Genomic DNA, 144,179 nt, shown 5'->3' with positions numbered 1-144,179 from the left:
AATGATCTAATTCTGGATTTAATAATTCACATTTTTGCATGTAATAGTCAAGAGCTAGCAATTTCCTCAATTATTAAATCCAAACGTGCCCACGTGGATTTGTGCTACATCGGAAACCTAGTGTTTTGCACACTGACTATTGCAAATAAGACCAGTTTCTGGGAGTTAATATTCTTTCTTATGTGATTTTTGTTTTTCCCTCTGGTGATTCTTAGAAGGGTCTGGAGACCATATACATTGGAATCGCTTGTCAAAAATAATACTTGTATTAGTTTATTATTGTTGCTGTAATAAATTGCCACAAACTTAATGGCTTACAACAATACAAATATATTACATTAATTCCGGAGGTCAGATTCCTAAAGTGAAGGTGCTGGCAGGGCTGCATTTCTTCTAGAGGCTCTAGAGGAGAATCTGTGTCCTTGCCTATTTAGCCACTAGAGTCACCTATATTCCTGTCACCTGTTCTTCAAAGCCAGATCCCAGAAAAGGGTTGATACAGACAGCAGGACAGTGGCCATGGAAGTCAGAATCCGCTAAGGAGTGTGTAACAACTCACCTGCCACTTTACTTCTGAAATCCGTAGAAAACAACAACAACAACAGTTGGCCCATCTTGTATTCCCCTATATTTTGCCTTTAGTTCTCCAGCAAAGTATCTTCTCAGGGTTTCTAATAGTTACTTTATCTTGGGAAATCCTTAATTGTCTAAGAATCTCTCTGTCTTGTTCTATCAAATCCAAGGAGCCTGACAACCTTCCTTCATTTCTTCTTATCTGCCCCCTTCAGTTCAAACTGACAGTATTTCTACTCATCTAATCGTATAAGATCTTTATCAAGTGATAAGTCCACCACATCTTTGGTGTTCTCTTCAGAACATGCTTCCTCATTTTTTGCAATATGGATAAGCTAAGAATTTTCTACATCTTCAAGTTTTGGTTCTATTTTACTTAACAATTGCTTTTTCAATTCATGTCTCTGTTCTCACATTTTACTAAGCAGTCGGGAGGCACCAAGCCTCTCCTTCAATATGTTGCTTAGAAATCTTATTTAAATATTCAGTTTCATTTCACACAAGTTCTACTTTCCACAAAACCATAAAATGTGAATACAATTCAGCCGAGTTCTTTGCCTCTTTATAGCAAGGGTCAGCTTTCCTTCAGTTTCCAATAATGTTCCCCATTTCTGAGACCTTACCAGGACGGCCTTTAATGTCCATATAGTTCTACCAACATTCTGTTCATGATTATTAATGTATTCTCTAAGAAGTTGGAAGGTTTCTCTCCAGCTCCCCTCTTTTCTTTGTGAACCATCACCAGAACTGCCCTTAATGCCCATTTCTCTGGCATACCCCTCAGAACTCTACCCTGTCCTAAAGCCACTTCCATAGTTTTAGGCATTTGTTATAGCAGCACCTGGCTCTTGGTACCTAAATCTGTATTGGTCTGCTAGGGCAGCCATAACAAAATATAGACAAAAACATAGACAAAGGTAGGCAAAGTGGCTTAAGTAATCAAAATGCATTTTCTCGTAGTTCTGGAGACTGAACATCCAAGATCAAGGTGGGTGAAGAGAGAAGGAGGAAAAAAAAAGAGAGGACTTCTTTTTCTTCCTATAAGGCTACCAATACTATTGTATTAGGAATTAGGAATCTGCCCTTGTGACCTCATTTAACTTTACCTCCTAAAAGACCCCCAAATACAATCACACTGGGGTTTCGGTGGGCATAATTCATCCATAGCATAATAGATAGGTCTCTCATAGCATATTAAATTTATTTATATGATTACTGAACCTTGTACCCACTCTAGATTATGTGCTGGGAATTTTACTTATCTCAGTTGATCCTTGCAAGTTACCTTCTTTGTGGTGGTCCCAATTGAGGATCGTTTAAGTTATCCCATTTCATTCTGTGAATCATGCATTATTACCTTCATTTGGCAGCTTTAGATATTGAGACTTAGAAATATTAAATAATTTTCCTGGGGCGCCTGGGTGGCTCAGTCGGTTAAGTGTCTGCCTTTGGCTCAGGTCATGATCCCAGGGTCCTAGGATTGAGACCAGCATTGGGCTCCCTGCTCAGCAGGGAGTCTGCTTCCTCCTCTGCCTCTGTCCCTCCCACTCGCTCATGCTCTCTCTCTGTCTCTCAAAACAAATAAAATCTTCTTAAAAATGTTTAAAATGAAAAATAAATAAATAATTTAATAAATAAATAATTTTCCCCATTAGTCACAGTGAGGGTATGTAACGAAGCAACATATCAACCCAAATATCTGACACCAAAGTCCGTCGCTTAAAAACTTGCATCATACTTGAAAACAGAATGAATGATATTCATATGCATATGTTTTATCTTTAACCACTTTCAAGTCCATGAATCAAATCAGCAAAGAATTTTAAAAAGGTAAATTGTGTGATTGAAATAGTATTAAAATAAATTCCTTTAAATACCTATGGAAAACCAAAGAATCTAATTTTGAAAATTAGAAGATCCAACAAAGATGAAGACATTTTTGCGGTATCAGGGGTAATTCCATGTATATATCCACCAAATACTCTATAAAGTAATTTTCATATATTATATATGGTTATATGAGAAAAGGAAAGGTAAAATTGGTTTTGTTTGACTGCCAAACACATAATTTTATATTATCATCTACACATTCTCGTTAATCTTTTCCCATTTAACCAACATTGAATGAAATATTAGCAGGACAAAATGTATCACTACATAAATTACCACCTCATTAATGAAGTACGCAGACAACTACAAGGAGATATTTTATGACATTACTTACAACTCATTAAGTAGCAAGCATTTGGTCCCCCCAGTTGGTTACAGTTAAATTTAAAAAAAAAAATTAAAAAAAAAAAAAAAAAAGGAGTCACCGAGTTGAGTTTTGGTAACAAATTAAGGTTTCATACCTGGTAATGTAGTGCCAACAGCATTTTGTGACTCATTAAGGATGAGATTTAAAGAAGGAAAACTTCTTTCTCAAAGGCTGATGGTGTATATGTGTGAGTGTGTGTTTCTGTGTGTGTGCATGCACACTTACGTGAGTTTATTTTAATTTGTGAGACAAAGGGAGTAATGCTTAAAAACAGTCTGGGTAAAAAAGGATGAGGATGATCTCAGTTCTGAGAATGTATAAAAAGAAAAGCAACGTGGTTGAGAGGCAGGAGGTGGCTGAGAGGGAAGACCAACCATTACAGATTGTGAAAACCTTACTGTGAGCCTAAATTTCTACTTTTATAACATACTGGGATTTTCATACCTTCTGTAAGTATCTCAGAAGATTCTCTTGAGACGTCAATTAAGACAAATAAGAACATTTAAAAACATACAAACCATAATATAGGAATAATATGGTTAAGATCATGGACCTCAGGTTAACTGAGTTAGTTTAGCTGAGTTAACTGAGTTAGTTTAGCTGAGTTTACTGAGGTTAACTGAGTCTCAGTTTTGGCTCTGCTTCTTCCTAGTCATGTGAACTTGTCTTTCTTGCTTAATATATCTATGCTTCTGTCTCCTCATCTGTTAAATGGTGTCATAGTGAACCTGTCTCAGAGACAACTGGAGAGGATTGAATATCCTAAATAGATGTATAGGGCACTTACAACAATGCCTAGCAAATACTGAGAGCTTTTAAACTATCTCTATAATCGTTATTAGTAACCATGGTCCTGTTCTCTTTTGTTTCTGGATCAAATTGAGTAACAGAAATAAAATTTTATTTTGCATAATTTCTTATAAGTAAAATGAGCCAGTATCTAACACTAAACCACAATTAATACAGTGTTCTAAAAATTCGGTGGAGATGGTTTTCTTTATATTATTTAGTAAAGGTCGGGAGATCTTTTTTATACTAACATACTCTTTCTGTGAAGAACTTAATTTCTTCGGAGAGGACATAGGGTTATTTCAACTTAAGAAATAAGTGCTCTACAGAGCTACAACTTGTAGATTTACAAGTTAAACAATAAAAATTAATAAGCTATCTGAATTACCCATTGGAGAAAACTCTTTCAGAATTTAGGAACATGTATATCATCTGTAATGCACAGTGTTACATTTAAAATACTAAAGTTCCACATTTGTGCTCAATGAGTTACAATCAAGAAACTATTAAAACCTACCAGTCAGTTGATATCGCATTGTTGAGTGAATGAATCATGGATAATTCCCTACAAACTAATAAAAGATTATTCCAGCTTCCATACAGGGAAACATTTCTTAGAAGATGTAGCCTTTTATAAAGCAGCAATGATTAATTGCCTGAACTATTTATATTTAATGAAATTTCAGATTTACCTTATAATTTTATTAGTATTAATTTATGTTAGAGATTGAATAGAAGATCTTTAAAGATTTCTTAAGTTAGATATTATCTCATTTACCTACTGCTGTATAAACAACCCCCCCCAATTCAGTGGTTTAAAGAAACAACATGTGTTTTACTCATGAATATGCAAGTTGGGAAAAACTCACCATTGCTTTATTCTGCAAAATGTGGATTGCCTCAAAGGCCTGGACTAGAATCAGCTGAGAGCATGGTTAGAGAGTTGGTGCTGATTGTCAGTCAAAAGGCAAATGATGCTAAAATTAAGATATGAATTGTAGACAAAATTAAATCCAGAACATCGTTCCCTCCCTTTGATTGGGTGGTATCATTATGAAGCCTATGTGATCAATCTAAAACCTTTAGCCAAGAACTCAAAGATTTAAGGCAGTGCTTCATAGACTATTTCAAATAGAAAAAAAAAAAGGGCCCTTTAAGAACCTTAAGCTTCTCTGTTAAATAATAGCTCATTTGAATTGTGAGGACATTGCCCCACAGTAGCTTTGCAGGGACTTAAGCAAGAAGTGGCTCATTTCAAAAAATCTGTAGAAGTGGTTTTCATCTAATTTTATACAATTGGACGTGGGAGGGCTGAGTCAGAAAACTATATCCTAAAGAGCTAAATGAGTCCACTGAATATTTCTGTGAGTAAAGATTCATCGGCACATTGCCCCACTCATCCATTTATATACTGTCTATGGATGTTTTTGCACTACGACCGAAGGGTTGAGTAGTTGTGACAGAGAACCACATGGCTGCAAAAAGAAAAACATTTACTCTTTGGCCCTTTACAGAAAATAGTTTGCTAACTCCTAGTATAGATTATTCATTAATTCATAAGCAACCCAAATAGCTTTCAAAGGAATTGGATTAGCTTGGAGCAGGGACAGCACCAAGTGGAGAGAGGCTCTTTGGAGCGTCATCTCTGTAGACAACAAGACTGACTACCAAACTATAAGCAAGGGGTATGTTTTATGTAAAGGAAAGGGTAATCAGAAGATGAGTAAAAGGCCTAGAGGGTTGAGCCAAGAATGGAAAAAAACAAAAACAAAGCAAACCAACACCATATTTCCCCAGTGTAATTCCCAGTGAAGCTGTGCTAAATTAAATCAAGGGCAACGCATGCCTGACTGGATTTCAGAATTGCTATGGGTTATTGATTGTTGTGTTCTCCCCTTTTTACTTGGGAGTATCTAGAGCAGTTATCGTACATCTATTCCACCAGAATATGTTGAGTGTGTGTGTGTGTGTGTGTGTGTGTGTATGTGTGCGTGTATATAAGCTACTTGAGTCTTTAGATCACAGATCTCCTGAGTGAGAAGGATAGTACTCAAAAAGCTGAATAAAACCAGTATTGTGCTGAGAAGCCTCATCCACACGGGGATCTGACTTAAGTAATAAGATCCTCAAACCTCTAAGCTAAGCCTGTGATGTCACAGGGTAAGAATTTAATGGGTTTGGAGAAAGTATTTTGCATGTAGGCAGAATGTGAATATTTTTGTGACCAGAGAGGGAGCTATGGCAAGTTCAATTTCTAAAAATAACTATGAAAATATTTCCAGTTTCACACTGTCTTCCAGGCCCTGCCACTTTCCTGTAAGGAGGTGGAATCTGTGTCCTCTCCTTTTGAACTTGGCTGGACCTTTGTAACTTCTTTGACAGACAGAATGCGGTAGAAACAATGTTGTGTGATTTTCTGCACAAGGTCATAAAAGGTGATACAAAAAAGGTGATATTCCACTCTTTCCCCCAATTATGGGCCTGGACAGTACTAAAAATAGTTCACACTAATTTCATGGATTAAAGCGTCAGTTGTCACTGGTTCTTCGTCTGTGGCCATAGGAGAGACCACTCTGCTCCTACTCTCCCCAAATCGAACTCATGGAAGGTCTGCTTCTCCAGGGACTTCCTGGATGGTCTAGGTAAGACTACATGGAAACCCAAGGAATGGACTTTGACCAATGGGAGGCAGGAAAGATCCAGCAGATGATTTGCTATCCCCTTTTCTCCTGATGGGTTATTCTGGCCAAAAAAAAAAAAAAAGTTCTCATTCATCTTCTCTAGAGACCTCAAATGACGGGACTAAGAGTTTCGAGTTCTTGCAAAGCTGTGTCCAGCTCAGTAACATTACTGATTTACATTTGTTCTATATCATTTCTTATTTTACTTGTTTCTCGTTTATTCTCTGTGTTTGTACCACCCCAAGAAAGTGTTAATATATAAAATTTTGGTTCAAGATCAGTTTCCTAGGGAAACCAGGCTGTGAAAATATTTTTATCTTTAAAAGGCTAAAATTCAATCGAGTGTGTGTGTGTGTGTGTGTGTGTGTGTGTGTGTGTGTGTGTGTACTACATATATGAAACAGTAGTTAAATCAGGAGATACTGACTTGAAATCAAACTACTTTAATTCAGATCTCTACACTGTCTTTTAGATTTGTGTGACCCCCCCAAGCCCCCAGTTTCCCTTTTATGAAATTATGATAATTCCAATTTTTATCATTTGTCTTAAGGGTTATTTTAGGTGAGATAATCCATTTGAGGCACATAGAAATTGAGGCACCTTATTCAAAGAAAATTGATTACTACTATCATAGTAATTTTTATATTCCTTTTTTTACTGTCATTATATCATTATTATTTTGGGAAATCCTATTCTACATGCAGTCTTCCTATACAACAATAAAACTAATGAGGTTACTTTTAGAATACTTAACAAAATAATGGCATTATCTTGGCAATATGCACTTTAACTGTTACATTAAATTAATCATGAACTAAACACATTCATGTATATGTTAACCTACTTGAAATCACATCATATGCAAGTTAGTATTTTTTTATATTTTGTCTCTATGTATTATACTGCATGCATTGGAATTGAAGATATTCATATATTTAGTTATACATTTAGTCAGTATTGCTGATTGTAGCTTCAAAGTCATATTTTCTTTCTAATAGTCTTGACCTAATTTTTCTAAGTGTAATGTGCAAATCTAAAACTGAACTATTGTTAATTTACTATCATGTTGTTTATTGGGGTACTTTTTTCTATGGCCTTTTTAAAAAAAAATCACATATCAGTTTTTATACTGTTTTCATACATTTGGTACATCTTATTCATTTTATATCCCTATTTCATTCAGCTTAAGTTATGCTGCAGTGAATGACCCTCTAACATGAATGGCTTATGAAACAAAGGTTTATTTCTAATTCATGTTATATGTCCATGGTGGGTCCACATTGTCTCTGCTCCTTGTTTGATTACTCTGAGAACTAGCTTCCTAGAGTAGTCACAATTTGGTTAAGGCTGGTCTTGTGACAAAGAGAAAGTAACTTGGCAAAGCCACAAGTTGGCAGATGTAATTAACCAGAACAACTTATGAGGCCATTTTGGAGTTCACTACAAAGGAAATGTATTCTCCTCCGCTATCACCACAGTTTACACGATTGCACCTAATTTTTATGCATGAATAGAGGGTAGGGCAGTAAAAGTTTTCACAATTATACCACTTCTCCCTTCTGCACACAAAGTACATAAAATCTTTCCTCCAGGGGCACATCCCAAAAGTGTCATCAAAATTCAGCATAGGTTCAAACCCTAGGATCTCATGAATGGATATATATGTGTTTCCTCTAAATACATAGCCTGTAAAATTAAAGAACAAACTAACTACATATTAGGAGGAAGAGTATATCAAGGGAAGTCATGGAATTCTGGGTTACTCGCTACTCTCATTGTCTGCTCCTTCGGTTTTAGATGCCTTTGTAAGGTGTTTGTTTTGTTTTGTTTCTGTATATAAGGATGTGGCTGTGATAAGAGGAAGACGGTGTAGCTCATTACTCCATGATCTAGATATGCTGAATAATATTCGGTGGATTATTTTAGGAAAGGTTTATAAATAGAACGTTACCTGAAAAGAGTCCACTGTACTCCTAGCTCCCTCCCATTAGCTCTGAGTTTTCAGTTTGCTTCCAGAGATGGAGTCAGAGGCAAATGGTTGATTATTATAAGACCCTTGCTGCATCATATCTAGAAATTTGAATAACTCACATTTTATTCTTCAAATATCGTGTATTTATTTTCACATTACAACAGGCACTTTTTAGTCTTTTCCTTTGTATACCACTTCCACTTTTGTTTTCCACGGAAAAGTCAATGACACCTTATTCAAAGAATAAACATTCCAGAATTTATCTCCTGCCTCAGAGTGGCCTTAGAGTCTCAAGGAGTTGTGTAGTATCTGCTACTTTCTATTTGTTGAAATTCTATGCTTCAGGCTCGTGAATACATTAGGATGACACATCAGGAAAATGAGGCAATGACGTTTCATAGAAAAGGCATGAGATTTAGACCCAGACAGTCCAGAGTTTAAATTCTGATCTAGTGTTTGTGAACTGTGTGCTTGTCTCATGGAACTTTCCTTGCTGTACTGCTCTGATTTAAGAACAGTCATCACCCTATCTTAGAATAGAAGAGTAGTTATCGCCCTTGTGGGTTTGGGTAAACAAAAGTAGCAATTCCAACCATCTGCAACATATAGGAATTTAGCAGAATGAGATAATATAATTAAACAAGAAACGCTGTACCTTAATTGTCAAAAACTCTTGAGCTCTTCGTCTATAATAATACTAACTTCCCCATAATCTTCATATTTTTTCAGATGTGTGTGGTTTCTCTGAGTCCAGACATTTCTATCTTCCTAACATAGATGAAGTTTCAGAAGTTATATCTCTTTTATTAAGGAATTCACCCACCTCAGTCTCGTAATCTGTTGATTGCAGTGAAGTTTTCTAAATGTCAAGTTGTAGTTCTATGGAAGTTGTCACTGCTTCTCAAGATGAGTATAGGCTCCTCCTTCATCGGCTAGAAACCAGGTTTTGCAGCTACTCCTCAGGTGTTAACAAGTGGGGAAGAGATGGCAGTGCCATCAGCGGGGCAGAAGTTGGGACTTCACAGTGATGTAGAGAGTCTGGAATTTGTGCTGCTGACATCTTGGCAGCAACAGTTTGAGGAAATTAACACACGTAGCACACAGGCTATGCCTCATGACCTAGTCTGAACTTATCCAGATGAACAGCTAATGAAAAGAACAAAACTCATTATCCAAGGAACAGAAAAGTATAGTGAAAACTATTCATTTTTATGTATTTTGCTTAAGAAAAGCACTCGGCCATGTCTGGTGCTTCTGCCCGAAGGCCATTTTGCCTTGCTAACACACTTTCCTACTCCAGCAGTAGAGCAGAAAATGGTGATCATTGAATGGCCAAAACGTTAAGTTGTATCTTGGGCGAGAGGAGGAATGGAAAGTATTTGTGTTAAGGGGGAGCAGTAAAGCATCAACAGGTAAGCTCCATGTATACAGTCACTCATTTAATCTCTTCACCTACACTTTGAAACCCTTATCTGACCGATCTCTCAGTGTTAGTAGGGATATGGAGCTGCCTTTGCCAGGAGAAAATAATCACAGGAGGATGAGAAATAAATTACTAATGATTTTGGCAAAAATTCAAAACAGCCAAAAATAAGTCTTAAATCAGCTACAAGAATACAGATATCTGTAATTGGATAGCTTAGGAGATTTACCATTGGCAAACCAATAGAGAGTTCTATTTTTTTTTTAAGATTTTTATTCATTTTTGAAAGAGAGAGAGAACACAGTAGGCAGAGTGCAGGCAGAGGGAGAGGGAGAAGCAGGCTCCCTGCTGAGCAGAGGGCTCAATGAGGGGCTTGATCCCAGGTCCTGGGATCATTGCTTGAGCCAAAGGCAGCCGCTTCACCGACTGAGTCACTCAGGCACCCCTAATTGAGGGTTCTATACAGCTGAGTGATGAATCGGCAAAGCAGATGTTTTCCTGACTTATTAAACACTGAGCAAGGACCCAGAAATGCCTCAAATTTGTGACAAAAGAAGAAGCTTGGATCATAAAAATAAAAGAAGGACCAAACAGGAAGTGTATCCATGTCCTCCAATATAGGGGATAGCCACATGAAAGAATACACTGTACTGTGTATATTGGCATATGTCACCTTAGGACCAAACATTATGGGAGGCATTCCTATGGTCACATAACCAACTTGATCTCCAAGGTGATCTAAACTGGCATAGAAAAACATAGGAAATTAAAAAAATAAATAAATTATGGCACTTGGGTGCCTCAGTCAGTTGAGTGACTAACTCTTCCTTTCAGCTCAGGTCATGATCTTAGGCTTGTGAGATCCAGCCCCATGCTGCATCAGGCTCCACACTCAGTGGGGAGTCTGCTCCAGATTATCTCTCGGCCTCTCCTTCTGTACCTCCCCCCTTCTAAAATAAATAAACAGATCTTAAAAACAAACAAACAAACATAGTTATGGGTTAGAACACTACTTGGTCATGGGAAAAAAAAAGAGATGTCAGTGAGAGAATTCACAGCCCATATTCATTTATAATGTTTAGAGTTTGAAGCAGTGTTTTTATGTTAACTACTTGGTTGCTAAAGCAAAGAAAGAAATATGATCAAGTGAAAAAATGTGTAATATTTATATTAGGACTAACAGAAAAACCCTCCATAAAGAATCATAAATTTCTCTGTAGATAAAAAATGCTGTTCTTATTCTCTCCCTACACACACAGACGCACATACAAATATATGTTCTATATAACTCAAATGATTTTGTGCTAGACCCCAAATTCATGTAGTCTATTAAATAGAATGAAAATTGCAAGATCCAGGAAATTTTGACATAGTATTTAAAAATTGATTTAAAACACCAAGTTTGTAAAAGTTGGTTTAGAAAGGTCAATTTATTAGATTCTCATCTTTTCTAAATGGGAAGTCTCATAAAAACCCTACAGCAAAATGGCTCTATGAGGACATTTTTACTTAGTGATAATGCATAGTCATGCATTAATTTATTCTTTCATTCATTCAGCATTAATTGTGGGTGTGAAATACGTAGAGATTTATGCTGGAAATAAAAATATATATAACTATAAATTAGAAATGTGCCGTTTTTAAAAATGTCCCTTTGGATTCAGGAGACTAGTAGAAAAAATTACAAGACTTTGTCATATGTGTTAGGATGAAAATATGGAGATAGTTTTAAGGCCTGACACACAGTACTTGGTCTGGGAATGAGGGAAAAATATTTGACAGTGATCAACATATTACTGTTTTCTGTGTTTAACTTAGAATTTTCATAGTTTAGATCATTCAATTTCATTACTGTATTAGTCATATATTATTTTTATTAAGTATTTGTGCTTTCCTCATATTCCATGACTTTTACAAGTTCTTAGGTTTAAAAATTGCTTTTTAAATTTTATTCTTTTTTAAATATTTCACATGCGATAATAAAATATAAAATAAACAAAAACAACAACAACGAAAAACCCAGTGCCATCCCATCTATTTCTTTCATTAACTCATGAATGCTTTCATTCAGTAAATTTATCGTGAGACAAAGGTGAACAGGACAGGTCTTGTGTTAGATGACAAAGGAGGAATGGAAGGAGCCACTTGGTATAATCAGGAAAAGTTTTACAGTGTTAGTAATGTTGAGCCTTAAAGATGAATAAAAATTTGCCAGATGACAAATGTAGAGAGTATGTTCCAGGAAAGTAAAGCTGTACAATTACATGAAAAATTATGTTTTCACCATAATCCCATTTTTCTTATTTATGACAGTGTTTTGACAAAGCTTTTTATTCAATACCTTGTGATACTCCAGGGAGCAGACATACCCTATTAGCAAAGCTATCACTCTCATCTGTCTACACTGAGGTAATGCTAACACGTTTCTATTTCTTAAAAATTTAATTAAGTTTAATTCATCTCAAAAAACTAGTTTTTTAAAAAAATAATAATACCCATTTTACTGCTGCAGAGTGAATTAGTGGCTTCCTGTAATGATAACAAAATAAAGCAAATTGAGGCTATTGAATACATGACATTAAAAGAGGTTGTATTTAAAGACCCATGGGCCGGTGTTACTTTTAGGAGTAGTCTAGATGTCAGCAAAATAACACTCTGAGTTTCCATTATCTTAAGTATATCATGGAACAGAAATATCATACATAATGGAAACTAATGGAATCTCATGTTAAATGTATATCTATATATAGATATAGATATATATCTATATATAGATATCTATATATCTATAGATGTATGTCTATACATGAAATAAATAAGCAGGAGAGCTCTAAAATATATATTTATTAGCAAAGGGAACTGTTAAAAAAAAAAAAGACCAAGTTATAGAACTGCTTCTTAGCTGTCCTATTGCTTTCTTGGGCAGAGAATATTTGAAGACCAATTGTTAGAAATAGTAGAGGATATTTTCTGTGGATTCAGCATCACTAAGTATTATTGAAAACTTGGGTGACATGTCTTCAAACTTAGAAGAAAATGTTGTACATCCTGAATTAATAATAGCTTAGTATTGTTAATGTATCTTTCCATACTTCCCCATTATGGAAAATTTCCATCTGCTTTATTTTTCGAAACCACGGTTTTATCATTCAATAATACATCTTCTCAATGAATTTTATGTTGTATAAAATTTTTTTTTCAATTTTACAGAAGAAGAAAAATGTTGTTGGTCATGTTTATAGATCCATTACTCTACTGTCCTCTTTTATTTGCCAGTGTGCACATTTAAATAAAGAAATAATTTACTGAAAGAGTTTGCAGTAAACTTTTCCTTAAATTATTACAAGTACGAGATATAGTGTCTTTATTGTTTGTTAAATATTCCAAATGACTCAATATGCCAGTCCTCGTATTTCCTAACATTCTACAGCTCTTTCACTTCCGTGTCATCTGTTTTTAAGTCTGCTCTTATTTTATATATTATCCAATTGATTTTCAGAGCAATAAAGAAAAAATCCATTCTACTAAGGCAACCACAACTGTATTTGCTTCTTTATCTGTGTAGATTTGACGTAATTGCATAAAATGTCCCTAGGGATGCTATCTTTTGTTTGGTTTATAATTTGAATAGTCTGCACTTTCACGGTCACATAAATTTTTCAGCTGTTGAGGTAGACAATGGCAGATTCCTTGCCTTTCTTTGCCTGTTTCATTTGTCTGTCTCAATGCAAGTAGGTCTTTTGTGCTGCGCTCGGCGTACAATCCACCCAGTTTGTCCTTCTCTTGATAGAATATATACATTTTTATCCTTTCACCATGTTGTGAAGTCTGATGGTCCTCTGTGTAAAAAGCATGCCCTTTACTATGCAACTGATTACTGCTCTATGACAAATCAATTACCATGTACGTACTAATGGCCAGTAAGATTTTAGGAATCTCCACCTTTTTCTCTTTTCTCTTATGATGTTTGAATTCTCCTGCAAGTCATCTGAAAGCTTCAGTGCCTTACTTCAGATAGATTTTTTGGTAATTAAACAAATCTTATAATCTCTGTCTCATCCTCAGAGCCAGGCGCATAATAGTACTAAACAATCATTTTTGATTAAATGAATGAGTGATTGTTATGTTTTTGCACAGATATGTTCATAAAACACACCCTTGAAGATCCCAAATTTAACATTCATGATTCTCAGCATTTGGGAATAAATCTTAAAATATGTTGCAATTTGTATGTTTGCACAGAACACAAATATGTTACCTCTATATAAGCATTTAGCTGTTGTTAACCAGCCAATCCAATGCTTTTTCTACCAGATCCTACATTTTTTACCCTCTATTTTCTTTCATATTCATTAGGTGACATGTGACTTTTAAAGAAAATAAAATCCTTTAAAAAGTCATTTGCACATGACTTCATTAATATTTAAGTGATCTCTAATAGAATATACCAATAAAGTCATGCCTTTTTAAATTTGAAAATATAAGCCTAAGATAAATTAAAGAGTAACAGTTAATTTTTTAAATATAATCTATATGTCATATATGACCTATTTCTTCTATATGTCACCTTGCTGGATTACTCCAAAAAGATGCCATGGTGAAAAAGCACTGTAAATGTCTTTTAGTTTACCAAAAACTAAAGAGAGAATATCAATAAGCTTGTTTAGACTCTTATTTAAAAAAAAAAAAAAAACTCTACAAGATATTTGGGACAAAAATTGGTTTGTTATCTGACAACATATTATAATGTATGATATTAAGATTTTTTGTTTTATTATGGTATGGTAATTGTAGTGAGTTCCGTCAAAAATATCTTTATTTTTAGGTATGGCATGTTGCCATGCTTGGAGTTGTTGTTTGCTACTTTCTTTCAAATAGTTCAGGAATATACATACACAAACACACACACACACACACACACACACACACACACACACACACACACATATTTTCATATGCATATATATTTACATATATGCACATACATGAACATATATCTGTTTGTTCACAAATACATAAATATATTAAGCAAATACAACAAAACATCAGCAAATGAATTTATGTTTTGGGTGTGTTGGTGTTCAAATTAACACTCTTTGAGCTTTTCTATATATATTTAAAATTTGTCATAACAACAAAACCCTAGTTCTATTAATCTATCACCACCACCCATTTTATTTTCACATATCTCTTACCACTTTTCCTTTTGATTCTCTTTAATGATTGCTCTGAAATGTATCCAAATGACCTAAGAAACTTAGCTTATTGTGACTCATCCTATTCAGGAGGTACCTTCAAATTCATGGAGAATATTAAGGTTTCACGCATGATCTCCCACAACTTTCATGTCCAGTAAAGAGCATGACCCTGCCTATATTTTGAGTCTCTCCTGTAACCATCCCTTCCTCTCAAAGATTATGGTAAAAATAAATAAAGAAAGAAATAAATAAGAACTGTTTGTTTCCATTTATTTTCCTCTGCGCTGTGCCTGGAATGCTTGTGTCTGTCTTTCACCTCACTAAATATTATATTAAAAAATGGAAATTTTGTTTACCTCCTTCAGAGTAGCTTCCCAGAGTTCATAGTCTCAGGTGTAAACAGATAATGCATAATGAACGATTTCCATTTTTTAAATTTGTTGTGGTTTATTTCATGACCCATGATATACTGTATCATGATAAATGTTCCATAGGTACAGATTTATTTTTCAGTTCACACTTTTAAGGTATTTTTACTTCAGGATCTTCCAGCGACATCCCAGACTATCAGGGTTTGTCTCAGCAGCATTCCATTGTATGGATATACCTCAATTTTTTTTTCCTTAGTAGGCATTATAAGTATTTCCCAGTGTTTTCTACTGAATAAAGAAACCTGCTGCGAACATTCATATGCAAGTCTTTATATGGGCATGTTTTTGTATTTCTTGGGTAAACTATTTTCTACTTTATAGGAAACTCCCAAAATGTTTTCCAGAGTGGTTGCTGCATCATTTATACCCCACCTTAAAAAGTATGAAATTGAGGCACCTGGTTGCCTCAGTTGGTTAAGTGTCTGCCTTCACCTCAGGTAATGATTCCAGGGTCCTGAGATCAAGCCCCACACTGGGCTTCCCTCCTCAGCGAGGAGCCTGCTGCTCCCCCTACTTGTGTGCTCTCTCTCTCTCTCTGTCAAATAAATAAATAAATACAATCTTTTTTTAAAAAGTATGAAATTTGTTTCACAGTCTCTTCAACACTTAGTACTTCTAGTTTTTAAAGTTAGCCAGGTTTTTAAAAAAATTTTTAAAAATTAAGTTAGCCAGTTTTGTGGTATCTTGTGGTATCTCATTTTTATTTTATTTGCATTACCCTCATGACTAACAATGTTAGCATGTTCTTGTTTGCTTTCCACCATTTGGTACATCTTCTATAATTGTTTTATCAATTAGTATTTTAAGTATTTTATCCAACATGTGAGGCTTTTTAGTACTTATGGCTCTTTGGGCTTTAGCCCTGCATATAACTAGAAATGGAATTTTATCTTACATATATATCCCTCCCATGTTCTGCAAAGCAATTTCGTTATCCATGCCAATCGTATTAAGAGAAAATTTTCCCTGGATTCCTCAGTATTCTTACATGGTTAGATATTCTGAATTAAAAAAAATTACAAACCAAAATAAGATGGAGAATATCTCAATCTTTATATCTGCAAGATTGTAAAAACTTAGATTTATTTACATCATAGAAGTAAAGATAAGTTTTCTCTCTCTCCAGAGTAGGATAGGCAGATAGGTTCACAGCCAATATATGATCTATCTCATAATTTTAGATTTCCTCCCCTGTGTCCAAACTGAGTGCACATGCACATGAAATTCTAGCTTTCAGGTGCCTTGAGGGCATCTGGGGTGTGGTGAACCAATGCGAGGTACCATTTTGGCTGGTTCTGTTTTGTTTTCCTTTTGTGTGAATAATGTGGTTTGTTCTCTGATCCAGAGGTGTGGTGTCTCAGTATATGTCCTAAAACTGACAGCTTAACTTCTTAGCTTATAAGTAGGGTCAAATTTCGGACTGAACAGTTTCAGACACACCTTTAGGCAACAAGGATAGAATATCAGAGACATGTTTGAAAAGAAAATCAAAGAGCACACAAGTCATTAAGTAAGTGGTGCATAGGGTGGACTGAACAGATGTGGTTCTAGACAGTGTGGAGGACATTAATCAGAGCAGTAGACAGAGGCATATACCTGGGAAAATTTGCTGGGGACCAGGACCATGTAATATCAAAAAGTGAATATTCTGAGGAAAAACTTCTTGCATTTTTTGTTATTCCTGAACATTCCACCCATTCTGGGCAAAGGAAATTGACAAGTTATAATAAAGATGGAGAGCATCGCCCCACCCACCTCCAGAAACGTTTGCTTGCACTTCACAGTTGTAAAAAACTGGAGATCTCCTCCTACCCTACCCAGAGAGAACTTCTTTACATAATAGAAATGAAGATAAGGGTTTTCTTTATATATTTTCAGAGAGGGGCAGATATGTCTGCTGCTCCTGTGTCATCTCTGAATCTTGTAATTTTGGGGTCCTTCTCCTGTGTACAAACCCACTCTGTGTGCAGGTAAACCTCTAGTCCTCACTGTTGCTCTGTGGAAAATTGGAGTGTAGGGAACTAAAAGAAAATTCCACCCGGTTTGCATTTTTTGTTCCACGTAATAAACGTCTGCTTTTTGACAGAAACGTTGAATCTCTACATGAGAGAAGAGACCATTTATTACTTACAGCCAAAAACTGTGTGTCTATGTGTGTTTTCTGTGTGTTGCTAATAGAATTCAGGCCAACCTCAAGATGTGCATATCATAATGTAGTGTTATCTTTGGGTTCCTCGAAATTATGTTTCCCAGATTAATATGTTTATATTCCTTGCAAATTACTCTTTTTTAAAACTCTTCACAAGAATGGTATCATTAAAACACTTCTCTATCTTTTTTTTTTTTTTTTTTTAGTCACAGTTTCCTATTTTAAATTCAAGTAAATTTTGCTACATTGATTATTTGTTATAGGCTGGTAAAATGTTTATACAGTACAAATTGGAAAACAATTATTAAATAAGCCACAAAGAAAATCAAATTGATAATTATTCTAGATTGAGCCTAATTCCTTGATTGCATCTTATTTAAAATAAGTATAATGTTTTCATATTTAAACATGTTTTTAGATTGTTTTTAATGTGCCATTAGCTGTACAGAAACAGTAAGATTCTTGTTATAATTGTGGGCGCCTTTATTTTCTGAACCAATCCTAGTTATAATTAAGGCTTTAATATATTATTTGACATACAAATGCTTTTTGCATCATTTTAAATTATATTACCTCTATCACTGCTCAGGGTCAAGCTGATTCTTGCAGGAACTTGTTTTTTGTTTCTTTTTAATTGAAGTCATTAAAAATAAGGAAAATAATGATAAAGGCTATTTATTGAGCTTCCAGAACCCATTTTGCTTAGTGTACAAAACCTTATTATATGGAATGATTATTTAAGATTGCTAAGCAAAATATTTTATGCAATAAAATAACACAGTGACAAAGCTATTTGAATTCAAAGATCTTCAAGAATTCTCATTACATTTATCTACAAACTCAATTATTGTCATACAAAAAATATCAGTTGTCTCATCCAATTTTTCAAAAATAATTTAATTTAAAGCTGATTTCAGAAAACATTTAGCAATCTTTTTTTTTAAAGAAGCTAAACATACAACTATCACATGACACAACCATTGGACCCCTAGGTGTTTATCCCAGAAAAAGAAAATAAGATAAAAACTTATGTTGACGCAAATACCTGCACATGAATACATATAGCAGTTTTATTCATTAAAGCCAAGAACTGGAATCTGTCCTGTTGTTTCAATAAGTGAATGGCTGTAGAGTCTGGGGTATATCCATACCATGGAATTTCAGAAAACATTTAGCAATCTTTTTTTTTAAAGAAGCTAAACATACAACTATCACATGACACAACCATTGGACCCCTAGGTGTTTATCCCAGAAAAAGAAAATAAGATAAAAACTTATGTTGACGCAAATACCTGCACATGAATACATATAGCAGTTTTATTCATTAAAGCCAAGAACTGGAATCTGTCCTGTTGTTTCAATAAGTGAATGGCTGTAGAGTCTGGGGTATATCCATACCATGGAATGCTGCTTAGCCATAGAGAAGCAGCTGACTACTGATACGTGGACCAATATGAATGACTTTCCAGAGAATTATGCTGAGTGAAAAAAGTCAATTCCAAAAAGTTGCATACTGTATAATTTCATTCACATAAAATGTTTGAAATAAATAATGGCCTAGGAAATTAATTTGAAAGTTTTAGAAAGGGGAATCTAGTTTTAAGAATTTTCCAAAGCTGTTAATGCTTGTGTAAATCCAATGTAGTATGGGTGTAACAGTGATCTAGTAAGTAGTTCTGACAGTCATAGCAGCAAAAGAGGCCTCAAAATTAATAACACAATAATGATAATTACACCTATAATCAAGAGACTTATGTCTTTGAGTAACTCATAAACACCCATATGTCCTAAAGCTAATTTTCATTTAATTAAAGAAATATAAATTTTTATCACTCCAATAGATCAATATGAGAAAATATTCTTAATTACTAATTTTAAATTTAATTATCCTTCTCCTTTTTTATTTCTGTCCTTCTGATGATTAGTACTATATAAAAGAGAACGTCCCTGAAAATTTCCAAAGGACAGGTGGGAAACATGTTGGCTCTTCTTGCTTACACAATTTCCTACTGAGTATAAAATGAGCAGTAATATCCCAAATTATCCTGCCTGATTGTTACTGGAACCTCATCCCAAGCAACCTGTCATGATGATAGGAAATTACCAGTTTTAGGGAGTGCCAGAATAACTCCATATTTAAATTTAAAAGTGTCAGATTGTAGGGCTCAAAAAGGTAATCCTGATTTTAATTTAATCAATTCTGGTTAGATAATATGTTTGAAGATTAAACAGACATGCTTTATTACTCCTAAATCTTCATACAAACACAACAAATTAAAAATTTAGAACTCTGCAAAAAAGGATTATAACAATAAATTTATTGCTGAGTTTTGACTATCACATTGGTTTTGGGGATGGTCCAGATTGATTCAGTAGTCTTTGGAATTAGATTTTATTAGGAAAATTTGGAATTAAAAAAGGAAACAAATTATTTGCCATTTCTGCCATTAAGAGGTGGAATGTATTCTCACTCCCCCTATTCCTAGGCTTGACCTGTGACATTCTTTGATTAACAGAATTTGGCAAAAGTGGTACTGCTTAAGGTCTGAGACTAGGCCTTAAGAAAGCAGCTACCACTTTGGCAAGCTTGGAACTTAGCCCCCTCTAAGCTAAGAGAAACTCAAAGTGCTTGGAAAAGCCACGAGAAGAACAGGAATCACTGGTCAATAACTCTTGCTCATTTCCAAACCAATGGCTAGTTAGCATTGCCTGCCAGACGTGTGCAGTAGTCATTTTGAACATTCCAGCACAGTTGAGCCTTCAGACAACTGCAGCCTCATTAAACATCACATGAAGCAGAAGGATTACCCAACTGTGCCCAATTAACCTACAGAATCGTTTATAAATAATAAATGGTTCTTGTTTTAGTCTCCTAAATTTTAGGGTGGACTGTCATGCAGCAATAAGTAATTGAAATTGGAGAAAATAGATTTTCTGAATTCCAGTAGCTTCTGTTACATAATTAGCTACACACTTGGTTAATTTGGATCCTAGAGTTTCATAGTCTGCAAAAAGAAGGAAATACCCAGCATATGAAATAAACAGTTTAAGAAGCCAATGCACCACCCCTTCTGGTGAGAAGATTAAAGCAAAGGAAAGATAGATGTAGACTCATAGGAGGAAGCAACATAATGGAAACACCAGACAGATTTAGCCGCTGGTACTCCTTTCCCCTAACATCGTGTGTTAAGGGCAACAGAATGACACTAATGGAGAGAGATTTCTACACAACATGGAAATGGTGCTATCATTCTAAAGGAAACACATTTTTGCATGCGCCTGGGGAGGTATCAGAGAAGCTAAGAAGGCTGATGAAGAAGTCTGGGGTCAGATAATGGAGGTCACAGATGGTTGAATATCATCACCAAGAATTCCAGCCTAGGGAGGAGCAGGTGCAAGGCCTATACAGAAGCTGGATGGAACTGCTGTTTATCACCAGCAGACTCTATCAGGACCTAACATAAAGTTCAAAGAAGCAAGGATGATAGCCAGTATGATCAGAAAGGACCTGGAGAAAAGAATGTGAAGAAGAAGCATTTCCTCCTCTCAACATTGCTATTAGGAAGGCCTAGAGCCATTCTTTATTCACAGATTATATCAAGGGGCAAGTTCTCTAAAAGACTATTCATTTGATTCCCTAATAGAGTCACTTACCGTGAGGATTCTATTGATTTGACAGAGATGGCAATGCCTTATATTAAAGGTTGTCCACATCTGCTGTATATTAGATAATGCATAAAAAGTTGAACTGAGCATAATATAACTGTGGCACAACATTGGGTTTGCATAACCAGAGATGGATCCTGCAGGGCTTACGTGTCCTGTTCCAGTTTATTGGCAAAAAAGGCAGAGAGCTGCAGGTAATCAGTCTTTCTCACCTTGGGGTTGTCTACTTGCCATGGATTACATTGATCATTAAAATAGAAAAACACCTAGGAACACAACCACAAACTTTGTACACTCTGTTGCATAGCTTTGTCATACATCTTTGAACTGCTTTTCAACTAGTTTGTAATAAATCATAGCAAAAACAACCTAACAGGTCATCATTCTATCTGGTCTTTGAAGACAGATAAACTCTTTAAGGTTTGGAAGAATTATACTTTTATTTGTTAGGATTAAATACTCCTTACAACTGAATAAATTGGGAATGCTTTAAGAAGTAAAAGAAAATGAGGAATGCCACTTTTTTTTTTGGTACACCTGACTTGTTTTCTGTGATCTTACATCCTTGTCATATAAGCATGAAAATAAACCACCATATAAAATACTCTTTAAGTTTTGCAAACTGTATGATATTTATATTATAATGCAGAGGGTGCAGCAGTATAAAAGATACAACGTTAAAGGTCACAAAGCTAAAGTTCACGAATCTGCATTCTTGAATTGTGATTATGGGTTTTGTTCCTCCTCTGTAAATACAGGTCAAAAATGCCTTTGCTGTCTCTCCATTAGTAATGGAGGCTTTTGAGTGAAATAACTGATGAAAGTAACTTAGATAATCTTAAATGGGAGACAGAACAGATTCAGAAAGTAGAATGTTGAAGAAACCAAGAGACCTGAAGAGAGTTCTCAGCCATGAGATGTTGTTAGGTAAAATGGAGAGTAAAGAAGGATTTAGTAGTTGAATCATGGAGGAGACAAAGCAGAACCATAAGTAAACTAATTTGCAATTATGGCAGATTATTGATGAGGTATTGTGAGGTATTATAAAGAGAAATCTAGTTATCTAGGACACCTGAAGTTTTTGCTGGAGATATCTCTCCTTCACTATATTCTCCCTTTAAGTGGGTTCAAAATAAATGCTCCTCAAGTAAGAGAACCTAAGTGTGTCTCTTACATGCAGCTGAAGGAATCACATTGCAAAAATGTAGTATCTTGAGGGCACAAAAAATATGAACGATTTAACAAGTTACTTTGTCTTTCATTCAAAAACTAGTTCAAATTCATATTAAAATCTTCAGTTTGTACTTTGAATTACCCGGTTTAACTTTTAAAATGAATACTCAAAACCATAAATGATTTATTAAGAGGATTTCTGATTTGAATATGACCTTTGAGTCTTTTATCTTTATAAAAGCAACAAAGAGAATGACAAAAGAAAAAATTTTCAGATTTCATTTTTAGTAACCCAAAGACTCCAGATTTTGGTAAAGTTTACTCAAAAGACCTAAGATTAGGTAGACTCTAAGAAGGAAGAAGTAGAAAAATGTGAAGGAGTATCGAAAGAGTCCCAAGGTAAAGAATTTTAGAAAGAACCAGTAACATATTCTTTATGAAGGTAAAAGCTTGTCATGATTGAAGAAAAAAAATCCGGTTTTTTGGAATAAGTCAGGAAGTGACATGAACCTGAACTTTCAGAACTTCCCTAGGACCATCTTTGGTCAGAACAGAGGCTGCACATTTATAGAAGGATGACCCAGGTGAGACAACTCAGAGAAAGTAATCTGGTTAGGTCTATATTTTGGAAAAGGTATGCCTTTGGGTTATTAATACTGAAAGGCTACCCTAACCCTTCTTCATGATTATCCCAAACTACCTTCAAATAGATATTCTGGAAAAAATCTACTTTATTCACTAATTAGTAAAAAACAAAATAAATGGGCATGCATAGATACTCTGGTACTATAAGGGAAATGCAGAAAAAAATATCGAGATCATGAACATACAACAAAAAATGTTGAAATATTGCCATAAAACATTTAAATTTTATTAAAATAAGTTACTATTTATTCAAAAACAGTGATGTAATTTTCTCTGTGAAGGAAAATTATGAAGCGGAACTGTATGACTACAGAGAAGAATTAGACAAAAGCAGATTATAAGAAAACAGATTTAAGTAGAAGTAGAAGGAGAAAAAAATCCCCCGAGATGCTACCTTAAGAAGGACAAAGAAGAATACAACGTGGGAAAATCTTGAGAGACATGAAGATATAAAAGAGAAGAGTACTCAAAAGTACGTGGATAAAATGAAATTGTATTTTTTTTTAAGGATTTTATTTATTTGTCAGAGAGAGAGAGAGCCCATGCACACAAGCAGGGGGAGCGGCAGGCAGAGGGAGAAGCAGGCTCCCCGCTGAGCAAGGAGCCTGATTCAGGACTCGATCCTAGGACCCTGGGATCATGACCTGAGCTGAAGGCAGAGGCTTAACGAACTGAGCCACCCAGGCGCCCCTAAAATGAAATTGTTAAGCAGGATTAGAGAGAAGTTTCATTTCAGTCAACAGTGGACTAGTTTGTAAAGAGTACTGTTCTATTCGGAGACACATGAAACTCCAGACAAGAGAAGCTGAGGAAAAAGAAGTTGAAGAAGGAGAAAAAAAAAGAAGGAAAAGGAGAAAGCAGAGGAGGAGGAAAAGCAGAAGCAGATAAAGAAACAAAACAACAACACAGAGATAGCACTTGACCAAGCATTAAAATTTTCTCTACAGATTTTCATTCCAAATGTCTAGGACTCAAAGAAAAACAGGTAAATATAAAAGAGTAGTTACTTGACCAAAACCCTAGAGAGTAGTATAAAATTAAAAAAAAAAAAAAAAAAAAACATGGAAGATGCAGCTATTTGGGGTGGCCAGACATGCACATTAAATAACCGTGATTCAAGCACTTGGGAAAAAAAAAAAAAAAGAATATAAGCAAAAAACAGGAGATTATTAAAGAGTAAAATAGATCTTTTCAAATAGAAATTAAGAATTGTATAAATGAGATTAACACAAGTTTAGAAAATGATTATAAGGAAATTCATGTTGTGGAATATAGATTAGAAAAAAATTCAAAGTGTACTTTAAGTACAAAGTGATACTAAAATGGAAATAAAGATTATAAAAGATATACAAACTACAGTTAAAAAGAGAGAGAACAGAAAAGGGAAAATGGGAGAGTATAGGAAAGAAACAAATAGCCAAACAGATTAGGGGTGAAAATCTCCAATATTGTTAAAAATCATCCATCTGCAGATCTAACAGTCTAGGAGTTCCCCGTCCTTAGGATAAATATAAAGGAAATAGCTTCTAGGCACTAAGAGGAAATGAGTAACATACAAAGACAATGAAAAATCTTAGAAACAGAAAATAAAAGAGGTAAAAAGTTCAAAAAGAAGAGAAAAAAGACAGTTGACAATGTTACAGAAACAATGTGTACCAGTCAGTTTTTTCTGCAATTTCATATATGCAACCCTTTTACAATTTCGGTGGCTTATCGCAACCATTCATATTTTTCTATTTCATGGGCTCTTGTGAGTCAGCTGTGGCTCAGCTGATCTGAGCAGGCTTCATCATCGGGGCAAGTCTGAACTGCAGGCTTCCGCTCAGCTAAGATTTACTCCTGCCTTTGTTCTAGAGCCCTGTCAGGCACAGCAGCAGCTGTAGAAAGCTTGTTCTTCCCAAAATGGATCACAGTAGTGGTGTAATTTTGGAACATAGGTGAGGTTCATTGGGGTGCAGTCTGGAGCCGACGGCCAAGAAAGAATTCTTGAGACGTCTTTGGTGCAAAATGGTGGTTTATTAAAACACAACGACAAGACCCCTAAGCAGAAAGAGCTGCTGCACCGGGATTGTGAGGGGTGCCTGATTGTGTACTATCGTGTTGGGGGCGGTAAGGAAAAGGGAGGTTTTGAGAAAGAACTTTCGTATGTTAAAGATGACTCACAGGATACTGGAGGCCTTGCCATGGTCAAGCGAAGGTTGTTTACCCCTCTAGTAAGACATTAACAAGTAAGACAGTTGGGAGCTTCCTGGAGGAACAGTACACTCTGCCTGCTTCAAGTATCTGTCAATGGGCTGCAGGTTATAAGGACATCTAATTGTGTTTACATTCCTTTCTGGAAGCTAGGTTATTGATAGAAATGCTTTGTTCCTTTAGCTTGCTAAAATATTTGTAAACTGAGGGAGACTCAGGTCTTGCAGGACTATAATCTCTATAAATTAGCCATTTTTTTTCCTTCCCTTAATTTTAGGGCATCCAGGAGTGCCGGAGGAATGTCACATATAGCCCATGGGGGTGGGGGTTATGCAGTGTCAGCTTGTGCTTTGTCCTCAGCTTGCCTTCTCTTCCCTCATCAGTAGCACAAGAGACCATGCCAGACCACACAAGCACATTTAAATGCTTACTTTTAGTCTTATAGGTGAACATTTGGTTGTGCAGCATAGATAGATGGGAAAGTATGCTCTGGTTGGGAGGAATTATAAAATTGCATGCCATAGGTCTTTCTCTGTAGGGGGAAAATAATTTATTGAGAATAATTTTCCAAGCTACCTCATAATGGAAGCTATTAAACAACAATATTAAATCTTGAAAATGCTAAAAGAAAATAGCTTCCAATTTACATTTATATTTCCAGAGAAAACTCTAAGAATATTGTACATGAACTTTTCTTGAAGAACTTTCTCCAGATATAGATCAAGCAACTAATAATGGCTAAGGTAGCATAACAAAAAATACTGGTTTTGATTACTGTACATATTTAACTGAATATAATGTAACATAATGTGGAAATTAAAGAAACTGAGCAGACATGTAAATACTTAAGCTCTAAAAATTAAAAAAATTGGGGTGAAGGAGGAAACAATTTGGGAGTTATAAGTTTTATAGCTGTCCACTTTATAATAACTGCATGTCAAAAAATTTATTTTATATGGACAAATAGAATATCTCTCCTACTGGAACATCTCAGCTTCTGCGGTGAAGAAAACACCTGTGATAGTTCAGTCCTTTAGTTTTTCTCTTTGAAAAATCATTTAAATGATCCTTTTGTTCATGGGTCTCCTTGACGACTAAGAAGTTAGCATCTGTATATTTGACTGAACCTTTTCCTAAGCTCATAGGGTTTTTATCACTATTAAAACAAAACAAAACTAAGCAAAACACCATCTGGATCACCTACCAGCCAGTATGTCAGTGTGGAGCTTATAGATGGAACACCAAGAACCTCTTCCACATTTACTTTTCATCCAGATAAAAGGCATGGTGTACCAGAAGTTTAAGATCAGGTGTGAGTGTTTGGGCAAGCTCAATGATGGTAAAGCTTCGCTCTCACATAACCTATCTTGGTGTGGATTTTTCTGGAACACTGTTCTAGCTTGGATCAGACTCAAGGGGTTTTCATTGCCTCTTATTTTAGAATGCTACTAGTAACACTGAGGCTCCAGGTGGGGAGTTCAGGGGGCCAATAAGCTAATTATGCACCCTCTGATATTCTGCGCCATATGTGGGAGAATCTTACCTGTGTTGGGATTTCAGTAGCAGAAATAGGCATTTGTATGTGTTACTTATATTTTACCTCAAATTAAATAGTAGATGTAGGGTAATAAATAAATCTGTCCATACCTTTCACACACCATCAATCAATCAAGTGGACAAATATTCTATATTACCATACAGAATAGTGAAAAGAAGAAAAAATACTATTTGTAAAACATAAGCGATAGAGGAGAATGTATGGATCCTTAGTGATAATTACAAATTGTGTCTAAAGTATGAAAGGTATCATAAAATTGATAATAATAAAGATAACCATAAGAACCAAACTTTATTAAGTAGCAGGGAAGAAAGTATACTGCCAAATGAAACAGAACAATTCAGAGAGAAAGACTTAAAGAAAATATGATATAGGAGAAAAATACCGTAATATGATATGATATATACTCCAGTGTGATCGTATGTCATGTTCCTAAATATAAACAGATTAATCTTGTCTTTAAAAAAGAGCAGTTTAATTTGTGTAACAGAGGCCGCTTGCACTTCTCCAAACAATTTTTCCTTTCCTATAGTCGTCACATATATGGCTGACACCTCACAGAGTAACCTTGGAAGCCACCATTCTTCAGCTTATAAATGAACATAGGTAATATATCCTCTTTACAAATGGTGCTAAAGCAGTTGTGAAAATTGTTCAATTATTCCCATTTATAAGTAGTTTTATTCACTACACCATGGAAACTGTATTTGGTGTCCAAAATAAAAAAGACGGTATCATCTAACACAGCTTCATGAGAATAATTTACTTAGAGATTTATGAAATACATTTTGACTGCTTCAGTAAGCAGATAAAAATGCATAGACCTTTCATAACTGTAAAGTCACAAAACAAGCATTTTAATTTCCTGAAAACAAGAGAAAATGCTTTTATGTACAAAATATAGGAGCTTTTTAGGGGATCACTTACTGGAGGGCATACTGAGAGCAGGTTTTCCAAGTCTGGAGAGTAATATATTTAATAGTCTGTGGTCATGTGCAAAGACTGACATAATGCTGCAATATTATATTTCTAAGAAATCTGGATAGTAAAATAGATTCAGTGCTACCAACACTTTGATTGTCTTAACACTTATTTGATTCCAAAGACAGATACAAACAGAAATCTGTTTATATTCTAACAGATTAAAAGTATACTTGGATCACATCATTGGATTCTGAACAGTATTATCAAATCCAATAACATCAGCCATTCCTTGGCTTTTGGGAACACCGTAAAGAGCATGTTGATGAAGTTGTTGTAAAGTAGTAAATATAATGAAGTTCATTTGAAGAAAAAAATGATGGGAGGTAATTGATGTATTTCTTGAACATGCAGTCAATAGCAATGTACATATATTATTTAAAAATATGAAGGGAGTACCAGAGAAATTAGCATAAGGAATTGAAATTTCTTGCCTCTGGGAAGGGAGGCCAGATGAAGAAAAATAAAGCTGAGAGGTGTTTTGTTTTTGTTTTTTGTTTTTTTTTGCTTTTAAAAGTCTTTCAGAACTAAAAGACTATTTCAGATACGTGCAATGATAAAAATAAAAACTAACTTTTAAAAAACTCAAAAGTTTACAATGTTTTATCCTTAATAGTGCAGTCTCTGGCACACTTGAATTAGAAATCTGGCTCCTCACCTCTTAGCTATCTGTACCTGGGCACAGAATTTATCTTCTCTGTGGCTCAATTACCTTAATTATACAGTCACAATAATAATAATGCCTACCTCAAAGGACCTCATGCTTGAGTTAATATATGGAAGAGATTTAGGCTTTGCTCTGCACATAATTAAGCTCTCAATAATAGTTAAAAATTTAAATGTTGATGTTAATAGTTCTATATAATGTCTTTCTGTTGTAATTATTTCTGGAGAAAAAAATAGACACCTTGAACCCGTTCAGATGCCACATCTCTCTATAAGAACTTTCTTCATCTTTATGTAAAAGTGGTCTTTCCAAAGACAGTTTATCTGTATTTAATGTTAATAGGCACAATTAGACCAGTATTGTTAAGAGATATGCAAGCCTAGGAGATTTAAAGGATCAGCAGACTTGTCCCTGGTGTAGGAATAGTCATAGTTGAGAGTAAGAAACATTTGCAGTTTGAAAAAATGTTTAGAAACCTTCATTTTACTCACTATTTTGGCCCAACAAACTATGGAATGTAAAGTTTGACAATATTATTTAGAAGGCAGACTGAGAAGTCATGAGGGAAAGGTGACATAAGTTTTTTAAAAAGTGTGTTAAAATGAGCTAGAGTTGTTCAGTATGATCTTTTTGTTTCTTGAAAATTGATATATCATTTCCCTAAAGTTAATGTAAAGAGAGCTAAATTAATGTTTATAAAAATTCAGAATAAATTAATATACAGTGAATTAAGTGACTATTTTGTAAATATTGTGGTTATATAGTAATCAGAATTGATGTCATACATATTGATGTAGGAAAGACATTAGGGTTTCAAGCCAACGGCCAAGAAAGAATTTTTGGGACGTCTTTGGTGCAAAAAGGTGATTTTATTAAAGCACAGGGACAGGACCCATGGGCAGGGAGAGCTGCACTGGGGTCATGAGGAGTGGCCCATTATATACTTTCAAGTTGGGAGGGGGTTAGAGATAGTGTAAGTCTCTAAGGAATTTTGGAAGCAAAGTTTCCAGAACCTTGAGGAAGCTAGCTATTGTTGGGAAAAGGTCACTTATTACTGTCTAATGAAACCTTAGTCATGAGTCCCTTCAGATGTATGTCGGTGGGCCATATGCTTGGGGGATGATTGCCAACACATATCTTGGGGGATTTAGAGATAAAATAAATTTCTAAAGGAATTTTTATAGGTTAAAGTAGAATTACAGGATCCTGGGGGTCGGGCTAAGTTAGCCTTTTGCCCTTAGCAAAGTATTAACATTGAGGCAGTTGAGTCCCTAGAGGAAGGTCACTCTGCCTGTTTCAAGGACTTGTCAATGGGCTATAGGTAGTAAGGAAATTTAAGAATTTTTCTTCTGCCTTTGTTTCCCACATCACATATCACATGGGTGCGTTATTTGATATGTGATAGCACATTTAGATAGTTTTTGCACAATCTTTGAAAGCAGTAACAGTTTTATTTTTTACATTGAAAGGAAAATTTAACTGAAGAAAGCAATATGAAAGTGAGCTAAAAGCAAAAGGTAGGGGGCGCCTGGGTGGCACAGCGGTTAAGCGTCTGCCTTTGGCTCAGGGCGTGATCCCAGTGTTCCGGGATCAAGCCCCACATCAGGCTCCTCCGCTATGAGCCTGCTTCTTCCTCTCCCACTCCCCCTGCTTGTGTTCCCTCTCTCGCTGGCTGTCTCTATCTCTGTCAAATAAATAAATAAAATCTTTAAAAAAAAAAAAAAAGCAAAAGGTAGGATATGACTTTAGAAAAGAAAAAGATTCACCTTAATCACTGTAGTGCCAAAGGCTAATTATACTCCATGATAAAATTAGCATAACATAAGTAGAATAAAATATGTATTATAATTATTCTCTTGGAAATGACACAGCACATTGTCCAATTTCTGAATTAGGGGACATACGATTTAAGCTAGTTTAAATGTATTTGAAACGTTTTACAACAAAATTGCTGTTTTAGGCAACCGTTTTTTTCTCAAAGAAATTAAGAAAGTAATAAGATCTTTCTTTAAATTTCAGAATGTCTCTATATCTAGATTATCTATACTACATATCTTTAGTAAGATTGTGTAAGAACTACCATGATACAGCTCTAATCTCTAATAATGTTTTGTTTATAAGTGTTTTATTGCTGTTATTTCCTATGGTGGTAATGGGACAAACTGATTAAATTGTAACTCACTTCCATAACTATCTACTAAAAAGTCAGAACTATAACATATGTGCTGAATGAAAGTTTTTTTTTTTTTTTTTTGTAAAAATAGTATTGGATTGGTAACTCTTATCTGAATAAAAATCTGATACAGGTGTAGCTAGAAATGGGTAACTTTGGAAATGCTTTATATATAAAGAGATTGAACTCTTTCTATAAATAGCAAAGGACAAACGGGGATGGGAATATCTAAAACTCTCATCTTCATAAGTAGACAGATTAGCCTTTAATAAAATATTTGTGGAAAATGGGATTAAATCTTTCTATCAACAAGTTAGAGAAAGAACGTAATTACAATTATTGAGTATAATACAGAGACCAGAAGAGGAATTACAATAATGACCATTAAATAACTATATAGAAATAAATGTCATTTTAGAGACATCTAGGAAAAAGGTGGCTATGAGCTCTTTAATTAATAGGATCTTCAATCTATATATCTTTGTTCTTTCAACAAATGAAAATATGAAATGTTTACTCTTATAATCCTTACCTTCCAGAAACTGTCCCAGGAAACCTTCTCCATGTTTAGTGCTTTGAAATTAAATATATATGTAGTTAACTATTGAATTCTGTATTATAAAATTTAAACATTATCACTTAAATTAACTCTGAATATTTAAACATTGAATTATATATCAAAGACTATAAATAAGTAGTTGACCCTGAACAATGTGGGGGTTAGGGGTGCTAACCCCCATGCAGTTGAAAATCCAAGTGTTAACTTTTGACTCCCCCCAGATTTAACTACTAATATGCTACTGTTGACTAGAAGTCTTACCAATAACATAAACAGTCCATTAACACATATTTTGTATGTAATGTGTATTAAATACTATGTTCTTGCAACGAAGTAAGCTAGAGAAAAGAAAACATTAGAGAGAAAACACATCTACAGTACTGAACTGTAAAAAATCCAAGTGTAAGTGGACCTGTGTGCAGTTTAAACAGGTGTTGTTCAAGGATCAACTGTATATAATGAGTATCTTTATTTCTTTTCTTTTTTTTTTTAAAGATTTTTTAAAATTTTATTTGACAGAGATAGAGACAGCCAGCGAGAGAGGGAACACAAGCAGGGGGAGTGGGAGAGGAAGAAGCAGGCCCATAGCAGAGGAGCCTGATGTGGGGCTCGATCCCAGAACGCTGGGATCACGCCCTGAGCCAAAGGCAGACGTTTAACCGCTGTGCCACCCAGGCGCCCCAGTATCTTTATTTCTTGAAAACAGAACTTAGTCTTGAGGTTAAATTCACTTTTTAACATCTGCATGAATTTAGTGTGAAAATGTCTCCCTAAAGCTCTCTAGAAGAGAAAAATCACAGGAATAATGAGTACGTTATTCTGCAAATTCTGTAGGTTTTCTAGAAGGGAGCGTACTTTCCTAGCTGTTGGTATGTGATCAATATGTCGGAATATGTGAATGTGACAGAATCACACAATAGGATATTTACCAGGCTGTATTTATGTAAGATCTAACAATGTTTAAAAGAAAGGGTCTGATCACACCTAACAGTGTGTTACTACTATGAAAATCGAAATGACCTGGACTAGCATTGTTAATTGCCACACTTTGTTAAGGTGACTAAGTTTCAAACGGCTAGAACTTTTTTTTTTTTTAACAAATATAACCACTAATATTTTGTTATGAAGAGGGTGTTACAAATGAATTCACAGTTTCCAGCATGGATAATCTTTGCCAAACAATCAACCCAAGTACAAAACTTACTTTATTTTTTTTTATTTTTTTATTTTTTTAAAGATTTTATTTATTTATTTGACAGAGAGAGAGACAACCAGCGAGAGAGGGAACACAGCAGGGGGAGTGGGAGAGGAAGAAGCAGGCTCCTAGCGGAGGAGCCTGATGTGGGGCTCGATCCCAGAACGCCGGGATCACGCCCTGAGCCGAAGGCAGACGCTTAACGACTGCGCCACCCAGGCGCCCCCAAAACTTACTTTAATAAAGATGTCATTAAAAGACTGATTGACATTTTCCAATGAGTATTACGTTTTGTTTTGTTTTTAATAAAGGAAGGATAAATAGTAGGTTTCAAGTAGAAATAACTGAGTAACAACAACAACAAAAAATCCAATTTAGTATTTAGTCAACATATCTGATTAAATTATCAAGATGCCCAAGGGATTATCCAGCAGTTTTGCTATCCTAAAAACTTTAAGTAATCTTTTGAAGCATTGGAATTTCAATGGGCTTGTTAACTATGACCTAGCCCTTAAGGTAGAGATATTATTCTTACTGCATTTATCTGTTTGTTTCAAACAAAATCTGTGAGCATACCAAGACTTTCATTATAATTTAAGTAAGTTGCATGAATAGAAAGTACAATGTGTTATAAAATGTTGGCTTAATATTAATTACTCTTCCAATTGAAAATAATAAAAATCAAAATTCAAAATAAACTAAGCAAATTTAAAAAAAGTAGCTAACATAACTAAAAAAACCAAAAGTAGAAACAGTTTCTATCTCTTGCCTCTGAAATTTTCTTTGCCATGCTTGCATTTTCTCTTACTGCAAACACACTTTCTCCACATGGCAGTTTAGATACTCTTGGATCATCACTGATTCCCATGTGAACCATTTTGTTACTCCAGGGATAAGACACTTCCATTAACTGCAAATACAATAATCCAAGGAGAGGCATAACTTTGCACCACTTACTCTGGCCAGGATATTAATTTAACATATTTAATATATTGTATGTGAATTATATAAATCAATCTGGAGCAAAGAATAAAGATATTAAGATTGTCAAACCACCTCAAATTAGCATAATTGGAGATGTTCTGGAAAAAGAAAACAACCAATTACTATGTGAGATAAGTATTATAAAAGGAGACCAATCAGCTATTACTTTCTACTATACTTAATAAGAGAGAAACAAACTTGTATAGATTTAAAAATTAGAACAATGCTTTTAGGAAAAGGAGCTGTTCTTTATTCGTCGTCTATTTCAATCTAAACGAATGTGGGATGATAGGACCTTTTTTTTAACATAATAATACTAGAGCTATATAATAGAATTTTTATATATTTTGTGATGTTGACATATATGATTTATTGGTAATATTAAACAACAGATAATAAAACTGAAAAGCATGACAGCTATTGGCAATAGCAAGAGTAAACCATTAAGATCTCATTGGAGATTTAAAAGATCTGAATATGTAAATAAGTTGAAGTTTAAAAAATCATCATTGTTTCCCTTTCTTAAATATACAGATTAAATATTATAAATATGTAATTTTCTACTTCAATAATGAAATAACCAAAGGAGTATTTTTTGAAATTAGGCTAATGACTAAATAGTACATCAAAAAATTCTTAAGAATATTAGATATTATTTTGAGTAGTAAGGGCAAAATAATAACTTCTACCTCTACAAAAAACTTCCTTAGTACTAATTCTCATGAAAAAAAAAAAACCATTTAGATAATTAAACAAAAGAGAGTTTATTTATTTTTTAAAGATTTTATTTATTTATTTGATGGGAGAGAGAGAGCACAAGAAGGGGGATGGCAGAGAGAGGGAGAAGCAGGCTCCCGGCTGAGCAGAGAGCCTTGCTCAGGGCTCCATCCCCTGGGATCTTGACCTGAGCAGGAGGCCGACTGAGCCACCCAGGTGCCCCAACAAAAGAGATTTTAGAAATAATGATAGCCACTACTGAATTTAACAGGAAAAATCAAAACAAAAAACCTTCCTCCTTCTCTGTTACTATAGGTGAACTGGTCTTGCTTCTAGGAAAAGCTGCTCCCTCATCATTGGAGATCTCATCTTCTGTTATCTGTTTTTTTGAAGAATTGCTCCAACAGTGTTCCATGTGTCCTGAAGCATCAGTTTTTTTCAATTAAGACATTGACTGTGTGTTCACAGTAGCCCATTTCTTACCCACTGCTTTGTCTTGACAAACATTAGATTTCTCTCTTTTCCTACAGGCTTCTGAACTCCTCTTCTCCAAACCTGAGTGAGCACCAAAAAATAAAAATTAAAAATAAAATTAAAAAAAAGTGGAATGGGCTGCCCACCTCAATCAGGTTCTCCTCTCAGAATCAGCCGAGCACAGTGAGACCCTTTATTGCACAATTTTCATTGGAATGACATTTTTTTATAAATACAGATTTTAACCTGAAAATAGCTATAATAGTAATAATGAACGTTTATTAGGGACTAAAGAATTGCAATTTGGGGAGCACAGATTCTAGTAGAAATCCAAATAGTGTCCTGCTTGTAGGGTGAAAGCAGAGGGTTTTATGAAGAAAAAGAAGGGTAGCAATTACATGAATTGAAGAGAAGAAAAAATGTTTTCTATGGGTGTTAACAAGCTAAGCTACTCTGGGTCATACGTTGACTACTGATTGTGTCTTTAGGAAGCCCACCGTCATCAGTCGCATGATCAGGATGTCCGTTCTCCTGCTGACTTCTCAAACAGTTGTTTCAAACAATTGCCATATTGCCCGGTCCAAAGATTTGGGTCCAGTTCACGCAGACACTGGTAAGGCAGTTGCTCTGCAGTGACCTCTTCTGCTTTATTTTTAAATGGCTTCAGTCCTGTCAGGTTTTCATAAATGTGTGTATCTCATCACAGCGGAGCTGACTGCACGCACACGGAAGTCATGTCACTATGCAGATTTATGAGTCTTTTCAATTCCGGGAAAAAAATAATCATCAATTTATTTCAATAATAGCTCTGTTATGTTTTGTTTCTCTTTTTTCGAGATTCAAATATGTGCAGAAAATTAAACAGCTATCTTTCCGAAAAATAAAAATGGTAACATCAAATGCAAATAAAGGGGAAAAAAAAGAATTCAAACATTGTAGTAAATACCGTTGAAAATTTTATAACTTCTTTGTAAAGCGATTTGTAAAAATACTCTGAGAAATGTAAGTAGTTTATTTTAATTTGAATACAATTTCTTCTAGGAATTTAGCCGATGATATTATAATGCATATAACTTATTGAGTACATTCATTAGGTATCAAATGTGATTTGATATTTTAAATATAATACCTACCACCAGGAGAGTTCTTCAGATTTTGAACTTAAATGATACTTTTAAATAGGGAAAAGTTCCCAACGTCATGCAGCTAGTCAAGAACTGATTCAGGATTTAAGCTTTGATTTATTCAATTTCATTGCTTATTCTTTTCCTCCCTTTGTGACTGCACCACATTTTATTTAAGGGGTTGATTCAATAAATCAAATGGTATATTTTATTTATTGAATGTTTTCTGTAATATTAAATGTTTTCTGTAATATTAAAAATCAGAAAAGCTAAACATCCAATATTATGGAAATAAATTGATAAATTTTTAAATATTAAAACTACTGTTAAGATTATACCTTATACACACAATAGAGAAACATTAAAATTGTTTATGCTACAGTAAAGATTAAGATGGAAATATTATTAGCTTTATCCTACAGACTCTACTGAAGCACAAAATCATTAAGCAAATTGCAAATGTGAAAAGCTACAAATGGTACTATAGAAGATTTTGAAACCAGTATTGTGAGGGAAGGGATTCATTTTTCAAGACCAGTAACCAAAAGTTGGCCTTTTGCAAAACTCCATGGAAACGAGCCAGAGCTGACTTCTTAAAGCAGTAAAACCTGGTAGAGGTTTGAGGTAGAGAATCAACTCACCCATTCGCCATGTCATGAGAGATACAATCAGAAATTTAGACTTTCCCATTGCCCGTTACATTCTAAGGAGTGCATAGAAATCTAGCAGGAGTGGCTGTCGGATTCCTGGAGAGGTATTCTGACTTTTGGGCCAAGTGACTTTCAAGATGCTAGTGATATTATAATGCTTGTTTTGTGTGTGTGTGTGTGTGTGTGTGTGTGTGTGTGTACACACACATATATACCTAGTTAATAGTTATTATTTTTACTTTAAATAAAAATTCATCTCAAAAGGGTTAATGTTTGAATAACTATAACAGAGATGATAAACTGAGGTTAGTCAAATTGCCTTGAATATATAACTGAAATTCTATTTGAAAAATAAATTCTATTTCACCATGGACACATGCAAATGCACAAAATAAGACTCAGAGTTTAAGTTATGTGTTAGTCTGATCTTTTAAAATGCAATTATTTTGGAACTGAGAATTACTTTGGAACTGATTTTTATTAATTCATATATTACAGTTCATATGTTAAATTTTTAAAATTAGCTTTAATTTCATAGACTACACATGCTAAGCCCTGCTATTATTTAAATTTAATACCAAAATAATTCTTGTAAAATATGCAGCCTGGTATAAAGAAATGCAGATGGCTTTGTTTGAAAATCTGAGTCATTAGAGAGATGTTCCAGATTGACAGTAAAATGTGTTGATAGAGTCATAACCAGAGTCGACTAACTTTACTGAGCAAATAGGAGAACGATGGTAGTTAGGCTGAGGACTGAGAAGAAATTTCATTATTTATTAACTTTTTTTGGCGTAGGGTAGTAATGAGTGAGAGTATTGCGTGCATATGAATGTGCATGAGCACACATAGCCATATATGTTTTATAACTGTAGAAAGAAGAAACATTTATGACTCCTTTTACAATTATGAATGCTTTATTTAACTTGTCCCTGCATTTTCCCTAACCCTAAAATGGTATTGCTATCCCACAGATTGCAGTTTATCATGTTCAAAAATATAATAACTCTGAGTGTTTTGGAGGATTAAGTTGTATGACAATTACATGTCTGGAATTATGCAAGTCCCAAACATAAAATAACTTCAGGGATAGGTTGTGGCATCAGTTTTCCCTCTAGTAAATTTGATGTTTGTTGCTATTTTGAGCCAAGGATATTTGGAAATAAAACTCAGTGAATCCTTTTCTAATTTTATGTACACATGAAGAGAGTTTTCTCTGGACAAAGGCATAAGCATCTTTGGACACCAAAATTCGGATAGGAGAAAAACTTTTGCTTCTAGCTATTATAATGTTACCAAGACTAGACTCTTTCTTGCTACCATATACAACAAGAAGAATAACAAAAACTGGAAAAATATATGAAATAACTCTTCTCACGCATTGGGAAAAGGCCATTTATGTTCTGGTATCAATGAGTGGAATAGTCAAAGTGAATTCTGCAACCACCCTGTCTTTCTTGCTGGAAGTCCTCTCTAAATTGCACTGCACAGATGTGGAATTTAGCAGAACAGGGAAGGCTTTGCTGAGTAAATACAGAAATCAAAATGCAAGGATGCTAAGGTGCCTGGAATCAGCAGGCAGAATACCGGACAGAAGGGAGCTACTCAGAGAAAGGGTTTGAAAGATTTTTGTAGAGAATCACTTGAGTCTTTGGCTGAAAAATGAACTACTGCACATGTTTAAGGTGAGATTCTAGGAGGGTACCAAAAACAGCTACTGAGCAAATATAGCTACCGAGGAGCTATAATCTGGAGGTGCTGCATGGAATGGGAACAATCAAGTTCTGATCAGCCAGAGTGGAGAGATTTTGTGCATGATTAAAAATTTCAGTAGAGTCCTGAGAAAGCTCACATTTAAATAATGATACTAATTGGCCTTATGTTAGGGCTATTCTCTCTAGTCTTTACAGTTTTCTGCATAAAAGATCATGTCATCTGCAAACATAGTTTTTCTTCTTCCTTTCTTATGTGGATGCCTTTTATTTCTTTATTAGAAATAATAAACAGATTCAGTGAGGTTAAAGGATACAAAATCAACATATAAAAATCAACTGTGCTTATACATACCAACAATGGAAATTAAGAAACAATCCCGTTTATAACAGCATCAGAAAGAATAAAATGTTTAGTAATAAATTTGACCAGGAAGATGAAAGACTTGTACAATGAAAACTCCAAAACACTGGTGAAAGAAATTAAAACCCAATTACATGGAAAGTTATTGCGTGTTCATGTATTGAAAGACTCAGTATTGCTAAGAAGTCCATACTACCTAAAACTTTCGACAAATTCAATGCAATCCCTGTCATATTCACAATGGAATTTTTTTACAGAATAGAGAAAAACAATCCTAAAATTCATATGGAATCACAAAGTACCCTGGATAGCCAAAACAATCTTAAGAAAAAAGAATAAGCTGGAGACATCATATATCCTCATTTCAAAGTATATTATAAAACTACAGTAATCAAAACAGTATGGTATTGTCATAAACGTAGACATATATACCAATAGAACACTACACAGAGCTCCCAAATAAACACATGCACATACAGTTAACTGATCCTTGTTAAGGGTGCCACGAATACACAATGGAGGGGCACCTGGGTGGCTCAGTTGGTTAAGCATCTGCCTTCGGCTCAGGTCACGATTCCAGAGTCCTGGGATGATTGAGCCCCGCATAAGGCTGCTGACTAGGTGGGGAGCCTCCTTCTCCTTCTCCCTCTGCCACCCCTCCCCCCCCCCCACAACCACTTATGCTCTCTGGCGCTCTCTCTCTGTGTCAAATAAGTAAATAAAATCTTAAAAATAAAAAAAGAATATGTAATGGAAAAAGGATAGTCGTCAACAAATTGTGTTAGGCAAACTGGATATCCACATGCAAAATAATGAAATTGGATGCTTGTCTTATATCATTCACAAAAATCAATTTAAATGGATTGAAGGCTTAAACATAAAAACTGAAATTGTGCATATCCTTGAAGAAAACATAGGGGTAAAGTTTTATGGCATTGGTCATAGCAATGGCTTTTGTATATATTACTAAAAGCCCAGACAAAAACAACAAAAATGAGGAAAGTGAGACTACACCAAAAATAAAAGGATTCTATACAACAAAGGAAACAACCCACAGAATGAAAAGGCAACTGACAGAATGGGAAAGAATATTTGCAAACTACGTATGTGATAAAGGGTTATTATCCAAAATATATAAGGGACTCCTACAATAAAAATAATAATGATATGTGAAAAAATGCTCAACGTAAGTAATCATTAAGGAAGGGCAAATCAAAATCATAATATCATCTTATACCTGTTAGGATGGCTATTATTATTTGTTAAGATTTGGCAAGGATGTGGAGAAATTGAAACCCTTATATACTGTTGGTGGGAATGTAAGATGTTATTGATAAAGGTGGATTTGCTTCTGCCATTTTGATTTGTTCTTTGTATGTGTCATGTCTTTTTTATTCCTCTATTCTTCCTTTCTTCCATTTTTCCCTAAGAGAATAATTATGAGTATAATGTTTTCCTTCCTTGAATTATATTTGCACTATATTTGTTTGAATCTTTTTCTTAGTGGTTGATCTTTGGTTTAATATACATCTTAATTTATCAGATTATGTTTCAGATTTATACTAACATATTCAGTATAATGTAGAAATGTTATTACTATATAGCTGTATCCTCTCTTTCCCCTTTGTTGTATATTATTATGCATATTCTAAATTCGTTGTAAACTCAAAACCATGTTGTTCTAATTGTTACTTCATATGATTTTATGTCATTCAAGACACATTAGAAAAGATGCTTTGTTACATTAACTTTCTTATTTACTCTTCTCTGTTCCTCTTAATTGCTTCCTTCCTGTGCAATTTAGTCACCATCTGCTGTGTTTCCATACTCCAGTAGCTCTGTTCAAATCCACCTTCTTTGTGCTTTGTTATTATTTGGCAATAACAATTATCCACAGCTTTGTTATTGTTTGACAACAATTTGTTGTCAAATGTATTACGTGTCTATATATTGTAGACCGAACAATATAATTACATACATATTGTTTTATACAGTTTTTGAATCAGTTAAGGAAAGAACGGAGAAGTGCACATTTATACTGTCTTTTGTAATTACCTAATTGCCTATAGCTGTGCTCTGTTGTTGTTGTTATTGTTTTTACATATGGAGTTGATTTATAGTCTTAGATCACTTTATTTATCCAAAAGAATGCTGTTTGGTACTTTTTATAAGTCATATCAGCCAGCAACAAATTCTGAGGATGTCTTTATTTTGCCATCATTTTTGAAATACAGTTTTCCTGGATATAAGATTTTTGGTTGACAGTTTGTTTTTTTATACTTTGTATGTGTCAACTCACAACCTTCTAGCTTCCATTATTTCTAATGAAATGTCAGTTGTTAATTTTATTAGGTTTCCTTGTATGTGATCACTCATTTTTTACTTGATGCTTTCAAGATTTTGCCTTTCTCTTTAAATACTTTACCCCCGCCCTCACGATGTATCTGGACATGGAACTCTGCCTTACTTGGGGACCATTGGGCTTCTTAGGTATTAGATTTAATGTTTTTCATCAGATTTATAAAGTTTGCAGCCATTATATCTTTGAATATTTTGGGGGGTTTCTTTCACTCTATTCTTTCTTCTTGGAACTCCAGTTAAACTTATGTTAGTGTGCTTAAGAAATTCCACATTTCTCAAAGTTCTGTTAATTTCCCTTTACCTTTCTCTTTGATTCTTAGATGCATTATTTCTGTTGATCTAACTTCAAGTTCGCTGATTCTTCTGCTAGCTCAATTTTACTATTTAACATCTCTAGTATTTTTTTAATTGAGTTTTTTGTACTTTTCTGCTTGAATTTCAGGGTAGTTCTTCTTTTATAATCACAATGTCTTTATTAATATGCTGCATTTGGTTGCACATTGTCATTGTACCATTCTTTACTTCTTTAAGTATGACTCCTTTTAGGTATTTTAACTTAATTATAATAGCTTCTTTAAGATAGTTAATTCATCTTCTAAGTTTGACATATCGGCTCTCTCAATGGCAGTTATTGTTGCCTGTTTTTTTTCTCCTATGTTGCTTGCACTTTCCCCTTTTGATGCATTTGTCATAAAATTTAAGAAAATTTGCCCATCCGAAATTTTAGTTACTTTGTAACAACTCTGGATTGTTGTCATGTTGCCTTTGTTCTTGTTTACATTGACTGAAGTAGAGGTTTATCATGCTGAGCTGTGGAGGGAAAGGAACAGGTCTTGCCTAGGAGGACATAGAAACTGGCTGATCTTATCCAAATGTAACAGATTTTCTTGAAAAAGTACTTCTTCATTTTGTCATATCATAGTAAGATAGTTCTCAGAGATTTTAATTTGTTTTTATTATATTCAAATGTAATTATGGTTATTTATCTGGAGAAATATTCCATGCAGTTTATCATGACATCATTCTAGAAGGCATTCTCCAAGATAAAATATTTTTAAGATGTTAATACCATCCACCCCAAAGCAGGGATTTTTCTTTTTGATATTGACAAACTGATTCTAAAATTTATGTACAAAATTCTAGAAACAACTAGAGTAGCAAAAAAAAAAATCAAACAAAATTTTTTTAGAAAAAAAAGGAAATGTTGGAAGAATTACATTACTTAATTTTAAGACTTTCAATGAAGTTCCAGTACTCAAGTACTCAAGGTGTCGTGTTTTTGTCATAAGCATAGATACAGATTAATGGAAGGAGGTAGTATCCAGAAATAGACCAGCAATGTATGAACAATTGGTAATTCAGAGGTACACCAAGGTAAATATTTTCAACAAAATCACTAGAACAAATTAACACCCATACAGAAAAAAAATGAATAGCAGTTTTTATTTCACAATGAAGAAAAATTATTTTGAAATTGTCATGGATCTAAATGTAAATACTAAAATTATATACCTTCTAGAATACTATGTAGGAGAAAATTTAGGGTACTTTAGTTAAGCAAAGATCCATGACAAATCTCTCTCTCTCTTTCTCTCTCTCACACACACACAGACACAAGAAACTTCTATTCTATGAAAGACACTTAGAAAATGTGAAGGTACATTATGCATTTGGTTTATTGGCTTCTTAAAATTAGATTGTAAGGATTCTTTATATATTCTAGAATCAAACATTTTTCAGATATATCTGTTTTCAATATTTTCTCACAGTCTGTGTGATAAATTATTCAAATGGTACATGTACTTTCTCAAAATTAGAATCTGTTCTTCAAAAGGTGCTCCTAAAAGTACTTGTATCTGGAGTATATTAAGAATCCTTAAACTCAGAATAGGCAAAAGAAAATACCAAAATAAGCACTCTACATCCTGAATGTTGATGTTTATAATTGATAATAGCCCCCCAGACAAAGTAAAATTAAATACCATCAATTAATGAATGAAGAAACAAATTTCCATGTGTTTATAAAATCGGGTACTACTAAGCAATCAAAGAAAACAAGTAAACTACACGCATACAACAACATGGATGAATTTCAACAGCAGTATGCTAAGTCAAAGAATCCTTATATAAAGTAGCACATGCTGTTTTATTCCATTTATATGAAGTTTTAGAATAGTCAAAATTATTCTGCAGTGACAGAGAACAGATTCGTGGTTGCCTAGGGCTGAGGATGTGGGAGATTGACTGCAAAAGAAACTTTTTTGTGGTGGTGAAAATATTGTGTCTGCATTGTTCTGATGGCTAAATGGTACTTATCAAATGCATTTGTCAAAACTCATAGAACTCTATAATTAAAATTAGTTCACTTTATATTATATAAATTACTTCTCAGTGATGATGATTTATAAAGTGAAACAAAAAAGTGAAATAACAAAAAATGTTGCTTTTAGGATCAATCAGAGAGAAAGCAGAAGTTATTGAATGCCTAACCATATCAACACCTGATCACTGTGAGTAGAAATCATAGTGAGAGAGATAAAAATAAAGGACCATATAATTCAGCCTGAGGAATTGAATAAGCACATAGGAATGGAAATGTTTAAGAACACTTAAAAAAACACTAAAAAATCCAAATACTTAACTTGTATCAAGTAAAGAAGTCATGTAATCACTGATGTGTTAGATTTCTAATTAGATTTCTCCTCTCCCTTTCTCCAAATACATAACCTCAAAATGAATAACCACAACAGATTCTGTAACTCCAATGTCTTTGAAAACGCAAAAAACTGAAATAAAAAAGTCATTCTAAACAACTTTCAGGAGATACAGTTATTCACATTTTTATGTAATTCAGAATGTTACCTTAACATAGTATATGTCAGTTGTAGAAAACATATTGGCTTAAACATAAATCATTATTTCAAAATATTTGTCAAGGTATATCAAACTGTTATGATGAAGCATGTCCTTCTCCTGAAAGGTAAATCAGAATGATTAGTCTATATTTCAAACAGAATATTGTTCCGGTAATTTTGTTTATAAATTCTAAGAATGCAATTCTTTGTTTTCAGTTTGGATGATTTCTAGAATTCAAAGACCAAGGGATGAGTTTGTCACTGTATTTTGAAAATCAAATTAAATGTCTTAAATATGAAGAGTTATTTTTTCCACTGAAGAACATAAGAAAGAAAATATTTTTTTTCCAATTGAGTGAGATGAATTTTGAAATTGAATCACATTTACCCTTGTTGGTCAGTCTTTTTATATTTTTGAAAGTCATTATTTTAAACCTTCTGGTTTATCCAATCAAATGCCCCCAATTTTTTTCCTTAAAGATATGATAAAATACATAATGATTCCTTAAAATTTTTTTAAAAAGCCAGGTAAAAGGATGTAAGGTACATTTGCTCTTGCATTCAAAATAATGTTTCCTTAAAAAGTATTTTTTAACGATACTTAAGCCTTGAGAATAATTAACTTGCCTTAAACGGAAACACTAACTTCGAGAGGGTTCTTTTGCCATCTCCACAGCTGTCTCCCCTACACTGAATACATAAATATCATTCTGGCACTATGGCATACATATAACAGCATCAACATACTGCTTTCTGACTAGCAATATTATTCATGATCTTTTGCAATTAGTTGTGCTTAAAATGAAGACAGCTGTTAAAGTGGAATCTTTTATCATGTGCATGTATTATTAAATTTGCTTCAAAATGGCAATAAAACTGTGAGTGATTTCCAGAGCAGAAGAGCTTCTTAAGAAAATAAACAAATATACAAAAAGCAAGCATTTATGGAGCACTTTCTCTTAGCCAGACATTTTGCTAAGTATGTTATAATAAATTACCTCTAATCCTCACAGTGATACTTCAAGTCAGATATTTTCTGCATTTTAGAGAGGAGAATACTGAAGAGTTAAAATGAAAATGGTTTTACCCATTTTAAACATATAGTAGTTAGTGAGACAAGGATATGTCTCCAGGTTAGTATGCCTGCAATATTTGGGCAAGGCCCCCCGTATCCCTTCATTCTCACTGTTTCTTTCTTCATGAATGTCTTGAATCCTTAAAACTAAAAACTGGGAAAAGATAAAAGAATTAAGTAAATTATGGATGCTGCATTATGGGAAAAAATGGTGAAGACATTTATGAGATGTCTTACCAAAACCTGTTACTAATGTCTTCTATTATTCTTTTAGAAAAAAAAAAGATTTAAAATTTTGAGTTGAGTACTGATGAATAAATAAACTAATGTGTCTCCCGGGTAAGTGAAAAGAAAATTAATCATTTTTATCAAGTGTCTAAGAAATCAGGATTAGAGGAAAATAAACTGAATGGCAAAGACTGCAAACATAATTGAGAAAACTGATTGACACATTGCAGGAAAGAGCTAGATAATTAATGGTGGTATAAGCAAATAGTTCTGCAGCATAAAATACTTCATTTTAAAAGTATATGCTAGAAGTGTAAAATAGGAGTGTAATTATGTTTAAGCTATTAAGAATTGCATACAAGAAAATAGAATTTCAAACATGGAGATAAATTCCAAGATTAGATATTGCATTTAATATTCATGTATTTTGGAGATAAGATTTGTACAACAGCTTGAAACCTTTTAGTTTGGCTTCTGTATCCACTAGTTATAACCTACTTAATACAACTGAAAGAAATTCAGGAAGTGGTCCATATTACTATTAGTAAAATAAAATATTTTTAAAAACTATTTTAGAAATAACTAAAAAAAAATTTTCTTTTTTTTTTTTTTGAAAGATTTTATTTATTTTTTTGACAGAGATAGAGACAGCCAGTGAGAGAGGGAACACAAGCAGGGGGAGTGGGAGAGGAAGAAGCAGGCTCATAGCGGAGGAGCCTGATGTGGGGCTCGATCTCATAACGCCGGGATCACGCCCTGAGCCGAAGGTAGACGCTTAACCGCTGTGCCAACCAGGCGTCCCTAAAAAAACATTTCTAGTATTGACCTCTGAGCACTTTACAAAGCTTAAATTGCAATACAAACAAATGTGGCTATTACAAATTCAAATACATTGAATTATAAATTACAAGTCTGTTCATCCTAATAGTCATTATAAAAATACCACTCCTATTCTCTAACTCAGCAAGAAATAGTATTGGGTGTTCTATATGAATTATGAAAATTCTTAGAATATCTATAATTCCATGTTAATTTCTATTATTTTTTTACCCTCCTGGGATAGGAAATACCAGTTAATATGTCAGCTGCTCTTAAGATTAAAACAGCATTACATTTAAGCTATCACTGAAATATTTGATTTGAAGAAAACTATTCCAATGTAAGGGGCAAATTTATATTTTAAAACACAAACATTGTTTTTTCTGGCATGACAAAATATAGGCAATGATAATTTTTTTTTTAGATATTAATGACTTCCTGTGTATCCATAGGAAATAATAGTATCACAATTGAACAATATTTTAAGTTGTCAAGCTCTTTCTCATCAAAATATTGGTCTTGAGTGCATTGATCCATGAATTTATTACTGTGCCATGATGGGTTATTACTTTCTTTAGTAATGTGCAAATTGTGAGAATTGATTAAATCTTACTTTCAAGCTATTACCCTATATTTGTAATATATGCTTTGTGAAATCATTTTTTAAAAAAAATAATTCAAGAATCTTACTTAATGGAATATGTGAAAAAAGGGAAACTGTCTTGTGGTTTGATATGGCCACATGAAGGGCTAATTGGTTCAAGTGGGCAGGCCCTCTAATGACTGTTTGTAATTTGCTGAAAGTCCTTACCTCTAGCCCTAGTACAGTTTAGGGGCTTAGATTGTTATGAAGGCATATATTTATAATAATAGGTCTCCCTCATCTGTATTTTTGCCACAACCCACAGAATTCTAGGTGCAAGGATGATTATTTCTGTGATTCTTCCCAACCGTGCTCTTTGACCAGTAATAATATTTAACAGCTTTTTGAAGAAAACTAAAGTAACGTTAAATTCCCTTCAACAGACACTGAATCATTACCAAGATGAAGGCATACTAGAAAAGAAAAATGAAAATACCAAGAAGCAAACATGTCATCATGAAATAAAAACCTTTAAATTAGTTAAATGATATGGAGATGAGTATGGGAGAAAAATTAGAAGAGAAAGGACAGTGATTTTTTAACTCCTAAAGAATTAAGTTGAGGATAATGAAAAGTGCTTCTTCACCAGAGTCCTTGCCACCCACACCATCCCTGCCAACTGAGCTCCAAGACAGTCTTTCAAATCCACCATTCTTCCCCATCACCGAAACCACCCTCCCCCAGTTCCAAGCTATTGCCATTTCCCAGTTAGATATTTCAAGTAACCCTCTATCTTATCCACCTGCATCCATTTAGTCTTTCTCTCTCCAACATGTTCTCTAGATTGCCAAGGGAGTTTTCTCTCCTAATCATCTAAATTAAAACATGTGTGCCCTCACTATCTGATATGTGGGCTCAGCTTTTCAGAGAAGTCTTTCCTGTTCCCCTTAACTGGGTCATTTTCTCCTAAAATAGGTTTATTGCATTATGAGCTTCTCTGATATAGAACTTGTTTAAATTTGTTTTTAATTAGCATTTATCTCCATCACTAGACTAACCCCAGTAATGATGAGGGTCATTTTTGGGGTCAATTCCATGAAACAGGTAGAACTTAACATGGTCTCAACTCTCATCGAGCTTATTGTTAAGAAACAGAGTAACTAGGGCTTTATATTTGGTTAGATCTCACTACATATATAGATGACCTTTGAACAACATGAGATTGAACTGTGCTGGTCTACTTATTTATGGATTTTTTATACCACAGGACTGTAAATGCAGTTTTTCTTTCTTATAATTTTGTTGATACTTTTTCTGTAATGTTATTATAAGAATATAGTATATAATACATATACAAAATATGTGTTAATTGGCTATTTATAGTATCAGTAAGGCTAGTTAACAGTAGACTATTAGTTGTTCAGTTTTAGCGTGTCAAAAATTATACAGATTGTTGACTGCATGGTAAGTCAGCACTCACAGCCATCACATTATTCAAGGGTTAGCAATGAAAGAAACGAATAGCCATTTAATATCCCAAGACTGAAACACGGACTCATTTATGTAGGCATCTAGGCTGAACATTTTAACTCCCACAGAAGGAAATCCAAAAGAAACAATAAATAAAAACCGTCAGGTTTTAAATGTTGGTTTGAGAAATGGTGGCAACTCCTACTAAAAGTTCCAGTCGCCATAATGTGAGGAAGTAAACAAACTGCCTGTTGGCAAATGACAGTCAAAGTCAAGTTTGTTGAAAGCACTGCTTACTCCAGAGTAGTATGGAGAAAAAAGTGTTTCCAGAATGACAGTGGTGACCAGGTAACAGTCTGGCCACGGAAGAAATAGGAGCAGAAATATCAAGGGAGGAAAGTGCTGACGTATGCATCAGCATTGCCCGTGTCAAACCATTACTCAGCTTTATAACAACTAGGAGTGCTTGGCTGCAGTGAAGTACTCTGTAAATCCCATTCTTAAATCTATGAATGACCAGTAATAACCGGAATTCACCAGGGTGATAGCACTGAGCAATTCCTTTAGAAAAAACTAAGAGCGGAAAAGTCAAACTTTTATCAAATAGCATGTATGTAGGTGGGGAGCAATAGTGGAAGAATGCATTATTCACATCTTCTCAAATGTATTTCTTCAAAGCAAGGGTTTCAAACAGTAAAGGTAAAATCTTCCTTATAGAGTTAAATTTCACATAAATAGATACCTAAATTTCAAAATATACATCTAAACATAACATGCATAATTTCTCCTACAAAAAAATTCACGGACCCATAAAACACACTGCATTTATTTTCTCACTGTCAGTCATTATTGAAGATTTCTAACTTAAATCTGAGGTCACAGTCATTCCTCCAAGGGCGTAAAAAGTCAGGAAAATTTAGTTGATCATTTTGGTTTTTAGTTGATTTCATTTAGTTAAATTTCATTTTCCACCAACCCTGAGAGAGTGGGAGCAAGACAGCAATATTAGACAGGTGATTGTCTAATAAGCATCTATTTCTGACCCCTCCCCTTTAATAACATAATTCTGACGGGTTTTTTTGAGAATTCACTTCTTTCCCATATAATCATATGCCTCAGGGGAATCTTTCCTTCACCCAGCTTCAAGGGTAGGCCTGAATAAGTGTGTCCATGGTATTGAAATGGGAGAAAAGATGTCTGATTTTTGCCTACACATTTTGAAGGCAAGTAGGATATGACATTTGCTTAGAGAAAACCAGCATATGAGAAAAAACTGGCCACTTGACTGAGGAAAGCAGCAGAGTGAATATGGAAGAGAAAATGTAGGCATTATTTAAAAAGGTAAACTTAGCTGAAGGTAGGTAATAATTTGCAGAGAGGCCAAGGGAAATTTCTCAGATTTTTCCCATATGACGAGAGAATAAAATCCTATTAAATAATATCAAAAAGATTACCACAGGAGATTTAAAAAAAAACAACTAGAATTTAAGAGATACTCTAAGAATAACCAATAATATTTTGGACGTGAGATACGCTGAGGTGAAAATCAACAATGCAGGCATGTGGGATATTGACATGAGATGTAGTAAATTGTCTCAGGATGCAGCCCTACACAGAACTCAAGTAATTAGGTTGAAAGAAGAAAACAGGTAGGGAGAGGCTGAGAGGTTTTTTAGCTAAATTACAGAGAGATAAGGAAAGGGAAAAAAAGAAAAGGAGGGAGGAAAATTTATAGCCAGAAGTGGAAATTATTACCTAGAAGTAATATACAGAGTTCAAGAAGGTTAAAACTGAAGAAAGTTCATCGGATTTCTCAGTTAGAAAATGGGAAGCAAATTTCTTCTATGCGTTTAAGTTAAGTAGAAGCTTTCCGAAGACAATTTTATTTTCCATCTCACAAAAATGATTCTTATGGTAAATATGTTGGACATTTGGAGGTAACATTAAATAATACGGGTGTGGGAGATGAGCACAAGGTCAGTGGCTTATTCTTCTTGTATGTTTCAGACCCTTGATGGCTTTTGGTTTTATAGTCTCAGCGGAGAAGTCTGTCAGTCACGGAAGGGTTATCCAGTCAGTATCCACCAGCCTATGATGTAAACAAATGTGGAATTGTGCGGATACAAACATATTTTGAGTGCTCTGCTGAACTAGCAACAGCTGTCTTGAAAGTAATGGCTTAGGGAGTTACAGGCCTCCGTTGTCAACGTTTATAGTGTTCTTCCCAGAAGCAATAACATTTTCAAGCATTATATTGGCAGTGACACCCATACAATTTAAAAAGAAAAAAAAAAAAACCCACACTGGATTCAAAATACACAGATTGAATGATAATTTCATCCTGTATAGCTCAACTTTTTGAATTCCTAATATAAACTGCCTTAAAAGAGAATTGGTTCATTATGGACATATGTTCACATGTTACTTTAACGAAGTAAAGTGTCTTCAAACCATATTAAACGCAACCAAGAATTGTGAGGAAAATGTATGAGTAGTTTATGCTGAGACTCATCAGCTTTCTCTTTAATCCAGAAAACTAGGCAAGAGTTGTTCATTCACTAATTGGAGAGCATTATAAATTTGTTACCAGGGGCACACTTGGAATGAGGAGAGGAAAGACAAAAGGCAAAGGTTTGAACAGATGTGAAGATGTTAAAAGTTCAGTACGATATTGTGCAAAGTAATAAAAATATTGAAAGTGGACAGAAAAAAGTAGGTGAGCGCTAACATTCCTGGAAAATAACAATATAATGCTTCATGTTCTCTAAGGACCCAATTATGAGCTATTCTGAATAGTGCACCTCAAGTATTGACAGACAGTCTGTTTATATTGGTTCCTAATTAAAGACTCTCCCCTCACACCCCTAAAAAGGTTTAGCAAAGACATCCTTCAGCACTAACAAGCATACTGTGAAGCCACATGTTGGGAGGCAAAAATAAATGCATTAAGAAAATAGAGTTTAAATATCTTCGTAGACTGGAAGAGAGAAACTTCTCTATAACTTTCAAGGGAAACAGTCTTTTTATTTATCTGTCCAGGTTTCCAGTCATATTTTTTATATTTCCCATATTGCACATAAAGATCAATCATATATTTTTAAACTCCTGGAACAGCATCAATGGTGGGAATGTTTTTCAAAAATTATAATCTTGGGATAAACCTTTATGAAAACAGTTTCACTCTTCAGTTTCTTTGATGAATGCTTTCAATCAGTTTCTATAGTAATTCCTAAATATTTTTATGTGTCACATGAAAGTCAACAGGAAATGGACAAGTTTCTAATTCTATCAGATTCATTCTGGTAATAATATCATGTCTTGGGAATGTCTCATAAAACAAAGGGAGTGATACTAACAATCTGGGTGGAATATTAATAGTATAATACCATGATTTCCTGAGAGGTTAAAAGACAAGGAATAGGAATGTCAACAATGGAGATAAATTGCAGGAGTATATTTGAGCCTTAGACAAGTTATTTCTTTATGTCAGTAGTTTTGCTAGACTTTGTAGGCATATCATTTAACTCTAATGCAAGCAACAATGAATATATTTATATTCTCATTTTATATAGGCCAGGTTTTGAACAGTCTGTCAGGCTGCAAAGCAACGCTCTTAAAATTTTCACTACTCTAACATTTAGATCTAATCCTTTACGGAGAAAGCTCTCTCACAAGAGTGATTCAGCAGAATGGCCGTTCCCCTTGTTTCTTCTAAAAGTAGAAGAAACATTTGTTTGGTTTGGAACAGTTCTGATTGTTTTCATGGCTGGTATTAACTCAACCGTATCAGCCATATCAGTCTTATTAGGATTTGACTTTAAACAAAATTTTTTTAGCTTTTCATGTCCTTTATATTCTGCTGTGTTCCTTTGTACTGCTCTTGTTTCCTGGTGTCTAATTACTTAACTACTTATAATAATGAGCATCACTTCACCTATTTGACCATATTGTTTGCAGGATTTACCTTGTTCTTTTAAACATTACAAAATATTTTAAACATTTTAAAAACTTCACAGTATTTAAAAGCTGTAACACATTAATGGCTTCCCAGCAGATGAACTAAAATACTGGTAAGGATTCTCAATTTATAGATCATCCTGAACTAAACAATAGAAGAATACATTTATCGGTTGGGAGGTGAGCAGGAAGGCATATTACAGACATATATTCCCAGTGTCAAAGCCTACATTTAGGAGATACAATAATTTTCATCAAATTATTATGTGTTCTAAAGAAAAGACAAAATCGAGAGCTGTCCATCTATGGAATTAAATCATTTAAAATACAGCCAAGCTATCTGCTCCTCACTGCAAATGTCTTTCCAGGGTAGTTTTACGTGGTGACATTTGGCTGAAATGAGACCATTGGGATCCGAACATACTCCCAAATGTGAGTAGAATTTTTCCTTTTAAAATGTTAACGTGGTTTCCAGCCCTTTCTTACCATTTCATACTGAAAATGAAAGCATAGTTTTCTTGATTTCTCTGCCAACAGGTTCTAATTTTAAGTATTTAATTTTCTGAATGTATGCTACTCTTCTAATATAAAGGTAGAATTAGAATCATAGAAACAAAATGGTTTAAAAGGCCTTTGAGAGTTCACCAAATTTATCTGCCTGTTTCCAGTAAGTTGGCCTCTTCACCAATCCAGGCATATATTTATCTACATTATTTTAAGGAAAACATCTCTAGAGAAGAGTATTATATAACCAAACAAAATCCCTGAAGAACAATCCCTGAGAAATTTCCATAATTACTCTTTTTAGACTCTCTCCCTCCTTCCCTGTCTCCTTCGCTTCCTCCCTCCTTTTCTCTCTCTCTCTCTCGCTCGCTCGCTGTCAAACATACACACATACACACACACATGCTAACCTTTTCTAGGATGTATTCTCATATCTTCCCTCCCTCTGTTTTTTCATCCGTGTTTCTCTCTTCTCCCCTCACATTAACAAAATGTAGTAACAGTACAGTTTGAAAATTACCTCTTTAGCCCACAGTCATTTGGTAATTTATTCACACACACATACACACACGCACACACACACACACCCCTCAAATAGTGAAGCTGATAGCTCTATGCCAACCTCAGTCTTTGTGGCTAACATGAATATGCTCGATGCAAAATGCTCTTCCATAAACAGCCAGACCTCAAAAAACAGAAAGGACTTCCTTTTACTCATTCCTATTGTACATGTTAGTACCTGACATTTTTTTCAGGTTGGTTCAAGCATTGAACAAGGCTGATCTTGAATATGTCTTTAACCTCAAAAAACATGTACAGTGTATCGTTTTCTCTTTCAATAAATTCATGTTTTTACTCTTGGTTAATTCAGAATCTGTTACCCTAAAATCAAGAAAAGAATTGATTAAAAGCTGACTGACATATTTTAAGTTGCATTTGTTTCAACTTACTAGTTTTGCTAGAATTGCCAGAGTTGGAAGAGAGATGTAAATAAGACAAATGCAGGGATATTTTGATTGAAAATTTATTCTTTGATATCACACAATTAAAGTAAATTATGTCCTTAAAAATGTTAAGTTCCTTTAGAAGTGATACCATAGTGGAATGATAATTCAGACACTTGAAGAATATGTATGCAGTAGGAAGTGTAGTTATTTAGTTTTCATACTTCTTTCTTTACCTTGACCTATGTTTAAAATTTAAGAATTAGGTGGGTTTTTGCCAACATTATAATGTTACCTTCCTTCTTTTTGAAGGCAGAGATTAAATTTATCAATTAGAAATCCCCATCCTGTATTTCCTAGAAGAATGATAACCTCATTAGAAGAGTATAATTCATTTGAATTGACTTGAATATAATTAAATTTAACTGCAATCTGTATTTCCGCTTTAAACAAAAGCTTATGAAAGGAAAACTACATGATGGGAAAACATTTAAGTATGGTTGATTCTGTACCATGTTCTCTGAAATGTGATTCGAAGGTCCAAAATGCAATTTATTTCATCTAAGCAAAAATTACTATTAATGGTTTAGGAGGTGGATTATTTTTTATGCCATTGCTCAGAGATTATTTGTTATAAATTCATCGAAACTATCTTTGAGAGTATTCACCTTCCTTTGTATAAATTCATTTCCTAAAATAATGCAGGTGTACAAGCAAAAACATTTCCAATTTCTTGTAAAATAAAAATTCATTCAGTACTTATATGGGTAAGTTTGATTTTATGATTAAGATATTCATCTTAACAATAATTTTCTCATGGACAATAACTCCAAAGGGAACATGACATAATTTGACTACTTAAATGTTTTTGAAACATATTGAATTTTAATGTTGGGTTGCATTTTTCTTTTGATACAATATTCTGTATTCTATGAAACATGAAACACAAAGATTATACTCACCACATATTTATCTAATAGATCATCTTTTTCTCAGATTAATTACATCATCTGTCAGATACAATGAATTAAAATATATTGGGAAAAAAAAAAAGAACAAACCAAAATGGGATTAAACTCTACTTTAAAAAAAATTTGCACAGCACAGACAGCAGTGACCGATCTGCCCCGACTCCTGGGCAGGTGGAACAAGCGATGACAGTACTTTTTATTTTGTGTTGCTCTTTCCGGTTTTCCTTATGTGCATATTGATGAGCGGTAGGAAGCAGGTCACGGAAAAGACTGAGCAGCCTGTAGTCTGATTCCTCTCACTTAAGAAATGCGCCTGCCTGCCCACCACTCTTGTTCTCATTCACTCTGCCCATTTTCCTATTCTGCCTCTGGTTTCCATCGATGATGGGGCTGTCCTCCCCCCAGCTAACCCTGCTTGGCTCCGTGCTTGTCTGGGGTGGTAGTTTTACTCAGTAGGTCCCTTCCCAGCTTCCCACACACACGCTCTCTGATGGAAAGCTGCCTATGTCATTGTTAGAGGAAGCCCTTGGGACACTGTCCCTAGCTTCTTCGTTGATCCGGGGTCATCCAGCACCACCGGTTGCGTAAAAAGAACCCTGAGGCTGCCTTTCGAGGCGCAAGCTTGGAAGGCGGGGCTTCTTTCCACCCACTGTCACCCTCTGCCTCATCAGGTCCCAGGCAGCCGGGCCAGTGTCCTGACAGGTTCCTGCGGCCACCTGCCCTATCATTTTGTACCAGTTAAACTCCAGGGGCCCCATCTGTGGTCATTTTGTCTGAATCTCTACCTTACTCTTTTATTCTACCAGCTGTTTTACATAATGTTGCTCATGGACTATTTATGCGGGGAAGAAGTGGAAATAAACCTATAAATAAAGATTTTATTTATTTATTTGACAGAGATAGAGACAGCCAGCGAAAGAGGGAACACAAGCAGGGGGGTGGGAGAGGAAGAAGCAGGCTCATAGCGGAGGAGCTGATGTGGGGCTTGATCCCAGAACGCCGGGATCACGCCCTGAGCTGAAGGCAGACTCTTAACGACTGTGCCACCCAGGCGCCCCTATAAATATATTTTTTAAAATAAATCTCGAATAAAGCATCGCCATTCTATCTTTATGTGTGTGTGAAGAGAAAAGCTCCATTATGAGAAAATTATAAAGCTTTCTTTATGTAATTAATTTTTATTATTGTTGCTCAGTTTCAATCTGCGGTTGTTTCCCTCCATTTGCCATGTTTATTCACAAAGGGTTGCTGTATTTTTGCCTTCCTTTAATCTTTTGATGTCTAGTTTAATCCCTACCATTCCCATGCTGCTTCAGCCTACATTGATCTCCCTTTTTCTAGTCTCTCATAGCCCTTGTTGATTAATTTTGTGTTACTGTCTTACAATATATGTTGTAATTAGCTAAGCTAAGGTAGGGATCATTAGAAAATAAGTCAATCTGAAATATAATGACATGTTATTTTTCGGGGTTTTTTTATTTTGCATAATTTTTCCTCTTCTCTCTCAGAGTTTTCACTATTATTGCTAAATGTTAAGGCTCACTGTCATGAGGTTTTAATTAGGAAACTTCCCCCAAAGCTAATATTAGTGAATATTAGAACACATGGTGCTTCTTGAACTTTGGCATCAAAAAATTAATAATTTACCCTGAATGACATCTCTAGTCATCATTAGGCAGGGAATTTCTAGTTTTATTGCTCTCTGTGTGAATTGTGGCAATGAACTACTAAATCATGGTCACCTCAGGTTATATGTCTTCCTCTTTTTATTTTTTTTCTTTAGAACAACACATTAACCAACTCAATTCAAATTATGTGTCATTCTAATTGGCACTGGAGAGCAATTAACTTTTGTGTGGCAAAATGTCAAGTACTTTTTTTTTTTAACTCATCAAAAGGAATTTGTCAAGAGAAGTCTATAGCTTCATATAAATTACAGTTGGTGCTATCATTGGTCTCTGTTTCAATTAGCTTGTGAACCACTTTAAGTGTGGCTGAGGATAACAACCAGGAAATTGAAGAAGCAACAACTGTGTTTTGCCTCTCGGCATGACATCACTTCTTATGAGTCAAAATCAGTTGCAAGTTCCAATTCATGTAAATAGTTTTTCCCCATTTTATACAAAAAGGAAATTGTAAAATGCCCAAGTTGTATTTTTTCTCGCTTTAGTCCCAGTGTCCCCAAATTTATATTAATGGAATCTACTTATGTTTATAAATTATAAATAATTGTAGTTCATAAACCAGCACTGTAAATCTAATACCAAAGGACTAAATAACAGATAAGAAATTGCACAAGCAGTATCTGTATTATCTTCCTCCACTTCATAATTGGATTTATTCCCTAGCTCCCTGTAAATTATGATTCAAAGGAATATTTTTAGAAAACTGTAGGTCTTTCTTTTCTTTTTCTTTCTTTCTCTCTTGCTTTCTTACTTTCTCTTTCTCTTTTTCTGTCTGTGTTCCTATCACAGTGTAATGTTAAAGACTTCAGACCATTGTGGGGCGCCTGGGTGGCTCAGTTTTTAAGTGTCTGCCTTAGGCTCAGGTCATGATCCCAGACCCCACATAGGACTCCCTGCTCAGCGGGAGTTCTGCTTCACCCTCTCCCACTCCCTCTGCTTGTGTTCCTTCTCTCTCTGCCTCTCTCTGTCAGATGAATAAATAAAATCTTAAAAAAAAAAAAAGACTTCAGACTCATTGAATTTTAGTGACAAATTGGAGAAATGTAACACAAAATATATTTCCTAATAGACCCAGATATGTTTAGTTCTTAAGTAAAAGAAAGCCAGAAGTGAATAAACTCTTTTCAATAATTAATGTTCCAGTATTTTTCACCTGGAAATGATTTAGATATTAAATGAATATCCATCATTAATATTAGTGAATATTAGTTACCTCAGTGTAACTTTATTAGTGAATAAAGTTACCTCAGTGTAACTTTAAGGATTCAAGTTGCCAAAAGATTTTAGAAACTGTTTTTAAATAGACATATTGCAAAGCATAATTATTATTTTATTAAAATTCAGTTAGCCAACTTATAGTACATCATTAGTTTCAGATGCAGTGTTCAGTAATTTATCAGTTGCGTATAACACCCAGTGCTCATCACATCATGTGCCCTTCTTAATGCCCATCACCCAATTACCCTATCCTCCCACCCACATCCTCTCCAGCAACCATCAGTTTGTTTCCTATAATTAAGAGTCTCTCATGGTTTTTCTCCCTCTCTGATGACTTTCCAAGCTGTTATTGTTGAAAAGTTCATTTATAAACTTTTTTTTACTTAATATCTATTTAACTTACTTGTTCATAACAATCATGTTTAGATTATTCATAAAAATCTCATAGGACCTTAAACAGCTAGCCATCATCTTATCTTTCTTGCTGATAAATTCTGTAACAGCGATAATGTATTTGACTTCTAGCAAACCTAGGTAGAGTAAGTTATATGGCTGCATTATATCTAGTGATGATAACCCTAATGATATTCTAGTTTTAATTAAACTCACAGACTTAAGCAAATTTTTATTTACTGAAGATTATTCTAGATCACATGAATTTGAAAAACTTTTGAGTTAGTTTCCATATTTCTTTTTTTTTTTTAATATTTTATTTATTTATTTGACAGAGATAAAGACAGCCAGCGAGAGAGGGAACACAAGCAGGGGGAGTGGGAGAGGAAGAAGCAGGCTCCTAGCGGAGGAGCCTGATGTGGGGCTCGATCCCATAACGCCGGGACCTTGCCCTGAGCCAAAGGCAGATGCTTAACCGCTGTGCCACCCAGGCACCCCAGTTTCCATATTTCTGAGAGTATACTTAATTTATATAAATGCTTAATTTTCTTTCAGCCAAGTAAATAGAGCTCTCTACCATTCAAAGGTAGAAAAAATATCACACATCGATAACATACATACACAGACATAGATGAACATGCAGACAGATACAAACAGAAATTTTACAGTTCTTGTTTCAAAAACTTAGCCATGAAGGGTATGATAATGTGAAACTCACTACTTCATAAAAGAACAATTTGGTCCAAATTATGTTTCTGGCAATCGAATAAGTTAAGGTTAACTGAGAAGATAGCTTATACTCTTTACAATATATATGGGGAAGACTTTTAAGATTTCTTTCATTTGCCTAGTTTCCAAAAAGCATCTTCTTTTTTCCCCTCCTCTGATAAGAATTAGCTGGTTTCCTAGAGAAGACCAGGAAGAACATTTATGTCTCAAAAGCACAGAGAAAGAATACAAGTTCTTCCAACAAGGACTTTTGTTTTCTAAGGCCAGAATTTTTACGGTACCTACAAGCCTTCTGAAATGAATAGGGGAGGTTTGAGGGTTGGTAAAAAGGATAGATGGTTGTTTTTTGTGGGAGGTTTATTTTTTGGTTCTTTTTTTTTTTTTTTCCTGCTCTTGTAAAAACTCAATTTGTGAGACAAGTTGTACAGGTTGTCCTCAATTTGTAAGAGTGTTTGTAATTCCTCAAAGAATTGGCTTATAACCTGAATGATATCAAGGGTCACTGAACAAAAATATCATCTTTAGTTTGCTTCTTTATGTCAGAAGTTCCTCAACTAAAGTAGAAATCAAAAAATTTCCATGTTCTAGATTTAGAGTTGTTTGTCTTTGGAATGTTTTTCTTTCCCTCTGGGTACATAATTTCATTTAACTTAAGGGAACAGGCCTAAAAAAAGTTTCTATAAGGCTCTGAATATCAGCTTCCAATTTGGCTAACTTCTGACCTAGAGTTACTTTAAAAAAAATCTTTTTAAACATCTTGTCGAGTTTAGGCAAGACAAACAGTAAATATCCCTGGCACTATTGAATGGCCCCTTGAATGCAAGCGGCACGCCCAAAGAGGATGCAAAAGATACTACTGTCTAAGGTTCTGGAGCCACTCTCAAAAGTAGCCAAGAGAAAGAAAAGCAGACAATTCCCCTGAGAGCTGTCGACGATCAATAGGTCCCTAATCTCAAATGGAGTACAACCTACATTTCTGTTGGCCATATCTAGCTGCAAGTAGAGTTCAACCCATTTTCATCTGATTGTATCTTTGGGTCCCCAAACTGATGGTTGAGCTGACTGCATATACAAGAACTGGCAATCTGTGTGTCCAGGCAGGCAGAAAACCACATCAAGTTCTCAGGACACAAAATAAGACAAACAAGAAGGCAGTAACTGTCCCTGGAAGAGAAAGGATCGGCAACCAATAGGCACTTCAGAACCATACTCAACAAGAGTCAGGATTTGGAAAGGAAAGGACAATGTGAAATTTTACCTTCCGTTCTCTACCAGGCACTATGGAGATCAAGAGAACTGACATTAGAAAGAATTCTCTCCCTTTACTGGCTTTGGCCAGTTTTCCCATGATCCTACCTATAGGCTCTGAAGGAGTGTGGCTTAAAGAAGAAAGTTTAGCTCTAGGATCTTCTAGAATTTCTTCTAGAATTTGGCAAGGTTTTCTGTTAATTTTAATTTTAGTTTCATCTCGAATGTTTAAGAGAATAGTGGTAGCAGCAGAGAATTCCTTGGAATCCCATCAACCCTTGGAAGGACCCATATGGCAGCCTCCTTTGAGGGTAGATAGGGGTGCATTCAATTTCATGTCAAATGATTTGACAAAATCTTGGAGGACAATCTTTTTTCCAGTGTTTAGGAAATAACTACAAATGAGATACCAATTTTGGGGTCAATGTTTTGACTGTGGACCCATAGGAAGGTGCAATGAGAGAGGCCCGTATGTTTTAGGCCTTGGAGCTGCTGCAGTTGTAAGGGCACTAACTTAGTGGACTTTTTTTAATGGCCTATGGTCTCTTCAGAGTGAAGACACAATTCAGGTAAGGACTAGTAGACTGAGTACTCAGGTAAATAAGGATAAAGGGGAATACTAGAAGTCTTACAGTCTTTTGTTTTAGGTAATTCTTGTGTATTTAATTTTTCATTGGCTTTTTGCAATGAATCTTTCAATAAAGCTATTTTGGAATCTTACAACCTTTCAGATCCTTCTGCTTGCCAATTAAAATAGGTACCCCATTCTGTTTGTTTCATTTTGGAACCCTTGCTTTCAAATGAACTTCTCAAATGAGTGGTCTTTTCTAATTGGAACATTCTCCATAATGGCAATTGTAATTCTAGGTTGTTTTAGTAATATTTTGCCATTTTTGTAGATATCTTCATCTTCCAGGATCACAGTTTCTAGACATAAGATAAGCATGTGTGCTGGGAGATTGAGCAGTCAAGTCATTGAAACTTGAGGTTCTCCTTTCCTTAGCTAAACCTTTGGGTCTCTTGGAGCCAGAATAATATCTGACAGTGATGTGCTATTGTGTTGGGGGATTTTGTGATGTTTTACAGTGTATCTCATTGCACAGAGGAAATTTTCTTGAGATTGGTGAATGACCCGGAGTCAGTCTGACTCATTCCATGACCAGTGTATCCTACCATGAAAGTCTTGGAGTTACGTGGCGAGCACTCTCAGTTTTTTAAATGCTCTACCCGTGCCCACTAATTTTGCAGTTTTGGCTTTCAAAATTCTCACTAGCAATAGAGCTATTACATATTTGATCATCTGAAGAGAACTTTCAATATACAACTGAATAGAGCCTGCTTCTTCCTCTCCCACTCCCCCTGCTTGTGTTCCCTCTCTCGCTGGCTGTGTCTCTCTCTGTCAAATAAATAGATGAAATCTTAAAAAAAAAAAAAATCCCTGGGGGAGGAAAATACTACATTCATTACAGGAATTGAAAAAAAGAGTCAGTATGGTGGTTGAATTTGTCTATAAATTACTGATAGATTGACGCTGAAATAGAAGAAAGACAGAAGCCAATTATTTAGGAATTGTAAGCCAGCTTAATAATTTGTCTCCTTATGTTAAGAACAATGAGCAGAAAACATCTAAAGTCTCATATTTATCAGAATTTTTCTTGACACAGCTGACTTGTCTACACTTCAAACTAGATTAGACATAAAGGGAAATTGATTAACATTACTGAGAAAAATTTATGATTCATACATGACAGTGAAAGACTGAATATACAATTGGACAATAGACAGACCATCTATAAAAATAAAACTCTGACCCACAACCTGCAGGAATCTGCCCAGTAAACCAACCCGTCATCTGCAGTAACCAGCCCAGGAAGCCAGCTTGCCATAAATCAGACTTGTGGGTGGCCAGATTGCTATCTCTCCTGACAATCCAGTAACTCATACCATATTCAGCCCAAAATAGTGAGGACTTGATGAATCACTAGAAGCTTCCCTAATTTTTTGTCCCCATTTCCAATGTAGGGCCAACCACAGAAAGCCAAATACTCACCCCTGACCATTCTAGCTAGTCCGTCTACAGCTTCTGCTTTTCAACACCCTCCAATTAGAGCATATCTGAAGCCTTCCTTTGGTCCAGTATAAAGCTTTCTCACTTCATTGCCTGCCTTTGTGTCTCTGCCAAAATTTAAGTGATGGTGACTGACTTCCTTGCTATAGCAAATCTGAGTAAATAGCCTTTGCTTCCTCTTATTTGCCTGACCTTCGTTTATTTCCACAACTGGGTTCACTGACTCACAGAAGCTGTCAGTAATCTCTCTTTCTGTTCTCTCCCTATTTTTCCACCTCTCTGGTCAGCTTTCTTCTATTTTGTTTTCTCTCACACGACCAAGACGTCCAGGGATAAGCTAGTATCAAGGCTAATATCATCCTACAGATACAAATCACAGATAAAAACTAAATTTATATATCTAAAGACAGACCCAGAAACATGTCCAGGGTGATCACAGTCCCATCTCAGGGCACAGCTCCATTCCTGAACCAACAATAGTTTGCAAGCAGGTGGTTTGTTACTGGGGTTATAAGATGACTTCTGTACAGGATTATTATAGGGGAAATAAATCATGCCTAGGTTTATTTCAATTTTAGGTAAACAACAAACACGTTTTAAAAAAATGCACACATGCCTTGTGAAATAATATATGAAAAATAATTTTTGTTTACCTGAAATTCAAGTTTCGCTGGGCGTCCTGTCCATGGCGTAGCAACCCGAATCACATGGCATGAAAGGCAAAGCTGTCATTACCTCATGTAACAGACTGTGGGGTTGTTCAGGGACAAATCCAGAAAGGAAAGGTGCTAAGCTGAAAAACAGTAATATGTCATTAAAACTTTTAAATAAGGGAGGTATTCGGATTTGAAATTTGAAAGAATAAGCCTGGTTGCTATGTTCAGAGAAACTAGAGGAAGTAAGAGAGGAGATAGGATATTAATGGGAGGCTGTCACAGCAGATAAAATAAAATGCGGGTGGTTGTAGCTGGGATGATGGCACAAGGATAAAGACAAGATATCAGGCAAGTGGGGCAGTAGAATCAGTAGCAGTTTGGGATTGTTATTTATTAATTAAAATGAGTAAAGTTAGTCAGATTACAGTTAAACTGTTAGAATTAAAGGGAATTTAGCAAGTATACCAGATGCAAGGTCACTGTGCAAATTTAATTTTATTTTTATAAATCAACCATAAACAACTCAAAAGTGAAGTTTAAAAATATGACATATAGAGTGGCATCCTAATCCCGACATGACTAAAAATCAAATAAAATTTGGGTAAGATTTCTTTACGGTAAGATACAAAGCTTTTGAGAGTAGACAGAAAATGCTGAACTAAATGCAAATATACATCCTATTTGGTGCTTAGCAGCATTAATATTATAAAGTTGATATCCCCCCCTCCTGAAATTATGATGGAGCCCCAATCAAAATTTAAGCAGGTGTTTTTGTGAAAATGTACAAGTTGGTTCTAGAAAAAAACATGGAAATACAAGAACCAAATATAGCCAAGGCAATCTTGAAAAAGTACACAGTGGTTGAATGTACTTTGCTAGATTTTAATACCTATATTAAAGTCAAAGTAGTTCAGAGAATTGGTTTTGACACAAGAATAAACAAATAGGTCGATGAGACAGACCTAATAGAGTTCTGAAACAGAACCAAGTACATATGGCTACATTATTTAAAATGAGCTAGCTCTGCAGAATAGTTAGGATTATTCTTTTTTTTTTTTTTTTAAAGATTTTATTTATTTATTTGACAGAGATAGAGACAGCCAGCGAGAGAGGGAACACAAGCAGGGGGAGTGGGAGAGGAAGAAGCAGGCTCCCAGCGGAGGAGCCTGACGTGGGGCTCGATCCCATAATGCCGGGATCACGCCCTGAGCCAAAGGCAGACGCTTAACCGCTGTGCCACCCAGGCGCCCCTAGTTAGGATTATTCTTTTCAAGAAAGTGTTCTGGTTTAATAAAAGTTCAATAAATGATTGAATATCCATAGGAAAAGCATGGAAAAGTTGACATTTGATTTGCTACAAAATCAAAAATGGTAAGTTGGTCTGTAGATTTATATGTGAAGAAAAAAGAAATAAAATGTGGGAATGATATGTCTAAAGATATAGTAAGTACATTCATGTTAAGAAATACTTAAATAAGACACAAAAAATACCAAACATGAGACAATTTTTTGACATACTAAAATTTAAATAAATTAAAATCAAAGGGTACCATTAGCAGAATGAAAAGGTAAGTTATGGAGTGAGAGAAGATATTTGAAACACATAACCAACAAAAGGCATACCTAATATATTTTTAAAACAATTCCTCCATAAAAGCATTCATACATAAAAGGCAGAGAACAAGGAGAAAAAAAAAAAAAAACATTAAGCAATCACTCTGCAAAAGATAATATCCTAGTGGCCAATAAAAATATAAAAAGGTAACCATTCTATTCTCATTTGCTGTCAGTGAAAAACAACTTAGTCACACTGAGATACCCACCAGAATAGATACAGTTTTATAAAGTTAACAATCTTAAATTTTGGCAAGGATTTGCAGTAACTGGCATTCTCAAACACTGCTGGTGGGAGTATACATTGGTACAAATGTAACTGGTACCAAAAAAAAAAAAGAAATGTTTATTGTTGCTTACTAGCATTGCAAATGTAAATTTATTATGACTCACCAATTTTACTCTTATTTATAACCAACAGAAATCTATGTAAAGTTGCAATGAAAGACATTTGCAGATATATTTATGGAAGTGTTATAATAATCCAAAATGTGAAAAACTAAAATGTTCATCAAATGGAAATTGACATTAAATTTTGCATATTCATTTTATATATATGCATGTATATATATACATATGTATGCCCACACGTATACATAGCAGATATATGTAGTACTATGTTTACTATGTTTCTATATTTCATTTTATACAATGAAAAAGGAGAAAGCGCTCCTACACAGGTACATGCACACACATACACAGGTGCATATCATAACAAACTGAGTGAAGTAAAACCTACCCACAAATGTAGTTGTGTAATTCAATTACATAAAAGTCAAAAACAGACCAGATTAGGCTATGACTGTAAAATTCAGGATAGTGAGAAATTAGGAATGTACCAGAAAACTGTCGTTTTCTTCCAGTTATCTATTGCTACATAGTAAACATGGGGGCTCCAAGATGCCTCTTATTTTCCTCATAATTTTTTGAATTAGTAGCTCGGAAATGACTTGAGTACGTGGCTCAACTCTGATCTACACGGCCTCAGCAGAGTCCACGAGGGTTGGAAGATTTACTTACCAAGTGATTCCTTTATTCAGTTTTCCTTGGGTCCATTCCCACTCCCATTATGTCTCATACTCCAGGGGTTTATTAGATGACTTTGACTTATCATAATACGCTTGTCTCAGAACAAACTTTTTACATGGTAGCTGGCTTCCAAGAATAAGTCTTTCAAAGATTAAGAAGTATAAGCTGCAGTTCTCTTAGGACCCGGTCAGAAGCTTGCTCAAGCTTTATTTCTGCCTTATTATATTGGCCACAGTAATGATAGAGACTTCCCAAACTAAAAGAAAGGAGACATCAGGGCACCTGGGTGGGTCAGTTGGTTAAGTGTCTGCCTTCAGCTCAGGTCATGATCCTAAGGTCCTGGGACTGAACCCCACATCGGGCTCCTTGCTCAGCGCTGAGCCTGCTTCTCCCTGTCCCTCTCCCTCTGCCTGCTGCTTCCCCTGCTTCTGCTGTCTCCCTGTCAAATAAATAAATAAATAGTCTTAAAAATTTTTTTAAAAATGAAGGAGACATTTAATGGAGGAAGAAGAAGAAAGAAAGTGTATTCCTTTTAATCTAGCATAGGCAGGAACAATTGGGAAGAAGCTTAAAAGATGTTTTTGGAATACAATTAATATTTTATTTCTTTGTTAGAATAATAGTTACATAAGTTTGTTCAATTTGTTATAAATCATCAAGTTATGGGCTTAAATATGTGTTGTGTGTGTATGCATCTATATATGCTGCATTAAGTTTAAAAAGTAAAAAAAAAATCATGTGCTAGCTGAAGTTATTTTTAATGAAAAAATGTTAGAAAACTTTATCAGGTTAAAATACTAATTATAAGCATGATGCAGTAAGAAAGATTAAACTACTCAATGAATATTTGATGCCTCCAATATCATAGGCATGTTTTAATACTTAGATGTTTTAAAGATACCGAAGAGAGAGAAACATAGAAAGACAGAGAATCCAGGATCAAAGAGGAGATGAGAATTCATCCCAGTTTCAGATATAGGGGCAAGAAGTTAAATGAATTATATCTATTTCTTCTATAAATTAGGGAAAATTTGAGTTAATCACTAAAATTCCAAAATTTGGTGCAATATATAGTCGTACAGGTTTGGGAAGCTCATTGACCCCCAAATGGGGAAAATTCTAAGAATTAAGCATAGGCACATCACAGAGAAACTCTTGAAAAACAATGATAAATAGAAAATCTTGAAATCAGGTAGAAAAAAATATATGACATTATCTCAGAGGAATAATCTTCCAATGACTGCAACTACTAATCAAAAGCTATGTAGCCCAGAAGACTGCAAAAATGACTTTAACACTAAAAGAAAAACAACAAAAAGCCTCATTGCAGAATTCTGTATCCACTAAAGTATCCTTTAACAATGAATACAAAATAAATATATATTTTCCAATAAAGCTAATATAAGATTATTTTTGTCATCATACCCACATTTATAATGAGGGAGATTTTTCAGTCTGAATGGTAATACAAGGTAAACTCATACTTTTAAAAATGAATAAAGAGCATATCAAAGATAAATTGTCAGGTACTTATGAAAAGACTAGATTTTCTCCTATTTTCTTTAAAAACTACATAGCTACTATATCAAAAATTATAGCATTTTCCTGTAGCGTTTATAGTACTGTATGTTAATTAATTAAGTTAAAGAGTGTGCAAGTAGATAAAGAAAGGGGCAGAGGGAAAGGGAGAGAGAATCTTAAGCAGATTCCACACTCAGCGTGGAGCCCAATGTGGGGCTTGATCTCAAGACCATGAGATCATGACTTAAGTCAGAATCAGGAGTCAGATGCTCAACTGACTGAGCCAGCTGGGCACCCCCATAGTATTGTAGATTTAATACATATGCTAGCTATAACATAAAAGGACCATGAAAGATGGAAATATATCTATATGATTGAAAAGTTTCTACGATATGTGTGAAGCAATACAATGTTACCTCTCAGTAGACTATAAAATTTAGAGATTCATATCATGCTATCTAGAGCACTGCAAAAATATGTAAGAATACATAACTGAAAACAATGGATGTATTAAAATTGAATTCTAAGAAATTAAAAGAATTAAAAAATAGATACATAAAGAGAAATTGAAGAACAAAAGCTAGAGTGGATAAATAGAAAACAATACAAAGATAGAGCTATATTTAACCTTATCAATCATGGAATTAAATGTGAAAGGACTACATAATCAATTAGGTTATCGTTGAAGTCAGGTAGACTCAATGGACATTTTTTCCTATTTTTTTCTTTCCTTCAATAAATCACAATGTAATCAATATATCTGTATCTTATTCATATGAATGAAAAAATAATACAGTAATTTATTTACTCTTACTGTTTTATTTCTTAAACAATTGTTTGTAGAGACTTATGTGATAGGCACTAAGGCAAACAAACAAAAAAACTCCTTTAAAACTAATCAGCATTTGTGTCAAAACGGCAGCATATTTTCCCCCAAATTCAAAGTCAATTGCTGGGTGCTCAGCAATTATGCAAACAGCTAGGTGATTTACATTTTTGTTAGTCAAAATATAGTAAATAAATAATGCATGTTCTTTACAAAATACCGTGTGGATGGTAACAGAGTTTTGTACAGAATCACAAGAATCTGAAACTAACTTTCATGTAGTTAGCATGAAATAGTTGCAGAGATAAATCCCTGTTGCCAGACATAGAGTGGTACCATCCATTCATCTAATTTGGAGAAAACCTCTTATTTGAATTTCTTCTCAAATTTTGTTCTTTTATGTAGCAATTATGTTTTCTATATTACTAGTGTAAACATTTACGTTAATTTGTACTGATTTTCCTATAATTTGCTCTTCCTCTCTTTGAATACTTAGTCAACATCATCATTGTTGGAAATAAACTAGCCCTTAGAATTCTTATTCAAACTTTGAATAAGTAATTATCATCCTTAGGTAAAATATATGGTCTTTCAGATTCATCTGCTTGATGCTTTTGGAGATCCTTTATGGTGTAAAATATAAGTATATATAAAAAGAACTTTTAATTTGGTGTTTTCAGTGGTACCTTCTTAAAATGAAAGAGGAGGAAAACAAGTGGAAAATAGTTACCGAGATTTTACTTTGTGTGCTAGTCACACGTATTGCCTGAATCATTGCTCTAACAACTTGGCATACTTATAGGAATACAAATTATATTTTTAGGAGATTTTCTTCATCCTACTTACCAGAAAGTAAGACTTCTTTAACTTTATGGTGAGTAGAGCCATATAAAATGCCATGTTAATGCCTGAAGAGATGCTAAGCACTACAGTGGTCCAATCTCCTCTTATATTTTTTAATACATCGATAATAAGCTATCCGGTGACTCCCTCAATTTATGTTGCTATTGTTTGGTTACCTAGGTAGAGTGGGAGCATCAGTTATCAAGGTCTTTATTAAGAAATCAATATATTCATTTGTTTTATCTGACCGTGTCTGAAATGTGAGTTTATGGTCAGTCTCCCGATGGTGCTCCAGATTACGTGTCAGATTCTTCAGCTACAGTTTTCTCCTCTGTCATCGTAATATGGTCTCTGGTCACTTGTGGGTTCAGATGTTCTGCAAGGACCCTTTCAGAGATGATCTCAGTTCTATTTCGCTTTCTCCCACTTTGAATATAAAAGTCAGCAGACAGACTGTACTTCACTCTGGTCCCCAGCACACCTTTTAACAAAATATCACTAACACTTATATGTAATAGCAACAAATAATCTATTAGAAGAGTTTGTACATTGAGACAATGAGCTCAAACTGGATTTCACCTGGTTTCTAGCAAGTTTCTGTATGACTGTGTCCAGTTAAACTTTTTAAATACAGGGTGTATCCATTTTTTTTTCACTGTTTTTCAAACTCCTGCAAGACTCTGTTCACATCCAACCCCTTGAAAAGGGTAGAGTTCGTTCCTTTCTATAGCGCATAATTTGTTGTTTCATTCTTTAAAATTGTCGACTTTTTTAGGATGTTCGAAAATGAAACCTAACTTTCCTTTCAGTGAAAATCCTCTATATAAGCCAAAGGTATTTCTGACTCAATATACAAAAGCCCTAAGAATACATGTTGGATTCCCCCAAAGTCTAGTTAATATAGTCCTAAATAGCGCACTATGTATAAATTCACCCTTGCAAAAACATTTTTGAAAAGCAAAGGCTGGACTACATTTTTTTGACATTTTTCTTTGGGAGAAAGTGAAAAAAAAAATAGTCCTCACTTGCTGTTGTCTTATGCTGCCAGTAACCAATGAATAGAGAAGTTCTTAAATGGGAATAGTTACATCTTTGGTAATAATAAAAATATTCAGGCATAGTGGAATCTGAATATAGTGGGTTTTTAAATTTTTTTTTTACAGAATAGCATTGTGTGAGGAGCTCCACAGACCTAATTCTCAGTGAAACAGGTCAAAGTTATTTTTAATAAATAATTTGATGATGCCTTTCTGTTTATTTGTGTCTGCTTTAATTTCTTTCATTGGTATTTTATAGTTTTCTATGTACAAGTCTTTCATCTCCTTGACTAAGTTTATTCTTAAGTATTTTATTCTTTTTGGTGCATTACTCCACAAGGTATTTAAAATAGTCAAACCTATAGAAACAAAGAATAGAATGGTGGCTGCTAGGGGCTGTGGGGGCATGGAGGAATGGGGATTCATTGCTTAGTGGGTATAAAGTTTCAGCTGTGCAAGATGACCAAGTTGTAGAGATTTATGCAACATAGTACCTATCATTAACAATATGGTATTGTGCACTTTAAAATATATTAAGAGTATAGATTTCATATTAATTGTTCTTACCACACACACACATGAACACAAGGAAATTTTTAGAGGCTACAGATATGTGTAGTACCTTGATTTTGATGATGGTATCATAGATGTATGCATATGTCCAAACTCATCAAGATGTATACATTAAATGTGTGCACTTTTAGTATATCAATTATACCTCAATTTAACAAAAAAATTTTTTTTGTCTTCTGAAAAAAAGTGAGCATTGGTAGCATTTGAACCATGATCACTCCCTCCCCTCCCACTCCCAGCCAAGTATGATGGAAAGTCTATTCTAGATTAGTGCAGCCCAGAACACAGGGCTTCCTCTTCTACCGTCTCCCAGTTGAGGGCTAAAATTGTTGTGTAGGAAAGGCAGAGTGTCCACATTATCCTCTTATCCCTGAGCTACCAGTAGCAGGGGCTATGTTCTGAGTGAGTGAAGGTAAGGGATAAGTTTCTTCCTTCTTGTGCATATTCCCCACTTATGATGTTCAACCTCAGGAATGGCACACACAGTAACACTAGGCCCCTTAGCTCATGAACGCTGGCTCATTCATTAAGTGAAGACTCTGTACTAGGAGAGACAATTTTGAGACAGGGAAACTGCAAGACTCCATAAAAATCTGTTTTGTTTTGTTTTGTTTCCTTTTTCTGCTTCTATTCTTGCTAGGACCTGCACTCCTACCCCACTTTACACGTGCCTCATAATGCAGATAGCATATATCCTTCTTCTAAGGGATAAGGAGTTAAGGATTTCTCTAGAATAGGTACTATTTAAGGAAGACCAGGTGAGAATAACTGGACAAGTGTATTCTAGACCATCGGTATCACTGCCAAGGACCCCTGGATCAAAGGAATAACACCTGGGCCCTTGTTTTTGTTCTAACTGGTTCCTAGATGCCTCAGGGGACACGTACACCAGACCACCATCTTCAACAAATACCCCCAGATCCTGAACAAAGACAAGACTCCCTCCTTCCCTTTTTGAATCTCCCGGACATTCCATCTGTGTCTGCTCTCTATCTTCAATAAACTCTGCTCTCATTCCCTGTTGGCTTGCATTTGATTTCCATTCTTCGAAAAGCCACAGACCCTCTTGACTGGTCCTGTGGAACTCCCTTGGGGTCCTCTGGACCCAGCCTGCTGGCATCAATTTGAAAAAAACACCCAGTATTGCCCTGGCCCTTTTACTGAGCCCCAGGATGCAAACACAAGACTGCTACTATCCCTGCCACCAGCCCCAGAGCCATGGGTCAACTATTTTGTGTTGGTAGATTTTACACTATAGGAAACAGACTTTACTAATATATTCCAGCCTGTCAATAAACAAATAAGCAAACAATAGTAACAGGTCCCGGAGTGAGAAGAATCAGTACCCAGAACTACTACAATATGTTACCTAAAATGTTTGCTTTCCAACAAAAAAAGGTCTGAGTCATGAATACTCATACAAAAAAAGAAAGTCTGACCCACGCACGGGTTGAAAAAAAGACAGTAGAAATTGCCGGTGAGATTAACTATATGTCATCTTTAGTCAACAAAGCCTTCAAAATAACCATTAAAAATATGTTTAAAGAAGTAAATCGTATTTTGTAAAGGAAGTGATGATGACAATGCCTCATCAAATAAATGCCAATAAGTAGATTGAAATTACATAAAAAGCAAACCAAATGGAAATTCTAAATTTGAAAAGTAAAATGATTGAAATGAAAAGTTCACTAGTGAAGTTAAACAGTACGTTTGGACTGGCAGAAAAAAATGAGCACGCTTGAAGGAAGATCAATAGAGATGATGCAATCAGAGATATGCACACACACAAAAAGAATAAAGAAAAATGAAGCTAGCTTCAGAGAAATGTGGGGCATCATTAAGCATGCCAGCACACACATGATAGGGGTGCCAAAAGGAGAGAAGAGAGAAAAAGGAGCAGAAGAAATAATGGCTAAAAACTTCCCAAATTTGATGAAAAGCATTAATCTACACTTCCAAGTAGATTGACAAATCCAAGTAGAATAAAGCAAACACATCATATTAAAAATTGTGAAAGCCATAAGAAAAAAATATGAAAGTAACAAGGGAAAAATAACTTATTACTTACAAATAATCCCCAATAAAAATAAGAGCTAACTTCTTATAAAAAGGAGTGGAAGTGATGGGAAGGCATAATCAAAGTCCTGCAAGAAAAAACTGTCAACAATATATCCTGTATCCATTAAACTGAAACCAAAATAAAAGACATTCCTAGCTATATAGAAAGTTACATAATTTGTTGCTAGCAGAGAAATATTACCAGAAATGCTAAAGGAAGTTCTTCAGGCTGAACACAAGTAACTTCAGACAGATATTCAAATCTACAAACACAAAAAACCAGAACTAGTAATTATGAAATTATAAAAGACAGTATAACTGCATATTTTTATCTTAATTGATTTAAAATCAATTTAATTAAATATAGGTGTGTGTGTGTATATATATATGTAATTGTATATATGTGTATGTAATTATATTGTTGGGCCAGTCACAGCATAAGGAAGGCAATGTTAGAGCAAAGGTATATTGGGCTCAGTAAATGACAGCAAAGGATAACTCAGATTCACAGGAAGAAATGATGGGAACTAGAAATGGTAAATAAGAAGGTTAATAGTACAAACACTCCAAATATATTACTCTCTTTTCTTCTTGTAATGTCTTTAGAAAGTATACATATATAAACTACACCTATCATGGTGAGCATTGTATAATGTATAGAATTCCCTAATCATTATGTTGTACATCTGAAACTTATAATGTCATATGTCAGCTATAAACATGATAAAAGTAATAATAAAAACATGTTTTATATATTTATATTTATTTATAAATTTTCTAATATATAATTAAAATGGTATGTATATTACTTATAAATGTGTATTTATAATTTATATCAGTTATAATTTTATTTGTATTTATAATAATTATTATTTAGCTTACATTTACAATATAATTTATTTATATTTATTTATAATATTTAAAATAATAATAGCCCAAAAAGGAAGAGGGGAGAAATAGAGCCATGCAAGAGTAATGTTTCTGAATCTCACTGACTTACATTAAGTCAATATAAACCTGAAGTAGATTTTGATAAGTTGATATATACATATAAATTCCTAGAGCAACTACTAAAGAAGTAAGCAAAATATATATAGTAAATCAGATTTTTTGAAGCTAAAGGGGTTCTATTTTATAGAGTATGTTGCTGTTATTTTGCTTTTCTAAATTGCATTTCAAAATAGAGTGTTTATCAAATAACTCATCCTGAAGCACCAAAATTTTCTCATTTCTCCAAATTAAGGATTTCCATAAGAACTGCCTTTAGTTATTAGTGGCCCAGCAAATGGCATTTCACAGGGGAAAACAAAAACCTGCCTTGAAAGCAAATCTCAATTTCCATTCTAGAATGCAAGGACTACTTTTGTTTCCCGGATACCATTTTTTTTTTTTTTGAAGCTTCAAAGTTTATTATCAAGAAAAACCCACTAGAATGGCTGAAGTTCAAACAATGAATGATAAGTGTTCTAAAGTATGTTCAGTAGGTGCATTACTAGCGTAATTGTTTTAAGAATGTACACTGTTATAAGCATTTTGGAAACCCATTTGGCAATAACTGTTAAAGACCAACATACTTAAACCTATGGGCTCAAAAAAACTTACTCCCAAATATATCTCCAAGAGAAGTACATAAGTATGTACACTAAAACACATATACAAGACTGTTCAAAACAATATTCGTAAAGCTTCAAAGTGGAAACATTCAAATTCCTATTGTCAAAAATATCAGAAATAGCAAAATGAAGATCACTAGATCAATAAAACAGTATTTAGTAAGAGTTTTTTGTATGTATAAGAGCAGTTCCTGAACTGGGGTCAAACCCCAAACTGATAGGAAGCTTAGGGGCATGATGTTACAGGAAGACTTATAAAGCAGAAATGAGGAAGTTGCTTAGCTTTTAAGATGATTGGTTGTTACAGTGGAGTTTCCATATGGCAGGGGATTAGTTAAAAGTGATTATCTCATACCATTTTTTAAAAGGATGACTTAAGCTTATTTTATGACTATAAGATATTTACAAGAAATAACCTAAGTTAAGTTATGCTCTGTTGATGAAATAAGCTAGAGTTAGTTTTGCTTGACAAGGAGCTTAAATAGTTTTGTCTGCTCAGGGAATTCTCAAGTCCGATCTGCATTTTTTATTTAATTTTAACACTATCAGCAGTAGAATAGATTAAAACAATAACTGAGGTTTGTTTGTACAATTAAACGTGATTCTGAGATATAAAAGAACATCATAGATGAATCTTAGTAACATAATGTTGCCTGAATAAAGGCAGGCAGAAAAGAGAACATATTGAGATTACTATGTTTATAAAATGTTCAGAATAAGATAGTAGTTAATACCGCAGGGAGATAATGATAGATAAGGGACAAGTTAATATGTCTAGGGTGAGTAGAAGTAGGTACACACGTATTACAATTTTGTAAAAATTCTTTGAACTATGCACTTAATATGTGATCACTTTGCAATATTTATGCTGTAAACATTACATAAATAAATGTTACATAAACATTATTATAAGTAAAAAGAACTTTTGAATAATTGCTATTACCTCTACCAGACATACTAGTGTCTTGCAGTTTAGTTTATCATTATTCTTGATAGAGCCAGAAACAAATCTTAAAAAAGAAAAGTGAGGCAATCTATTGTGTAGAAGGAGAAAAATGGCATGAAGTTTTAGTTAATAGTAAAAAGATATTGTTAAGGAATAAAATCAGCAGAAAGTGGCCAGTTCAGCTGACTTAACTCTAATTATGTTATAATGAGGAAAAATGTGCAAATTAAACACACAGCCAATAAAGGGACCCTATACATAATTTAATAAATTACACATTTAGGGAAGAATAGGGAGAAACATAGGTGGCTTTTCTTTACTCATTCATCACTTCAAATACAAATACTCGGGGCGCCTGGTTGGTGCAGTCGTTAAGTGCTTGCCTTCAGCTCAGGGCGTGATCCCGGCGTTCTGGGATCGAGCCCCACATCAGGCTCCTCCGCTAGGAGCCTGCTTCTTCCTCTCCCACTCCCCCTGCTTGTGTTCCCTCTCTTGCTGGCTGTCTCTCTCTGTCAAATAAATAAAATCTTTAAAAAAAAAATACAAATACTCATTAATAGCTTCCTATTTTCTTGCAAGTATTCTAGATGCTAGAGATACAACAACAGTTAACAGTGGCTTTATTCTCTCTCTCAATCCCTGGCCATACCATAGTCATATCTTGCAGATGGCGCTCTGTCCCATGGCCCTATTTTTCAGTCTTCATCTTCTTGGGCATCTTGATGGTTGTATGTTGGGTAAGGAAACCTTTTTATAATACCTATACTTTGAGGTTTCTCCTCTGATTGAAGACTTGTTTTTCTCCTTTGATGAAAAACCTTTTTCTCTTCCCCTAAATGGGCACTACTTAACTATATTTCTTTGAGGGGGATAAAAGTGTCTCTACCATTTCTAAAACAACCCTGTAATAAATTAAGGAATTCATGGTTCTAGGCGCAGAATCTCTAATGAAATCACACCACAGGCAAACATGCTGGGCTTTGAAAGAATCCATCTATATCCCCACCAGTGTAGCTTCATTTTCTAGATCCGTAGACCCTGGATTACCACGTGTTTGGCTAGTATTCCAAGCTACTGACTCCCTATGCAGTCCTCCTCTATAAGTAGTCCCAATCCTTCAAAGTAAAGACAAGAGTGGGGAGGATATTCTGAGTTAAAGGCTACCTAGATTACTCTGAATTCCGGAGAGAGTATTGACAGAGGTAGCATTCATGTTTTCCCAGTTCTACATTTTCTAATATTTGAAGTGTCACTTATGAAGAGTGACGCATGAGAAGTCTAAGTGGGAAAATCTGGCCACACAGATATATGATGGATTACTTAACATTACACTGACTAAAACTGTCCCGTGCTGGAGAAGCAAGAGGACAAGACAGGAAATCTGTAGCCCACAGGTTCTCTCAACACATTTAAGAATAGGTCACATTCTTCACCTATGGATGGCATTATTTTATGTGCAAAACTCCATCCAAACTTTCCTTAATTCCTTCTCCAAAGATGCAAGTAAGTAGGTCATATGTAGTCATTGCTCAAATACAGTTCTCTTCAATTTGCATTAAATTTTTCTCTTTGTAATATCGTTACCACCAAGTGGGGTTTCTGTTACCAAGAATGTGGCAGTCTTGACCCAGTCTCTAATTCTATCAGACAGAAATAATACTGTGATCTTGGTTACCCACTCTTGTGTAGTTAAAATAATCCATTCTACCCCACACCTTTGTCTCTTTATTCCCTTCACAGTCTGTCTGTCTGTCTCTCTCTCCCCCTCATCTCCACCTCTGCCTTGTCTCTTTCTGTCTTGTTGATCTGCAACAATTTCTTCAAAAAATCTTCATTTAAATCTTTCTACTTCCACTAGGTAAATGCAATCCCTTTCTCTCTCCCTATTGCCTGTATTCCTCACTTACAAATAGTTCTCTTTTAGCAATAGCAATTTTATATCATATTCTCTTCCTAAATTATACTTATTTTTCATATGAAATTTAGATCTTGACATATAGAACATATAAGAAAAAATGTGTGTTTTAACATCAAATATGTTTTTAAAATGAGTAATTATACTGAATTGTTCATTGGTTTGAGAACATATTCAAATTGAATAAAACAAATTTTAAGTTGAATAAAATAAATTCAGTCAACTAGATACAGAGTTCTGGCTTACATTGGCTTTGGGTCTATATGATTCATTGTGTGCAGTTGGACCTCATCCAATTTGGGATGCCCAACTGCACTTGTAATCTTGGGCACTGCTGTCCTCTTCCATGACGGTAATTTTCCATATCCCTATTATAATTAAGCACAAAACATTTCATGTGACTTTAGAGGACGTTTTCATTTCATTCAAGTTCAGATTGAGTTAGAGGCTACTTTTCTAGAAAACAGAGGATTAAATGGGGCTTTCTAACTATTGAGATGGTGAAATGGCCAGTGTCTTTTCTAGAAAACACTACAACTAAATGTACTGATGGGACTATTTCATGATAACCAGGAAAGTATGACCATGGCTAAATATTCAACACATATTTTAACGAATGGATGAAGATTCAAAAAGTATATAAACAATCTACAAGTTTTCTCCTCTTCTTATGGGTTTCATAAAACTATTATTATTAAATTTTCCAAATATAATGGTTTCATAAAGAGATTTTAATAACTATACCTTATAATCACACCGAGTCTTCATTTAGCCTGTGAGCTGGCCAAACAATTCAAACCAGCTTGTTAAAAGAATCCTTATAAATAATAAAAAACAGTGAAGGTAAATACCTTACATTAAAAAAAAATAGCTGTTGTATTTTTATCTTAGAATGGACTTGAGCATTACTTTCAGATTAAGTGCTAAAAAAAATAGAGAATAATGGAACAAATAGGCCAGTTGACAGTGTTTTTTTTTTTTCTTGTTGTTTTATGTTTTCTGAATGGTCCTTACAACGTTGTCTAATGTTTTCTTTTTCCAAAAAAAGTTGAACTCTATTAATAGCCAGATAAATATGTCCAGAAATTTTATTTCTTTTTTTTTAAGATTTTATATAGTTTTATTTGAGAGAGAGATAGCGAGAGAGACAGCACGAGCAGAGGGGAGAGGATGAAGCAGGTTCCCCACTGAGCAGGGAGCCCAATGTGGGGCTTGATCCCAGGATCGAGCTTCCAGACCATGGTTGAATGTGGGTAACTGAAACCATGGAATGCGAAACCAGTAAACAAAGGGGCCTATGGTACCAAATTGTCCAGTGTTGAGTGAGCAGCTGTTTGCCTAAAAGCAAATACATTTTTCATTTAGTGATTAACCTTTCTGTGCACAGACCTCTAAGCCAGAAATCTGGGGAGAGAAATGGGGTAGAGTACGATTCAGGTATGAAAATCATTCAGAATTAACCAAAAGATAGCTACCAAACCAAGGAGATGGAGAACATTTTTAAAGTAATCCTGATTTTTTTAGAATACAGGAAAGAAAGGTAAAAGTTGATGTTGGTAATTCTTGTGATATAAATTTTGCCCCTGCAGTTTATTTTGCCTCGGATATCCCACGGATAAGGGAAGAGTACTGTAATTTATTTTGAACTTGTGTTTCAGAACTGAAAGCGAAAGTGAGAGTACCCATCTCTTTTCAAGGTGTGGGCATATAAAAAAAGAGTAAAGAGGGCGCCACTCAGGCTCAGTTGGTTAAGCATCTGGCTCCCTCTCAGGTTTTGATCTCAGGGTACTGGGGTCAAGTCCCACCCCTGGGATGGACCCCTGCATAGGGCTCCCTGCTCTGGGGGGAGTCTGCTTCTCCGTCTCCCTCTGCCCCTCCTTCCTGCTCATGCTCTTTCTCTCACTCTTAAGCTCTCAAATAAATAAATAAATAAATAAATAAATAAATAATAAAAATCTTTTTTTAAATAAAGAAAGAGGATAGAATACTGAACTCAAGCCAACTTTAAACTTACCTATTTTTAGATATCTTTAATTCAATTTTGCAGTGGTCAGAGAATAAACGATGTATGCTTTCAATACTTTTGAATGTATTGACACTTGTTTTATGTGCAGTATGTGCTATATTTTGCTTCTTGTTTAATGTGGCCTTAAAAAGAATAAGTATCCTCAACAATTATTTTCTCATTTTATTATTAAAAAATATATGTTACAATTGAAGAGTACTGTTTTGTAAGTATCAGTTGCTAATTATCATTAGGTTAAGATGTTTGATAATGTTCAAATCTTTTATATATATATATATTTTTTTTTTTTTTTTTTTTTTGAGAGGGTGGGAAGGGGCAGAAGGAGAAGGAGAGAGAGAATCTTAGGCAGGCTGCACGCCCAGCATGGATCCTGACAGGGAGCTTAATGTCACAACCCTGAGGTGATGATCTGAGCCAAAATCAAGAGTCAGATTCTTAACTGAATGTGCCACCCAGGAGCCCCCATTTTTATTATTTTAATTGCTAGTTGTTCCTCCGGGGATTACAGTGCAAATCCTTAATTTATTACTGTCTGTCTTAAACATTCCTACTTTGAAGGACTAAGGGATCAATCCCAATTATTCTGTGGTTTATATTTTTCCAATATTGACTTCAGAATCTGTGTGTAACTACTAGCCCATATTAGGTGAATGTGTTCAATAACCTAAAACTCAGTTGAAAGGAATCTCTTCTGAAGAAGTTAATTAAGCTATTATTATCAGCTTTTTCTATACTGTGGGAAAACCTAAGTGAGGCTATTGACTTTTACCAAGTCTGTGCCTCCTGCAACGCAATGAGAGCAGTGATCTATGTCCATAAAATCTTTATGAAGACAATATTTTCTCAGACTTTAATTTCTTGAACTCCAGTTATTACTACACAATTCAAGTGGTAGTACATGACTTTTATTCAATAGCTGGTTTAATTTTACATCATAGAGAAAAAACATACAGATTTTGTTAAACGTTGCCCAGTATTAAGAGTTGCTGTTAAATCTTCCTGACTTGTAGGTATGTTTCAGAGGAATCTTGTTTTGAGTTAAATTTTCTGTGGCTCCAAAAGAAGTCTATTTTCCTTTCAGTCTCCAAGGGAAGGATACCTGTCTTTACTTTCTTCAGTCCATCAGTACCTCCTAAGGGAAGGGAAGTATTTCTATTTATACCCATTTTGTGTTCTTTGTGATATGTAGTGTGACATTGAAATGTGATACTTTTCTTAATACAGAATGCCTTTTGTGTCAGTAAAACCAAACTAGCAACCGCTGTCTACGCAAATGTTCTGTACTTCTTCTGTTCCAAAAAGTAGTTCTTCTTGATTAGTCACTTGATCTTAAAAGAAACTCCATAATGTAGGGATTTCTTGTGGCAGGGATATCCCTTTCTAATAAGGATTTCTTTCTCTTTAAAAATCAGATGTTTTAAGACTACCATTGCATTGAGAATAAATGTTTATCAAAGAAAACTCACCAGTGTCAGAGAAAAAGGAACTAATCAATTGACAAGAATGAGCAAATGTGTCCTTGCTACTTATCCTCTAGTTACCTATAGGCATCCAGCCTTCATCCATGGTTATAACAAGGATCATATATTATGTCTTAAACAAAATCATCTTTATTTTCAATTGCCAGCAGCATGAAATAGAAAAAAAAAATGGAGTTACAATACGTAAGCTATTCTAATGGGTCAGATTCTGTAGAAGTCTACTTATTATAATTATTGTAGATATATTCTCTCTCTCAAATGTATCACTATATATGGAGCCAAGCTGATTTAATTGTCAGGTTTCCCTGTATGTCTTTAAATCAGAAAAAGGTGATATTGGTGGAAGAGAAGAAAGAGGACAAAAAAGAGAACATTAAGCCTTTTCAGAGTCCCTTGTTTTCTTCCCTTTGTCCCTAAAGTATATTAGTTTGAGAAAGTTGACAATCCATAATTTTTACACATGTGCATCCTTTCTTTTGCAGAATCACAGATACACAAAAATAGCTCAAAGTAGAAATCAAATCCAACAATAGAAAGACTTGAGTATTTCGGAAATACTTAATTTGGGCAGTAATAAGAGTAGGGAGAAAAGAAAAGAAAAGAAAACATGTCCAGAAAGTGTGGACCAAGCCCTTCACATGTCCATGCTGTAGGACATATGACCACCTCTAATAATGATAGAAATTGTTAATTAAGGGGAAAAAAATCAAGTCAAGGTCTGTATGTGAGACCATAGTAGAGGTTGAATAAGAAGACAATGAGAGGGGCGCCTGGGTGGCACAGCGGTTAAGCGTCTGCCTTCGGCTCAGGGCGTGATCCCAGCGTTGTGGGATCAAGTCCCACATCAGGCTCCTCCGCTATGAGCCTGCTTCTTCCTCTCCCACTCCCCCTGCTTGTGTTCCCTCTCTCGCTGGCTGTCTCTATCTCTGTCAAATAAATAAATAAATAAAATCTTTAAAAAAAAAAAAAAAGACAATGAGAGGCTTTTCTTCAGAGACTTGCCTATACCCTCAAAACAATCTCACTCAAACTCTATAATATACTTCAGGCCTTTCTTTATAGAAACTACTAATTTTTGGAATAGACTATTTTTTACTACATTACTAATTCTTTTTTATCTTGAAAAATCATGAAACATTATTGGAAATAAGTCCAGATATCAAGAATTAGCTGATTATTGTGCCATTAATACTTCTGTGGCAAAAACCCAGACTCCTTTCACTAATAGAACTGCAAAGTAATGTAACCTAATGCCTAATGGAAAGCGAGGGTGGCACCCCTTATCACAAATGATCTTACCGTAAGATACACACACACACGCACACACGCACACACACACATTCAGGGAAATCTGCAAAACTGCCTTTGAGTTCAAGGTTTTATGAAGTTTCCAAACATTGCAGGTTACACAAGAGAATGAGGTTTAAGGATGTAGTTATGTCACCGTTTATCCCACTCAGTGCAGCCCCCAACTCCTCAGTTGCCATGCAGCCTTTAACCGTCAACAGCTTTCCAGCTGCATAGTTGCTGCTTTCCAGGGAGGTTGTCAAGAAGGCAAATTTCCCCTTCTTGGACCTTTTCATTCCTCTTAATATTCCATTTTTCTCTCCTTTGACTTAATCTCTTCTAAATCATTATATATGGCTTATCATTCATTTGATTCAATCTTCAAGTCTTTCAATTCCATTCTAGTTTTGTGGTGCCACAATTGAATTCCTTAATTTTTTCCTACTTCGCAGGCTAAGAGAGCCTTAGAGGTTTTCTCTGTCTTTGCACTCGTTATGAAACACTTTTTTCCTTTATCCTGGTTTTGATAGATTAGATTCTGGAAAGTAGAAGAATGAGAAAACCACCATATTTGTGTGAGAATCTGTACAACTATAATTTCTATTTGTGACGAACCTAGTGGAATGGAGTGAGTATCAAAATTATCATCAGGCAGTTGTTCCACATTGGGAAGAGGCAAAAAAATATAATAAAAAAGTTTCTATAGAGCAATGCCATCTTGCATATTCATGGGAAACACATTACCATAGTTGAAATGTGATTCAGAAGCAAGGAAATATCAGGTCTTTCTAGGTAACTAACTAGTTGACCCAAGCACATTTTTTTTTTTCATTTAAAAAAATACTTAGCTTAGTAAATATCCTCTTTGTACCTACTAGGTAACAATCTCTTTATAACAACGTGGAGATACAAAGTTTAAAACACATAGTTCGTCTGTTGAGGAAGTGAAAACTCTCTGACTACTGTAGTTAAGATTCAGTTCAAGCAGGAGAGAGCGAGGGAGAGAGTGAGAAAGCTGTAGCCCATTATACTGTTCTTATGTGCCTTTCATTTTATGTTTATTCCACATAAAAATTCATTGTTTGATTTACTTTTGAGATAGCCAGAAAATTTGAAAGCATCACTTTAATTTACTGGTGCGGTAAATAAATAATGTTGTTTATTACCTTATAACCAAATTATAAATTAAAGTTAAATATCACAAGAACCAGAACATTTAAATCAGAATTAAAGGTATATCACGGGTCTATCGGAACATCTTCATAGGAAGTCAAACTGGTGTCAGAAAGGTGCTGGTTGACAATAAATTTAAAATGAGACAAGAATTACGTGATTCCAAAGCAGGAGAGATGATTATAGAAACAATATTCACCATGGTTAAGGATCTTGGAGTCGGAGCAGGTTACACTGAGTTCAAACATTGACTGACTCTCTACCTGTGTCACTTTGAGAAGATCATTTAACTGCTCAGTGGTTCATTTTATTTACCTGTACAGTGATGATTATAAGAGCACCTACCTACACGGTTGTTACAGAGGTCAGAGCTGCTTAGACTAATTCCTCTTTCCTACTAAGTGCCAAGCAGCAAATGCTATCAAGTTATAATATCCTGACACTTTTCTACAAAAGAAATGTCACTCCAGAGACCATCATTATTGAGTACATGGACCAGGAAATTTCTTCCTGAGTAGTGTTGGAGACCCAGTGCTAACTTGGGGCTTCACGGCTTCACTTACTGCCACCTTATTCACGTCACAGTTTTCGGAGAAGCAAAAACACAATAATTAGGTTTCGGTTAAGTAAGTTGCCTTACCATTTCAGTTCTACCTGTAAGAGATTTTACCCAGGAGATTGTAAGGTTGTTTTGGGTATTCTCAAAGTTGTCAATTTCAGATTTGCATGTAACAATTGCATTTACTCTCGAAGTATGCAATTAATGCCCATTAAATTTGGTTTTAAATTTGAATTGGGAAACTCCACTCTCATTGATTGAAAGGTTTTGAATAATTTTTTTCATTCCCTAGAAAGAACTGGATTACCTTAAAAATGAGTAAACCTATGAGTGATTTTAGTCCTAAAATTTTGATTTTGCTTGCATCACTGATGGTAAAGTATATATTGATATAATGAGGGGTTTATAAATTAAATCCAAGATATTCACAGGATGGAAATTGGCATTTATTACTCTTTAAATGGTCTGATCAATATAACAAATGCTGCCCATTGATAACTGATACCTCCTGCATTGCACAATTTGTGTTGATGGCATCATTATGGCTGTTAACTATCAATGATTTTATTTATTCAAAATATGTCCAGGGAACCATGGGAGAAATTTTATTATTGATTTGATACAATTCCATTTTTTTTCAAAAATGTCAGTATTTTGTATTCAGTTTATAGTTCCTGCAAATGCATTTTCTGCACATAGTTACTATGAATGACTTATTCTCTGGTGCTTACTTGGTAATATATGCAAATAATAAAATAAGGTGTTGTTCTTGATTTCTTCCTCCCATGATATGTTAAGTACAAGATGAAGTAATCTAAGCCTGTGAATAAATCCTCAAATGATAAGTAGAAATGAAATACAGTTGACTTTGGAACAATGCAGGGGTTAGGGGTTCCAACCCACATGCAGTTGAAAATTCACATATAACTTTTGACTCCCCCAAAACTTAACTACTCATTGCCTACAGTTGACCAGAAGCCTTGTGATAGCATAAACAGTTAACATGTATTTTGTATATTGTATGTATTATATACGGTATTCTTACCATAAAAGTTAAGCCAGAGGAAAAAATGTTAAGAAAATCATGAAGTGAAAAGTACATTTACAGTAGTGTACTGTATTTATTGAAAAAAATCCATGTGTAGGTGGACCCACTCAGTTCAAACATGTCTTGTTCAAGGGTCAGTTGTACTCCACATTATGGTTCTGTGGCCTCTTGTGTGCAGTCTCTCTGTTGGAGCCTGCAAGGCACTGAGTTTCTCCCACATCAGGCTTATGTCATTTAATCTAATCCTCATATGATTCTTAGGGACACTGAGACAGGCTATAGATATGATGGAAGGAATTGGCACAACTAAAGACTACATTTGGTTCTTATCATTTAACATTATAAAATAACTGTTTCCAGTAAATTTCACCATTACAGCCTCTTAGTTCATTTACTTAATAAGTTCATTCATCATTCGTAAATACCGTTTGTGTGCCTTGTAAATTTACCTTCTTGAGGATGTATACTACTTTATCAATGAAAAAAAAAGTCATACTCACGTTCCTGAGAAAAATTTAAAGCAGTGTGTTTGTTTGATGATGATTTTAGTATTTCTGTATAGTTTTTATTTTCTCTAAATAAAATCACAGGAAAAGCTTTACCATTTATAATATAAAATTTGTCATCTTCATATAAAATTTACACCTTAGAATTTAGGCTATGTAAGAAAAAATACTATGGACAATAGTCCATAGGGTTGACAACTTACAATAATTTCATTTCTTAGTTTTAGTTACTAGTTATCCTTACTTTTTAGAAATAGTTTAGAAATTAAGGAATGTAAGGAGGGAATGGAGTAAATTTTATTATAGCAGAGGAAAGAAAAATATATGGTGTAGATACTGAAAGTTGTCAGGAGGACCTCAGAAATGACCTAGTAACTCCATAATCTCCCAGATAAAGGGTAATGAGAGAGCAGAGCAGATTTATCAGCCTCTCTAAAAAGTAACTGTCTTTTAACTTCCCTCCTCATCCTAATGCTATATAAATACCAGATTTTGCCTCTTAGGCAAATTGCTAGTGCTCTATATTTAAGCCTTTTTGTTTTTCTCTTCTAGTTGTTTTAAGATGTGGATATTTTAGAATGCCACACATGGAAAGCTTGAAGGTTTCATAAATGAAAGATATTTTCTTCTGATGGAATTTATTTTATTTTATTTAAAGATTTATTTATGTATTTTAGAGAGAGAGAGTGAGAGCAGGGGAAGGGACAGAGGAAAAGAATACCAAGCACACATACTGCTGAGCTCATGGAGCCCAACCTGGGGCTCCATCTCACAACCTGAGATCAGGACCTGAGCAAAAATCAAGAGTTGGACGCTCAACTGATGAACCACCCACATGCTCGTGGATGAAATTTATTTTAGAAATAATGTGTGCACAAGGAGGTTTATTCTTTGGATACCTTACCTCTGGTTTCTAAATCATATGTATATGTATATGATTTATACATATATATATGTATCATATATATATATATGATTTATATATACACATATGATTTATACATTTATTTATTTATTTATTTATTTATATAAATAAAACAGAAAATTTCCTGGACAGATATCAAAGAAAGAAAGAAAAATATCATAGAACCTAAATGTATTAATAAGACATTTAATAGAAGAAAAAGGAGAGAGAAGATCAGAAACTTCATGAAGGCTGAATAATGTTTGTTTGTTTATAACTGAAGTATAATTGACATGCAATATCCTATTAGTTTCAGGTGTATATCATAATGATTCGTTATTTTATACATTACAAAATGATACCCACAATAAGAATAGTTACCACCTGTCACCATACAGAGTTATTATAATATTATTGACTATATTCCTTTAGCTATACATTACATCCCCATGACTAACTTATTATATAGCTGGAAGTTTGTACCTCTTAATCTCCTTCACCTATTTTGCCCCCCAAATCCATCCTGCTTTTGGTAACCAGCAGTTTGTTTCTTTTGTCTGTGGGTCTGTTTCTGTTTAGTTTTTGTTTGTTCATTTGTTTTGTTTTTTTAGATTCTACATATATGTGAAATCGTTAGGTGTTTATCTTTCTCCGCCTGATTTATTTCACTTACATAATATGTTCTGGGTACATCCCTGTTATTACAGATGGCAAGATTTCATTCTTATGGATGAGTAACACTTTAATATATATATTATACTTAATATATATAACTTATTTTTTATCCATTTTTCTATAGATGGACACTGAAGTTTTCATATCTTGGCTATTGTAAATAATGTTGCCATAAACATGGGGGTGCATATATCTCTTTGGATTGGTGTTTTGTGTTTTTCAGATAGATACCCAGAAGTGGAATTGTTGGATCATATGGTAGTTCTATTTTTAACTTTTTGAGAACCCCCTCCCCGCCATGCCATACCATTTTCCATAGTGGCTGCACCAGTTTACAGTCCCACTAACAGTGTATGAGGGTCTCCTTTTCTCCACATCCTCACCAACACTTGTTATTTTTTGACTTTTTGATGATAGCCGATCTGACAGGTATGCTGTGATAACTCATTGTAGTTTTGATTTGCATGTCTCTGATGATTAGTGATATTTAACATAATTTCTTGTGCGTATTGGCCATCTGTATGTCTTCTTTGGGAAATATTCAAGTCCTCTGCCCATTTTTTAACTGGGTTATTTTTATTTTGTTTTGATATTAAGTTGTGTAAGTTCTTTATGTATTTTGGATATCAACCCCTTATCAGAGGTATGATTTGCAAATATTTTCTCCTATCCACTAGGTATCCTTTTCATTTTGCTTGGGTTTCCTTTGCTGTGCAAAATGTTTTTACTTTGATGTAATCTCATTTGTTTATCTGTGCTTTTATTGCCCTTGCCTGAGGAGACTGGTCCCCCAAAATATTGCTAATACCAATGTCAAAGAACTTACTACCTACATTTTCTCCTAGGAGTTTTATGATTTCAGATTTTACATTCAAATCTTTAATCCATCTTTTTTAAGATTTTATTTGACAGAGAGAGAGAGCATGCATAAGCAGGGGGAGGGGCAAAGAGAGAGGGAGAAGCAGATTCCCTGCTGAGCAGGGAGTCCAATGTGGGGACTCGATCCCAGGACCCTGAGTCCGTGACCTGGGTTGAAGGCAGGCGATTAACCGACTGAGCCACCCAGGTGCCCCTTTAATCCATTTTTTAAGTTTATTTTTGTATATAGTATAAGGTGGTGGTTCAGCTTCATTCTTTTGTACATAGCTGTCCAGTTTTCCCAGCACCATTGAATCATAAACAGACTATCTCTTCCTCATTATATATCATTGCCTTCTTTGTCATAGACTAATTGAGCATATATGTGCTGGATTTCTTTCTGGGCTTTCTATTCCATTCTGTTGACTTATGTGTTTGTTTTGTATTTGGCACAAAATACTGTTTTGATTGCTGTAATTGTAGTTTTGACTGCTATAAATTGTAGTATAATTTGAAATCAGTGATACCTCTAGCTTTGTTCTTTCTCAGGATTGCTTAGTTTATTGTGGTCTTTTGTGGTTCTATACAAATTTTAGGATTCTTTTTTCTGGTTCTATGAAATATGCCATTGGAATTTTCATAGGGATTGCATTGAACCTGTAGATTATTTTGGGTAGCATGGGAATTTTAACAATATTCTTCTGATCCATATGCAGAGAATTTATCTGTATTTTGGATCAGAGTTGAGAAAAAATACATGGAAGCTTTCATTTAAATAGTGAATTATCTTGTTATAGATATATCATCACCAATGAGAAGTAGTTGTCTACAGATTTTTCTGTAAGGTACATAAATGGATGTGTGCAAGATTTTCTATTTGGGAAAGTAAGGGGAAAAAATGTTGCCTATAAGACTGTCAAGTCTCCTTTCAGTGACTTTTTATATCCTCTTTTTAATTTAGCTTTTGGGGTTTTCTTGGCAAAGAAAAAGGCCAGAACAACTTTTTGTTGAAGGTAGACAGAAGGATTTAGATTCTTACCCTGGGTCTTACAAGCTATGTGACACTGGGAAAATTACTTCAACTCTCTGAGCCATGGCCTCCTCATCTGTTTAAATAAAGATAAATAGAATATAGTAATGTGGGCTAGCTGTGATAAATGGACACAAAGACACAGCATGATGTCAGTAATAAGTACTCAATAAATTTAGGTATATATAAAATCTGAGCAATATGTATGCATGTATTAGCCAAACTTTGATTCTCAGATGCTTATAGTCCTTCAAAAATGGTTTCAACATACATGATCTATAAACACATTTGTATTGATGGAAGAATATATCTGTGTATTGGAAGCTCAATACGCATATAGAATGTAATTATCATCACAGAAGTCTATTTGAGTATCTCAATTTAATTTTAATTTAGAGAATTTACCTGAGAGATGCCTTCTGAAACATAATGCATTGATCCGATTAAATTCTGCTTGCATAAGATTAAACTTGACTGACACTGACTGGCATTAGCTGTTTTCACCTTTCTTTTCACTATCTGTTTGAAAGAACTGTTTCAAGAGTGACACCAATGTCCTCTACTTTGTTTCTGGTCCAGATATCTGAAAGAAATATTTTACTGGTTTTGAAATATTCTGTTTGTATTTTTTTAAAATAAGAGTATCTGCTTTTGTGAAAAAATAGAATAAACATTTTATTTTATTTAGTTTCAAGTTTTTATTTAAATTCCAGTTAGTTAACATTCAGTGTTATATTAGTTCCAGATGTAGAAGTTAGTGGTTTATCACTTACATACAACACCCAGTGCTCATCACAACAACTGTCCCACTTAACACCCATCACCCATTTAACCCATCCCCCATCCATCTCCCCTCCAGCAACCCTCAGTTTGTCCTCTATAATTAAGAGTCTGTTTTATGGTACCTATTCTAGATATAATAATTTTTTGATAAACCTAATTATGAAGCAGGTAAAATGTCCATTTTTATAGCTACTAAGTAGTTAAAAGAGTACTGGACAGAATATTTGCGTTGTACATTCACTTTGAAAATGATCATGCCCTGAAGCATTATGAAACAGTTATGTCATTTATTTCAAGTTTCCTCAAATAAAGATTCATTTAAAATGTTAGATCTTTAGCTGAATTCATTTTCCTTGTTTTAGATTCTCCATAAGAATTGTTTTTATATTAAGGAGCCATTAAATAACTCACTAATTTTTATTTTCTCACATGAATTTTCATGACTAATCTGTTAGATTAAAAAGAAAATTGTTATACTTTAGTAGAAAATGCCATATATTCTCAAGTGTCATGTATGTTCATGAGTGAAAGTAATTTTGGATAAGTTTTTGTCTCATTAATATTATCACATTAATGAAATTCAATAAATAGTGTAAATCTTAAAATACTCTGATTTATATTCAATTTTTACTTTACATCTGAAATTACTACATTTAGGCAATAAATTTAACATATTTTATTATATATAGTATGTACATAAAATGTACTAGATATGCATTAATATATAATAAAATTATGATATAATTCATATAATATTTAAAAATTAATGAAATAATTCTTAGTAATCATATATTGGTTTGTATGTGAATAATATGTTTTATTTATTATTATACACTACATTATTAACATATTAACTAATAGATAATAAACTAATATGTATAAAATCTTATATGTGGTATTGATAATATATATTAGATGTGTACATATACTATATCTGTATATATTTTGTGTATACACATTAAGACATTCATCCATTCTTACTTCCTATCCATAAACTGCTTTTATCTGAATATGGCAAATAATATATCATATCTTTTAAATTATATTTGCTTTATAGCATAAGATTCTATATCATTTTCCTGGATTTCAGTATTTCCCAATTTAATATAAATAAGTAATGTAAATAAAGTAATGTAATGTAATGTATTTAATGTAAATAAGTATTTTATAATACTTCTCAGTGGGATACTATGTATGACAAGATAAATTTTCATGCACAATTCTGTCATAAACATGGCATCCCACTCGTGGTGGGATGTGTTGATACATTATGTATTTTTACATTATGCCTGTATTTCTTTATTGGAAACACAACCATGTACCTTTTAGATATATTTGACCAAATAATAATCAGCAACGATTTATAAAAACCAACTATAAAAATTTGAATTTTATTATGCAAATATAAAAAATGAATAACTAAATGCTATTAACATGGGCCTTTCTGTGAGAAATAATAATCATGTATATTTTAGCAAACTTATATTTGGTAATAAAAATAATTTAAAAATACTCTCAAAAATTTTATGTTAATTGATATTCTTTTAATACATTTATATCATTTTTGAGATCATTCAACTGACCCTTTGAAAATGAAGAAGCAGGTTGATTGAGGAGACCAGAATTTCATGCACTGAGACTCTTAGAACTATTCTCTAGATTGAGGATAGAGTAATATCAGATGGCTAAGACATTTTTGTGATTGATGGAAAGAACAGTAATCAGAGACACATTTAATAATTTATTTTTCTTATCTCTGATGCAGAAAATGGCCTAATCTATCTAATGACAAGTTCAATTACAGTCAACATCTGTTTGACCTTTAGATATATTCCTGGAGTGAACAAATAGTCAAGCTTGCAGGATATTGGCAAGCATTATATCTCGGTGTGAAATGACCTTGGAAAAGGACATGTTTTCTCTATTATTTTCAAAATATGTAGAAAGAGTGGCAGAGAGGATGAAAGACCCATTATTGATTAATTAGGATGCTAACTATAAAAAAGAAATACATGTAATTTAAAATTCAGTGTATACATTAAAAAGTCAAGAAATAAATATGAAAGTTCTGTTGTAATAGGGATGACAAAGTTTTGGCATTTATACTTCACAAAGAACACTTAAATACTAACAAGAAGAAAATAACTAAATCCAATAGAGAATTGGACAAGGTACATGGAGAGGAATTTTACTGTAAAACAATCCCAAATAACCAATACAAACATGGAATCCTAGTCAAATTTACTGATAATAGGGATAGAAATTAGAGGAGCAATGATACATTACTTAATAGAAGTAACATTATAATATACTTCTTATAATATCTATTTTTGGCAAGAGTGAAAGGAGAAGTGTGCTCTGACACATTCTGGGTGAACTGTGAGAGTTGATAGCTGTTTTAGAGAGCAATGTGGAAAATATATCACAATTAATAATAAAACAACTCACCATTTCATTCCAGACGATGTAATGTATAGCAAATTCTTTTTTTAAACTAGAATTCATTGAAACTTTTTTTTCATAAAGTCAAAAAATAGAGTCAATATGGGAAAAGTTGATAAAGTATGCTACTTATGTTCTGTGGATTATTTCAGTCGTTCTGCCGACTGGTTTATTACTAGCCACTATTATTAATAGGACACTTGGGGGTATTTCCATATGTATTGCTGGATGAGAAAGCAACCTTTAAAAAAGTGTGTATTACATGCTATTTTTGGAAAACCTAAGGGAATATCTAAGAAATGTGTCTTTATGTTTACCTTTAAACACAACAAGACTTGGTTTATGAACACAGCGAATGATATCGAGAACATAGCTAAGTTTGCAATATTATTCGATTTCTGATGCTGTCATGAGGACAGAAGGAGAAAGTGGTATGGATCTATTCTAGACTATGTTGTGCCCTCCTTTTTAAAATTTTATATACCGTACAATTTTTTTTTTCTTGTGGTATTACTAGTGTTCAAAAATAGCATTGGCCTGGGGCGCCTGGGTGGCACAGCAGTTAGGTGTCTGCCTTCGGCTCAGGGCGTTATCCCAGCGTTATGGGATCGAGCCCGACATCAGGCTCCTCCGCTATGAGCCTGCTTCTTCCTCTCCCACTCCCCCTGCTTGTGTTCCCTCTCTCACTGGCTGTCTCTCTCTCTGTCAAATAAATAAATAAAAAATCTTTATAAAAAAAAATAGCATTGGCTCTTTTGGAAACTGACCCTGAATATATTCCTGGAGTGGTTAACAGAGAAAACTGTTGTGGTCCCAAGCCCTGCTTAAGTCAGAACTTTATTGAGAAATGGAATTAACCTTGAAGCTCTTTATTTAGATTTTCAGAGTACCTTTTTAAGTATTTAAGTATTTTAGCTTAGATCAAGTATGTATTCTAGCTTAGTCTCTGGAGAAATATTATGTCAAAATGAAAAATAATTGCATCGTTTTTAACTAAGTGACTAGTGAGAAAATAGTTGCTAATTAATTGTTAGATTGAATTTATTACATTGACTCTATAATTGACTTTGGCAACTGGTTCGATATATGGAAATAATATAACTGATTTAGACTGAAAGTATAAGAGAAAAAAAGATGGCATTAAATGACACCAAAGCTAAAGTGAAGTGAGTAGACAAATGGAATTTCCTGGACCTGATATATAGTGTTGAAACTATTTCAAGATAGGTTACATTAAAAACAAGCATTGATTCTGAAAAATTAATGGATAATATTATATACCCATTTTTCTATGTTTAGACATTCTTAAATAATCATATTTTGTCTCTTAGTTATCTATGGAAAGGAAATAATAGTTTTGACCTTCATTTATCATTTGATAATAAATATTACTGCACGTATAAATTCATAACCCTATTTTTATATGAATGTATCCTGAAGCAGAATATTTTATGTAATATGTGAGGCTTTTATTTTTATTCAAAAATTATGGAAAGACATATAATGATAAACATCTATATGTGTTATAGAAAGTATAGTGTTTTACCTGGAGTTAGGATTTATTTTCTCATTTCATTACATTTCATGAAATAGTAAGACTATAGAACATCACGAATATGTGATTACAAAAGAGACAAGTATTCATTGTATTATTAAAATAATATTTTAAAATGTTACCATCTAATAAAATGGATTTTCATCTGCACAACATCAGACTGAAAAATAATGGAGTATTTTTGCTGTCGTAATTTATTTTTAAATAAATTCAACCTGTAAATACAATTCTCAAATCTGCATCAACTATGGTCAGGCTAATGACAAGGCTTTAGGCTTTATATCCATCGAGACTGTTATGATCTTAAATCGCTAAATCCCAGTGTGCCAAATCAATACCATTCCTTTAACCATGTAATTAACAGAAGCCACATTTCCTAACTGTGCTAGATTATGCAACTTTGCTTTTAAAAATCTTATTTCTTATATAGTATTGAATATTTGCTTATTCTCTATATAAACTGTATTAATAACCTTTAATTTGAGTACATATATCCATTGTACTTGCTGATGAGGTAGCCATAAAAATTTAATAGTAAGATTATAGGATATAAAAAGTTATTAGAACACGACTTCAGAAATTATGTTCTAGCATATTTGTAGCTTCCCATGGTGCTAGCCACAGTAAGGAAATTCAATGAATATATATTAGGTATTTGAATAATAAGATATCAGTTCTAATATGAAAATTGATGTGAGGTAAGATGAGGACATAGTTCTCTAGACATTTGTTTTTAAAAACTGCTATTTTTGAGACTCTATGCCTTTAATTTCACCTGTTTCTTTAGAAAACATCTGATTACCCAATAGTGAAAAAGTATTAGAAAAAATTACTATAAAAATACATCACTTTAGAATTGCTTTCACTATATACTGAGTTTCACTTGTACTTATTGTATCTTGTTTTTCTTTCCTCAAGGGTTAAATCAAACAGTATTTCTAATTCAGTAGTTCTGTGTAATATTCTTAGAAAATCAGAGAAAGAAAATAGCCATTGGAAAGAAAGAAAAAGTATCAATTTAATTTTTATTTTTTTATTGAAGTACCACATTTTCTGTGACTGGAAAAAATAACTGGAGAAATTATCCTTTCTTTATAAAGATTTTGTGTTTAAAATACACTTAAAAATAGAATCATTGAAAATTCTCATTTGACTCTTACCTATTGATATTCCTGAGACATTTAAATCTTACCCAACCTCTCTCTCTTAATATATTGAACAGATATTATTTATTCTAGTGTGAAGCCACTTGCATGAAATAAAAATTATATTGTGCAAATGTTGTTTTGTGAAATTGACATAGTGTCTACATACAGAAATATACTTATTAGTTTGTTGGATAGAGTAATTATTGGAGTTAACCTTTTTTATTGACATATCAGAAAAAAGGCACATAGTGCACTGCAGACAGGTAAAATAAGATCATGTCAGAAAATCAGAACGGCAGCATGTGTGACAGAGATCATAGCTGATAGAGGAGAGATTGATGGGCTAAATCACAGAAAAATGACAGGGAAGGGGAAACCAGGGTAGAGTACTTGGATTCTCAATACATGCAGGATGACAAAGATACAAATACATTCTTTAAAAGCATGGCTGTAATCTTAACAGTTGTTATGATGGGAATTGATATATGCCAATTATAAAATCATGTTTTATTTTATTTCAAAACCATATATTGCAAAGCCAGCAATGTAAGTCACAAGACTTAATTTTAGATGTGTATTCTCCATTTGGACCCAAAACCTTGATTTGTCACTTCCTAGAAGGAGGCATAACGAAGTTGGGATTTGTCTGGGCAGACAGACAACCCACGTGTTCTTTTTCCTTCTAAGAAATAGGCAGTCAGAAAATGTGATACAATTAAAATCTAATTTAGGTATACTAATGCAAATACTACAATGGCAGTTTAATACAGTGGATAGAACATTAGACAGGCAGTCCAGAAATATGTTCTTCTATCAGAATGAACATTAACTATGTGGCCTTGTAGAGTATTTGTGACGAAGCACATATTTTCATGGAACAAAATGAAAATCATTTATGTTTTAGATATCCATACGAGCTCTCTCTCCTTCACTTGTAGCATTTAATATATTTTTCAAAATATACTAAGATTTTAACTAAGACATTAAAGGGTGGGTCAATTTTTTTCTATTATAAAATTTCTATTTTAATGATAACTCAGGGACACAAATGTATTCAATGACTTAGAAGCAATTAATCATACAAAGATTAGTTAGAACAATGTGGATTGATTTTTGACAGTTACTGCTTGACTTTGATAGATCAGGCAAGAAGGCAAAGTCCTTACAATTTGTTTTAATTTTGCCTGTGTAAAGGTCAATGTGTTCATGTACATTTAAAGTCAACAGGCTTTGTAACTGTTAATTATTAGTGGCAGAAACTTGAAGAACTCAGGCATGAAGAAAGCAAGAAATTGAGAAAATACTCTTTAATTCTCTATAAATTATCTTGAGTACACTGTACCATGGAGTTATTAAAAGTTTGTGACTTATTTACTTTGGTTTGAATGTTTAACATTTTAATGTATCTTCAAAAGTAACCTGTATTATACATAAGATACCACCGTTTAAATCTCCCTATGGGGAAAAAATCCGTCAAATGGTTTCATACACATCACCTATATGACAATATCTCATTTTCTTTTTAACAAATGTAAGGAATTTATTGAAATATTTTTTATAATAATACAGCAGACATAAAGGGAATGCCAGTGTTTAGAAGACTTGAGTAGGAAAACATGATTTTTGTTTCTTTTCCTCCCTTCCTCCCTTTCTCCTTCCCCCCTCCTTCCTTTCTCCCTCATTCTCTTTCCTTTCTCCCTGCTTCTCTCCTTCTTTTCCTCCTTCCTTCCCTCCCCTCCCCTTCCCATCTCTCCTCCCTTTCCTTTCCTTCCCTCCCTTCCCTTCATTCTTCCCTATTTTCATCTTCTCTGACAAGTAAAGATTAAAAAGACAAAGAAAAAAATGAGGTAGACAAATTTTATTATACCTGCTATTAGGTTTTCTGTTTAATGATGGTGTGATGGAGTATTTCAAGCATCTTTTGAACTTTATGAAAAGTACAATTTAAACAGAAGGAGAATATACAGTCCTATAATTCAAACTTTCACACTATGGAGGCAAAGATGTTGTTTTACATTGTCAGATAATTTCTTACTGACTAAAGAAATGGAAAGCAATGTGTGAATTCAGATAAAACCGAACTATGTATATATTGTGAGGAATTTACTTCATTTTTCAAAATTTGTTTTGCTATTATATGCCAAAATACACAAATATACACAGCCCCCAATTATAAATGAAAGGGTTACTGTAAGACACCACTATTACAGTGAATATATATGTATACCTTCACACATGCACACACACACACAAAATACATACATATATAAATGTAGTTGTCATATATTCTTAGGCTCCTCTTGGCTGTAATAGTTTTTAGACTTTCTCATTTTTGATGACTTTGACAGTTTTGATGAATGCTGTATAATGTCCATCAATTGTGATTTGAGTGATGTTTTTCTCATGATTTTGCTGTGCTTATCTTTTGGAAGTAAGGAAGGCTACAGAGAAGTGTCATTCTTATCATATAATATCAACAGTACATAGTATCAACATGACATAACTACATTTTAAACTTGATCACTGGATTGAAATAGTGTTTGTCAGGAATCTCCACTGTAAAGCTACTCTTTCATTCTGCTTTCGATAACTCTAGTCTTTGGAAGTAAGTCATTATGGTTGCAGCCTACACTTAAGAAAGGGGAGTTGTGTTCAATCTCCTTGAGAGAGGAGGACCTATGAATTATTTGGAATTCTGCACAGGATATTTACTTATTTAGTCTTGTTTTTATATCTGTATGGATTCATGGGTATTTTATACTTTGGGTTATAATTCAATGCTAAATTATTTATTTTCTTGCTCAAATTGTTCCAGATTTGGGCATTGGAGACTTTTTCAGTTGATGGGCATGTCCTTTTGACATACCCTCAATGTTATGTGTGTAAGTATGTGTATATGTGTGTTGTGAGCACCTTATTAACTTATACTATAAGATGCTTCAAGCTCATTTAGTAGATTTGCTTCCTCTGTTCTAGATTCAACCATTTCTCCAAAAGGAAGATGGGAGCTATGAGTGCTCATTGCTAGTAGTTGTCCTTGTATGTACACCCTTTCAACTAATAGAAAGGAAATGTATCTGTGTGTATTTACCTGTGTATATACATACACATAATCTATAACTATTTCTATATGTGATCATCTGTATCTACATTAAACTGAACATGATTCATACTGATGTTTCCAACTGTAATCCATTGCCACATGGATTATTCCCCCCCTCCTTGCTGATCTGTAACCTCCAACTACAAAAGTGAGAAATTGACTCTATCACCCATAGTCCATTTAGTTAATTTTGTACTATATCATAAACTGCTAACCATAACCCTGTGGGAACATTATCAACTAAAATACAATAATTTGTGGACCTTCTTGCCTTTAATCTTGTAGACTCCACTCATTTTCAAAGTTACTTACATCAGTATCTCCCCCCGCCCCGATGAGGTTATTTCATTCATTTATAATACAGTTAGATTCTTTTGTTACAGTCTGTATTCTATCTCAGGATCCAGGGATACATCTCCTAAAATGATTTTTTGAATTTGTGTACAAGGTTCACTCTTTGTGTTATGAAGTCCAGTGGGTTTTGACAAATGTATAGTATAACATATCTACCATTATAGTATCATATGAAATAATTTCACCACCATAAAAATGCACTTTTTTTTTAAACTGCTCAATCCCTTTCCCCCCAACACACATTAGCACCTGGACACCACCAACCAGTTTACCATATTTACATCTTGGCCTTTTCTAGAATGCTGTATCATTGGAATCATGCGGTATGTAACCTTTTCACAAGATACCACAAGGATACCCCATAACAAATACCACAAGAACATCTTTGTTGCTCACAGTCTTGAATGATTATGAATAAACCTGCAATAAATATTAATGTTAGGTTTTTGTGTAGAAATAAGTCTTCCAGTCACTTGGGTTAATATATAGGAGCCTGAATGCTCCATTGTATGACAAGACTATGCTTAACATTGTCAGAAACTGCCATACCGTCTTCCAAAATGGCTGTATCATTTTGCATTCCCACCAGCAATGAATGAATAAGAGTTCCTGTTGCCCTACATCCTTAGCAACAAATGGAATTGTCAATATTCATTTTTTATTTTAGCTATTCTAATAAGTGTGTAGTTTCTTAGGAAAGGAAATATTCAGAAAGTCAACTAGTATACACTTCCCTTTCATTTTCCGGTACTTAAAGAATAAATCTCTTAACTGATCATAATTTCCCAAAGTTTCCTATATTTTTGCTTAAGATATTGCCTAAATAAAGTTACATCTTCTTTTCCACTTTTATTTTATGTATTCTTGTTTTTGATGATGAGATGACAGTTTTCGTAAGTTTTCCAGGAAAGCCATGTAGAACTTTATTAGGTTGAATCTTTACAAAATCTAATCAAATTAAAATCAATGTTATAATAATGGCTATTTCTTAGTACAACCTTGTGCTCAAAAACTCATTTCTTTGTGGAGGAGTGAATGAATGTTTTCTATTCAGAAAAGAACAATTATTTAAAGAATCATTGAATGGTCCAGATTTTTCTGAAGAAAATGAACTCAACATTTTAATTCAAATCATTTAAATTATACTAGGGAGTCAATAGATTCTGCTGAACCTTAGTACCTTAAATCACATTATTTTCATGCTTAGTCCATTTACTTCTGTGAATTTGATACTTATATTGCAAAGTACGAGAGTTGTTATGTTTTGTTTTTTCTATGTGGAAAGAAGGAGTAAGATGTTAATTCTCAGTTCATCATGCTACAAAGTAAAATATTATAGATACGTAATCTAAAAAAAATAGTATAAAGAAGGAATCTTGGATATAACTTTTTATAGTGTTTAAAGTTGTGTCATTCAGTAAAATATATAGCATTTTGTGTGCTGGTAAAAAGAAATTCATGAGGTAAAAAGAAGCTATGATTTCAGAAAATTAATATAAAATTGTAATATAAATACCTTAAAATTACAACTTAAAGCAATATTTTATAATTTATAAATAATTTAATGTAAACTCCATTGATAAGCTTTAGAAATATTTTTTGAAAAAGTCAAGGCATCTAGGGAAACCAAACACCAGGATACTGTCTGTTTAATTTCTTGATCTGGGAGGGGATTATATGGGTGTTGATTCATAAATGTACTTGTTTTTTTGTTTGTTTCATGTTTTTATTTAAATTTTGGTTAGTTAACATATAGTATAACACTGGCCTAAATATCCTTTTAATTATAATTTTTATTTAATGTGTTTCCCTTCTGTAAGAATGAATAAATATGACCTTTCTTATAGTTAGTAAGACAAAAGTAATAAGAAAAAGTTATTTCAGGCATAATAAAAATATATTTCCTGATACAAAAACTGACACAAAATACTTTGATGTAGAATGGAGAATAGGATTCAATGTGGTAGTAGCATGGGGTAAATGAGAGAGAGAATAGTATGAAGTGGGTTGTGACAAGAAACGAATTAGAGCCACAGGTGCCTGTGAAGCCTTTTAAAACTTGATCTGAGCCATTGAGAGCCACTGGAGGCTTTTAGACTGAATGCAGAGAGACATTCAGATCAAATTTGTGTTTTTATTCACTGTGACTACAAAATAGTCTGCAAACAAAAGCATTAAGGCTGGAGGCAAGAAGACATATTAAGATGCTTTTGCAAAACTGACCAAGATAGTAAGCCAAAGAGGGAAGAGGTATTTATACACACAATCTAGAGGGAGTAGTAAACTTGTGTTCAGAAAGACAGTGAAGAACTGTACTGGCATCAAGATTTCCAACTTGGTTTACTAGGACTACAGTACTGTTGTCAATGGCCATGAGAAAGGACATAGCAAAGGGAACATAGGTTTCCCCTCCTAGGAGAGGAAATTTTTCCAGCTCATAGATAGCCATGTGCCTAACCAAAAGTTCTAGTATTATTTAAGAAAGAGAGAATGAGGGGCGCCTGGGTAGCGCAGTCGTTAAAGCGTCTGCCTTCGGCTCAGGGCGTGATCCTGGCGATCCGGGATCGAGTCCCACATCAGGCTCTTCCGCTATGAGCCTGCTTCTTCCTCTCCCACTCCCCCTGCTGTGTTCCCTCTCTCGCTGGCTGTCTCTCTGTCACATAAATAAATAAAATCTTTAAAAAAAAAAAAAAAAGAAAGAGAGAATGAATATTGTCAGTGATTAACAGTCTTTTCTACAGATATGCATTTTGGAATAACTTTAGAAGAATATCAAGAAATTAATTGTAGTGGTTACCTGCGGAGAGGGACAAGTTAGAAGTGTAGATGAAGGTAACAATGGCTGGGAAGTTTTCACAGTATATCTTGTTAAACATTTTGATTTGTGACCCATATGTATTACTTATCTACAGATAAGTTGGGTGATTAAAAATGTATTCCCTACAGATTAATAAATAAAAGAAGAAAGAAATTATGTTCCAGGCAGCCTCAGCTTTGCTAAGAACCGAGGTTGGTCTTGTATCCATGTTTGGGTCAAAGCATCACATGAGGAGCCCATGTTGTGAAGTTCAGTGAGCTAACAGCTCCAACAGTTTCAATGAGCTAATGAAGGTATAGCACAGGATGTATTTGTTTTCTGTTATTGTGTAACAAATACCACAAATTTACTATCTCACATTTTCCCTGTGTTAGAATTTTGGCATGCTTTATCTGGGTCCTCTGCTTAGGGTCACATTCTGCTGAAATCAAGATGTTGCTGGGCTATGTAATTATCTGCAGGCTCCCAACTGGAAAGATCCATTTATAAGCTCACTGGGTTGTTGGAAGAATTCGATTCCTTGCAGTTGTAGGACTGTAGCACTCATTTTGTTGCTAGCTGTTGGCCAGGAAACACTCACCATTCCTAGCAGCTGCGCTCAGGTCCTAGTCACATGGCCTTCTCAGCGATGGAGAACATGCATGGCATCAAATCTTACTCATGATTTGAATGTCTCTGATGTCCCTTCTGCAACCACCTGGAGAAAATTCTTTGCTCTTAAGGAGCTCTTGTGAATAGGATAGATATGCCCTGATAATCTTTCTTTATTAAAGTCAACTGTACAGTATAGTATAACCTAATCAAAGGAGTAATATCATATTCACAGGTTCTACCCATATTCAAAGGGGAGGGGATTATCTCCTTCACATTTGAGAAATGATTTTGCCAGATAAAGAGTTATTGGTTGACAGTTTTCTTTCTGCACATTGCCTGCTGATTGACCTATGTGGCTTTGATGAGAAGTTAGCTGTCAGTCTTATTTGGGTCCTTTGTGTGTAATGAGTAACTTGTCTCTTGCTGCTTTCCAGATTCTCTGTCATTCTACAGTCTGATTGATATGTTTCTGTGCAGATATATGAGCTTTTCCTACTTAGAGTTCTTTCAGCTTCTTGGATGTGTAAATTAATGTTTTTCATCACATTTGAGGAGTATAGCTAATCATGTACCAGCATGCTTGATAGAATTTCATAAGTCCCTTAGGGTTCTGTTCATTTTTCTTGAATATTTTTTTTTTCTTAGACTGGGTAATCCTATTCTCAAGTTTGATGATTCTTCTGCCCTAATCTGCTCAAATGTGCTATTGGGCTCCTGTAGGTTTTTTTTTTTTTTTTCAAAGATTTAGTTCTTATACTTTTCAAATCCAGAATTTTTATTTGGTTCCTTTTTATAATTTTTATCTCTTTATTGGTATCTCTACTTGGTGAGGCATAATTAATTATTCATAATTCATAATAAACTATCGAGACATGCATTCTATTTCTTCTTTAGACAAGGTTTTCATCAGCTATTTGAGTATATTTAAAATGGCTGATTTGAAGTATTTGAAAACTAAGTCCAACATCTGTGATTCCTCAAGGACAGTTTATATTTCTTTTGACCTTTTCTGGTGTCTGAGCCAGATTTTCTGATTTCTTTCATATCCTGTATATCTTTTGAAAAACGCTCATTTTGAACATTACAATGTGGCAAAATCAGATTATCTCTCCCCTGTTGTAGTTATTTCATCTGTTTAATGATTTTTCTGAACTAATTTCGTAAAGTCTGTGTTCCTTGTTGAATGTGGCTCAAGAAATCTTGCTTGCATTTGTTTAGTGGCCTTCCAATGATCAGACGGGCCAAATGCTTAAACACTTGAAACAAAAGAAATATCTCCCAGCCTCTGCAGAGTGGCTCTGTGTGCGTGTTGGGCATGTCTTCCACACACAGCCAGGCCATTTACAACTCTGCCTTAACCTTCAGTTCCTGCTTTCGTATCGCCTCAAGGTCAGCCAGAGGTGAGGGATTAGGGCTTCCTCAAGACTGTCTCAAGCATGTACACAATCCTTGACATGTACCTGGCCTTATACATTCCTGGGAATATGTCAGAGCTTTTCAAAGCCCTTATTCCCTGAAACATTTCATTCTTCAAGCTTCTTGCTGATTCAATTTTTAGCTTGAAATTTGATCCATTGCCTCAAATGAAACGGACTAAAACATTTGCACTACATGTTTTCTTCAAACATACCCTGAGTAGCAGCTTTAGCACTGGGCTTGTGCAACTTAGTCAAGATGAAGGGAATCCTTTTGAGCCTGTCTTCCAGGGAACCCCCAGAGGAAACAAGTAATCACAGTTTTTTGAAAATGAGATCTGTTATTTTTCTTCTGATACTGGTGCTGGAAATGCAGGCAGAACTTCCAAAATCATCCCCGGGGCTGAAGAAGAGGCAATGGGCTATGGTAGGTTAAAATGCCACAAAATGTCCTGGGTTTTTCCCCTAAGATTCAACTGTTTTTTCTTGAATAGTTGTTCATATGGTTGCTATATACTACTGATTAGTTTCCAGAGTTCCAAAAGCTTGCTGCCCATAATTTTTGACAGTTATTTTTCCTTTTTTTTTATTTGAAAATGTTTTTTTTATAATAATATTTTTTTATTATATTATGTTAGTCACCGTACAGTACATCCCTGGTTTTTGATGTAAAGTTCGATGATTCATTAGTTGCATATAACACCCAGTGCACCATGCAATACGTGCCCTCCTTACTACTCATCACCCTCCTATCCCATTCCCCCACCCCCCCTCCCCTCTGAAGCCCTCAGTTTGTTTTTCAGAGTCCATAGACAGTTATTTTTTCTATTGCTTTTATAGAGGGGTTGATATTTGGAATTTTTTATTCCACAATTTTCAATGATGTCTTGTTAATGTAAGTATCATCTCAACTTTATAGATAATAAATCTAGACCAGGTTATATTGATGCAGCCTGCCAAATTAACATGAAAAATGGACATCCCTCTTTCTTATTTGCAACCCACACCCTCATTAGATGGAAGTTTCAGGTTTGCTTTATTGTGCCTATGTATTTTTCTTTAATTTTAGACTCTATAAATAATAGTCTTTAAATTTTAGAATGAGACAGTTTTCAGTATGAATGCGATTCTTCATTTTTAGTTTTCATACCTATAAATGATGGAAATCTTTGCTGAAATAAATAAGACCTTAAGAATGAAAGATATTTTCTTATAACAATGCCACTTGTTTCTTTGTACACTTTTCACACTCTAGACAAAAAATTATATAGTGAATGATGATTTTTTAAAATTATCCACAAGTTTATAATTGGATTATATCTTCCTCCAGCATTTTTAAAAGCAACAAAAAGCTGGAAAACACAGGAAATGGAAATAGATGATGTTAGTCCTATGAATTAGTACTGTAACTTATTAAACATGACAGATGTTCTTGTTTTGTTGTCCACCAGGTACGGTACACACCAGTGAGATTCAGAAGAGTTGAGAATTTTGTTTTGTAAAATAGGAGATGCTTATTTGTAGAAGGAGAGGTGAGAAAAGAGCCACCACAAAGTCTTGAACAATAATCTATTCGTTGGCATATTGATTTTAAGATATAATGTATAGTATATACAATATGCAGAAATTGAAGATTTGGAAATTGGTTTACTTTAAATCTTGCTGTCTGTCGGTCACTCAGAAAACTTTCATATACACTCACATTAATGACTACTGCTTATTTTTCATCTGCTAACTGCCCTATGACTAGCAAAAAAAAAAAAAAAAAAAAGACTGGATGCACTTTGAAAGTAAAGGCAGAAGTTTAGCCCTGTTAATCTAGAGAGTAAGTAATAGCTCCACACTGTAAGAATGGTGTCATAGTATTGAGGTTTCATTCCCAAACAGAGGAGAATCATTCCCGGTGAGCAGCTGCCAAGTGGAATCACTTTCGGTAATACTATTTCTCAACTATCCAGCCTAGCTCTTGGTTGCTATCAGAAATTTTAATAATAATTTCTTTTTTCAAACCCAAAATTCAACTCAGAAGTGTGATGCCAGACTTCAGAATGTAATTTGGTGATATCATAATTTTATCAGTAAAAAATATGCTGCTTTATTGATTTCTGTTTTAATTTTAAACTTCTGAAAATATTCGCCCACTACTGGCAGAGCATTAATGGGAAAGGAATAGAACTTATCACATTCTCTGTAGTCATCATTAGATTGCAAAATGTGACAATATGATCTTTATAGAAAGATAAAATTGGAACTCCAGTATATTGAAGAGAATATTCACAACTGAGAAGATTTTTATTCAAATAACATCTTTGGTATCTTCTTTTGAATAAAAGAGAGTTTATGATTATTCATGAGAAAGGATTTCAAGGTTAAAGTCACAATTCAGTGTGGCAATGACTATCATACTATTGTGGGTTAAATTGTGTTCCCCAAAAAGATATTTTGAATTCCTGAACCCTGGTGCCTGTGAATATGAATTTGTTTGGAAACAGGGACTATCATGCTGGATTAGTGTGGGCCCTAATTCCAATGGCTATTGTCCTTATAAGGAAAGGGAAATTTGGAGACAAAGAGATGCACAGAACAGAAGGCCATGTGAGGAGAGGAGCAGAGATGTGATTTATGCTTGCACGCACCAAGAATGCCAAAAATTACCAGCACCTACCCAAAACTAGAAGAGGAAAAGACAGATTTTCTCTGGAGCTCTGCAATGAGCATAGACTTAATGATATTTTGATTTCAGACTTCTAGCCTTCAGAACTATGAGAGAATAAATTTCTGTTTCGTAAGTCACCCAGTTAGTGGTAATTTTTCTGGCAGCTCTAGGAAATTATACATTGACTCTTCACTAAATCTGCATCCTTTTATTCTTGGACATCCTGTTGGACTAAATTTCCCAGACTGTCTTGGCTTTAGCCACATGATTGAGTTACAACCGATGAAATATGACAGAAATAATAAATGTCACGAGCTGATCAAACAAATACTTCTATATAGTCAATTTTCCAAATTCTGTGCTGTTCTAGTTTGATAGACTTCCAGGAAAATCTCGTAAGATAATTGTTGGAGATGGGAGATCCTTTATCAGTTTAGGTCCTTCAGGGTTCCAGTGACCATAGTCTCTTGAACACACTGAGCAAACTAGCTACATTCAGCTGAGCAGCAATTTTGTTATGATCCTAAAGCTTTGGTGTTCTTCTGCTAAATAATCCACTGGAGATTTGATTACAGTTGGTTGTTTTACAGAAAAGGAAGATATTAGTCCAAAATATTTTCACCATTAGATACCATTGAAATCTGTTTTGTAGATTATTCCTTCTCACTGCTGTGTACATATGCTTGTAAAATAAAGAAAAATTGCATTATCATCAAATGTATTCATAGTAATTTTTTGTGTTGGTATGAAGGTATAAGGCAAAAATTATATATCCAGTAAAACTTTTAAGTAAAAGAGTACAAACTTTGACTGTGAGCTCCTCTTGAGAAATTTACCAGGGAATAAGATTCAAATAACTGAAAGATACTGGAGAGACTTTGACACAGAATCTGTGACTTCTGATTAACTGGATATTAAATGGGAGGAAAAAATAGTAATTATGGAATGATCTAATTTTATCATCCCCTGTATCTTTCATAAGCAACAATGCTGGTGTGAAGGAAAGACACAGATGTAGTAGGAATGAGTTTTAGTAAAACTCATTACAGACTGTTGTCTTTATTTTGAATTAAAATTACCCATATGAACTCATGAGAGTTGTTTTTGAAAAGGCCTGAAGACAACTACCCATCCAGTAGCAATGAGCATCTAAATACACACACTGTATAGTCTTGAAATGCTTTTTCTCACCGGAAGATACCAGAAGTCTTAGAGATAGCTGATTCCAGGTATATTTTCCAGAGAAGCAAATATACAAGATGATGCTAGAACATGGTGCTAGATCATTTCACAAGAGCAGTGTCCAGGGACATACAGAAGGGACACAGGAGCCAACAATAAGAGGCTTTCATTAGTCCCTTTAGTCATATTAGATGTAACATTTTGAACTTTAATTATGACAGTAGTTGCAATAGATTGAGTAATGAGAGAGAAAATGAGAGGAAATATCTCTTTATAATAGAATATCAATTAGTAAATAAAAAAGCAATTATGGAACTAGAATACCAACACAGTAGATAGACTAAACAGATACAAACTAAATATATCAACACAGATATTAAGCATCAGTGGCTTTTAACATCACAAATTAGAAACAATTTGATACTATTTACCTCTTGCAGTCCTACCATATGCCACCACTAGTCAAAGTTTGACTCTTGGCAAGGAAATAAAACCTAATATTGACCCAGTCTCTGGATGCAGGTGCCAATTTACAGAAAATACAGAAGACAAAGAAGCATGTTGAACTGCATCAAGATATGCAATCAGCAAAACCCAGGTTGTGGAGAATACACAGTTCAAATGGACCAAATTCATTCAGTGTATTTTTTATAATAAAAAAAATCACAAAGCTGAATAAATTATCCATTTGTACCAGAGGTGCTTGTCTTCTGTATAGAACATCTAAAACATGTATTAAATCACTAATACAACTTATCTTTGTAAGGATAGAAGCACAGACAACTGTCATTCTCCAAGAATTACTTGAATTACTAGTATTTCCTAAAAGTTGAAAAGTAAAAGTGCTGTTATAATATATATTAACAATAATTAAAGCAACAATAAAACTTCTTTCCTCTAAAAATTTTTGGGGTTGTAGCTAGTTATTGAATCTATATGCATATGATCCAAAAAATGCTTAGGGATTCAAACTGATCAATTAAATCAGTGAAAGTCACTTAGTGTTAAAATTCAGTCTGTCAGCATGTGGTGGATCCGCTGAATTAAACCAAATTTTCCACCCAAACAGGTTAATTAGTGCTCATTAGCAAACTCATTCATTTTGCTGTTCTTTGCCAGGCTGTATGACTCTTATGAATATTAGACAGATGTTATCTTCTAGCACGGCTGGAAACTCCCTACAGAAGAGTCTCATCTCATTCCCTTTTCAGAGGCCTTTTGTTCCTAACAAATGTATCTCCTGCCACCTTTGGGATGATTCCCTGGCTACAATTTTTAAACTACTTAAAACAACAAAGATGTAACAATAATTATCACAAGTGATTGTAGATTAGTTTGCAATATGTAAACCACTTTCTTTTCCATCATCACCTTTGATATTCTCAATGACCCTTTAAATGACTTATTATTTTATTGTTAAGTTTGGGAAGCATTATTATTCACCTAAGGTCATACAATTAGATTGATGATGAGGACTGTAGCTTCATCTCAGGACTTCTGAATGCAGTTGTGTATCATTTACACATGCATACACACACACACACACACACACACACACACACAGATTCAAACCCCAGTCTTCTGACTAAAACTCTGCATTACTTCTGCCAATCCCTGCAATGTGAGTCAGTTTCAGTATATAGCTGTGATTCAAGTTAGCCAGCAAAAAGTACCAAGTACAGTTCAAGGTTCTGTAAAGACAGTCAAATTACAATATTTCTACTCTTATTCAGTTTACAGTCCTGGCATGAAAAAGTAAGATTTTACTTATTATTTGCATTACTAAACACAGATTTTCTTTTGTTTCCTTAAGCCATATTATTAAACATGTACAATGGAATAGAGAGGTCTAAGCACAAGCACTAGAATAAAAAAAGCCAGGCTTTCACTTTTTTTTTTTTTTAGTGAAAGTATGATTTGGAATAAGTTACTTAAATTTCTGAGCCTTATTATCTGTATCACCAAAGTGGATTATTTTACCACCAAAAGAAATGAAGCATAAAAAAGGTAAAGCCCTTAGTACAGTGCTTCCCACAGGTAAGTACTCAATAAATGGTTGGTACTAAGTTATTATCTCAATTGAGAGACCAAATTTAAGTGCTTATTCAGCGTTTTCTTGATGTCATTTAAGTAGGTGTAATGTTAATGGAGGTATACTCACCGACCCACAGAAAATTCAGTGCTACAACTAGAAGCATCTAGAAAAACAATAAAAGAGTGAGCATTAATTAAAGGGTGATTTTTCCCGTGTGATTTTGAAAGTAAAGGCCAGAGCAGTTTCGATATTGCTATTTCTATATGCTTTGTTTGTATCCTGGCATCTATTTGCCATCTGTTGATGTGAATTCGTATACTCAACTGGCTGGTAAAAACTTTTATATACATTTAACATACATTTCTCTCTAGATGAAAGATTAAGGCCAAACGTATCAATGGAATTCACAATATTAATTGATAAATGGATATTTAATACAGAATAGGGCAATCATCATACTATGTTGTTTAATACAATGTTAGAATATTCAGAATAATAGTGTAATCATAAAAGGTATCTATGAAAAAATCTTAACAGGGCTTTATAAGAAATTACATATAATAAAACTCACAGACATCTATGAAACATATGAGAAAAAGTGAGCAAATTAAAATATAAACTTTTCTTGATTGGAAAAAAGTCCAAAGTATAAAGATGCCAATTATTCCATATTGATAATTATCTCTAAATCCACCTATGGTGGGCAGTTTTACCATCTGTAATGTTTACAGTGCATTCTCAATTTTAGGAATTCAGCTGAAGGAGCTAATTGAGCCTAGAAGTAAATGTGCTTATATGAAGTATATTAATCAGAGCAGTTTATAATAGATAAATATATAAGAACGTTTATTAGCTATTGCTTCAAGATAAAAACATGCTATTACAAAGGGATATATCATAGTATGTCACTTTGGAAAAAATAATGTATTTGTATTGCACATATGGATGATTAGATATCTACTTATATATATGTATCTATCTACTTATATGTAGATACATAAATATATGTCTCTAGATATCGAAAACAATTAAAATGAATATACCAAAATGTTAACTTCTCTCTGAGTGTGGGCATACAGGGTATTTTAAAAATATTTACTGAAATTTTCAGGTCCTTTACCATTATCATATATTGTTTCTGTAATTTTTCTGTTCTCTTTGCCTGGAAGCTCAATTATGCCATTGACTCCTCTTTTCCATTGTTCACAATACCCATACCCACTTATTGTTTGTATACCTTCTTCAGGTGAGATGCCACAACTGATAAAGTGTGTGGATCCATCTTAGTACCAGATACTCTTGCATTTCAACAGAATAGAGATATCCATGAAAATGGATCCTCCATTAAGGCAGGGATTTTAACGGTTTTGCTATCTATTGTATCATTACTGACAAGTAGAGTGCCTGACACCATGTACATTTTCAGCAAATGTTTCAACTTAATTATGCAATTACCAGAATTTGCAAATACATTCTTTGTTCTGCCTTAAAAGTAGAACCATTATTTTTTTTAACTCTAGTCAAAAATTAAAAATGAGTAACTCATGGAATTGAGTACCTCGGGACTATATTAAATATTTTGAGTGAATAAATGTCCTTCTGTTTAAATATATAATTCTAAACTTAGACTACTAAGACTAAATAGTGACTAAGCCTAAGGTTTTTAAATGGTTGCCAGTGTTTTAAATGGTTGCTGGCCCTATGGGGTATAATAGACTCCCATGAATAAAAATGCCCTTAAAGAGTTGAGTCATTTGTGAGGGTAAGAGGAGAATCATGCCGCATAGGAAGGTGGTGTAGAAGCTCTTGAAATGGAATGCATATGTACTTAAACATTTCCCATATTCCCATGATTTCTGGTATTACTCTCAAGAACATATCTTCGCTCAATCCTCTGCCTCTGAAAATGATTGGCCCTTGATACCAATTGATAATCTGTGGAAATAGGTTTAGAAAAACAATGTGGGGGGCGCCTGGGTGGCACAGCGGTTGAGCGTCTGCCTTCAGTTCAGGGCGTGATCCCGGTGTTCTGGGATCGAGCCCCACATCAGGCTCTTCTGCTATGAGCCTGCTTCTTCCTCTCCCACTCCCCCTGCTTATGTTCCCTCTCTCTCTGGCTGTCTCTATTTCTGTCGAATAAATAAATAAAATCTTTAAAAAAAAAAAAAAGAAAAAAGAAAAACAATGTGATCACATCTTTACTGTTGGAGTAAGGTCTGCCTCTTGAGTCCAGCAAATGATGTTGCAACTCTAGGCCCTGATCCTAGTTGGGAGTGTTAAATATACCTCTTTTCTAAATTCTGTGTGTGTGTGTGTGTGTGTGTACCTGCAAAAATACCAATCATGCATTCTTATTTCAAGTACCATTAACTCTAGCCCTCCAATATTTCCCCTGAGATCTCAGTTATTATCATCTTCAGCTATATTTATTTTGAATAAAAGTTATTATAAGGGCATACAGGATGCCTTCCATTTGCTCTTTAGATTCCTTCTCTTTTTCCTTCTTTTCTCTGCCTCAGTAGGTGGGCTCATTAATTAGTTGTATCAGTGTGAATCAAGTATTTATTTCCCTAATTCCCCTTGTGAGTTTGACTTGAATTTGTTGTGTCCCTTTTGCAGAAGGTCACTGCTCCTCTCAAGGTAACTTACCCTGTTTTACACTCTTGTTCTAAATTCTAGTAACTCCACCTTCCCTTTGCTCCTTCAGATTTGCAGGCAGTGATAGCTCCAATTATTCTAGCTTTGGGTTTGCGCATTAGTCCTAGCGTTTACCCTCACCTCATCCACACCTTACAGATTAATCCTTTGTAATGATTATTATTTTGTAGTGCTGTATTTATCCAATTGTGATTGCATTTGATATAAAAATTGATACTACAAATAACCCAGGAAACATGAATTTGTGTTGGGTTGTTCAAATATTGAAGGCAAACACATATTCAAGCCATATTACTGGAGCAAACAAGATTAGTCTGCAGTATAAGAGGTCTCAGAATTGCTCAAATTATTACCAGTGGTTACTTAGGATGAATTTTAGGTAGAAGACATAACATTTAGATAACGAGTCATTGTGGTATTTAGTTGCTATGGCAACTAGAGTGATTATAAAGATAGTAGATTCACCTGATTTGTTTGCACAGTTCTAGAGAACAGAGAACAAAAACTTAGAAGGTATCAATATACAATTAATACGCATAGACAACAGAGATATTTCCAAAATCTTTGAAGAGGTCTCCCAGTTCTTATAATAATAATGAGTTTAAGGACCTTGAAGTTCCAAATTTTCCTAAATTTCCCTCCCCCCCCCCCGCCCCCGCTCCTACCCAGGAATCTGATCTCCCCATGCTAGCATTTCAGTGGTTACATTCAGGGTATTATCTTCACAAGCTGAGGTCAGTTATTCTTAGGTGTACCCACATTACCTTTTATTCCTTTCATTGCCTTCAAGTCCCTAATGAAAATCAAGCCTGATAAAATCCTGCTAAAAAAAGTACAAGTACTGATTCCAGAGAAAATCACCTGAACATTGAAAAAAATTGTAAGATTTCTATGATCTGTACTGGCATAAGACTGGGTGCAATTGCGGATGTGATTCTAGTGTAACAGACCAAAGGAAACATAACAAAGACTTGATTTGGTCAAGTATATTGAGAAGCATTTAAGCTTTAAAGTCTTGATTTGATTAACAGGAAGTAAGAGTCTGCTAGATGGTCTATTCAAAGGCAGACTCAATGATGACATTAATTAACATGAAAACTTTGTAATTTCCTCGTGATATTGCAATGAATGCAGTCTGAAGAGCTAGGAATTTGGGAATATGGGACTGTCAAAGTGAATCAATTAAGTGCACATTGCTCAGCTGCCCCTAAGAATACCTCCCAGCGGGGCCTTCCATTACCATATATTAAGACCAGTATTTTTGAGGAATGACTCCCTAATCCTTGAAAAACTCTCTATGTAGCGGTGTTGACTAAGGGTGATAGATAATACACTAGACACATGCATCCTGATGTCATGATAATAATAGAACCTAGGGATGTAGAGGCCAGTTGGCAATAGTAAACCATCAAGGACAGCATGAGTGCAATTACCACAATTAAACTACACTGGCACAAAGTTAATTAGGTGTTTTAAGCTCAAGGATTTGTGACAATGGTTAAATGATCTCAGGGCACGTAAAAATTAAATAGAAATTCAGCTTCTAAAAGTACTGCTTGACGTATGTAGCAAGAAGAGTTCTAGGTCTGTTGAGGTCTGCTGAGCAGAAAACTCACTTGTCCACAGTAATGGTTACTCTAATAACCTTTTAGGAGCTGTTAGACATAGACTCTGAATGTGAGCTGACCTTTGGTCACTTCAAAAGCTACTATGGTTTTTCATTTAGTGTGAAGATTTGTAGCAGTCATCTGGTAAATGGATTCTTGGTCTGAGTCCAAGTAGTTTCAATAGAACTATGCCTTCCTCCTCAAATTATTCCTCAATTCTGAAATGAATAGTTGAAACTTACATGTTTGCTACATGGCAGAATTTCCATTTTGGTTTCCTAAACAATGGAGTGAGAGACATTATAGTAAAAATACTCAAATTGAAGGCACCATGTCTGTCTGTCTTTCGTTTAGCCACGATAGTAAACCAAAAACAATGTCGCATTTGTGGGGAGAATTGCAGGGGTCAGCATGCCAACTGAAGTCTTTTGAGATGCATGGGTGCTGATTTCTACATCTCCTTTTAATTTGCCTGTTTGGCTGATACAAAGTCCATTAGTTAGAGTAAATGTCAGTAGATTATCAATAATAATATGCAGTAATAACATTCATAGGTGCAGTACCAGGTATTTTATGTTCATCCTAGTTGTCTAAGAGTGCTAGTTATGAAAGTTCAAGGGCCTGCCAAATTGATGGAGTTTAGAGGATTCCATGGTATGAGGTATCCATTTTAAGATCAGAAATCAAATTGCTCTAACTCTGTGCAATCCATCCTGGAGAAAGAGGAACATTATTTGGATTTTTTTTTTTAAGATTTTATTTATTTATTTGATAGAGAGAGACAGCCAGTGAGAGAGGGAACACAAGCAGGGGGAGTGGGAGAGGAAGAAGCAGGCACCTAGCGGAGAAGCCTGATGTGGGGCTCGATCCCAGAACGCTGGGTTCACTCCCTGAGCCGAAGGCAGACACTTAACAACTGCGCCACCCAGGCGCCCCCATTATTTGGATTTGAGAGGGGACATTCACCACATTTCAGATGGTTCTTATATTCATGTGCTGCAAATCTCTAAGGCTGCCAGATGCAACTGATCATGAATCAAATAATGCCTCTTCAGCAGTTACCCATAAATTTCCCTGCCATTTGTAGACCTAGCTAATTTTAAGTGTTGAGAAAACAAAAATGTTGTATAGAATCTTTAGCAAACCCATAGGTAAAATACAGCATAGACCCCTAGTGTTTTGGAAAAGGTCACACTTTTTTTCTACCAGCAGATTCTGTGACTTGCTAATTGTCCAGTAGAGCCTATAAGCTAGATTAGTATGTATACCAAGTGAATATGAAGCCATCATCACCTATAATAACATTATTAGTAGTTTATTCAATGAACTACACAACTTGATTGTTATATAAATATCCCATTATAAAACAGAAATAATGTACAGGACAGTAGGCCTAAGAAATTTTGGAAGGCATGGTTAAACTATATTAGCAGTGAGTTGGTTGACCGGAATTTCATGTTATCTGATGCCACCACTTCATTACTTTTCCATTAGCCTATACGTAGGGCTACACATGGTCTCAAAAACAGGGGCTTCCCTCTCCAGAGATTATCTGGTTGCAGAAATACCTTGTTGCCCAGCATGCATTGGCCATCATTTTGCTTGATATGACACTATCTCAGTGGGATTCTAACTAACTACCAGGTAGCAGAGCCAACCACATTGGACTCGAAACATCATGCAAATGGAAAGTCTCTCTTCTCACATGTATTGAACTACATTTAGAGTATGGATTTGTCTTTATTGTCCTCAGAGGCTCTTCCAACAACCCCACACATGAAACTTTACCATTCTTTATCCATCAACATATTTCACACACATCATGTCTGACTAAAGAATTGTAGCAGTGAGCTCATGGCATGAGGTTCATTTGTCTTATTTTGTGTTCCCTTACCCATAAAGAGCTGGCTTAATGGAATGATTGACTGGTATGCTGAAGAGCTAGTTATGGTACTAGCCGGAGACATGAGGTTGAGAAAATTGGAGTTTGGTATAACATTATTGAGCATAAATCAGTGGTCAATTTATGTCGTGCTGCTTCCCTTATAGCAAGGATGCACAGATTGGCATCCACCAATTATTACACTAAGTAACTCAAAGAAGAAATCATACTTCCTTTCATCATGACCTTCGGATTTTTTTAAAGATTTTATTTATTTGAGAGAGAGAGAGCACAAGCCAGGGAGAGGGACAGAGGGAAAGGGAGAAGCAGGCTCCCAGCTGAGCAGGGAGCCCCACATGGGGCTCGATCCCAGGACCTTTGGGGATATGACCTGAGCCAAAGGCAGACGCTTAACCGACTGAGCCACCCAGGGTCCCTGACCTTTGGATTTTAAAGAGCATAGTAACCAAGTCTGAAATACTTCTAAGGGGATTCAGTGATATTTGTCACCATTTGGGCTTCTTATAGAAAAAGACCTGCAGGCAGAGGTTAAGATCACTCTCTTCACCATCATGACACATTTTTCCTATCTGGCAAGATTTGGGTCTATGCTATAAAATAAGAGAAAATGAAATAATACTATGGAAATATTAACTCACAAGCTTAAAAAAATCTAATTTTAACTTATGATTCAGATGATCAGCAATTTGATCTCAACTGGGTAATTCTGATCTCAGCTGAGCTCATTCATGCATTTTTAGAAATCACCTTTGATGTTGACTTTGCAAGTAAACTTTGCTTCTGTAGGGTTGACTGGGTTTTAGCCAAGGTTCTCCACATAATCTCTCATCCTCTCGTAGGCTAGTGGAGCCTTGTTCAAATGACAACTCAACAAAATTCCTGGAACAAGGACAGAAACACCCAAGATACTTTGAGGCCTGGATTCAAACCTCACACAATATTAATTCCCATCTATTTATTGCCAAAACAAGTCCAAAGGCTAGCCCGGTTTAAAGGATAAAGAAAAGATTCATTTTCTTGATGGAAGGAGTGGCAACGCTACAATGCAAAGCCGTGTGCATATGGGGAAAGTGGAGGATTGTGAACATTTTTGCACTTTAATATGGAGCAAAATGTTTGTAACTAAATGAGATTAATTGGGGTGCCTCCTATTATTCTCTTGCCTATTAATATTAGTCAAAGAAAAACTTCAGAATTTGATGCTATATGAATAAAAGTATGGATCACATGATCAGGTGAAGTAGATGTTACAAAGTGTTAGAAGATACTACGGGGACATTTGAATGTGTAGTGGAAAAAGGCAGACATGATTAGCTATGAGGTCAGCATCAGAAGTAGGAACAATGTGGGATCTATATTCCATATTACTCACTTATTATCATCATCTCTGTTTTAGTCCCTAATCTTGTATAAAACCATTGTGTGTGACTCACATTTAATTTTCAAATAGGGGTGTGGCTGAGTTAACATCAACAATTAATATAGTTGTGTTTGAAACTTGGTGCTTCCTCTGAGTTAGGGATGAGACTTTTATTATAGGAAAAAATCTAAGAGTAGATCCTGAAAATTTACATAGTAGACTGTACTGAGTATCTTCCTATTGTCCTGTAGATCCAATCCTGAAATTTTACATAGTATATTATGCTAAATATCTCTCTATTGTCCTGTAGATCTTTCCCACCTGCTTTTTGTTCTAGGGTTCTAAGAAGAATGGATTAAGGCAATGGGTATCCAGTGCTTTCTGGTTTCTCATCTATTTTAGCTACAAGGAGCCCTAGCAGTAGATCAGAGGATGGAGAAGAGTGAACTCATTTTTTAGGGCATCCTGCTATACACATCTCTTATAAGCCCATGCTATCATTAAACGTCCACCACTATTTAGCACTGTGCGGGATATGCAAGTTCTGTTGGCTTTAAGAATTACAACCAAACTAGAGGATATATTCACCAATGAGCAGTTAGGGTTTTTCACACAAGATAAAATAACAATGATGTTGTCAATAAGTATTTTGGGGTAATTTCCAAAATACCTGTATTATTATGGATATTTCATTTAAAAACTCTCAGAACACATGTTTTTAGTATCAATAAAATTAAATATTTGAAGAAGAAAAAAGAGACAGCATGCAAAATGTCACTCTGATCATGTCTACTGCCATGTCTGCTATTCCTTGGATTTCAGTGGTATATTGCACAGATATGGATATAGATATATATATTTTTAATGCAGAGAAATTGCTGGAGTTTTAACTTTCTCCCTTTTAGCTTCGTATTTTTTGAGAGGTGGTTTCAGGACTACCATCTCTCTCAGCTCTGGCCATGAGCTCTGAGTTGCTTCAATTTTGAGTTTTCTTCTTGTTGACCCAGAAGGGAAGCAATTTTCCCAGTCTTATTCCACCTCCACAAACAGAAGAGTTCTATGCACTCTGCAGAAGGCTCCTCCGGAGAGGCTCATAGCACCGAGAGGACCGTGTGATGGGTGGTAAAGAGATATATGCATTAGTGGGTATGTTTTCAGGAGGCAAGTGATAAAGAGATCATGGAGGGCTTGTTGTGAGCAGTTAGGGCTTTAGAAGTCTGGTAAGGGGAAGGAAAAGTATATTGTTTCCTTTCTATTGCTTACTTCTAATTTCATTTACTCTTCTTATTCTACTTTTTAAAGATGAAATTTAATTATATATTAAATATATAATATATTAAATATATAATTATATATAATAAATAATAGTAAAGGTGATGTTTAAATAACTGATTTTAAACTGTTTTCCCTAAGTGATAGAAGTTTTTACAATTATACATTTCCCTCTCTAGAATGCTTGTAGATGCAGCATAACTTCTGACATGTTATATTTTCATTATGATTTATTTAAAAATAGTCCATGTGACTTTTTGACCCATAAATTTTTTTGAAAAGGTTTACTTAATTTCAAAATATTTGGGGGTTTCCTAGATATCTTATTATTAATAGATTTTTAGTGTAATATAGTTGTAGCTGGAGCATATATGTGTATATCTATAATCCTTTAAAATTAATTGATAATCTGTATATGATCCAGTATATTTGTCTAATATATTGTCTCCTTGGTAAATTTCCCATATGCAGTTGAATTGGATTAAGCAGGTGTTGGTTATAGTGTTTTTAAACTTTCATTACAACTTCTTGTTCAATCCATCATTTGTTTACCATATTCAAAAGTATGGTGTTAGTTTTCCAGAGCTGTCATAACAAATTACCATGAACTAGGTGGCTTAACCCAACAAAAAAGATCATCTTACAGTTCTGGAAGCTAAAAGTCCAAAATCCAAGTATCAGCAGGGTTGGTTCATTCTGGAGGTTCTGTGGGAGAACCTGTGCAATGCCTCTTCCTAACTTCTGGTGGTCGCTGGAAATCTTTGGTGTTCCTTGGCTTGTAGATGCCTCTCTCTAAACTCTGCCTCTGCCTTTGCACGCCATTCTCCTTGTGTGTCTGTGTCTTCACATTGTCTTACCTTCTGCATGTTTGTGTCCAAATTTCCCTCTTCTTTTTTTTACTTATGTTTTTATTCTTTATTTAAATTCAATTTAGTTAACATATACTGTATTGTTAGAATTTAGTGATTCATCAGTTGCGTATAACACCCAGTGCTCATTACATCACGTGCCCTCCTTAATGTCCATCACTGCATCCCTCCTTCTACCTTGCTTCCAGCAAACCTCAGGTTGTTTCCTAGAGTTCAGTGTCTCTTATGGTTTGCCTCCCTCTCCATTTTCATCCTCCCTTCCCCTATGTTCATCTGTTCCACCTATGAGTGAAATCATATGGTATTTGTCTTTCTCTGACTGACTTATTTCACTTAGCGTAATAACATCTAGGTCCATCCATGTCATTGCAAATGCCAAGATTTCATTCTTTTTTGATGGCTAAGTAATATTCCAGTGTGTGTGTGTGTGTGTGTGTGTGTGTACACACATTTTATAAGAAGAGTAGTCATTGGATTAGGGTTTACCTTAATCCAGCTTAACCTTGTTTTAACTTGATTATATCACCCAAGATCCTATTTCAAATAAGGTCACATCCCTAAGTATTTTGGCATTAGGACTTCATGTATTTTGGGGGGGACACAGTTAAACTCCTAACATATGGTTATTATGTGTTCTATCTTCAGAATGAATTCTAATTTAATTACAATGCTTTAAAAATATATGCATGGTACAGAATATTTGAACTGCTTTGTGAGTTGCTGTGTAGTCTACAACATTGTCAATTTTTTGAAACCTTGCACTCAAGAGAAAGTAAAATATAAAAGATTCCTTTCTAATTGTTAATTGAAGTTTTCCATAAAAGATTAATAAGTTTATTTATTATGATGTTGAAGTCTTCTCTATTATTACTACATTTTTTGTCTACCTGATCTATCAAAAATTGACAAAAGTATTTTTAAAGCTCTCAAAATAATGAGATTTGGCCAATTTCTAAGTGGAGTTATATCTACCTCTACCATAATTTATCTTTACATACATATGTACACACAGAAATATTACACACACATCCACATACATGGATGTCTATACTGTATGGCACTTCCCCCGAATGTATATTAGACAGTATCATCATCTTCATCGTCATCATCATTATCATTTTGTAGAAACAGGGTTTAGTTTATATTTACCAACATGTCTAAAGATTATTTGTTTGTAATTTGTATTTGTTTTGTTTTTTCTTATTCTGGCTCTCACATCTCAAATTACTTTCAGGATTATTATTTTTTTTTTGAAGTGCATTGTATAGAATTATACTGGTGAATTGTATTTTTGTAAATCAATGCTTTTTTTCTCAAGTAATACCATAAGAAAGTGACTAGTATTAATTGTGTTGTGTATTTATTGTAGGTCCTTCCTAATATGCTGTCCTGTACTTCCATAATCACTGGAAGGACTGTGTTGAAGTTCACAAGTATAAGTCTGGATTTCTTTATTTCTCCTTCCAGCTGTATCAGATTTTGTTTAATGTACTTTAAAGCTGTGTTGTTTGGGGCATGCACATTTAGGATCGTAACATTGTACTGATGAATTAATACTTTTATCAACACATGAAGTCCCTCTTTATGTCTAATCATTTTCGCTGTTCTGAAGTCTATATTATCTCATCATATGTACCCATCTCTGCCTTACTTTGTTCTTTAAAGTAATACCTGGATGATGTATCATTTTCCATCATCATTATTTTGCTTTCAATATAACTATATCATTATATTTGAAATGAGCTTTTGGCAGACGAGATATAGCTAGATCATGTTTTTTTTTTTTAATTTGCTTTGCCAAGCTGTATCTTTTAATTGCTATATTTAGACCATTATATTCAATGTGCTTATTAATATGCTAGGACTTAAATCTATCATTTATTAGTTGTTTTCTGTTTGTTTCTTCTAGTTCTCAGTTTTGTTTCCCATTTATTGCCTTCCTGTGAGTTACTTGAGTTTTTTATTGTAGAATTGTATCTTAATTTATTTATAGTATTTTTTGAGTATATTGTTTAAATAGTTTTCTTAGTGGTTCCTGTGGTTATTACAAGAGACAGAAATTATCACAATCTACTGATAACCAGCATTTTACTACTTAGAGTGAAGTGCAGAAACCTTATTTACATTTAGATATGTTTATTATTCCTACTTTCTTTTTTTCTTGCGCAGGGGCCATGCTAATCTTTTCTGTATCGTTCCAGTGTTAGTATATGTGCTGCTGAAGCAAGCACTGTTGTTCTCACTTTTAAAATATAATTGCCGTAAGTATTTCTTCTGTAGATCTGAGGTATTCTTTTTATTTTAAGATTTCATTTATTTGAGAGAGAATGCACAAGCAGGAGGAGGTTCAGAGGGAGAGGGAGAAGCAAACTCCCCAAGGGGGTCCATGCAGGGCTTGATCCCAGGACCCTGAGATCATGACCTGAGCCGAAGTGAGACACTTAACTGACTGAGCCACCCAGGCGCCCCTGAAGTGTTCTTATTTTTTAATGGGTAGTCTTACCACTGAGGTGTGCAGTGTGAGGGCTGGGGACATTCACATTTTCAGCTTCCTCATGGTTCCACTTGACTCCACCTAAGCACTGACCCACACTGCCTGGTTGCAGATAGGTAGATTGGAATGTCTTTGGTTTCTCTGACACTTTCCCCCAAAATGTGTGAGGGACCACATGCACCAATTCATAGCCTCCCAGTAGATGTAAGATCAGCTTGCCACTGGGTCTGAGACTAGTGGAGGGAGAAGGAGGTGATACCTCATCCTGCCATGGTGCTGTAGTGTGGGGGGGCAGGCTCAGCTTCCACAGAAATGGCAGGAGAGGTGAGATGCTGTCTAGTCCCAACCCCTCTGCCTTGTTCCATTTCACTGATTTAAAATACAAAATAATAATTTTTTAGAGAAAAATCTCAGAGACGATCTTCAGGACCTACAGCTACTCTAACAGTTCTTTGACTTGACACCAAAATAATGGTGGATAAAAAGAAAACTGACAAATTGTTCTTCATCAAAATTTAAAACTGTTACCTATAAAAGACGCTGTGAAGAGAATGAAAAGACAAGCTATATACTAAGAGAAAGTATTTCCAATCCATATATCCAACAAAGTATTTCTATCTAAAATATATAACAGTATCTCAAAACTCAGCAGTTAAAAAATCCAATTAGAAAATGATCAAAAGACACGAATAGCATTTCACCAAAAAGGACATACAGATGGCACATAAGCCTGTGAAAAGCTGTTCATTATGCAAATGAAAATTAAAACCCCAATGAGATATCACTACATACCTATTAGAATAGATAAAGTAAGAAATAGGGTTAGCACCAGTTGCTGGTAAAGATGCAGAGTAACTGGATCACCCCTACAGTGCTTGTGAGAATGTAATATGAAGCCATAATAGTGGATGACTTTACCAAATAAAAAAAGATAGCATTAGAAGCGTTCATAGGATGATCTTTTGAAGATCCTCATGTTAAATGGTTGAGTAGATGAAGTTGAAAAGATGACCAAACTGAATGAAACAGAGCAGTGAATGAGGTAGCAGAAATACCAGTATAGTATAATGTCAAAAAACAAAAACAGAAAGTATCTTAAAAAAGAGCAGTCAAGGGGCACCAGGGTGGCTCAGTTGGTTAAGCATCTGACTCTTGATTTTGACTCAGGTCATGATCTCAGTGTTGTGAGATCGAGCCCTGTGTTGGGCTCCGCCAGTCAGTGCTCAGTGGAAAGTTTGCTTGAGATTCTCTCTCCCTCTCCCTCTGTCCTTCCCCCCCCTTGTACTCCCTCCCTCTCTCTCTCAAATAAATAAATAGATAGATAGATGGATAGATAGATAAGTAGATAAATAAAATCTTTAAAGAAAGGATCAGTCAACGTTTAAGTGGTCAATGTTTATGAGAAATATAATTTAGAAATTATATGCTATGAATTTGGTTATGCTGTCCTATAAATTATTAATGTTAAGGAAAATTTTTGTTGGAATGATGAGAGTGGTTTTAAGAATCATTAAAAGACAATAAAATTTAAAAGACTAATTAACTGAACTTTTTAAAATATATACATGTGTGAAGGTAAATTGTTAAAATAGGTAAAATAGGGGCACCTGGGTGGCACAGCGGTTAAGCGTCTGCCTTCGGCTCAGGGCGTGATCCCAGCGTTCTGGGATCGAGCCCCATGTCGGGCTCCTCTGCTATGGGCCTGCTTCTTCCTCTCCAACTCCCCCTGCTTGTGTTCCCTCTCTCGCTGGCTGTCTCTATCTCTGTCAAACAAATAAAAAAAATCTTAAAAAAAAAATAGGTAAAATAGGTAAATAGTTAAAAATTGTGGTTAGAATGGAAAATGCAGTAAAGGGATTTTTTATTGTTGTTACTTTTGATTAGTCACTTTTGGGTTCTGTTCTGTTGTTTTAAATGAGTCCTAAGAAGTGTGAAGATGATTTTGAGAAAGATCAGGGAGAGGAACTGAAAGACACAAAAAAGTGAAACATAAGGGAAGAAGAAAAGATTGACTTTATAGATTTAGTCATGGGAAACAAAACGATTCCTTCTCTCAATGGTTTATATTTTCTAAAAATAGATGGTGAGCTTAACTGCAGAGTGAACATGAGGAAAAACAAAGAATCCATACCTGTGTGGAGACTTCAGGATCTCAGGAGCCCTGACTAACACGACTAGCACTGTGCTGGCATTTTAAATGACTAGTTGAGAACAACCTTGAATTTATAGAGGTACTTACAGTTGTCAAGAACAGTTAAGTATATGAGATTTTACTCTACTTTCTCACTGACAAGTTAGCCTGCTGCATTTTCAGAGATGATAGTAGAAAACCTGAGAAACTTGGGTTGTAGACAATAGACAGTTTTATTAATCATAGTACGACAATGGTCAGAATAATAGTTGAACCTGTTCTTACTGGAAGGGCCACCTGATACCTGCACCTGCAGTGGGCTGAATTAAAGGGAAGGAACCATGTGCTTTGGGGAGATGACTCTTTCATAATAGGTAATTGGCCTGACCTTTGCCCAGAGGGAGATTATCTTTGTTATACTAGACACCATACAAACCAGCTTGGGTCTGGAGTGAGACACTGTCTCTTACTTTCCAACATTGTCTGCTACTTAACTTCCTTGTAAAAAATAGTCTGGAAAAAAGAAAGTCAATGCCTCTGCCGACAGCCATGCAGATACACGAGAGGCATATGCTTGCAACTACGTCAGGTGAACTCCCAGTGCTCTTAGCTTATTCACTGCTCTATATGGTCAAAGCTTTTTTAAACTTACATCTAAAAAGGATGTATTTCTCTGTAAGAATTGTAAAATTATAGTAAAAATCTTGGGTGTGTATATAGTACTTTTTAAAATTCTTACCCAATTGTTGCAATCATTTCTTTCCTCCCCACCCTTTCTGTGCTTTCCCATTTTATGGTCTTTGCTTGTGAACTTCTGTCTTGGCTGTGTGAACTGTGTTGGACAATGGATTTGAGCAGATGTGACCTTTGCCATTTTCAAACAGAAGCTATGAGTGTATTTAAGAGTTTTTGGAGGGCACTGTTGCTTGGTATTTTTCTATAACAGCATGTCCCACATGGTAAGTCCCTTTCAGCCTGGATCATGAAAAGAAAATGAGAAGAGACAAAAAGGTTCGCCTGGGTAAGCAAAATGAGGTCCAGTGGAACCAGGTTGGGCCCCGTAAGGCTGAGCCAACCCTTACCAACCCTTATCAGGACAGCCTGTCAGAGTCACAGCTCTTCCACTATACTCATGAGTCTTAAGGGGAAAAACAAAACAAAACTGTTTTAAAGCACTGAGATAAGATTGTTGTATGGCATCAATTAGCGAAAGTTAATATAGGGTTCATAAACTCATTTGGAAAAAGTAGAAACGAGTTACACTTCAGAGTTGTAGTAATCAAGTTCAAATGTTCATTAGATATAATTCTGTAATTATTATGGGAATTATGGGAAAGATGTCATTGATAGGAATTATGAAATCTAGGATTTAGTCTCTGCCTTCCTATTGATACACAAGGAACTTGAAAAAGCCAGTTAATTTCCAAAATTCAAATTTTTCTTTTGTGATAAAAGGGAGTTGGAAAACTGATCTGTTTCATCTCATTTTAAAATTCCCTGATCGACTTTGTTTCTTTTTATTGAAAATATTGTATTGAATATAGACTTTATCAAGGACTGTGAAAGTTTGAGTATTTTACCGTAATTACAAGATAACAGGGTAGTCCATTACAATTGCGTGGATGGTGGCAGAATGCAAGACATTTGGGGTAGAAATGAGGGATAGTTCATTTCTCTTGCACCTCTTAGGTGAGCTGAAGAGAGTAAACCTATGCTTAGAACACCTGTTTTGCTTTTTGTTTTTTTGTTTTGTTTGTTTTGTTTTTAAGTAATCATCAGTAAGTATGCCTCTCTGGAGGGAGACCTTATTTTGATCTTCAAAGGCTTTTACTCTACAAATATCATTGGAAAAATAGTGCAGAAAAAGACAGTCAGTGACTCTGCTGATAAGACATGCAGAAGTGCAAGAGACTCTTAGACTCTGTCCCCAAAAAGGCTTTAGAAAAAAGTATTCATGGTATAATGTTGTTAATATGTTAGTAGATAGAATAATTTCAATTAGTACAAATTACATGGAATAACTTTCAATGTAAACTAGTGTCAGAATTTGTATTGTATAAAATACTATATATTGTAGTATTGGAAATTTACTATTTATTTCAATTTTGCCTGTTTTAATTATTAGTGAGTGCCTAGTATGCCCTCAGCATTTCAAAGAGCACACAATGAATATATGCTATAGTGCAAATTCTGTTAGAAGTTTTTTAAAAAGTGCCGTGAACATCACGTAGAGGAAACTACAATCAAGTGTCAAACACATTGTCCAAGAATATGCTAAGGAAATTCAGTATTTAAAAAAAGACACAGTGGCTTTGGATAACTAGAAGGGTTTCATTGCAAAGAGGGAAGTTAAGACAAACAATACTGTGACCAGGGTCTGCACAGATGTTCTCAGAGCAGCACCTAAAACTAGGTACTAACATGATATGGGCCAGCAAATCGGTTTAGTATTAGTAAATGTGTATGAGTGAGTATTAGTAGTTAAGTTCCATAGTAACCCTTTGAAGTAGGCATTTTGAGGAATTATTATGATTCCTATTTTTAATTGAGAAAATTGAAGGTAGAGACACAAAGTGACTTCTGAAGGATGATAACAGCTGACAAATTGAAAGCAGGCCTTTCACTTATATTTACTGATTTCTACTCTCTTGTTCTTGTGAAATGGCCACGTCCATTTCTGCTGATGAATAGGAAACATGTTATGAAGCCCTGCAAAATCAAAGTTGTATATTTGATTATATATAATTATTTTTATTTATTTATTTAATACAAAGTAAAAAACAGATAACTGATTTTGCAGCCATGAATTAGGAAGATTTGAAGGTGATATTACAAGATGTGTGTGTGTGTGTGTGTGTGTGTGTGTGTGTCTGTATCTATATATTTACATATGGTTATATATATGGTTATATAGTTACAGGTCCTACAGATATACAGTTACAGGGTGTGTGTGTGTGTGTGTGTGTGTGTGTGAGAGAGAGAGAGAGAGAGAGAGAGAGATCTATGTCCTCTTTTGGTTTTCAATTTGTGTTATTTCAACCATTCAAAATGCATATATTTTTTGGTTTTATATCATAGTTGATGTATTTTACTCACATGACATTTTGACTGGAATATATTTTATTTCACTGAGGGAGTAAGTGTATGTTAAGTATGCGGATTCATGGTTATCTACTTATTTCATTGTTGAACACGTTAAACTATAATGTCCCTGGATGAGAAAAAATAAGAATCTGTTTTTCTTAAATGGTTTCAAAGTGCTTTATTTTAGAATGTGTATTTGTTTTTGCATTTCAATTTAAACTCCACAGGGTTTTTTCTTTTTAATTTGTTATACTATAAAGAAAATTGTGCATACCCCTGTAATTCAAGAGCTTCAGATGAAATCTGAAAAAACTAAGCAGTGTTAGTTCTGTACTGTAAAAGGAAATCCAGTTTTCTTTCTCCCTTCCTTCTGTTTTCTTCCTTCCTCATTTTTCTTTAACTATCTTTTTTTTTCTCTTTCTTTTTTTATTTCTTTAATATAGAATACATATTATTTCTTAAATATATATAATTTATAAATATATGTATTACACACAATTTTTTGTATAGTATGTAATTTGTACAATATTTGTAGGTCACATAATATATATTAATTTTTTAAATATTGGATAGGATAGACCAAAAATCTATGTTTCATGTGGGATTTATGCCTCAATAATATTAAACAGATGTTTAAAGGGAGTAAAACCTAGGGCACCTGGATTGCTCAGTCAGCTCAGAGTCAGAGTCTTGATTTTGGCTCATGATCTCTGGGTCTTGAGATTGCCTGGCGTCAGGCTCTGCCCTGAGCATGGACTCTGCTTGAGATTCTTTCCTTTTCCCTCTGCCCCTCCCCTTGCTTGCACATGCACTCTCTCTTTCTCTCTCAAATAAATAAATCATTTTCTAAAATAATAAAGGGAGTAAAACCTAAGTACCATTTAACATTGTGAATATATGAATTGCATGCATGGATTCATTGATAAAGGCTTCATTGTCATAAGAAAGTTTTGCTTATGTAATGTCAATGTTATATCTTGCAGTTACGAGTAACTATATGAAAGGTATTAAAATATTTTTACACAAAATATTCTCAGTAATAAATTTGTATCCAATATTATGCATAATATATTTAAGTGCAAATTTTACACCTTGATGCACTTATAGTATAAATGTATGTGGTTTAATATTTTTATACATTTCCAGAATGTTTTTTTAAAAAGACTTTATTAGGAGAGTCTTAAAAGCTGTAAGATTCAGTTAAAAGTTACTTATATAACTCATTTTAATGAAAACGTTCATTTAATAAAATGCTGACAAAAATTATATCATGAAAAAAGAGTTGGCAGAACAGCTTTGGTAGAAAATTTCACTCTAGGAAAACATTCCCATATGTTTCATTAAGGTTGCAGCAGTTAACATTTCTCTGCTTCCATAATTTGACTTTATAAAGGTATGTATGCATGTGCCCCTAACCTGGAAAGTGTCCATTCCTGTAAAATGTATGCACCTGTAGTGTTTTAAGCATGTGTGTGTGTGCTGTGTAATTTATAAGATCAATCCTTTCACAAACAATACAAGAAACAACATGAGTTATTGTAATAATGAGAAAATAAACATGTTTATCCATAATTAAAAACAAAATGTCCAAAGATTGCTAGAAGTCAGCAGAGTAGTATGTTTGCTCTAGTTGTTTTATCTGCAGTAAGACAATTAAATAGGCTTGCTTCCCAAAGGATTCCCAATTCAGCTTTTACACTAACACACATCCAACTTTTCCCAGATTGATACAGATGGTTGAGCCTTGGTTTAAATATTAAGCATGTAGTATTTCTTTTGTATTCTCTGTTGTAGACAAATTCAGAATTTGATGTGAATAAAAGAAAGGAACTATGACCCGTGGCTGATAACTTAAAAGCTTAATCTGACATTAATATTTTAGGAACGTTAATAACTATTATTATTCATAATAATTACTATTGGAGTGATTGGGTCACTGGGTAAAAGGGATAGATTGCTGTCACATAATCCCTATAGTTAAGGTGGACATGGATACTGTAATGATAACTGATTCAAAGGAGTGAAAAAAACCCTCTGACTCAGCGATGTTTGATGTGGGCTAGCTAGCTGATCATGGCGTCGGAAGAACTGAAACCCAATGCTAGTCTGTTGAAGTTTTTTTTAATCTGTGTAAACAGGAAATCTCTAGGTCTACTGAGAAGGCGTCTCACTTGCATCATCAAAACAGGGAGTCACAGCCCCCAATTTCCAGACTTCTGTTAGTTCATACACCTGGAGCCTCTTCATTGAAGGGGAGTCTATGTCCCCTTAAGAAAAGAGCCTTCTTGACAGCCAAGATTTATACTGTCTTCCTCCTAGGACTTAAAAAATATACTTGCAGCCACTTTCCAAGGTTGCAACTTACTTTGGCACATTGGGGAAGGGAAAATCATCAGTCTTTGGGGGATTTCGGAACACAGATTCTGAACTGACACTAATTCTGGAGGTGCAAATGGTTACACTCCACAAGTCAGAGCAGGGCCTTATGGAGATCAGGGGAGCAATACAGTTTCAACTCAGGTCTCTCATAGGGGATAATTGGGTCTCAGGACCCACCTGTGGTATTTCCACAGTCGCAGCATGCCTACTTACAGTAAGCATACATAGCAACTGGCAGAATCTATACGGTGGTCATCTGGACCACGGAGTGAAGGCTTTATGCAGGGCCAGGACTAAAAGCAAGACAAGTAAGCAGCCTAGGGAACAAAATTTAAGGAGAAATATGCATCATTCTGAGAATGGGTGTCTTTTGAAATTTTGTGCACTGTCTTGCTTGCCTCACTCTAGTTCCAACAGGAAAGGCTACATGAAAGCCACGAGAGCCACTTCTACTCAGAAAGGTAAAACAAAGTAACATCACTTTCATGGAAGGAATATAGAGATTAGTGCCACCATCAAGAATTTTTCAGAGGCAGGAATAGTGATTCCCATCACATTGTGATTCAACTCACCTATTCTGGCCATTGCAGAAGACAGCTGGATCTTAGAGATGACAGTGGGTTATTGTCAACTTGATCAGGTGGTGACTCCAGTTAAAGTTGCTGTTCCAGTTATGTTTCATTGCTGAGGTAAATCAGTGTATCTCATCTGGGGCATACCTTTCTCTATAGCTTATTGTTTTGTTTTGCTTTTTATTATGTTCAGTTAGCCAACATATTATTAATTATCATTAATTTTTGATGTAGTGTTCAATGATTCATTAGTTGCGTATAACACCCAGTGCTCATCACATCACATGCCCTCCTCAATACCCATCACCCAGTTACCCCATCCCCTACCCCCTGCCCCGAAACCCTCAGTTTGTTTCTCAGAGTCCAGAGTCTCTCATGGTTTTTCTCCCTCTCTGATTTCTTCCCATTCAGTTTCCCCTCCCTTCCCCTATGGCCCTCCGTGCTAGTCCTTATGTTCATCATATGAGTGAAACCATATGAGGATTGTCTTTCTCTGCTTGACTTAACTTCACTTAGCATAATCCCCTCAAGTTCCATCCATGTCGATGCAGATGGTAGGTATTCATCCTTTCTGATGGCTGCTTTTCTCTATGCCTTTTTAAAAAGGCCACCAGAAGCAATTCACTTTACTTGGCAAGTCCAACATTATACCGCAGTAGTTCTCTAGTTGTAGGTTATAATCTAGTCCACAGGAACCTTGAGCATCTTTCCTTCCACAGAATGCCACTGTGGTCTATTAGATTTATGATACTAACCTGATTGGAGCTGGTGAGCAGGAAGGAGATACTACCCTACATATATTGTTAAAACAGTTGTGTGCCTGGCGGGGGGATAAATTCTGGAAAAAAAATGATGACATACTTAATTTCTGTATCTAATCAAATCTCCATTTCTTCTTGTGACATTTTTGTTAAATTATGTTTCACTAGTATTTTCCACTTATTTTAAATTTCTAAATTTATTGATACAAAGTACCTCATAGTATAATATTATGATCTTTAATATCTGTAGAGTAGGCCTTTTCATTGTTGTTATTTTTTCCTGTAGTTTAGTTCATTGAGTATATTCAATGTACATAGTATTCTAGGTGGGCATATATATATATATATATATATATATATATATATATATATATATATGGCATTCTGACTCGTGTGAGGTGGTATCTCACTGTAGTTTTGTAAATCACTCTGGTACCATCACCCACTGTATTTTGTTTCCATGATCACTGTTGAAAAGTTAAATGTCGGGGTGCCTGGGTGGCTCTCGGGGCGCCTGGGTGGCTCAGTCCTTAAGCATCTGCCTTCAGCTCAGGGCGTGATCCCAGCATGCTGGGGTCGAGCCCCACATCAGGTTCCTCTGCTGGGAGCCTGCTTCTTCCTCTCCCTCTCCCCCTGCTTGTGTTCCCTCTTTCTCTGGCTGTCTCTCTCTGTGTCAAATAAATAAATAAAATCTTAAAAAAAAAAAAAAAAAGAAAAGTTAAATGTCAGTCTTATTGTTGCTTCTTTGTAGGTAATAAGTCTTTTTCCTCCAGCACTTTTCAGCATTTTATCTTGGCTTTGGTTTTTAGTAGTTATATTGCAATGTCTGAGTGAGATTTTTCTTTTATTTATCTTATTTGTGGTGGGGTCATAGTACTTGTTTGTATCTGACTTATGATATCTTATCAGTTTTGGAAACCCGTCAGTTATTTTCTCAAATGCTCTTTGTGCCCCGTTCCCTTGAATGGACTCCAGTTGATAGATAGGCGAGCTTCGCTTCATATTTTACAGCTTTTAAGGATTCTTCCCTGATTTTTTTCCTCTTTGCTTTGGTCGACCGATCTATTTTCCAGTCAGCTAATAATCTCTTCAGTGGTATAAAATATTTTGTTAATATATTAATCATGTTATTTTTAATTTCTAGGATTTGTAGGATTTTCATTTTATTTCTATGTAACTCCCTGTTCTTTGGTGAAATTTTCTTCTGTTTTCTTGAAAATATTTATCATAGCTATGTTAAAGCCCATAATCTGGAAATTCCTAGATTTGGGTTTTGTATGACTCTGTTTATATTGCCTAAATGGTAGGTACTGATCCCTGGAGATTTTCCATGGATTGCTGTATATTTTCTATGAGGAATTACACAAGTTCTAGGTACCTTCCCTGAGGTAAGGCTGACCCTATTCTCTAACAGGCATGTATAATAGTAGTTAGATATCCCCAATTTGATCAGAGATTGATCACTTGAGTATTTTAATTTTTTCAGGATGGTTGTTTTTCTAATTGGTCTCCACTGATATAATGTGGCTCTAGGAGCCTCAATGGGCAATTTAGGTGGTTTACCACTACGCTTCTTTTTCAGATGTTTCCGTATTCCACCTCTCTCTCTAGTAATGCAAGGCTTCCAAAAATCCCACTACATTTTCTTGTAGGTTTCTTAGCTACAATTTCTGGGAAGATTATTAAATGCAGAAACAATTGCACATAAAAGAGTCAAAGAGTGGGCAGTTCACTTCTCTGCACCGCTTTTTTTTTTTTTTTTTTTTTTTTTTTCTTTTTTCTTTTTGTCACAATATTAGGCCATGAAATCCTTGCTGCCTTTGCTGGCTCATAGTCCATTTTTTACCCTTTATTATCTCATGAGTCTTCTGGTCTCCCTTTCACTGGCTAACCTCTAACTGATTTCCAGGTTTCTCAGTATGTAGGTTCCTAAGTGCCTCCAACCAAATGTAATTAGTACTCATCCTTCTTAGACAAATACGAAATAAGAAGCATAAGTCACTCATCTGATGCAGATCATTGTGCTATACTTTCTTCCTTGTTGATATCATGAAACTGTATCTCTGAATCCTTGTCATTCTATGATAAAAATGGCTCTGAGTTTAGTTATCACCATAACTATGAGTTAATGTAATATAGTTGGGAGGAATTTGCTTAAAAATTAAGTGGAAAGAGTTGGAATTTTTGCAAAGCCCATGCTTAATTGTGCACCCTTTTAACAAGAGTATAAGGAAGCATCTCAATATGTGATATATTTGTTGAGTAGTCACTTACAATTAAAATTGGGCTAGGCTGAAGTTTTCATTATTTACAATACCTTTGCAATGAGATTCTACTAATTTTTTTGGTGAAATTTTTTTTCAGCTTTCAAGACAGAGATATAGTTAAAATTATTTTTTGTGACAATTTTAAAGCAAAATGGGATCACAGATATATTAGTTCTTGGTTGTACAATATATTTCAAGTTGGAAATCAAACTGAAAAGCCCAAACATATATACAACACATTTTTTATTGTATAGGTATGAGTAGTACAGGTATTGGCTCAGTGAGGTAACCTGAAGTTTTTTTTCAGGTTCCCTGTCAGTATTTTGTTGTCTTGACATATTTTTATTTTATTCTTGAAACCCAGAAATCAGCTTTAAAAATGTTCAGGAAGAAGCAGAAAGAAATGCTGAACTTTGTATTGAAGATGCTTTTGATATCCAAGTCATCTCCTGGGTCTAGGAAACAGTGCTATCTATAATTAAAGGGATGGTGTCCATCATTCTCTCTGACCTAAAAATATTTCAGTGTGAAAAAACATTCAGAAAGATACGGTTTTAAAAAATGATCTGAAATGTGCTGCGAGACAGGGAACAGTATTCCATTGGTGAAACCTTTCACCAGTGGGTTCAGCGCATCAAAAGCAGCTATTTTGATGCCCCACATTTCATCCTCAAAAAAAAACCAAATTAAAACAAAAAAAATAGAAAACTTAATTCATTAACCTGTATTCTCCTGTCTAACTTGTAGATGTGGCACATAATCATTTCATTGTATCTTGTGTAGAATACATGTCTACATACCCTTCAAGGGAATTAAAAGAGGAATCGTGGTGGAAAACAAACAAAAACTGGCAAGAAAACCAACAAAACTAAACAAAAACCTCTCTGTACTGGATCTTTCCTCTTTCTGCATAGTAAGTTATCTGTAAAAGAAAAGAGACAGAGAAAATATTTTATATATTTAAGTTATTACTGATGCTTTATTTCCTGCCAATATTCATTTAAATGTTGTTGACATAAGTACTTCGTTATTCAACGTACTTGTTTGGTACCCATTCTATATCCTACTACAGCACTGTGGGTTTTCATCCATCTCACTAGCAAACGGTTATTGTTATTTTATTATTATTATTATTATTATTATTATTATTATTATTACATTATTATGATTCCTTATGGAAATGCCCGTGCTGCAGTAAGACAGTATGCTTCTTCCAAGTCAAAGCTTTGTTTCATCTTAGTTTTCTCAGTATATGGCATGGTGTTTGTTACACAGTAAGAATTCAAAACATTTTCTTGAATAGTTGACAACCAAGTTTTATTGGAAATCTAGTTAAGTAGTTTGCATCTAAATTATACAAATGTACAAGAAAAGATGGTGAAGAAATGTTCCTCTATTAATGTATATATGTTGTGTTGTACCGACACCAGAAATTAATCATCGTATCAAACGTTATTTAAGTAAGTTGAGGTTTTCTGACGTTAAAATGTTTCATAACCACTTCATTTAAATATGTGAACTTTTTTTTTTTTTTTTTTTTTTTTTTTTTGCTTTAGAAATATACCTCATTTGGGGGCGCCTGAATGGCTCAGTGGGTTAAGCGTCTGACTCTTAATTTCTTCTCAGGTTATGATCTCAGAGTGGGGAGAGTGAGCCCCTCCTGGGCTCCGGCTCAGATGAGAGTCTGCCTCTCTCCTTCTCCTTCTCCTGTTGCCCCCTGCTTTGCCAAAACCAAGAGGTGGATTTTTAACTGACTGAGCTACCCTGGTGCCCCTTAACTGCTGTTTTTATGTCAGGTTTATTGTGCTGTAATTTTTATACAATAAAATATGAACAATTAACTGTAGGACAATTTTATCTCAATAAAGATGTTTTAAAGAAAAGAAAAAAAGAACTTTTGTGCAGTCAGAAGATTTGAACTATCCATTCATTCACTTAAAGCATAATACATGGGGTGCTTGAGTGGCTCAGTTGGTTAAGCATCTGCCTTTGGCTCAGGTCATAATCTCAGGGTCCTGGGATCAAGCCCCACATCAGGCTCCCGACTCAGCAGGGAGCCTGCTTCTCCCTCTCCCTTTGCCCCTCCTCTGGCTCGTTCTCTCTCTCTTTCAAATAAATAAATCTTTAAAAAAATAAAGCATAATACATGTACTTCAGATTTTCCATTCTCCTCTGGCTTTCTAAGATCTAACTCCTAAACTTCATGAAACCAAAGCCTTTTCTCTGTTCCTGAAAAGGTAATGCAGATCCACCCCTCTGGTTACCCCATTTGATAAATTCCAGTTTTAGCCTCTGTCTCACACTCTGGTTTCCAGCTATCTCTTCATTTTTGGAATCTAGGGCTTTCTCTTATGTTATTGTGATCTAAGTCATGCATACATATAGATATTTAAAAGATATTCTGTTAACCTTTTCAGAGTTTTTTGGTGGGGGATATGTAGGATTTTTTCCAAAATAACCGGTTTTCCATATTGCCAAAACTCAGAAATATAGTTATTACAATTAAAGAAAAATAGTTTTATTAGAAAAAAAAATCATTATTTAATCTTCTTGAAAATCAAATATAATTTATGAGGTTGATTTTATGGTGAAAAAATGTACGTGTACAAGCTTAAAATCTAAGTTCCTGGAAATATATCTATCTTTATATACTTATCATTGAGTTTTACACTCTGATAGTTACAGGTACGGTTCTAGGCACTAGACACATAGCAGAGAAATAAATGTTAGGAATCCTCTCCTATAAAGAGCTTAATGACTGTGGAGTTTAACAACAAGCAAGGAAATAAATATGTAATATAATGTGAGATGGACAGGGTGCCTTTAATAAAATAATAATAATAATAATAATAATAATAATAATAATAATAAATTAGTCCGAATATGGTAAAAGATGGTGGCCCTGAGGGGATCAGCATTAGATAGTATTACTAAGAAACACTTGTCTGAGCAGATGATATAAGGAAACAAAATTAAACCCGGAAAGAGCCAGGTAAAATTTTCATGGCTGATGTGCTTGGTTTCTCAGTTTCTCCTGCAAGTGTAGACTAACCCATTCCTCTATTCCAAGGCTTCAGGAAAACTTCAGGTCCCACTTTCTTAATGGATCTTTATTCTCAGAGCTTCTGCATTGTTCTGGAAGGTTTAATTTCTATAATAATTATTTTGTCACATATATTGCCACTGTTTCCCTGCCTGAGCTCTGACTGGTGCATCCATGATGACTTAGAAAAAGTGAAACTTTCTGGAGGTATGAATACATTGTAGCAGGTTTATTTTTTGGAGTTGAACTAAAAACCCTATTGCAACTTTAGAGACAAGTGTCATTTTTTCCCATCCTCTTCTTTTTATCTACAGTTGTTATAATCAAAGTTAACTACCATGGCAGTTTTCAGAGGGAAATCTCTAAATTAATGTGGAAAATACAATTTTAAGTTAGGTATTCCTTATTTGAGTGCTATATGCATATAAACTATTAGAAACAGGAAATGATTTTTCTCTATTCTTATAATTCCTCACATACAAGCTAAAAGTAAAATTTTCAGAAAATGGAGAATACTCAGATTTAAAAAAAAATCTTGTTACTAATAACCATTGTCACTCCACGAATGTCATAAAACAAAGAGGAAATGAGTTCTAGCTGAGTTTACTGGAATTTGTAAGTGGTAGAGGAACGGGGAGGAAGAAACTTTGAACACTAAGTAATGTATTTGTCTCTGCTTCTTTTAAACTTTTAAATAAATGCAAGGATGGAAATGACACTAAATTACACACCTAGTGTGCTTTCAGTACCTTTTAGTTTTTCACATATATTTAATTTAATCCATAGAACCCACTTCCCAATTCAAGAAAATGGTAAGATTATCTTCATGTATAGATAAAGAAACCACATGTAAACGATATTAAAACTGAAATATATAGGGCCTAATCTTAAGAAAGTTGGCTGTCAAGACAAACACAGCAGGGAGGCCATGTCAATTTATCTCTACATTAAATAAGTAACCCCCAACAAGATAAATGGAGGAACTTGGTAATTATTGATATATATTCTCAAATTTCTATCTAAGAGTATTTTTAGACTTACATTTAGTAGTCCATTTTTAATATCAAGGGTGGATTAATTTTTGCTCCATTTGTTTCATAAGATTTACTCAACTCAGCTTTTTTAGGGTATGTCTTGAGAAAATGCATGATTAGAAAGTTATTTTGAAAATCTATATGGGAGAGAGGCCTTATGAAAAAAAAATTAGGGGTGGGGTCACATTTGAGACCCTGATGGCTTAAAGATAAACTATTCTTCTGTGCATTTATTAAATATTCAGATGCTAGGAATATACAAAAACAAAATTTTATTTTTCGTGCCAACAAGAATAATGCACGGATCCATAATAGCTCTAGTTACACCATGGTTTCCTTGTGACAATAATTTCAGAAGTTTATGATTCATTGATTTCACTAAAGGTTAATAGAATAAAGCTTAGGACTCAGTAAAATAGACATGTTCTGGGGTTTTCAAAGATCATCGTCGCTGGTTAAGAGAAAGGCACAGAGTGTGCTGAGATCAATCTCAACTCCTCTGGCACAAAATCAACAACAGGACACAAGCTCTTTGAGTGCAAGTGTTCTTTCATGCTAAAAAAGTAAAATAGTGAAGGTTAAGGGCCCTCTCATTCAGCACCTTTGTATGGAAACAACCAAATCGAACCTGTTTTCTTTAATATTATAATACTCTCTAATCTTTCAATAAAAGCAAAACCAAAGTTTATATTATTTCATTGTACTTTCTCTACTGAAGCAAGGTCTCTGCCAGCCAAGCAACCCAGATGGGACTGACAAAGATGGTACACAGAGCTGGGAGAGTGGACACTGTTCAGTACCGGGTTGTTTCACACAACTCTCTCAACCCATTTTTTTGGGGGCGCCAGGGTGGGTCAGTTGGTTAAGCATCTGCCTTCGGCTCAGGTCATGATTCCAGGGTCCTGGGATCAAGCCCTACATTGGGCTCCCTGCTCAGCGGAGAGCCTTCCACTCCCTCTCCTCCCCACTTGTGTGCTCTCTCTCTCTCTCAAATAAATAAAATCTTAAAGAAAAAAAAAAAAAAACCTCACTCACCCATTTTGGTTTTTCTTTTCTTTTTTTTCCCCATATCTTTCTGTTCTTAATGATTCATACAGGTCAAACAGTCATTCCCAAAGTGGTTCTGTCCGTGGGCAGAGAGAAGGCTCAAGGGAAGTAATTTGGTTCTTTGATAAATCCTACTTGAGCTAATAAGGAAATACTCATGCATAGGATCATTATTAGCAAAAGACTGCAGTTTTTCATATGGAGGCACTGCTGACATTCACAAGCAGGCACTTTCCTCTGAAAGCTCATAAACATAATCCATGATACAGAGTTGCTAAATATTATTGATCATGATGTATCAATATGTTCTCACACTGAAAAGTTAACGAAGCTTTGTAAAACTCTAAGCCTCCTTCACTGTATGTGAAAAAATGTCATTACAGAATCAATTTTATAAAAAAGCTGAGTTGGAGTGTTAAATTAACTAAGGAATATGGAGAAGTTAAGTCTCACCACTAGATATGTCACTCGTTTGGTGTGGGGCCATGGTCAATTTGCATAAGTGATTTGAAATTTAATTTTCTCAAATGTAAAACCGTGAGGTAACTCCAAACCCAAATTTCTCTGAGGATCAAATGAAAAAAAAAAATGTAATTGAAAGACCATTTATATGTGCAGTGTTAGTTTAATTTCTTTATGATCACACAGTTAGCAAAAGGCAGGGCCAGTATCTGAAACCAAAGACTTCAGAACCAGGTTCACTGGATTAGGTCATACTTGCTGCCTAAGAAGCCCCAGAGCAGTCTGTTCGTGGCATGAAAGGGAAAGAGCACTGTGTGTCTGTGTGTGTACGTGTGTGTGCATGCACGCGTTCTTTCCGATTAGTGATAAAGGCAGACTTTAGACTTGTTTTTCTCTTATTTATTTCTCTGTTCATATGCTCCGCACCTCTAGCACATCCCCACAGAGCTGCTCTGAGTGTAGGACTGAGCCATAGGAATTGCTGATTATGTAAATGAAACACCCCATCTAAGCAGCTCCATGGAGAGAGAAAACAGCAAAGGAGTAAATCCAGACATGAATTGAGTTAATAAAGCCTATAGGGAGTTCCGCTTGTACTTTGCTCTCATACAGAGCTGAGAAATTTTTCATTTGATGTGGAACCTCATGGTTTTGCTGTAAATGAGGTTCACTCAATTTCATGCTTGTGTGTGTGTGTGTGTGTGTGTGTGTGTGCGCGTGCACGCATATATATGATTTGCGTGTGACTGTGGCATAGGGGCTATTGGAGCTTAAATAGCTATGTATTTTTTCGTTGTGTAATCATGTTTTAAGAAAGGAAAGGGGAATTTAGAGTGAGTCTCGTTAAACATAACTAATTTAAGACCTACTCATAGCTGTTTGTTATGGTGTGAAAATCTTTATTGGTTATTGCATATTTCATAATACAGAAAGGATAGCAGTAAATACTTCTACTCTTTATGGTTCTTACTAATGTGATACTATATCTAAAGAAGCCATGTATTTTTCTCTAGGATACATATATGTAAGATGCCTTCGATTATGTGTGGTAATACAAACATAGGACTTGATTCTTCATATTGAAAAATCTAACCATTGGGTTATAAGAAAATCTAAAGCTAATGTAGAATGTGAATAATATGGCCTCAGTTTCAGATGCATTATCATTTATAATAATTATTCCAAACTATGGCGTAGAAAGGGATCATGAATGTAAGACAGTTACCTTTTGCCAAGTGAACCATCATAAATGAAACAAAGTATCCAGAAAGTTAGCCGATTTTACTTCAATATTTAGTACCTCATGCAAAAAGGACGGTGCATTAAAACGGAATCACAAAATGAATGTGACTTGTATTCTGCTTTCATTTCCCTTAGTTGCTACTAACCCTTTCATGCTGCCCTGCTGTTTTCAGTTTCATTCTCTCTTCTATTTCCTTTAAGATTAAAATTAAAATTTTAATTTGTTAGGCTTTAGACTTGCTGATGTCTGTTCCATCTTGCTTCTCCAGACAGTATTCTTATAAAACTTTTGGAGACATAAAGCATCTTGCAGAGAGAAAACCCCACATTTGTCTACCAGAGTCTATTATATTTAACCTCTACCAATCTGCCATGAATATAAACATTTCTTCTAGACATTCTGTGTCCAAACAGCTGTTTTTTTCATGCTTCTTTTCCCACAGAAGATGATATGAAATATTACAAAACCAGATAGTTCCCTGAACATTGCTTTTCATTTAAATCATAATGTTTGAGCCTCAAGACTTCAGCAACATTGTGACACTATTTTAATAGCCACCATACTCTTCTTCCATAAAAAGTAAACAAGATGACTAAGACAAGTGAAAGTGAAACAAAATAAATGTTTGAAGGAATGTGAACATATGTTGGTGATCTTTCCCCCCAAAGGGCTTTATTCATGGAACAAGCAGCTCAATGAAATTGGTTTTGTGTAAGGCTCTTCTCTATTTGGGTGTAAGAATGTCCTTTAAATACAAGGATGAGGGCACCTGGGTGGCTCAGTCAGTTAAGCATCTGTTTTCTGCTCCGGGTCATGACCCCAGGGTGCTGGGATAGAGCCCCACATGGACTCCCTGCTCAGCTTCTCCCAGTGCCCCTCTGCCTGCTTGTGTTCTCTCTCACTCTCTCTCTCAAATAAATAAATAAATAAATAAATAAATAAATAAATAAAATCTTAAAATAAATAAATACATGGACGAGATGACATACATTCCTGCATGGAAAACTAATGTGCATACATTTCGTGTATTTTCTGGAGTGAGAAATACAAGTATGACAATTTCCTTGAGAAATTGGAAGAAATAAGGAATAAACACATACAACTTCTGAGAATTCCCGAAAAATCATATGTGATTGTGTTGGGGTTAATGTAGAGCATGAAATCAGCCATAATACCCAACTCGCTAAAAATGTAACACGGAGGCCGCTGGGGGCAGGGAAGTTTTCAGAGAACAGCGTAGGCCTTTGAAGTGCTGAGGCTTATGTGACCACTCTGCCCTTGGAATGCCACAGGGAGTTGTCCTCCTGAAACCTTCCTAGCCACACAGCTGCCCTGTGATCTAAGAGATGTAGGCATCGTCCCTTAGGCAATGTTTAGCGGGACTCATAGAACACAGAAATTAGCATATCGTATCTTTCCGGTAAACAGATCCTCCCAGTTCAGTAAAACCCCTTGTCACACATCATGTGCTTGGGAAACAGTGATAAGGATTTGTGATTATCCTGAAGGACCAATAAAAGCGGGAGCAAAGAAGAGCAAAGGGTCTTCACCTCTGAGCATCCGCCCCCTTTCCTTCTCTCTCACTGAGAAGTCTGGAGTAATCTTTCATCTCTAGGTACAGGGATTGCTGGCCATTCCTGGCATGATTGAATTCTAAAATGAACATGAAAACAAGTACTACAAGAATCGTATATAGAACAACAACAAATATATGTATATATATGTATTTATGCATATGTATGTATTTATGCATATGTATGTATGTATTTCTGTATTATGTATTTATATATATATTTATTATATATATAAAATGGAATGTGTAGAAAGGAATGGCTTCTGTTTTTCTTTTTGCTGTCCTGAAAGTAGAGGATATGCTTTTTTCAGGACAGGCTGATACCAGCATTTATAGTATCAACATGCAATTATCTTTTTTGGGAGCCTGATATCCTGGCAGTTCTTCACAATAGAGACAGCCACATTTGTCCTCCACTTCATAATATAATTGTTTATACAAAAATCTTCTTTTCCTTAAAATATGGAAATTTCTAAAAATTGTTTACATTTGATGGTGGACCTACTCATATTCCTGTGTGATAAAATTTGTGCCAATATCTAGTTTCTCCCTTTGGCTTTTTCTGATGCTGTATTTACCGGGCATTTGTCTATAATTGAATTGTTCCAGAATTCACTACCATTTAAATAAATTGCCTATCTTTACATATTTTTCTGGCTTGGTAATTAAGTTACTTTTGAAATATAAGCTCTAGCCACAGTTTTTACCTTTATATGTGCAATTCACTTTCTAAAATATGGAACATTTTATTCTTAGTCTGTGATGGAACAGAATTAATCAGACACATATATATGAAGTTTACATGCATTGCTCTTATGTGCCATCTTGCTATAAAATTTAAATATTTCATTTTATTTTTGCTTTTTTATTTCTCTTAAATTTTATTATTGATTCCAATTACTCAATTTTTTTAAAGTTATGACTTATATCCAGATAACAAGGTAGTGTTAAAATCGTATGGTAGATATTATTTAAAAGGATGCACCTATTTAATGGGTGTGGTTATGCATATTAAGATTAGATTAGGAATTAAACAAGTTTCATGAATACAAGTAAATGAATTTTCTGATATCTACAAAATATACAACAAATAAAAGGCTACTTCATTTTAACATACCAATTTTGCATACATTTAAAATAAAAGGAGAAATCTTAACAAGTCTCAGAGTACAATTCTTTAAAATTTTAGGCTTAGATAACTGGCATAAAGCATCTGTCATGACAATATCTGTATAGTTTATCCTTGAATGATACAGGGGTAAGGGGTGCTAGCCCCATACACAGTTGAAAATTTGTGTATAACTTCTGACTTCCTCAAAAATTAACTACTAAATAGCCTACTGTTGACTAGAAGCTTATAGCATTAACAGTCCATTAATACAGATTTTGTATATTATATGTATTATATACTATATTCTTCTAATAAAATAAGCTAGAGAAAAAATGTTATGAAAATCATAGGGAAGAGAAAATACATTTGCAGTATTGTACTGTATTTGTGGGGAAAAAATCCACACCTAAGTGAACCCACGCTGTTGAAAGGCTTTGCTGTTCAAGGATTAACTGTATTTTGTTTGTTGTTTGTGCATGGGATTATCAATCAAAGAAGCTGTTCTCCTTTACATTCAATCAAGATGAAAAATCTAATTCATTTTCGTTATATACTAATATGATTTCCTAGATGTACAGGAATTAAAACAGTGAGGTAGCTTTAACATTATGCAGCCATATAGTATTGAAGTGCTCGCTAAGGTAATCTTGGAAGCTCAAAAAAGCAAAAATCAGCAGTGACTTGATTCCCAGAAATACTAAACACTTAGATATGTTGTCCCTGTTCCAGAGTCAGTAGAATATTGCTTCTGTTTACTCTCTCAATAGATCAAAAACGATGCCCATTATTGAATTCATCAAGAGAGTTAGATCAGTGTACCTCGTGCACTTAAAAACTAAAAATGTATTATGGGACAGAATTTTTTTTAATTTTCCCTAAACTATGAAATAACATGTTGCTGATATTTTTACTTACTTTAGCAATGTATATAGACATTTTTCTCAAATTTCTTACTAATCTTCTTTTGATAAATATTAGCACAATTATTAGATACTTTCTCTCCTTCTGCCTGTAAATGAGTTTAAGCTTCACCCATATTTAAGCAAACCAACCAACCAACCAAACAAACAAACAAAAACCGAACCATTTCCTTTACACACACTGTATCATCCTTTATCTACAAAAATTTCTTTTCATTTTCCTTTAAGGGCATTCTGTACAGCTGTGTCTCCTTTTCAATGCAGCATTCACTACTCCAATCATACTAATACTCTTATTGAGAACTCAAAACAGTGTCTCTGCTAAAGATCTTCAATGAACTGTTTTGATTAAATGAGGGGATATATTACTATTATCTTACTTGAATTTTCTATGATGTTTAAAACTATTGATTTTTACTTCCTTATAACTGTTCCCACTTCAAAAAACGTTGTCAGCTTTTTCTCCTATATTAATGACAAATCCTGTGCAAACTTTGCCAAGGGCTATGCTTGTTTTCTGGCCCATACAGTTCTACAGTGTAAATTGTTAATTCTTTTTTACCTTTCTTTTCTCACAATTTTTCTCATGTTACTACTTATGTGATAGTAATCCTGTAGCTTATATCTCCTTAGCGATTCAAGTTTTATACCTGTTCTAAGTAGTCTTAGGTCAGTGACTTATTTGTTAACTTCTTGGGTCTCATTGGTTTGTCAGACTCTGTAAGTTCTGCATCTAATAATCAATCCTTCCACCCATAGATTACATAACTTCCTGTGTTTTCTCATTGCTTTCACCCACCTGCACCAACCAAACACCAATTAGCATAGTTGAATTCTTTATTCTTGACTGCCGTTAGAGTGATCTTTTTCCTTCTTCGTAACACCATTAATCCAGACCCTTACTGCAATTCACTTAGGTTATTGGAATAATCTCCCACATTTCTCTCCATGTCTTTTCTTCTTGAAGGCACTCTCTGTAGAGATTTCTAAAATACAGTTTGCCCATACCGTTACCTTGGTTAAATATAATATAAATACTTGGTCATCAGAACCTATCCAGTAAACACTGAATTCTTTGTCATGTTATGCCGGAAGCTTTATCATTTGGCCTTACTTAACTGTCCCCATTCTGCCACTCACCTTTAGTAATTCTGAACTAGCTGCATTTCCATGATATAGCCACGCTGAGTCATGCTTTCTGTGTCTGTCTGGATCCTCTTTCCTTTCCTTTCTTCTCTTCCTAAGGCAGATCAAGGATAACCTACTTAGGGAAGACTTCTTTAAGGTTCCTCATCAGATTAATTACTACGTCCTCTATTTGATCGCCAGTTTGCGTGTTCTTAGCTTTCACTACATTGTGATTTTTCTTTTATGGTTGTATGCATCATCATTTAGACTTTTGCAACTTAAGGACATGTCATGCTCCTCTTAATAGCTTTAAAGTATTTATTGATGAAATAAAATAATAGATTTCCTAAACCTTACAACTTATAAAGTCTAAATATGGAAATATGAAATGGTTTAAAGAAATTTACTAATGTATTTCAGTGATAGGTAGAGGATAGATTTAATAGCAAATTACAGAAAGTAAAAAAAAGGTAAAGTAAAATAATCATTTTGCTTTTGTTAGAAAAAGAAAATAAACACAAATAGTGTAACTTAGATAATATAAGTCAAATACAAATTATAGGAATATATATAGTTATATATAATATATATAATTATATACGGGATTATTCAAGTGAATTATTCAGTTATAAGCAGAATAAAGTTGTGAAAGGAAGTATGTTTTGATATGTTTCAATAATTGAGATTATAAATGATTTCTGAATGATGGGTAAGGGGAAATAGTGAAAATAGATGTAATAAACACATGAACAATTTGTTCATCAAATGCATGCAATACTTAACTTTCCATTTAAGATATTTCCCTTTCAGTTACAGTAATTCAATTTAAAATATTTTATTTTCATTTAAAATATTTTACTTATTTAGCCCAAATCAAAAATGTCAAGTAAATTAAACTTTTAAGAATAATTCAGGGTGCACCTGGGTGGCTCACTTGGTTAAGGGTCTGACTCTTGATTTTGGCTTATGTCATCATCTCAGGGTCGTGAGATGGAGGCCCCACATTGGCCTCTGCATTGAGCATGGAGTCTGCCAAGGTTCTCGCTCTCCCTCTCCCTCTGCCCGTCCCACTAGTGCTCTCTCTCTCCAAAATAAATAAATTAATAATTATTATTATTATTCAAAGAAATTTTTGAAAGTGTGGTAATAAATACAGATTTTTAAAGATTCTTCTAAGATTTAAGAAACTGAATATGCAGGTAAGAGTCAGGAATCATGCTTATTTTAAATCAATGTTTAAAATTTAGACTATCATTTGACTTCTTTCTGTGAAAGACAAAGGTATTAACTCTCCCATATATCCTTTTCCAATTACTAATAGGCATTTTTTTTAAAGATTTTATTTATTATTTGAGAGAGAGCACAGAGTGAGAGAGAGAGCATGAGCAGGGGGAGAGCGAGGGGAAGAGGAAGAAGCAGGTTCCCCGCTGAGCGGAGAGCCTGATCTGGAGACATGAGGCTCGATCCCAAGACCCTGGGAGCATGACCTGAGCCCTGAGCCGAAGGCAGACACTTAACCAACTGAGCTACCCAGGCGCCCCAAATAGGCACATTTTATATGTCAGCTTATGTCACTTAACAT

General features: G+C 34.6%; 1 non-coding gene across 1 annotated transcript; it reads right to left on the bottom strand.

The window, feature by feature from the left end:
- Positions 1 to 119,476: 119,476 nt before the first annotated feature.
- Positions 119,477 to 119,579, bottom strand: LOC113251588 (U6 spliceosomal RNA). Its single transcript, XR_003314561.1, has one exon. It is a non-coding gene; the product is annotated as a U6 spliceosomal RNA (small nuclear RNA).
- Between the last annotated feature and the right edge of the window lie 24,600 nt (positions 119,580 to 144,179).

The sequence above is a fragment of the Ursus arctos genome, unplaced genomic scaffold (genome assembly GCF_023065955.2).
Source record: "Ursus arctos isolate Adak ecotype North America unplaced genomic scaffold, UrsArc2.0 scaffold_10, whole genome shotgun sequence".
NCBI lineage: Eukaryota > Metazoa > Chordata > Mammalia > Carnivora > Ursidae > Ursus > Ursus arctos.
The sequence above is the reverse complement of the archived record's forward strand: the minus strand, read 5'-3'. Positions and strand labels throughout refer to the sequence as shown.